This window comes from Dreissena polymorpha, chromosome 12 (genome assembly GCF_020536995.1).
Source record: "Dreissena polymorpha isolate Duluth1 chromosome 12, UMN_Dpol_1.0, whole genome shotgun sequence".
NCBI lineage: Eukaryota > Metazoa > Mollusca > Bivalvia > Myida > Dreissenidae > Dreissena > Dreissena polymorpha.
In genome coordinates, this window is record NC_068366.1 from 36,021,208 (window position 1) to 36,142,485 (window position 121,278).

The following is a 121,278-nucleotide window of genomic DNA, read 5'->3' on the forward strand; positions in this document are numbered from 1 at the left end:
TTTCGACACATTGAAATCATACTTTTCTAGCCGCGTCATGCGAAAATAGGTCTTATGGCGTGTTGGCTAGCGTAGCAAAAGCCCTGTCTGCGCAGTTGCGCAAGGTTTCGTAGTCGCATTATGTATCTTCTGACATACTGCGAGATGCGCAGGCTGGACGATTGCAACGCTAGCCGCATATGGCATAAGATCCATTTTCGCATGACGCGGATCCACAAAAATATCTTTGTTTCTTATAAATGCAACATCTTAGCAAAATACTTTTCGATAGGAAATTGAAGTCAAACTGTGTCATTTATAGCGAACTGGCACATTTCGGTAGCATTTCCGTCTTTCAAGAACGACTTTCATACCGTCTGAAGAGTACGGCAAACATTTGTGGTTAGATAATGAAACGATTTCCGTCTTATCATGACACTATATTTTTCGGTAATTTTTATGTCCCCCACTATAGTAGTGGGGGACATATTGTTTTTGCCCTGTCCGTTGGTCTGTTGGTCTGTCTGTTGGTCTGTCTGTCTGTTTGCGCCAACTTTAACATTTTGCAATAACTTTTGCTATATTGAAGACAGCAACTTCATATTTGGCATGCATGTGTATCTCATGAAGCTGCACATTTTGAGTGGTGAAATGTCAAGGTCAAGGTCATCCTTCAAGGTCAGAGGTCAAATATATATGGCCAAAATCGCTCATTTTATGAATACTTTAGCAATATTGAAGATAGCAACTTGATATTTGGCATGCATGTGTATCTCATGGAGCTGCACATTTTGAGTGGTGAAAGGTCAATGTCAAGGTCATCCTTCAAGGTCAGAGGTCAAATATATGTGGCCCAAATCGCTTATTTTATGAATACTTTTGCAATATTGAATATAGCAACTTGACATTTGGCATGCATGTGTATCTCATGGAGCTGCACATTTTGAGTGGTGAAAGGTCAAGGTCATCCTTTACAAGGTCAAGGTCATATTTCAAAGTCAAACGTCATATAGGGGGACATTGTGTTTCACAAACGCATCTTGTTGTTTCTCATCTTGAAAGCAATACTGTGTTATCAACGTTCATCGATAGTTCTCGGACGATTTAGTACCGGGTCAAGATGCAAAGTATAATTTAAACATATATATCACGCACACACAATAATATCGAAAATGATCAACCCAAATAGTTGTGTTGTTTTCTGTTAAGTTTTTGCGACAATTGATAAATTATTTCCGATTGTCACGAATTTTCTCAATGAACTGCGCTTTGCTTATCATTATCAAACAATAATGAAATGGAATTCATATTAATATTAAAATAAAACGTTTTTCTTTTAATATTGTTTTGCTTCATTTTTTTTTTGTTTTTCTTCCGTTCATCTGATAAAGAATCGGCCGTTATTAAGGTTGGTTACTAAAAGCTTCATCTGCGCACGTGTATGTGTGAATTTCAAAGATAATTCATAAGTCCTGCTGCAGATTTCCCAGCTATATCAGACCCCCCCCCTCCCCCGCTGTACTACCAGAAATCAGCCAAACGCTATCAACGAGGTTACGCAAAAGAAGCATGATAGTGTATTGCAATCTCGACAGCAGTCGTTTTATTTTGCCTAATCTATTAATAGCCTCAGATTTGAAATGCACTGTGCTGCGCAAAAATACCACTTGACTGACGTAGCACGTAGTGGACTATGTTACTTTTGCATAAACTTACTCTTCCGCGACACGTATAGCTAAAAATAGTTTTTTGACTTAACATATATAGTTATACGATCCTTTCAAAATGATTTCATTTAACACGATAGTCATATTATGTGTCAATTTGTAAATGAGTGTAGTTCAAGAACTGAGACAGCGCTGCGCATTATTTCTTGGCGCAAAATGCGGCAGTTATCAGGTTTTGGGTCATAAGCAAACCTTGCTGTTAACCTTAGTTGTTCGCAAGCGAACAACTTAAAATCGGCCCGGCTAAGCGGGCCAATATAATTTATATTGACCCGCTATTTAGACAATAACACACGGCAGAGCTGGGCCGGACGTCTATAATCGGCCCGCTGCCGACATAACGGCCCGAGGGCCATTATGCGGCTAGGGCCGATTTTAGACGTCCGGCCCAGCTCTGCCGTGTGTTATTGTCTAAATAACGGCCCGCTCTCGACGTCATTTTCTTCTATTTATAGTAAAGATATGTTATTATAATAATTATTATAATAATAATAATAATAATAAAAGCTTTATTTACAGAAGATTACACATAAAGACAATGACACACTATACATATTATGCAGATAAATCAATACTTTTTTACAATTCAGCCTTCTTAAAATAACATACACATATAGGTCTATAACAAGTAGAACATTCAAACAACATTTCTTACACACATACATAACACACATTTTGCTTTTTAGACAGACACACATGAAATACCATTGATTAGAAAATAACATGACATATCATTGATTAAACTATTAGAATAATGTTAACCCTTTCAGTGCGGGAACCGAATTTTGAAGGCCTTTGCAAACAGTTTGGATCCAGATGAGACGCCACAAAACGTGGCGTCTCATCAGGATCCAAACTGTTTGCTATTCTGATAGTATTCTTTGAAAAAAATCGAAGAAAATGCTAATTTTAGAAATTCAGCAGACGACATTTTAGCAGAAGACAAATTTCCCAGCATTCAAATGGTTAATATTATACGAGACAGAGCCAATATACAGTAACATCTGCCTACATCAATATACAAATCAATACGATTATACATCTGTCGACATTTATATAGAAGATGGAACCTTTCATCACAGTATAAGTATTTACGTAGTTGCTTTATTTGCAAATGTAAGATGATCTTTTACTCTTCTGTATTGAATCATGGAATACATCTTTTTAAAATAAAAAAAAACAGACTAATACTCAACTTGTTAAGAGTATTGGAGCATCACAGGTTAATAGAACATACAAAAGAGTTTGTGAAAATTTCAAGTATTTTGAAAACTATGATACGTTAGATACACGATTGATTATATAACCGTCATTGAGCATAGGATTTAAAGTTGCTCTAAGTTATATGAGAACGATTTGAAAACCCCGAAAATATTTAGGAGTAATTCCGGAACATGTTCTCCGCAACTATTGATGATATATTGATGTATTTTCGCTCATTTTTTGACCAATTATTTCCGTATGTATGCGACCAATGGTGGACAGTATACGTGAATCGGAAATGGTTTTCTATACTCCGCGATTTTCGTCGACGTAGTTCGTTGCAGCCTCGTTTCAGAATGGCCGACGAATCATTTGATAATTTGAGGCACAGTTCTATACCTCCCTTTTCATTAAAACCGATAGTAGCAAGTGTATTCATGAAAAAGTGCGTGTTCGGTATATAGACAGCGTTAACGTCTGTGTCATCCATCATGCCTTTGTAAAAATACGGCGATTGTCCTGTAGAAGAGACTCTGAATTTGTAAGCGTCACCTGCCGTGAAGTTGTTATATGACATGAAATTCGTTGTTACAAAACAGGGACCGGCGACGTCAAGTTGCTCCCACAAGGCCTGGAACGCAGACAGATTGTCAATCATGTGCTTCAAGAAGGGATGCCTCGGTCTAGACATCATGATTGCGTTGTTCAGCAGGAAGGGGATCTCATACCGAAGAGCGCTGTGTTCAAAAGGTTCCAACGGGAAAATGGCGGCGTACTTCCGAGTCACCGGGTCAAGAGGCCGTAGGCACTCAAAATCTAGATCAGCATAGATTCCACCGAATTCATACAGAACGAAGTACCTGAGAGCGTCCGCCTTGTTTACGTTGTTTCTGTAATTGTCCCAAACCACTAGGAAGTCTGGATACATTGCCTGTATGAATTGTCTGGCAGTCTCGTCGGTCCAAAACATGTACTTCCAGTTTGGATTGAAACGAATAAAAGACTGCACATTCTTCTGAAAATCCATCGGTATTGCCTCGGTCTTGTAGGTCTGGTGGATGATGTGTGGAATTCTTGGAGAGGACGATGAAGTTGGGAATTCGTACATTACTTCCGGTTCAAAATAAGGTTGATCGAGTTCGAAATAAGGTAAACCGGAAGTAGGTGCTGAAATGCAGAAGCAAATACAAATTGATTAAGATATCAGCATCAATTAAAAGTTGTTCTATGGAATGCAGTAAAACATTCGCAGAATGATGCTTTGGAAACGACTGTTATCTCGGTAAAAAACATTAAGGTGCATGCTGCATGTCCTCTCATTGAAACAAATGTCATGCAATGTTTATACGCGTTATGATTTTGAAAATTCAAATGACTCATTTCGGATATCATAAACAGTTGTCTATACGTATGCACAGTCACATAACCAGTTGTCTATACGTATGCACAGTCACATAAACAGTTGTCTATACGTATGCACAGTCACATAACCAGTTGTCTATACGTATGCACAGTCACATAACCAGTTGCCAATACGTATGCACAGTCAGTAAGTGGACGATGTATAATCATGGTATGTACTATCTATATTCATCTATATTAAGACTGGGTTGTAATCGGTTTTTACCTGAACATTCATGAACATAAGGATACACATATCGCACAATAAGCCCAATACTATTTTAATAAAAATTAATTGTAAAATAAAGTAAACACGATTGCATCGAAATTCTTCTAGAACAATAATAACATTTTGTGCTTTATTTTGTACAAATACATAAGTCTTAAACTACAATATTCTTTTTAAATAAATGCATTTAAACAAAAATGTTCATTGCCATGTTTTTAGGAGGATAAGCACATCCTTGTGACTGTTCCTATAAAAAATTTATTATAAATTCAAGTGAATATGAGTCCCATTTATATCAGAACAGAGAACATTCAGCACGAGAACAAAACTAAAACAAGTTGCAAGTAAAATAACTGCACTAAATATAAAATCTACGTCCAAAAATCTGACAAAATGTAAATAAAGTGAAGAACCCCTTCATCCGTATCAGAAAGTATATATAATAGAGAATTTGGATACATAAAGATAGGAGAATTGTGTAGTATAAATACAGAACAAATGTGTAGTGTAAATATAGAACAATTGTGTGGTATACAGATTGATGAAGTTCTAGTATAAAGCTTAGTGAAATGTCTAGTATAAACATAGGATAATTGTGTAATACAACGATAAGGGAATTATAATGTATTAAGAAAAGATAATTGTGTGGTATAAAGAATAGATAATAGTAGCAGATACGCTCAAAGATGACTCACTGAATATTTCTATTTCACTTATAGGTGTCAAAGTTAAGGAGACTGACATTCTTTAAAAAAAGTACAAAATAATGCCGTTTTAAATTACGGCAACAATTACATCGAAAGAGTTGTAATTATCAACAGTGCAATCTTTGTGTCTTAATTGTAAATTGAAATTCTTCAAAAAATTAAAGGCGTTATTTGGGAACATAAGAGTTCAAATAACAATATCATACCTTACCTTGTTTAATGACTTTATTTGTTTCTCTAATTTGGTTGACAGGTATTACGTATTTGAGTTTGTCAGACAATTTTTTACTGCCCTTTGTACCTGATCCAGACGGATTTTGTTTAACTTTGACTGAAATTTGACTGATGTTAGGGTCTTTCTTGTCCAGTTGCGCGTCATCTGAAGTAATTGGTTGTGTATTTAAATTACCTCCAATGCCACTGTCTGTGAATACAAATAAGAAAGAAATTTTACATCGTCCGACCCACCAACTTTGAAGGTAACGATCACATGTTTGGGTCAAAACAATACATCAGAAACATTTGACACTAAGAGTACCAGAACTAAATCAATCGAATATGTTATTGCGTATCTCATAAGATTGATTTATTTAAAGGATGTTGTTTTGTATTAAAAGATTCACTGAAAAGAATTTTCGACTTTGGTACGACGATAATAAGTATGCGCTTGATAAATAAAACAGTACGTCAAAGATTTAGCTTTCCAACGTCTTACATGGCGTCACCTATAAAGGATGTGTCATTGAACGGCTGATTTGCTGCCGTCAGGGTACATAATTGTTGCCAGACAATCGATGGAAAGTTTAAACATTGATTAAAAACATTCAAACAGTGAAACATGTTAAGTTTTAGATATATTTATATATGGCAGAAAAGAAAACCTACATACTATTTAATTAACTCACCGCCAAGGCTTCTGAAAACATGCAAGACCCGTAACAGTGCGATGAACGCTACGCTAGCAAAGAGGACCTTACGCGTGCAAGATCTGCGTGAAATCAACCGGCCGACTCGTTTCATCTTCGCTGTAAGATCTCACAAACAATCCAGTACTTAAGCAATAGCAAAATCGATTTAAATACACTGCTACTTTTACGCGTATATTTTATCCTTTCTTGTATTGTTTGGCAAATCTTTGCTTTTTTCTGCCATATGTATAAGCCGACAAAACACCCGTCTCCAACACGTTCACTGTTTTATTGCCAGCTATGCATCATTAAATTTGTACCAATTAGCTTAAACTGTTACTTAATAGTTATTGACGTTTTATTTATCAGATGGTAACACATGTTTATCATAAGGGAACACGTTCGAACGCTTCTCAATAGAAATGTTCAACATCATAACTGTGTATTCAAAGTTTAACATGTTCGTATAGTTTTATTTTTCCATTGAAACTAAATGTAATGTTACCGAAGTTAGAAGACTAAATACCTTTTGAAATCGGAGATATATCCAAATCAACAAACATACCCTGGTTGTGCATCTCATTGCATGTAAATGCAAGTTTTTTACACACACGAAACATAATTAATATATTTTGCTTTTATGAAAATCACTTATGCAAACCATAATGAAATATTTGGAACTCAACTGTAAGTAAATAAATATCATTTCATCAAATATATTTTTCTGGCTAGTTTAAACATTTTGTATTTCCAACGTATACATTTTACAGAATCCACAGTACGCAGTAAACAGAAAAAATACTGCAGTGGAAAAAAATGGTTTTACCAAAAGATCTTCCAACATTATTTGCGGTTCGCCTTTGAACGTTTATTGAGATACCCACACGCACATATTATTTTGGTAAACACATTAACGTTACTTTTTCTAGATAATGCGCTGACAGCTTTATCATTGGATAAAGCAAGTCCGTGCAAAACGGATGCTATAAATTAACCGCTTGTACTAAGAGACCAGTTAACGACCGCATTGGAACATGGTGAGAAGGGTCTCAAAGCTAACGTTGTGAGTTGTAATGACCATTCTGGTAAAAATTCAGATACGGGTATACCATACTAGTTTTAAAAGACAAGACATCGTCAGTCAAACAATAAAAGCCGCGCTCTGGCTAACTTCAGAAGTTTGAGATTTCTGAATGGCTTAACACGCTGCTATCTGAATCTGAATCAACACCAACTGTGCATCCTACTTGCAAAGTAAATATAAATATGTTACTTTCAACAATACGTAGCAAAACATGTTTAACAGGTAGAAAGCATATACCCTATAGACCATTGGCCGAAAATACTTGTCCTTCTCTGTACGCCCTAAAAAGGGGGAATAATAAGATAATACTCGGTTTAACATGGCTTTTTCAATGATCTACAAGCGTCTATGGTTATACACTAGATGTGCACGTTGATGAAATTCCATGAACAGATGTTTATATCACAGAACAGACTAGGCGTTGAACCTTTATGGATATCGGACAGCTATTCACTCTCATAACCGACCACATAACTGACACCTACTGTGAGGACGACCAGAAAATACTATATAAGCATTAAACTTTCAAAAAACCTAGGTCCACCAATGATGAATTGGAGGGTAAGCCAAGACCTTAGTAGCAATTTGTTTTACAGTCAATTACTCACGCTCAATTGATTTACTATGGTATATTATTAACGAATTACCAAATTCTTAAGTTATATCCTTTATGTGAAAGATTGGTAAAGATTAAATTAAAAAATAAACACGTTATATAACATCCACAAACCTTTTTGTTGATGGCTTGCGGACGATGGACTCTATGGCCTGATAAGCCGTCCATCCGGACAGTAAATGAATCCACGTTTTATCACATTAAAAATAAAAAAGGACGCACTCCAAACTGTGCAGTCGTTTTCGCATGTATAACGCTTTCACATTCTTTTAATTTCAAAAGATGAATACTCATAATTGAAAAAAAGTGCTCAGTGTGTCTCTACACCAATAGTTTCGCTTACCGTCGTTCAGTGTTCTTGTTTATTTACATTGAAAACCACATTTGAAAGTAATACATATATTAAATGTTGCATTATGAAATTTAAAATAATATTAATTTTGAACAAAACAGATTTTATTTACGACTTAAGCATATACAGCTCATCGTCAAATTAACAATATAGCAATAATAAATACATACACATTTGTCAAAATAACAACAATTTCGTTTATTCATTTTACTAATATATGCTTTTGTTAAGAATGTAATATGTATGAGAAGGCTATTTATTAATTAAAAGTGTACAAATTTACAAATTATTTTAATTCTTGGAATGTTTTAGTGCCTACCAGTTTCTATAAATAGAACAAAACATGGTTCGTTTTGTCATTTCTTAATGTTATAATGTTTGCTATTCATAAATGTGTTTTGCAAGCATGTATTACATTGAGAATGGTCCTGGATGATGAGCTTTAGGACGGATGGTCATTGTAAATGGTTTTCGGACGGACAAATAGCAAGTTAACAATCAATCATAAAGCAACAACCATTAACATATTATAAAGATCATTTCTTTGTTAAATATCGAATCATGTTTTTATAACGTACCAGAATTGACATCATATTATTATATCCAAGATTAATGCCACAGTACGAGTACGCAATCACTATAAGCTCTTTTCGAAGCATATAATTATATGTTCAACTATGGCCACGTTGGTAATCATTTTGCAGAAAGTGTAAAGGATTTGGTACATACATAGCTTATGCAAAGATCACGCTCGAAATTAAAGATTAAATATAAGAATTTGTGCAAGTTTTCCAGGGCAATATGTGTTTCGGCAGTATGGTGGAATTTTCATATAATTATGAGCAAAATCCTAACTACCCACTTTTATGAGATTTTCTTTACATTGTATACTTAAGAAAACATAGTGAATACTTCCCTAACTGGTTTATCTCTGTTACAATTTCGTAATATCTCCCCGCAAACAATGTTTATATTTAATTGTATCCGTTTTGTTGTATTATTATGCAATAGTAAAATGTTCAAACAAATATAAAGTATATAAAAGCCACATAACGAACATTTTAAAGATAATACTAGGTATTTGTTTGAACGCCATCGTATTGAAGTGTTATGTTTTTATCAATAAGTAAATTATTTTAATATATTTAATGTTTTGTTTATCTATGCAAACCTGATTTTCTTGGTACTCGTGTTGAAAAAGTTGTTCGGAGTTTCTTCCATGTTAAAAAAACAGACGCTGAGAAAATCAAGTTAGTTATAAACAGTTTTCGAACCTGTTTTTGTGTCAAAGAAAGGAACATGTGAACACCGATATTTTAACGAATTACTCTATTGTTATTTTACCTAACTACAATAGGTTTGATTAGACATTTGCATTGTTCAAACTGATTTGCTTGTATCTTTATTTGGATATTTCGCCCTACTCAAAAGTATTTCAGTCTTTGAGTACCCGCTGAAGGACAGCTATCCATGTATCGACTTCAATTTTAACATATGTGTACAAATACAGGACTGGTGTGCGCAGTATGTGTATTCTTCTACCCGTGCTGGGCCTCACCTGGGTGTTCGGTATTTTCGCAGTCAACAAAGACACGCTCGTCTTCCAGTACTTGTTCGCCATCTTCAACAGTTTGCAGGTATATGCAACACAATATATATCGCGTTCTGTTGAAAGTGTACCTCAAAGATATTGTAAACTATGAATAACCAGTCAAAGCAACAGCAGCATTCACAACTGGGTGTGTTATGCTAACATCTCTTCTACTGCGAAACCTAGTGGGGTTGGAATCGCATGTAGTCATACTGAGCTAAGTTTTATCAATTAAAACATTGTACCTTAGGCAATGAAATGAATCCACATATTACATTTTTAACTATTTCACATATACTTTTAATGTTAAACCAGCCTTTTTATTGTTCAATATATTTTTATTCGTTCACAGAGAATTGTTTATTATGCTACAGGGGTTCCTCATCTTTTTGTTTGAAAAGAAAGTAAGTATCAATAAAATAACACCATCCAGTCTGTATCCACACCTATGAAAGTTGCTATAACAGAAAAAGGAGAGTCACGAATTATATGGGCATACCATGAACATCAAATCTAAATGTGTGTTTGATGTTGTATAACCCCACTGTCCCTTTACAGTTACGCAACGCTCTCCGACAGAGCAAGGTCCCATGGTTCACGACTTCAGACTTCGTATCGGGGACACAAACGTGAAGTCCACATAGGTTCTAGAATAAGATTCATTAAGTTTTATCTAACTTATTTAGACGACGTTTTAATAGTCAATCACATCCACATCAGATAACACTGATCTTAGACGGCATGGGTAAAAAGGCATTGAAAAGCAAGATACATATATGATTAAAATCCGTGCTTGAAATGCCTTCGCTTAATAGGTTCTATCATTCCATTTTACTTGGATTGATATTTATCCAATATTTTACATAATTATTAATATACGTTTATTTAAAGGTGTATCCGTTTTTAGTTGTTGTTGTTTTTTGCTTTAATAGAAATCGGCATCTCGGAGTACATGACGTTTGCATTAAGATGACTATATGCTTTTTAAAAATCATTTTATTATTGCGAACCTTTATTTATATTCAAGCATTATTGTATGGATGATGTGTGTATTATTTAGGGTTATATTTAACGCGTTTGAAATCTACATTGCATGATGACAACGATGAAATAGTGTCTACGTAGAAACAAAGCAGATATCACGAAGTGTATGACAGCAGAATATCTTCAAGTCATTATACAGATATTTTAGTAAGTTTTAATATAATCATTGTGCAACGCTCTCCGACAGAGCAAGGTCCCATGGTTCACGACTTCAGACGTTCGTACCGGGGACACAAACGTGAAGTCCACATAGGTTCTAGAATAAGATTCATTAGGTTTTATCTAACTTATTTAGACGACGTTTAAATAGTCAATCACATCCACATCAGAGAACACTGATATTACACGGCATGGGTAAAAAGCGTTGGCAAGCAAGATACATATATGATTAAGAACCGTGCGTGAAATGCCTTCGCTTAATAGGTTTTGTCATTTCATTTTACTTGGATCGATATTTATCCAATATTTTACATACTTATTTATATACGTTTATTTAAAGGTGTACCCGTTTTTAGTTGTTGTTGTTTTTAGCCTAATAGAAATCGGCATCTCGGAGTACAGGACGTTTGCATTTAGATGACTATGTGCTTTTTAAAAATCATTATATTATTGCGAACCTTTTTTATATTCAAGCATTATTGTATGGATGATGTGTGTATTATTTAGGATTATATATAACTCGTTTGAAATCTACATTGCACGATGACAACATTGAAATAGTGCCTACGTAGAAACAAAGCAAATATCATGAAGTTTATGACAGCAGAAAATCTTCAAGTCATAATAGAGATGTTTTAATAAGCTTTAATATAATCATTGTGCATTCTTTGCAATCGCATTGACATTTTGCATTTTAAGGCTTATCAGTATATTATCTGGCTTAAATTGATACATTATTTCGTAGGAAGCTCGACTTGACAATAAACGCTGTATGAAAATGTGTATGATAACAAATTATAACAAAGTTGTCCTGTTAATGTTGCGATGAATTTGCAAAGCGGCCTTTCAGTAGATTATAACCACAAGCGTGTATATAGAATAAACATGTTGATAAACATTGGATACGTGTTAACGTCAGTCGTTAGAATGGTTATGGCTACATAATGTATTTGATTTTTTTATTATTCATATTAATCACACACAAAATATATTGTATTTCTAATTTGAAGTATTTAATTTTTATATTGTCTGATAAAGTTGATGCATGAATAGTATTTTTCTTTGAAACAGGCCTGGTTATCTGATATTTATCTCTTATATATTTAATAAAGGTTTCTTAACAAAATATTGAGGTAATAGACCCCTATTTGATTAAAATAAAGTAAACATTGATGGAACCATTCAGTGTTGCAATAAAAGTCAACTTTTTGATTTGGGACAAAAATGGAATCGGTACATTTTAAGACGTTCGCCTATCTTAACCCATATGTACACTTTATTTTAACATATACTTGATATATATATTGTACGTGAAGCTATTGTTTTTTTAAATGAAAAACAAATGGTCATGCATTCAAATTTTTCTAATTCAAAATATAATTTTATACTGTTAAACAAAATAAATGTTTGTTTTTTAAAACACACAAGGATCCGTCATTGTTTACGAAGTGAGCACAAAGTCTTTACCCGTTTACTTTCTAGTCAGAACAAACTAGACACTTTTCCAGTATTACAAACGCAGTCTGACATATTTGGTTTCTTAAAGATGTCTTACAAATGCGTTACAATGTCCAAATTTACTGTGGTACATTGTTTCTGCCCGTTAAATTAAAAATTATCGACTTCATATTCGCTGTATTAATGTGTAATTCTATAATAATTAAAAAATGTGAACCTGCATCGGTATGACAAAAGGTAAACGCCGTTTTCAAACAAGACGAGAAATTTCGTTAAAATATTTGTAACTAGGATCTTAACGATCTCACGACTCGTGTTCAAATTCAATATAACGATGACGGATCGCAACCTAGAATACACAATCAGAAGGAATGAAGAAAATCATAACATAGCTGTATGTTATTGAACAATCAAAATCGCATTCACGTGAAAGACGTTTACACTGGTAGAAAATCACCACTATCCTCAGCAAATATATGCATATGACACACAGAAATCTTCGTTTCTGAAACAAGTACTGATGAACGTGTCGCTAGTGGATCGATGTGTTTTATTTCAACAACATGAATATTTTGCATGCCGTTTACACGTTTGTAGGTGAGATAATAGATGCTATAAGGTATATTGACGTGCGTGTTAATTAGTGGTTCTATTCCACAACCTTACACGTGAATGAGTGTGTACTGTTTATTTCATGTATGCATATGTAAATTTAAGGACTAAATTGCCACATTATATGAAGTGTGTTTTGTGTATTGTAAATTAAATGTTAGTTACCAAAGACACACTCAAGCCCAGTATGATGGTAATACAAAATAAAAAACTCATCCTGGGGGATTTCGGAAGACATTCATTACAGACATATGCCTATTTTCTTTTGTTTCATTAAAGAATAAATAGCAAACGTGCAACTGTTATTTTTACAGTACAGCTCAAGTAGATAAGCGTGAAATCGCAAACTTATTAATCACTTAATTAGTGTTGAGCTAAAGAGCTTAACATCCAAGCGCGTGTTTGTTTATTAATAGCATGAAGACATCAGTATGCAAATATCTTGTGTATTTGGTTGATACAATAACTGCATTGTGTAATTTAAAAGACGTCAGTATGCAAATATATTGTGTATTTGGTTGATACAATAACTACATTGTGTAATCAAAAATAGATATTGAAATGGTCTTCGAATTGCTATCAAATCAAATTTCGTTCATATCACATTCTTAATTTGCATAGTACCATTATTATTGATTTCTACGGTATACAGTACAGCTCACGCAAAACAAAACATATTCCGCGTGGGTGTATTTATTTATACACAAATACTGCGTAGCGCAGACAACATTGTAAAAGCTTCGTAGTGAATTTCCATTTGAGTATCGGGGTATCTCGCAAATGATTTTGACACTTTCCTGAATAAAATAAGCGCCAAAAACGCTGTATCATTTTCATATTTTAGTTCGTTCAATATTGGAACAATTATTGTACTTTATCCCATTTTCAACGCGACATTGACGGTATAACACCTTATGAAATATACAAGCCTGTATTCAACCTTGTGGGATATACCTGTCGCGTGCACGGACTACTTTTTACTTTACCACTGAACGAATTTTCATAAGAAATAAAGTCGAGAAAACTTTAGCTTCAAAATTATACGACCTTCAACCTTTAAATCTAGTCATATGACATAATTTTTCGCCATCCGTATAATGAATCAGCTGATTGATGGCGTCATAAAATGTCATACTTATTGCGTCATTTTCCCCAAAAATGTTTTGACGATTTATTATAAACGCGACTTATTTCCCACGTAGATCTACATGTACTGTATATCGACATATTTGAATTGTCAATTTATCACATGTTCCTTATTTCGTGTAATGTGCATTGTTTATAATCCATGCATATATTTTTGACATTTAAGAATGTACAACTAGCCATATAAATATCGCACAATTCATGAATAATCTGCAATATTTGCTTTCCGATTTAATTCACGTTAGGCATAGAGCTGTGTAGTGTATAAGATGGTAAAAATAGCACCACACTAGAATACGGAACGTCCCATTTTGTACACGGGTATTATCCACTCATTTATCTTTTGTGTAATGGAATGTTTTCCAGTCTTTGTGTATTTATATATTAAATTATCTTCTTGTACAATAAGGGCATTTACCATAGACAAATAAAACATTTTGCAAGTTTAAACATAATTATGTTTGTATGCAGAAATCTGCAAATGCAACCGAGTTTACCAACGGCTATTATTTGATAAACTGCTCCGGTTCATTTTAACAGCAGTAATGTACATAGAGAACATGACGTAGCGTGTGACGATGAAGAAAGTTTATTGAGTTCGTAAACTCATTTGAATATAGTGATAGGATGGCATAAGGGTCTTTATTTAACTATGCTAAAATAATTATTAAATACCATAGATGCAAAATCGTCAATTATTGAGTTAAATTGATTATTAGATGGATTTTAAAGGATCATTAAAGGTAAGATACTAGTTCGAACGTGTTTTTGTTTTTGTTTGTACTTTTGTCGTTCCCTGTTCTCGGGGAAATGATTTTAACATGGGCGCCATTGATGCATCGGATCACACACGGCATACCCATAACATTATAAAAAAAAACACGTTCTGCGCGTCCTTAAATTCGTCGTCCGAAGTCGGAAAACGTATTACCCTGTATATTAAGTCAAATAAAGTGTCAGTTGCTGCAATTGTCCGTTTACTCGTCGAAATTGTCAAGGTCGTCGATGGTGTACATGTATGTTGACATCGATATCATTTTGTCAGGAGCAATCGCCGCCATATTGGATTTTGATCATTTTCTTTCGAAAATAAAATGAATTATAGTAAAGTAAAATCTTTTTTTCGCGGTCGTAATGTGTTACAATTCGCATACTGCGTAAAATTGAATCGAGGCATATGGTGATATTTTTACTCGTTTTACAGTTTGTGTGTGAATTTTTTAAGACTATTTTGCGTACCAGAACAAATACATTTATATCACTACGCATGGTTACATTCGTTAGATTTTAAGCGCTTTTAAGACTGAATTAAAATTATTGTTAAGGTTATCAGATCTATTTATGTTAAATGTCACGTTGAAAAACATCAAATGGGATAAATAGAATACTAGGATTAGCGTTGAATACAGAGAAGTTTATGTTGCTCGGCTCGAACACCGAAAGCGCTCGCCAAGGCTCGCGCTCCCGGCGTTGTAAGCCTCGCAACATAAACTTCTCTGTATTCAACGCTAACCTAGTATTCTCTATGTATATTGCACACAAAGTGCCGTGTAAAGTTCATATTCTTTTACATTTATAGTTAGATTTTAGGCAACATGTATATGTCATTTTCTGGAAATTGGGAGAAAGTAAAAGCGATTTTTCGAAAATAAACCAACGTTTTTTTTCCATTTAATTTGTCATAATTATTTATATTTTGTTTTGTCTCTGTATGTTTGTTTGGTTCTCATTTGTTGTTAGCAAATCTTATGAAAATAAATATTGTAATGGTTAATGTTTAAAGCAAGTCCCGTTTCCGAGATCATATACGAGAATTACTTCGATATGTTTACTGACATATACAATCATTGACAGACGACACGTGCTTATCTAAAGTTTGGGTTTTTGTAATACACAGGATATTGGATTATCGGTGCTTGACCGAGCAATAAAAAACAAAGATGCAGTCGGCGGTTTTCAAAAGGCCTTTTGTACTGACCAACATAATAATAAATAGTGCACGTGCTTATCTAACATTTAGGGATAAAACACACGGGAGACCAGACACTTTTTGCTTGTTTGGGCCATAAAACGCAATCCCGGTGGCTATTTTCAGTAGCACACGTGTCCAGAAACTAACGAGTTCGGGTAATAAAGCACTCAGATTATGATCTGAAAACTGCATGGAGTTTGAAATGAAACAAAATGCCGACAAATCAAAAGATTAACCGTCTAATGTTTCAGTATAAAATTCGATATTTTAAGGCGGGGTTCGCACTGCATCTCCTAGTGCATTCGCATACGCTTGTATTACTTGTTATATCATCGTATTATTTGCACAGATTTGTTCTGTTACCATCGCTGATTACTTAGATGAGTTCTTTGACAGTGACTCTAATGAGTCTGAGTTTTCTGGTTTCTCAGAGTTTGACTCTGATATTGAAGTCGGTGATTTTTCCGATGATGACATTATTCCCGATGCTGAGGCTGCAGATGATAATTGGACAGATGACTTCAGTCCATTGAGGGTGCGTCTACACAAAATATATGACCTTAAAAAAAATCATAACGCAAATCTATTACAGATTTCAAAATGTCCAAACCATTTTTTTACATTAGTGACTGCTACCGCAACATTATATCTATGCCATAAATAAATTTCCATTATTAAAATTACAATGAAAATGCTCACGCTTTCCAGGCGGATAACGTGATATTACACAAGTCATCTTTATTTTCGCGCAATTTCTAAGAGAACAGCAGATTTACAAGTGTATTTAATTGTCACAATAATGATACTGTTTTGCGTCAAAATATTATTTTCGTAGTCACATTTATGCCGCGTTTAATGTTTCTATATATTGCCCGATAATTCCGTTTATTACGACTGCCATTTTAAAAGCAAATTACTTCAATATTGCTGAACAGTTTGTTAAGACAAACGTTTGCCATTTTCCATCAAACAAATTGTACATGCTACTGTTTTATTTAATGGCAGACTAATCGAGACGGCGGTATTCTCGGCGAACATGCGTGTTTCACCCGATGCAATGTCTATTTATATATAGATGCAACATGTACATGGCCTTTTCTGATAATCGGGACGAAGTGAAAGAAATCATTTTAAAATATAAACGAAAATAAGTTTTTATTAAAATTGTCAACATTATTGATATTTGTTTTCTATGTGTATAGTTGTTTGGTTCTTAAATGTATTTTCGCAAATGTTATGATAATCAATATTTTGTGTTCGATGTTTGAAGCAAGTTTCGTTTCCGAGATCATGTTCGGGATTAAACTGTTTAAGGTTCATTGATATGGTTATAATGACCTACACAATCATTATGTATGAAGTTCCGTATGCAGAGAAGCTGACGAAAGGTTTACACAATCACGCAGAAGTAAACATATTAACGTATTATTTGTATCTGTTTCTAATAATCGTTTAAAAAAGAATGTGTCCGCGGCAAAGCCGCGTATTTTGTTGGTTTTGCGTGAGCTGTACTGTAGATTTTATATTGCATTTGATGTTTCATTATTCTGAAAATGTCGGTTAAAATTAGAATTGTTGGTTTTCCACTTTGTGTTTCAGAATCCTGAAAATAGAAATAAACACTCGTTGATGAACGCAACTGTTTAAGATTCATGCACACTTTTGGTATAATTTATTCTGATATATTTACACTAATATGTTTATTGGCATAAAGAAAGAAAGAGTACCACTAAACAGTGCGCGTATACAAAACACTTTCTACGGACAAAAGATAAATATAAGATATCATATTACATGTTCATGCGTTTTATCTATTGATACAGCAGTAACATTGGTGGATATAACGCTTAATGGAGAAAAGCCATACAGAACAAAACAGAAAGGTACGTTTAATAATATAGATAAGATGTTGCATCTTTAAAATGTACCGCTATCGCGTTCAATTAGTTGCCGCTTTAGGATTTCACAGTGGTCTATACGTGTTGCTGTGATATTACAATTGTTATAAAATATCTATAAAACAAAGAGAATGGTACATAATTCAATAATTATTTAGCGATGTTGTGTTTTTCATATTTTGGTAGAGCATGAAGATAATAACACAATATACGACGATGACATGTTTTGTTTGTTCATACGCGTTTATCATAATTGTGCAACATGTTTACCGTTTCTTCGGGACATATATAATGGCAACAAACACTTGTGGTATTTTTCAACCTGCGATTTTTCCTGGGGCTTTCCTTAGTCGTTTGATTAGATACTATTTTTTTCTAAATTTAAACTGGAACCGATGAGTATTTACACTATTGATGATTCAATATGTTTGTGTTATTCGAATTATGTAAGATTAATCACTAGCCGGTATCGTATGCCATGTGCGATATGGATGGCTTCGATCAATTTGGTGACTCGGGTCACCTCGGATGTCTTGAGTGACTAAGGTGTCTTGAGTGACATGTGTCATCTATGGTGTCTTGAGCGACTTGGGTCACCTAGGGTGTATTGAGTGACTTGGGTCACCTAGGGTGTCTTGAGTGACTTGGGTAACGAAGGGTGTCTTGCGTGACTTGCGTCACCTAGGGTGTCTTTAGTTACTTGGGTCACTAGGAAATCTTGAGTGACTTGGGTCACTTAGGATGTCTAGCAACTAACATTTGAATAAGTCCACACTAGCAAAGAAGCTAGATAACTTTACAAGATTACCATGATGGCATAAAGTGTTCATGGGAGCGGCAACGTTTAAAAGCTTACAGTTGTGACGGGTTTGATATTCGGGGCTTCTGAAAAATACTTCAGCGTTTTCTTAGGGGTGTTAAAAGCTCTCTTCAATTTTAAACACGGGTAAATTTACTGGGAGTATGACTTGGGGACTGAGGAAGCTGTCATAGATTTTGATAAATTCAATGTAAATAGCAGAACAAAATGATTGTAATAAATTGCGTGCAAATTAGACAAGTAATTGTTTAGTTGTAGTTATCTTTTTGCATGTTTGCTAGTGTGGACTTCAAATGTTTGCTACAATTAAGTGGGGCGAAGAGCTCATAAATTATGTATTTTATCAAATGTAAAAGTAACACATGTGTATCTCGAGATTAACGCTAATACTGTCGCCAAGCAATGTTAAAGAGAACTTTTAAATTTATATAAGATAACTAATGTTGATATTGGACTACAGATTTTCAATTCGATCATTTTACAAAAGTCATTTGTTTGAACATGACTGTTTGATGTGTACAGTGTGGAATGATCCCCTAATTTACCTTCAATCTTGTCATGTATAGTATATAAATATTACATGGCTGTCGGGGTGACAGTAAATTCGTCAACTTGAGGAAATACTTCCACCGAGGCGAAGCCGAGGTTGATAGTATTTTTCCGAAAGTTGACAAATTTACTGAGGAAATACTGTCAACCGAGGCGAATTTATTTTATTATACCGAACAAACTATTCAAACATGAACAATTTATATGAACCATGAACAATTTTAATTTTCAATAATTGTATTTAATTTCAGCAATGAACAACCATTAATATGTTGAGTGGTTCAGATTTTCGGGCCGAGAAAAATGTACTTCGCTTTATTCGGAACCGACCTAGTAATCTATTTATTCCATCAATTAGCTTAGTCGTCAATTATTTCTTTAAAAATATATTACCGAACCAGCTTGCCGTATTTTATTTTCATCACTTGATTACGCAATTTATGACGTACTCATGTGACGTCATTTCGGTGACGAAACATTTTGGGACAACAATATGGACGTGGTGGTTTTTTAACAGTAAACTATTTTTTTAAGCATCGAACGAATCCAAAACGTATTTCGAATTGTGTGTTTGTCATGCATAACATCTTTAGACCAGACACAGGAAGTAACTTTATTGTTATTAGCATTGGATTAAAGTTGCCATTGAGGTAAGCGTGTCGTTTATACTTAATTGATTTTTTTATGACTCCTGTCAAAGCTTAAATAATGGCATTAATCTATTCTACAGCACAGTTTCAGCTGCAATCGATATTTTAATTCTCCATATTCAACGGAAATGCAAAACTGCGTACTGCGCATGCGCGAACGGGACAGTATAAATTTTTTTACCATGCCACACGTGATTGCTAAGGTAGCGGGCGACAGCATTTTTGGACAGTAAATTTTTTCCTTCTGGTGGCACGTGATTGCTAAGGTAGCGGGCGACAGTATTTTTTGGACAGTAATTTTTTCCCCGCTGGGTCTGACAGTATTTCTATGTCACGATGGCCTTTGGTATTTATGCATTGTGAATAAAAGTGAGGTATAATAATGTGGAATGATCCCCTAATTTACCTTCAATCTTGTCATGTACAGTGTGGAATTATCTTCTTATTTACCATCAATCTTGTCATATGTAGGTCTTCTGAGGATGTTAGCAGTAGAGTTGTTTTGTGTTTTCTGAGTTAAATATGTTTAATAACTTTTTTTCTTAGAGTGTTATTATTTTAATGTAAGCACTACGCAAAATTGGTTCTTATATAAATTAGAAACATTTTTTTTCCAAATCATTTTGTATAATAACATTTGAAATATATCATCCGAACAGTTTTAGTTAATTTCACCGAAAGTTACTACGCATGTCTACTATAATATAATTTTTCGTTTTTAATTCAATGTATACGTTTGAGAAAGTGTTTTCGTTAGAACCTCAATATAAGTCATCCATGAACGTTCTCTGACGATCTTTCCTTCAAATCGAGCTAATTGACTCGCACCAATAATCATCGTTTTCTTTACTGTCTTCCAAAACCAGTTTCTCTGGCAGCCGTCTCAAATGTTTTTCTTACAGTAGGTAGCAGTTGTTTTTTAAATGTGTTATGAGTTCTACGGACTTCACAACGTGCTCTGTATTAAACGAGTGCAGTTGGGTTTCATCTCTCTCTCTCTCTCTCTCTCTCTCTCTCTCTCTCTCTCTCTCTCTCTCTCTCTCTCTCTCTCTCTCTCTCTCTCTCTCTCTCTCTCTCTCTCTCTCTCTCTCCTCCTCTCGCTCTCTCTCTCCTCGCTCTGCGCTACATCCAGCCAGCCATCCATCCAACCATCCATCCATCCATCCATCCATCCATCCATCCATTCCATCCATCCATCCATCCATCCATCCATCCATCCATCCATCCATCCATCCATCCATCCATCCATCCATCCACCCACCCATCCATCCATCCATCCATCCATCCATCCATCCATCCATCCATCTATCCATCCATTTATCTAAGCTATCATCTATCTATCATCTGTCTGTCTGTCTGTCTGTCTGTCTGTCGGTCGGTCCGTCTGTCTTTCTGTCTATCCATCTATCTAATGCGATTTTGATTGTTCAATAGCATACAACTATCTTGTGATGCTATTACACCATTCCTTCTTAATGTGTATTCCATGTTTCGATTCTTCGACGCTATATTTGTTTTTAAATTAAGTAGTGAGATTGTTTAGATCTAAGTTAAATACATTTTAAGGAAATTTCTCGTCTTGTTTGAAAACGGTGTCTACGTTGGCAAAGCCGATGATCGTTCACCTTTTCATTATTATTTTATTATTGTATAACACATTTATACAGCGAATAAAAATTGGATCATTTTTAATCTCACGGGGAGAAACTGTATAATACATAACACAGTTAATTTGGACATTGTAACGTATTGATAACATTTTGTTTGGAAACAAAATATGTCAGATAAAGACTGCGTTTGTAATACTGGAAAAATGTCTAGCACATTTTCTTTCTGAATAGAATGTAAACGGATTAAGGCCTTGTTTTCCCTTCGCAAACAATGACGGATCCTTGTGTGTTACAATAGGTTCACGTATAATTCATATATCAAGTATATGTGCAGATAAAGTGTACACATTGGTTTAGATAAACGAACGTCTAAAAATGTACCGGTTTCCATTTTTTTCAAAAATCAAAAAGTTGACTTTTATTGCAACACTGAAAGGTTCCACCAATTTTAAATTTGAAAATTAAATTTATTTTAATCAAATAGGGATCTTTTTACTCAAAAATTTGTTTAGAAACCTTTATTAAATATAAGAGAAATAATTATAAGATAACAAGGGCTGTTGCAAAGAACAATACTATTCATGCAAAAACTATATCAGACAATATAAAAGGCAAATACGTCAAATTAAAATACATTATATTATATGTGATTTATAGGGAATAATAAAAGATCAAATACATAATATAGACATTAACGTTCCAATGACTAATACGTATCCAATGTATGAAAAATCAACTTTATTTTCAAGATACACACGTATGTTAATAATCTACTGGAAGACAGGTTTGCAAATTAACAGGACAACTTTGTTATGATTGTTATCATACACATTTTAATACAGCGTTTCTTGTCATATCGAGCGCCCACGAAATAATGTATCAATCAATTTGAAAGCCAAATTACATATTGATAAGCCTTACAATGCAAATGTCCATGCAGATGCAAATAATGCACAATGATTATATAAAAGCGTATTAAAACATCTCTGTTACGACTTGAAGTTTTTCTGCTGTCAAACATTTAATGATTTTTGGTTTGTTTCAATGTAGACATTCAGTGCCCGTTAAAGCACTAGGCTAACAAGGCTGCAGCCTTGGGCCCCCAACGGCAGGCCAGTTTCCCAATTGATGATCTTTATTTATTACGCCATTTGACGACTCAAACGGGATTGCAGTAAAAATGTTCTGTGTAATTTTACCAGTTTCCCGATGTATATCCAATGGTTACTGTCTATTTCGCTTTGATTTACTGTGCTAAAAATTTTCTTTCTGTGTTGTATATCCATTAGTTTCTATGTTTCTTATACGACTTTCCCGTATGGTCATGACAACATCTGGACCGTTAAGTTCGCTTTGATTTACTATGCTATCTGGATGCAACAGCGGCGGGCCTCTTAAGATATGTAGCACAACGTTGCTTCTTTCAGTTAACTTGCCTCTGATGTATATCCAATAGTAGCGGAGCCAATCACTGGCTTCCGTATGTTGTTAAAACCATGTCACGGTTTTCAAGCTCAATTTACCCTAAGTTTATAACATGCACAACTTTGTTCACGTACCATTCCTCGAAGTCTAGTGGAGTCTTATAAAGATGACATTTAGGCGTCTTTTGTTGACGAGTTCGTTCAGTTCAAAGCCATTTCAGTAGCGGACAAAGACAAAACCATCACCCACATGAGTGAACTGCTGAAGTTAGATGGGGGTAAAATTTAGACAACTTTTCAAAACGTTGCCATCGCTTTACGAATATACTTAACGATTCCAGTTAATAACTGTCTAGGTGAGAAGTTTATTTCAACATTATCACGCGTAAAAAAACATCTGATGAACACAACGAGTCAGGAAAGGTTGACAGCATTGGGTATACTGTCTACTGAATGTCAAGTCCTTTCGAGAACTAGACTTCACACAGCTGATCGATGGCTTTGGCCTGCTAAAGTGTCGTAAAAGAGACTTATAGGCTGGAATATGTTACATGTTGCATGTGCGTTAAGTTCAGTAATTAAAATATTTATACATTGTTAAACTTGTTTTGCTATATATATAGTGTAATGGTAAACTGTGTACAAATGCAAGTTTTCTGAACTTTGCAGTTGTAGAATCAAGTATGATTTTCAATATACAGAAGGGGACCAGAAGGAAGGGGCCCCCGTAACATATGCTGCATTGGGCCCCAAAACAGCTTAATCCAGCCCTGTAGACACAATGCATCGTTGTCATCGTGCAATGTAGATTTCGAACGCGTTTTATATAACCCTAAATAATACACACATCAACCATTAAATAATGCTTGAATATAAATAAGGTTCGCAATATTAAAATGATTTTTAAAAAGCACATCGTCATCTAAATGTAGTCGTCCTGTACTCCAACAATGTGATGACTGTTTCGTTTCTTTGTCGACGCAATGATAAAGCGAGATGGCGATTTCTATTAAAGCAAATAAACAACAACATGAGTTACACCTTCAAATAAACGTACATTAATAATTATTTAAAATATTGCATAGATATCAATCAAAATCAAATAGAATTATTGAACATATTAAGCGAAGAACTAAAAGCATGAAACGCACGGTTTTTATGCATATATGTTTCTTGCTTTTCATCGTTTTTTACCCATGCAGCCTAATATCAGTGTATATTTAAAACGTTGTCTAAATAAGTTAGATGAAATAGAATGAATCATATTCTAGAACCTATGTGGAATTCACGTGTGTGTCCCCGGTACGAACGTCTGAAGTCGAGAACCATGGTATCTTGATCCGTCGGAGAGCGTCGCTTACCTGTAAATGCGACAGTGATGTCATTAAACATCAAACACACTTCTAGATTTGATGTTCATGGTATGCCCATATATTTCGTGAGTATCCTTTATATGTTAAAGCACCTTTAATAATTATGGACATTCACAGACTGGATGGTATTATTTTATTGATACTTACTTTCTTATCAAACACACACTGCACCAAAAAGATGAGGAACCCCTGTAACATAACAAAATAATCTGTCAACGAATAAAAAACAATTCGAATAATAAAGAGGTTGGTTAAGCATAAAATCATATATAGAAAAGTTAAAAAATTAATATGTGATATCATTTCATAGCCTAAGGTACAATTTAAGTGATAAAACTGAGCCTCAATATGACTACATGCGACTCCAACCCCACTAGGTTTCACAGTAAAAGAGATGTTTGCATAACACATCCCAGCGGTGAATCCTGATGTTGCTTTGAATGGTAAATCATAGTTTGCAATGTATGTGTGCTACACTATCAACCGAAAGCGATAGTTAATGTGTCGAATATACCTGCACACTGTTGCATATGGCGAACAAGTACTGGAAGATGAGCGTGTCCTTGTTGACTGCAAATATACCGAACACCCAGGTGAGGCCCAGCACGGGAAGTAGAATACACACACTTCGCACACCGGTCCTGTATTTGTACACATATGCGAAATAAAGTCAAAACGTGCATACATGTTCTTATTCAGTGGGAAAATTTCGACTGAAATACTTTTCAATAGGGCGCAATATCAAAACAAAGAAACAAACAAATCACTTTGATCCATGAAAATGTCTTGGCAAACCTATTTGTGTTAGCTATGTTAAACAGATTTATAGTGACGTGTTATTTCTAACATATGTCGTCTTTAACAGACGTTAGAGTTGTCTGTTCTGCATGCAAATTAGAAAAAATAGAGTAATTTGTTTAAATATCGATGTTCACATTTTTCTTTATTTGACACAAAAAAGTTTTTACAACTATTTTCTAACTTACTTGATTTTCTCAGCGTCTGTTTTCTTTGACATGGCAGAAACTCCGAACAATTTTTTCAACACGAGTACCAAGACAATCAGGTTTGCCTGATAAACGAAACATTAAATATATTTAAATAATTTACTTATTGAAAAAACATAACACTTAACTCAAAATTAATATGCCGTGAATACGATGGCGTTCAAACAAACACCTAGTATGATCGGTTCAATGTTCGCTATGTGGCTTCTATATACTTTATATTTTTTGAACATTTTGCTAATGCAGAATAATACAACAAAACGGATACAATTACATATAAAGATTTTTCGCTCAGAGATAGTACGAAATTGTAACAGAGATGAGCTCGTCAAGGAAATATGCCATATTTTTTTCTCAAATATAAAATGAAAAGGAAATCATGTGGGAAATTTACACTTTGCTCATAATTATATGCAAATTCAACCATACTTGCACAATATTTTGCACAATATCTAACATGTAATGTTAAATTTCGAGCATTATCTTTGAATAAGCTCTGTATGTACCGCATCCTTAACACTTTCTTCAAAATGATGACCAACGCGATCATGGTTTCGACATATAATTATATGCTTCGAAGAGCTTATAGTGATTCCGTACTCGCACTGTGGCATTGATCTTGGAAATAAGAATAAGGTTCAATTCTGGTACGTTATTAAAACAAGGATTATAATATGTTAATGGTTGTTGCTTTATCATTGATTGTTGACTTTGACTTGCGACGGACAAACAATTCGTCCGTCCGAAGTCCTTCTACAACGACCATCCGTCCAGCAGCTCACCCTCAAGGTCCATTCTCTATAAAAGACATATAAAGGGCATACTTTCAAAACGCATTTATCAATAGCACCCATTTATAAACATTAAGAAATGACTACACGAACCATGACTATGGCAAGAACTGGTCCTGCAAATGCCCAAAACAGACCTGACTCCACCGTCAACCAACAGCTGCAATATTAGACATACAGTGTATTTCAATACGACTCAATCCTTGATAATATTATATTTTAACAGAAGCTGTATAATTATAGCATTTAAATGAAATTTTGCTTAGAGCTTTTAGTTTTACATCCTGTGTCATAAGGCAATGCCGAGAGTGCGTGGAAAAGCCTTCGAATGATAAAATCAATGATTATCTGATCTCAGAACATTTCAAACGTCGCTCACAATCTTTCATTGCCATAACCATCCAACTGTGTCGCGCCCATGGAAATACCAACAATTATGGCTGGAATACCTAAAATAATGCAGATATGACGCCATTACCTTCGCATTAACAAATATATAATAGTACTGTAAAACCTCGCTATTATGACCACTTGTGGGACTTTTGAAAAGTGGTTTAAATAGCTAGGCGGCCTTAATTCTGAGTTTTTATGAATTTGATATACAGATAATACAAAAACGTAAATATTCAATTCCCTTTAATCTATTGTGCATGCAATATAACATCGATCAATTTATACATTGTACAAAGATAGAATGTCAGGCTGTATTTAGAGATTAACGACATAATTAATTAACGACGTACTTAAAAAAAACTTTCTGATACTCCTGTTCACCTACCATATGCTCCAGCCAAGAAGTAAGGGATAATATTCCACTTTGCAAGCGGTCTCATAACCATCAACGCCAAATCGCCTCCCTCAGCCAGCATCAAGAAAAAGGCCACGAGATATACGTAGTGAAGCAATACCGCAGTGAATGTACAAGCGCCCTAAACGTAGTCCATTTGAGTATTATTATGGGTAAAGTGCAAGTTTACACGGTTTATTCAAGTGTTGTGATGTCCTTTGATATAATAAATTTCCAGACTTATTGATCATTCTGGGTAAAATTTGTGAGAATCCGTATTCTATAATTATCTCATCATACTGTTTATTTTAATAAGAATGGACCTAATTTGAGCATTTAATATTTAAAAATGGTTACACATTGTAATATACAATACGTGTAGATTTGATTTCTATAAAGTATACGTTGATATTGTAACAAAACTACAAAAAAGAGAATCTTTGACTCTATTATACAATACCATCGGTTGAGTGCGTTTAATGCCAATGAGGAACGCTAGATACGCAACGAATAGTGCTCCACACAGGTTTAACAGCAAGATTGCTCTGTTTGACTTAACCATCCTTGATTGCAAAAAAACGACAAAAATATGATATAGATTTTATAAAAGGATAAAGAAAATGCAATAAGGGATAATACATTATAAATTGTTCTCAATCAGATGAGTGTAATTTACCTTTCTTTGTCAACGATTGTTTACATAAAAAGGCTTCATGAGATAAGTGAATGCATCTACATATATGGCAATAATATATTTCTTGTTTCAACGAACATAAACTTCATTACATTCCTCTTGTCCACTTAAAGACATGTTGCATATGTGTTTACCTCCAGAAACAAACGTAAATGACAGCAGTTGTAAATAGACCACCGAGAGACATACTGCAACCCACCACTGTTATTGCACTGAGAGCCTGGTGGTGGATCTGTATTCAAATCATGACAAATAATATAAATACCATGTAAGTACGAAGTTTATTGGCTACGGAAACAAATACAACTATTTAAGTCATTTTATCAAAAATTATAACAACGTAATGGAAAAAGAGAATATACAATCATGTGGAGTAGGTATTAAGATAATTCAAAGGTATATATTTATAAATTATATACTATTAGGGACGGACATGAACCGATTAAATGACCAGATACATGTGATTGAAAATGATATTATTTTTGTTTGTCATAGCTTTTATAAGATGTATGCATATACAAACTATTTTGACAATAGTAATTAAAAAAAATTATCTTTTTTCCGTGGAATATTTCCAATTTGCCTTTTATGTGATGTTTAGCGTAAGAGGTGGTACTAATATTTTTAGCATAGTACGTTGTTGTCGTTTAGGCCTTGAATGGTTGTAAGCCATTATTGTAAAAAATATTTTTTCATTATCAAATATATTACGAATTTTCGTAAAACCTATGGGATGAATTATGCTATTGATTCGCATAGGTTATATTGTACTTATTCCATAGTAACAGAAATAATCGTAGATATTATACAAAGGGAAATTTCTTTATTTCATAATTGTAAACAAACGACCATAGTAACAGAAAATATGGTGAAACTTTCCTAAGATTTGAACGGCACTCTAAGATCGCATTGGCTATGTACATGCACTGCTTTCATTGCTCCTAGTAAACCGGATTCACTTAATATTGATCATTGGCTATGATTACTTTTAAACGTACAAAATGACTCGAATTTTCTAATTTGCAAGACACAAGCATAAATGTACCATGTCAATGGTAGTCGCTGGACTCATCAGAACAGCAAAGTTTGTGAGATGATTGCATGAGCATGTTACACGTCCCGCCTGGTGGTTATATTCTACCAGTTTGCATCCTTCGCTAGACCAGAATCCTTGATCACTGTAGTAAAACACTTTATTTACTTATACAAATATGGACTAATATATTGCAAAAAAACAGGCAAGCAGTAGTGCACAAATATCAGTACGTTAATGCTGTCCAGCAACTAATCATAATCAAATCGCGTATATTTTTTAAACAAATAGACCAAACAATCTACAAAGTTGAATAGAGGTATGTTTCTACTAAATATATTGCGATATGAACACTCCGGTTCACAACTTTTCTGTGTTAAGCCAGTGAATCGGAATTCAAAATGAAATTGTTACCTAGAATTATCCTTCTTCCAGAGAGAGCAAGATGGTTTCTCTAAGCCAGTCTGTTGAAATAAAAATACATAAACAGGAGCACACAATCACACTGTTTAATAATCTGTTAATAGGAACAAAGAAACCAAAATTTTCCCTCTAAGACCAGTATTGATATAACCAGTTTAAATATTTCAGACCGTTGTTACAATTACACAGTAGTTACACGTAAACTTACCTTAAATAGCTGGAAGACTAAGGTCATATCTAGCCGTTCAGAACTTTCTTTTCTGGACTTGTGGATAGTAAAAGCAAGTACCGGGGCATTGATCTCCACGTGCCTTTTATTGCAGTTGTTGGAGATTTTAAAATATAAAAAGGGAAGTTGAAAATGTATTCATCTGATAGAAAGATATGTTGGTGGTTCCTAATGGGTGCATTTTAGTTTAAGAGTTATCACTGACCCCATTAAACATTTTGTGAGTGGAGGTTTTGTATGCTATGACTTTGGCGGAAATCATAGCATCATGGCGTCAACATATTGTCGTTAGTTTATCTAGTGTGAGATAGTCATTGTTGTTTGTCGGTTTCGTGCACTGTATTATATCAGGACCAGTTCAAAATAATAGATAATTTTAACATTCAGTGACACAATTATTTACTCAATTTTTCCTGTAAACAACCAAAATTACATACAATAAATATTAATTGCGGCAACTTACGTGGCGTTTTCATTTCTTGTTGACATTATGGAAGACAAATTTCTAAAGAGTGAACCACTAAATGTTACGCCGCCAGCTGAAAATAATACAAACGTATTATCACTTAATTGAAATATTATCAACTGATTGAAGTTTTTGGTCTTCAAAAGGATCCATCAAGCATTATAATAATTAATATTATGATAAAATAACTCGCAAACGCTTTGTAATGATAAGTTTTAATAAGCGGATTACTTTCGCTACAATTAACTTCAATGCTGGTGTGTCGATTGCTTGTCCAAGATGGAAGGTTTCCATTCTTCTCAGTATCCGGAAACTTGATCATTGAACATTCATCCACAGTGCCAATTTCAATAACTGAAATTACATTCATATTTTACAAATCCTAGTATGGTATTAATGCATGACATGTTGGTGAAAAATAATATAAGAAACAATCAAATGAAACGTTGATTATGGAAGCTTCGCACTTACGAATGTTTTCTTTTGCAACGGTCAGGTTTTGTTGCGTCACAGATATGTTGTTGGTAACTTTGGATATAAGATCATCTAATACGTTGATCACTGCTGCTGCACCGCCCTGCACAATACAGACATGTATCTATATAATAATATATAAAACGGGATAAATAGCATAAGCATAATATATGTGTAAAATAGTATACAAAATCTAGCACATGAACGCCAATGTACAAATCATACAAATAGAGAATAATGGGTTAGTGTTTGATTACAAATAAGTTAATATAGCGGTGATAAGGAGACCTAAATAAAGGCTTATAGAGTGGTCCAGGTTTCTGTACCGAGCACATAAACTTATCTGTATTTGGAACGATATGGTCTTGTATTTACCCCACCACTATCGCATGTTTCTTTATTTCACTAGTCAGCAAAGATAAAGAATGAAATATTATTGAGAAACATCCAATGGAAACACATAAAATGTCGTCACCATATTGCGCGTGTTTGCTGTTTTCAACAACCTTGAACTACACCTCATGTATGAGATGGGGTTTTATTTCCTTTATATGGGTATGATGAAGGGATAAATTAATAATTGCAACACTTTTCTTGTATACATGAGGCAAATATAATCACCTTGTCGATAAGGGCGCCCCACGATTGAGTGGCTCTCTCGCTTATGAGGTTATCCACCACATCAACAAATGACTATAAAAGATAAATCATTATTTATCAAAATAATTTATAAGAACAACCCCGCACTTCAGCGAAATGAAAATAATCACTTTAAAGATCAACGGACGTGGATTTAAAAACCTTAAATATACCAATTTTATGTGTTCATGAATATCCATGCCGTTATTCGATTAAACCCAACGAATTAAGCGAGTACATGTATACAGCCGATCACTATGCCGAAGTTTCGCACTGCGTGATCGAGTCGGCATTTTTGTTCAGACCGGAAGTGACGTAGTCGAAAACCACTTGCTTGAGTTCATATAAAATAATCGATATCAGCTGTTGTCATTGTCAAGTACGACATATATATTGAAGTGTTTTCTTAGTACGCACACATGACGGCGTATATCAATTGTTTTAAGTATTAAATTATGATTTAATCAGACAATTATGAATGACACATAATGAACAGATAATATATGAACCAGAAACTGATCGATGTACGAATGCTAAACCAACCGTTCAAATTTAACACTTCAACAATGTAGTCAAAACAAATAATGTTGTTTTGAATTGAATAAATCTTACGTAAATGTCGCGTCATTTAAGCCAGAATGGTCTAGACTATTTGTTTTGTTAAAAATTATTTCTGTTATTTCATGTATAAATGATTTGTCTAACAATAAGCCGTAATTTCGTATAAATATGACGAAATTGAATTGTTCTAAACTCTCCATGATTGAGGTGAATGTATATCATAAAGGACAAATACCAGGTCAAAATTTATTTATTTTGCATTTTATTTCATATCTAGTAAGTTGTAAATACTCTCCTATGCAGTATGTTAAATATTATGTTACGAAGATTACTGCAGACGACATATTATCTGCTTGTTATATCTGCCAACTTGGTGCTACTTCCATGCCTTGTTGGCATGGTGATTTGCACGAGTACAGACGCTTTAGAGACGAACTTATTTTGTCAAGAAACCATCACATTGAATGAACATTATAAATAAAATGTAAACATAATAAACTGTTTTTTTTGCCTTAATAGATATTGGCAGCTAAAATCAGTATAATTGATAACTAATATTGAACAATATTGACTTCATTTATGAAAACATAATGTAATACTATAAAATCAAGATAGATTTACACTACATGAGGAATAATTGGTAAATGACACATGTTGGCTACTAGTTCATATTTATTGAATAAAGCTCATGGACTTTTGGCGAACTATTTGGGGAACATGGCATTTATTTGTGAAATTTTAATTTTAGCTGAATTATAATGTTAACAGTGAAAGAGTATGTTTGTTTGGTTCATACATTTTGAATGGCAAAGTACACATCTATCATATAAAAGAAAATCCACCACTTAAGAAATCAGTAAATTGACACACTAGTTCTAGCATATCATCTCTATTTCTAAACAAGCTATTGGAAATCGTCTGAATGGATTTAGTAAAAAAAATACTTGTTTGCTGTTCTTAATATGAACTTGTTTTCAGTAAGGCAATATCACTAATAGCAGCATAAAAAACCGCAGAAAGCCGTTTTTTTACATTTAACAAAATAAAAAAGGTAAGCAACACATTATTTGGAAGATTTAATTTAGAAAATTTGTTATAAAACAAGACTTGCTATTTAAAATGATGTATGCAAAGATTGAATATTTACTGGACGTAAAGTCCACCACCTTTTCGTCGATTATCCTTTTGTGCCTGATACTTTCGTCCTTTGGGAAGCTGAAGAATCATTTCTTCCCTTTTTGAGGACGAGCCTTGCATCCAAATGATGCACACTGCACAATCGTATACTGTGTAGATCCGCAATGTCACGTAAAAATTCGAATCGTAATCAACTCATCGTAGATTGACACTTTATAAAATGCAAGTAAATGATCAACACAGTCCTGTATACAGTTACGTTTTTTTGCGAAAATTTGGTAACTGTTTATAACAATAGTGGTCGTTCTTGGTCATGCGCAGTGGTGTTCGTGTCTATTTTGATGTTTTTGAGATCCCTCCGCGCCTGAGGCTGCATTATGCGAGGACCCGGAGTGTGTCCCAGCACTCCATCCTAATCAGATTTTAGACTCACGAAAGTTGGGACGAATTTTGAATGATAGCTGCAACTTCCAGCTATTTATTGTTTTACTAAAATATTTTTAATTTTGAGGTGGTGTTGTGCTGTGGGGGGAAACCGGAGTACTAGGAGGAAACCCCACCTGTCCGGTATGGTGACCACCAACCAAACTCACATGCAGTGGTGTTCGACTACGTCATCGGGGGAAAATGGCGGCGTAAATTGCCGAACGCATTTCGGAAATCACCGAAAATCAAAATCACCGTTTTTTATCTCTAAATATTTTTTTCATTTTTTGTTGTAATTTCAAGGTTGTTTTATGGTATTCCTTTAAACTGGTCTTTTTAAGTCAGAGTTCTTCTGTTGATCTTTAACTTATACAAGAATAAAAAATAAACAATACCAAATGTTTAAATATTGTTTGTAACTTACATCCGTCACATTTTCAATCGTGGAGGTATTAATTTCGATATTATTTACAATGAACTGAATAATCTGTGTTGCCGCTTCGATATCACCAACATGTATATTCTGATGTTCAGCCGTCGTGTTGTCATTATCTGGGCTGGCCCGCATTGCCGTTCGCAAACCTTCAATTGTTTCGGCAACGGCAGTGATTTTTATCTGGAACCAATTAATGGCCTTATGCATTATTGATTAGTTGCAAACACATCTCATAACCGCATTAAAATGTAAAAGAATACATATGAGAATTATCACATTTAACAGCAGTTATAGCATTCGAGAAAACAAAATGCTACATAATTCCTACCATTTTCAATAAATCGTGTATTGCTTCTTGTGTGCAGTTGTATACTGGCTGTTCATAAATCCCCTTTGCATTACACTTCCTTGTCACTATACCTGATTATCGAGAAAAAAACATAAATATTGAAATGACAAAAAAGACTGTGCATTCATTTTGAATTTACCTAACTGTTCGTAGATATACAACATACACCCTTGAAATTCGTACTTTAAATTAAGTACGTATAAAATAAGTTACCCTTGTATCCGTTTGAGCAGTTGTGGGTTTCAACAAACCCAGCAGCAACTATCCGCCACGTTTCGTTATTGAAATCAATATCAGATTCGCATTGGAGAAGTGTGGTGTCTGTATATGTATAAAAATCAATGATTGACACAATTTAAGTTTGGATGTAGTAACTTTGTTAACTAGGGCATACCTGTATAATTGTAAGGCATATTTGAATGTAATGCCCATACGAAATGAACACAGTCAAAACCTGGTGAACCATGTTTAAAACATAATCGACCGTAGTAGCAGTAGTAGTAGTAGTAGGTAATAGTAGTAGTAGTAGTAGTTATTTCCTACGCAAAAAGGATGACTCAAAATTGTTTCAATTATCTGCTAATCAGTGGCCAGGGCACTGTATCCCCCCCAAAAAAAAATTGATTGACCTTACCATGAACAAATTCAATCTATCACAACTCAGGTGACGAATCATAATGAATGCAAATCACTTCCAAGACATTTTGTATTCCCAAATTGAGATTCCAGACAAAAAAAAATGCCTTTCAATGCCTTGTGCGGCAATTATTAGACATTTAAAAAGCCCCACTTTCCTTGCATGGAGACAAAGGACACTTGAAACAATGAAATTAGAAATGTGACCTTTATTACAATAATTGGGAACTACGCAAAAAGATTCACAGGATTTAAGGGCCCAGTGTAAATTTAAACTTGGCTGTCCTTTTTAATTATTTAAAAAATTGCACGTACATTATGATATTAGTTTTCTCCAGACTTTCCATTATAGCTTAAGGTAGCGCACTTCTAATGATTTCCCGCGATTTATTTTACGATCATTGCCGATCTTCAATGATCGCTTATTTCCGAGAGATGCATTTTATTTTTTTCAAACTTCGAATTTTGATATATGTTTAACTTATTCATTTAGAATACATTATTTTCACTATAAATATTGACTTTGATCCACTTATAATCTGAAAAATACGATTTCGCGATTTCTTCAAAAATCGACGATCCTTTTTACCTGTTTACTTATGGATATCTTATTTAAGGTTGGACGGATGTGAAGTTGTCGTGGCCGAGTGGTTCAGGCTATGGACTAGGAATCTTTTGGGATCTTCCCGCGCAGGTTCGATTCCTGCCGACATCGCATACTTTTTGCGACGCGTTTTATTTCTTTTCTAACGTAATTTGATTTAATATAGCACATAAGCTATGTTTTTTGTTAAATATGTTGAAAATTGTATGCACATCCTTCAATTTTAAAATTAAAACAACGTTATGGCTAAATTGATTAATTTACTGCTGAAAATACGAATGATGCATGTTGCATTTTTATTTTTATTTCAAAAAGTAAACGGTAAATCTGTCTATTTTTTTGGTATTTTTGCTGTATATAGTGTTTCTATAAAAACTAAGTTTAAAATATAACTTTAATGATACTATTTTGAATTTTATGACACTTTGTTTTTAACCGACCCAATTTTTACTTGGCTGAAATCACTTACATTTCATGGCGCTATTCCATAGATTAAAATTTGTAAAAAAATATATATCTGTAAAATAATACCTATTTCATCTTGTTAAAACTTTAAACACCTTTACTGCATCTGTACACACCAACTGCATGCCCATATTTGGAAATTTGAATGAAGTATGGAACTTTTATATACCCCAGGGGTAAAAATAAACTGGACAAAAGCCGAGCGTGAGGGTGGTTTTGAAAAAATCGGTATATTTTTTTAAAAAGCATGGAAAGCCCACCTACACATTTGCATGTAGTTCAGTGAAATGATGCTGATTAGGAAAATAATTAATTAAATTATATTTGGATATGTGCCCATTAGAGGTGCGCTACCTTAATTGACAGGAAATAGGTAAAATATTCATGCTGATTACTGAATTAATAAGTCATAAGTCAAACACACATTCATCAAATATTAATATTTTAAATTCTCATCTTTACAAACGATGCAGTTTAATTGAAAGTAAATATTGAACAATAAGGTTGGAGATTTATTATTCAAATTATTAAAAAATATATACGGGTAATCATTCATTCATCATAATTAAGTGTAAAAATTCAAGATAAAAATAACATTACATCATCAATTACATTTAAGAAAAACTTATTTTGCAAATTCTAAATTATAACAATTTAAAATTATTTTACAATTACACCGACAATATTGTTAAAAGTTAATTCATCAACAAACAAACTACATCACAATTAAACAACATAATTATGACTCATGGTTCAAAAGTTCAAACATGATCAATGCCATAACATTTAACAATGGAATGTATGCTATGCCAGATGGGTCATAGACAGCTTATTATATTTACATGCACTGTTGAACTAAGATTCCCCTGCAATCATTCAACAAGAACAGGTTTTGTAATATTGAAAGTCCCTATGCAATTCATAAATTGCAGACGTTTGCTAACACTTTGGATTATCGTACAGGCGAGATTATCACACCCAAATCACACCCATTACAGCGCCGATGATCAATGGATTAAGTTTAATCCTATTTATTTTTCTGATACCACATTACACTGATATGATACATTCTATTGGGCTGGGCAGTTTCATCATTGGCTTTGCTTAAGTTCTGATGTGCCAACAAACATATATTAGCCTCCAAATTAACAATTAATCCAACTGTTCAAGAAAAACAGGAGCAAACAAGAGTTGTGTTGATCACATTTTAAAAACCATACCCCAACCTTAAAAAGATATATGCACTAAAAACCATTCTTTTGGGTATTAATTAATGTAAAGAGAACTTTTCTAGTCATCATTCTCCAAGTATTATTGGTCTATTGGGATTTGTAAGAATATAGTTATTAATTAATTGTCAATAGTTTGACATAGAAATAAACTATAAAAAGTATTTAGTATAAAGTGTAAAGAACGCAATACATTCAGCTATACATAAATTTAACTAGTGTGCCAATATAGTGTTTTATTAATAAATAAACAAAACAAAAATAAAAAATAGTTTTATAGTTGAACAAAAGGAATAAATTTGAAAGAAAAAACACCACAATGTTAATACCATACATGATGCAACAAAATATGTGCGTGTAATGATCTTAACTCTTCACTGTACAATGGTCCATGCTGGCTGCAAGGTGGTGGGAAAATCATGCTTCCAAAGCAATGGGACCTTACCATGATAACAAGAATATTCAATCTCCAGATATTTGTTGGTTAATCGGCAAGGGTCACCAAATATGGCATTTGAGGCCTGTACATCACATGATCGTTTATGATCGCACCTAGAAACTTGCAAACATTGTTGTGAAAGTAGTTATATTAATATTGGCTTTAAAAGACTTGAAAGAGTGCAATTACAGTTGACACAAACTTTAATTAATCCGTAAAATACCACATTCATAAATACAAAGCAATATACCATATTGTAACGCGAGCCGCCGACTTCCTGAGGCCGCCACCGAGCGCTGTGTGAGCGACCTCAAAAACACGATGTGCCTTCCGAAGTCCTCGAAAGGCAAACTATTTCTTTGAGTACACTTTAATTAATATTTTTTCCGCAGGTTGCCAGCCTTTTGATTAGGAACTTAAAATAGTCGAGTCGCTACGAACATTTACAATCGACCAAAAAGGGAATCGATGCCTCTAACGAACCCTCCGGCTTTCGTGAAGCTACTGGCTACCGCCTCCGTGAGGCTACTGGATCCCGCGAAGCCACTGGCTCTTCGTCACCCCGAGGCCTTAAGTGAAGCTTCCGTCACTGCCTTGCACGACGTCCGTATACTCCAACACTCTGAAAACCCTCTCCAAGAAACAGGAACTCGGCAGCCCAGGCAGCACCGTTTAAAGCTTGCAGCCAACGTAAATACCCAACTGCTCCAGAATACTGTTCATGCGAGTACTGTACCTTTCTCTTTATATTTGATCCCGCTAGCATCCGCAAGAGAACTGACTGTCTCCATGAAGCTACTGGCTACCGCTTCCGTGAAGCTACTGGCTTCCGCGAGGCCACTGGCTCTTCGTCACCCAAAGGCCTTAGGTTAAGCTTTCGTCACTGCCTTGTACGACGTCCGTAGACTCCAACACTCTGAAGACCCTCTAACCATACAACAGGAAGTCAGAAGCCCAGTCAGCACCGTACGAAGTCAACGTAAACACCCAAATGCTTCAGAGCACTGTTCTTTTAGAGTAACGTCCCTTTTCGTCAGATGTTGATCCGCTCGCATACACAGGAGAACTTCACAACTTGCCAATCTGCGCGTCTTTATATACTGCCGAACAGAGCGCCACCTAGCTAACGAAAAGGCACGATCAGGAAACTACCGAAGTTTCCGTATTCCTTCCGCACTCTGCCGAGATAACCGATCAGCATTTCTCCTTCACTTACACAGCAACTAGCCGAATATATACGCAGGATTTTACTAGAATCATTCCTTAAATATCAAATACGCTTTAAATGCTTAATACTTTATTTTTAGCAATACAATTAACTTACTTTATGAAGAACAAGTTACAATTTCATATTGTTTACCTGGCAAATTTAAAACTAAGGAAGGTTATTGTACTGTAGCAGTGAAGAGCCGCAAAGCATCTATTTCGACCACGAATCCATTCGTCATAATATTAATTAAATTGGGTATTGTTTGAAAGGTCAATATTTCAAACAAATCGGGATTTAGCCAATGTGATGGACAAGGAGTTGATAATCATAAATGCTATAAGGAATTCAAGCCGTTTGGTTCCTTATTCACTTTCAGTATTCCACGGTTCTTGTTCAAAAGCAAGAGTACAGTTCGTTCAAAAGCTGTTTTAAACTCATGATTTGTCATAAAAATAATATAATAAACATTTCTGCAAAAAGACTTGCCCTTTAGAATTACTTGTGGACATTCTAATGTTAAGACTCAGTATAATCAAACTAAATGTTTTACCAATGAAAAGTATTGAACCATTTTAACTTAATATTAATGATTATGACATAGATTGAAAACCCTTATATTTGTCGGACCTGATCTAGGCAACTGCTATTTATTAAGAAGTTATCAAAGTTTATTGCCTGAAATAAACGTTGTTTGTGCTGTTCTCAATATTTACTTAACTGATTAAATTATTTATTACATTTTCGTAATAACATCTTACTTCACGATTGAAATGTTCAACATGAACAATAATGAGCTTTAAAAAACTTAAATAGTTCCACTTGTGTTCTCTAGATTTCTCTTAACGTATGTCTTTATTAACTATTCATGCCAGGGACCTACACAAATAGGTCCATGTCCATGCTGTGTTAATATGTGTGGAAATATGTTTAAAAGTACGCCGGAGTATGGCCGGGTGCCTTTAAGCGTATTCTCCGTACCCGGGGTACATGGTAGTATACTTCAGAGTACCCGGGGTACTTTTAAGTAGTACGTGGGCCTACAATTACCACTTAAGCAAAAAATGTTGGGAGGTGAAAGTTAGATTATCTAGGGGTTATAGAGCACATAAGTACAAAGTTTTCGTATAGTTAGTCCAAAAAAAAGTTTCACTAACATAGCCAAACATGATGGTAGGTAGGTCGACTAAACGTTAGTTTTGTTTGCTAATTTTTTCTTTTACGATTGATTACCTTAATAAGAATATGCCATGACATGCAGAAATCTTCCCACTCTGTATTTAACATTATATTTATATGGTTTTGGTCAATAGGAAGTCAGTTAGGTAAAGTTGATCGATTGTTTTCTTTTATATTATAGTTTTTTTAGTGAATATGATCGAAAACTAATATTGCAATACCGAGTGTGGTTCGCACAAACACGTAGGGACGTTAGTGCAATTGGGTTGGTGAAAACAAACAACTTTTTTACGCCTTTTTTGTAAATTAGGCAAGTCCGAGGATCTGACTGTCAGCAATATCTGACATTAGACAATTCTTGGTGGTTTTTAGATTATGTTATATGGGTATTCGTTATATTCACGGACATGCGAACATCGGCTTTAACTACGGGCGGCCAAGATCTACGCTGTCCGCTATAATGTCACCTAAGGTTTCGTGATCTCATTAGCGGATTGGGTATCGCCTATCCAGACTGCGCAAATGCGCAGGCAGGTCTGAAGCTACGCTGGTCGCATATGGCATAAGACCAATTTTCGCATGACGCGAGTCAATTAAGTTAATTTGATTCATTAATTATTGTAAACTCTAACTTGAATGCATTTCGAGTGAATAATTTATAAAAAGGTAATAATGTGTACGTCAAGTAATTTCTTATATATTTTTTTAATGAATGTGTGAATTTACAAATTAACCATGTATATAACTGAGTATAATGATAAATGTTCTGACCATCATTTCGTTGTCGTTCGCGGTGGGTTAAGTACGTTTTATTAAAAAATGTGTATACCAACTTCTAGTAATTTGCAATATGGACACTTCTTGTTGGCAGGAAAACGTTTTTGAATAACGATATAAACACTCAGCATTGTGCAGTTTATCCGTCTGCAAACTATTCCAAAACCAAACTAAAAATACACCATTCATGGAAAAAGAACAGTGAGTCAGTGAGTCATGAATTAAGGACAATAATGTTGTTATTGTTTCAGCAAGCGACGGTTTCCGTTTTTTAGTGGCCGCCGCATAAAACGGATATGATAAATCTGTATATATTAAAGGGGCTTGTTTACTGATTTTTGACCTGGTTTGAAGTTTGTAATTAAATGCTTTAAATTGATAAATGTAAACATCGGAACTAAAGAGCTCCAGTATAAAACAAAAATCCTTACCTGGACCCGAACCACTGACACTTGGAGTAAACGTCTAGCGCTTTAACCACTCCTTCATCCATGCTGATATAGTTCATGGCATATTTTATACTTTGTATAAGCATTCCACGTAATGTCACAAAATATAACGATATCAATTCAACTTTCCAAATTATTCAATCGTATCGCGTTTGTAACTCTGTATAAATTTCAGGTTTTTAAATCGCCAAAAGATGCAAATAATGGATATTTAAGGGCATCATAAATGTTCAGTACGAGAGGTGCTCAATTTCATGACGAACAAAACAAACATATGAATAATTTATAATCTAAATACATTTTTTGCAACAAATGCTCAATATGAGATTCATGGCAATTGTAACTTATCCTGCAACGCTTTGGCCAAGATTTTAACGTCTAGTTGATGGTTGTTTGTTCCAATTTGCGGTATTCGTCCTTCAGAGCTCTTTTTAGACCAGAAAGTGAGTTTACGTGTCGATTCTGTTAGCGTCGTTTTAGTATCCCCATATACCAAAATCCATTTGGGCCGCATCTAGAGACTTAAGTCCATTCTTCGGGTGTTATGAACTTAATGTTTTGATATTTTTTTTAGAAAACAGTGTTTAAAATTTGGCTATATGCACTTTCCTGATGGAAAGTCATGACGTGTTTATCCACCGGAAAGAGTCTCGGTACATCCTTTCGTATAAATTGTTTCAGAACTTTATTGATATAGTATTCTGAGTTTACCTTTGTCCCTTTGGGAATTATTCTGATCACTGATTTACATCTGGACAATAAAGCAGCACACGCCACGGGCAAACGCATCAAGTTTTACAAACTTCAGTTTATCGCCAACGTTTTCTCCCATTCTGACATAACATACTCTTCTTCTTTCATAACTTCCACCAAGATAAAACATCGCTCGTCAGATGTAACAAAATCTCTCCACTTGCCACATTTAAGCTTTAGATATATAGCTTCCAAGACCTGGCCCTGCGCTTCTGAATCTTGTTGAGCTGATGAGCCTTGAACTTCTTCCGTAGTTTTGCTTTCACAACATGCCTAATGATGTAGTATACTGTTCCCTTGAAATTCCTGTGCCCAATGCCTTTTTTGTCTGGGTCGGCGGATTGATTTTAGAGATCCACCAACGAATTTTGCATTCGACGTCAGGCGTGACCTTATATGGACGTCTACTTGAAGTTGAATTTGTAGCACCACCAGGCGTTGTTCTGCGCTATACAGTAGCGTCATGTCGAATATTCCGAATACTTCCCAAAGAAATAGCATTGTCCATCATTTTAGTTCATTTGAATGCTTCTGTAACTGCATTTGCATCTCAAAAGGCCTTAAACAATGCCCTTCACAGCTTCACTTATGTTCTTATGAGGCATGTTGAATAATATTGACAAATTGCATGTTCATTGAAGTATAGTATTTAACACATCTGCTAACTCAACAATGGTTCGAGAAAACCGTGGATGTACTTGAAAAAACACGGATTCCTTTTGTTCATTTTGAAGGCAACTCTCGTATTACTGTTTTCTTTAAAAAAAACTACAGCGAACATTTCCAAATCTGAAACATTTTATGTTTCATTTTTTTTCAATTTATCAAAACGTGAACAGGTCCCTTTAAAATGGTCCGGAGTCCAAACAGATATGTACAAACTATTTATTTTTACTTACATATATTTTTGCTGAGGCCCTTACACCGCTAACAAAGTATCCGCACTTATTTCTATTTACACGAAAATGTATATGTTTGACTATAACTTTAGTCGTACTGAACAGTTCAATATGAATGTATTTACCCAAATTAAAACTCGCAAATGACATAAGAACACTCAGCAAATACGTAATTGCAGGATCTATAGCTTGCAGCATTTAATTTTTGGGGATGATTTGGATATATTTCTTGGACCCGACGAGCAGTATGGGAACACATATGTTTTAAATTGCTTTCATTTTAACGAAGTATATGTTTCTTAAATTGTCCATCGTTTACTTAGTTCCGCAAGTCACTTGGCTAAGTTAGAAATGTTTTTTTTTAATTCTTCACCATTTCGAGAACATGGCCGCGGCCTTTCAGATTGGGAAAAGTCGCGTCGTTTTTTTTACTTTAATAGTGAAATTGGTGTTGTATTTGTAAGGCTTACAAATTTTAATAAAAGTCACCAAGTGAATGAAAAGTTTGAAGCAGTCACAGTAAAATGTTTCAGTGTAATGTGATATCTTAGAACCCGTATAAAATATCTAGCATATACTTTCATTTGAATCGGCTTTTTAAGTTCTTTACATTCTATAAATTATCCTTATACCCAGTATTCATTCCATGAAAATTACTGCACTCTCGAACACAAACTCACACAAACCCATAGGTAGATATCAATTTCATTTTGTGCAAAAAGCTAATGTACACTAAACAGCACCCGCTTTTAAACACATTTTAAAATAAAGACAAAAATAATGAAAATTATGATGAATGTGCAAATTTTTGTTTAACATTATAACTTGAAAACCTGTTATCACAAATTAATTCTATTAAAATCTATTCAAAAATATACTAAATTACAGGCATTTAAACACACACGAAGGGTACCGCACAAGCTAATCTGGGACGGCACTTCACGCACATCCAATTAAACCGTTTCATAGAGCGCGGTTTCTACACATGTACGGGCCGCTTTATAGCAATCGCAATTTTTTCAAGTATCACTTGTTATTTCAACTAAGTCTAAGGGCGTAAATGGTACAACGGTTGGAACGCACAAGGCTGTCTTGTTTATTTCGCTTACAGCCCACTTGTTACTAGGATCTTTGACTAGGAAGTCTTAAACATTCCACCAATCCCAACCGTCAAAGTGGTGTACGTGCGAAGCAAACGTTCGACAAGTTTAGCCATGTTGCAGCAAGTTAAGTGCAGAGGAGTGAAATTGGTTGGCGAACGGTGACAAGCTTCTATCATCGACGAGAAAAAAGTATGTTCTTTAAATATATTGTGCTTAATTAGGAGGAATATGTTCAATAACGAATATGTGCATACACCGCTCTTAATTATATATGGACTCATTAAATGACTATTTTTACATGAATATCCGACCTCGTGGAGTAATCTTCTGTTTAAAAAAGGTGTCTGCACAACAATTATTGTTGTAAAGGTTGATTTATGTGCGACCTTTTTTCAAAACTGGTTGTTGTAATTAAGCGTTCAATATTGCGAGATATGATTTTAAACCAAATGTATATGGGAAGTGTTAGGAGTCATTATCAACATCTGTGAATGACATATACTGTAGTCAATATTTTGGAATAATAGGAGGTGCGCAGTTATGCAAGCGTCCATAAACTGTCAACTTAGTCCGCCATTTTGTTCAAAACAATAAGTACATGTGGTTCCGATTTCAAAATTATTTTTTTAAAGACATGTCATGCATGGTTTCATATCACATATGGTTTAAACATAAATTTAATACCAGTGTTATAAATATTCATAGACTATTAGTGTATTTAAAATATAATTTCTAAAATAAAATAAAATAATTTTCCTACCTACCTAACCACCTGTAAAATCTAGGGTCGGTAAAGGGCAAACCAACAATATTTTAATTGTGGCCTAAGTGTTTGTCTGAATAGCATTTTGTAAAGTACATTAAAGATTATCCACACAAAATCCCTGTTATGTTTTATTGTTCATATTACCTATACATGAAGAGATTAAAGACAACTTAAATAAGAAGCCTTATTTAATATTCAACGTTTCTGCATATAAAATTGTGCACAAGGTGCAAATATCATGTACATATATTCGATAAGGTCAACGTTTTTACATATTAATTTTTTTAACATCCGATAATGTAAATAACAGTTTACAAAACCATTGCTTCATTCAAGGGTTTATGCAATTGTGCATGTTTGTCTGTGTGCGTGCGTGCATGGGCGCGTGCGTGTGTTTGCGTGCATGCGTGCGTGTGTGTGTGTGTGTATGCGTGCGAGTGCGTGCGGGTGTGTGTATGTGTGTCGTGAGATACATAACATTTCGAATTAACCATGACATAACTAATAACATGATAACAATTATCTTGATACGAACAGCATACATTATAATTAGTCTTAAATATTCATGACAGTGAAAAATTAACATATTTAATCTAAATATTTTGAACTTATCATTTGTATACATCTGTATTATTTGTGTGTTTTGTATAATAACACGTTTAATCAAGTTCTCTGTCAGTGAAAAAAGGTTCTTGCGTTCGTCGTATTGGTGATAAAAAAATTACGAAAACGAGATACGCTTAGATAAACTGACGGATATTCACGATTAAAATTATAACAATATAACAAAAAATAAGTATCTTAGATCAAAACATGGACGCTTTCACATATTGTCAAGCTAAATATACGTGGGAAAAATAAAAACACGAAATATGCTTAGACCTACTAAACGGATACTCTCAAAGGAATAAAGGATGAATAACGGTACATTAATGCGTGTTGGTAACTATATTTCCGCCACATTGTCGATCTTAATATCCGAAAACGAAATATATCTAGATCAATAGCCGGAATAAAAGGATAACTAACTATATTTGTTGGTAACTATTGCTTCAAGAAAATGTGTAAAACAAATGTCCGCCACATTGACTATCTAAATATCTGAAAACGAAATTTGTAGTGATAAAAAAACGTAAGCTCATGCTTCCAAAGGAAGCGTATGAAACAAATGTGTGCTTAAGAAAACGTGTTAGGATTAATCTTACTAATCGATTATACATATAACATATACACGTCCATTTAGATGCACGAAACAAAATATATATGTATCTAGATTAACATAGAAACTAACGAGAGAAAAAATAGCCATTTAACGGTATCTTAATAAGCAAACAGTACATGAATGTTCATAAAAAACTGATGATATAGATATACATGTTAGAAAAACTATCTTTAAGAAGCAAAGTTTACATGAACAAGTTCGTATGTCTGTCGCCTAATTTATGCTTGTGTCGAATAAAAACACATTCATAATTTGGTATGAGTTCCGATTGAGAAGTTTCGATCGCTTATTTCATAACAAGTAGGTATGAATAAAAGTGGAAAAATATACATTTTTCATATTCAGAAAAAAAATACAAGAAAAAGGAACTGACATTGTATAGAAAAATTGACAATAGGACTACCAATAATAACATGCAATATGTACAAGTAGTGGTCTCTTTGGTTCATTTTAATATTTTGTTTAGTATGAACATGCTAGTTCCTTATTCCTTATTTGCACTGAATTTTATGCGCATGGAAAGGTGTTGTCCACATGCATATTTCTAACTATCTATGTACCGGTAATTGGCGTTTGCCTAATTGCTGTATTTAATGAAATTTTACGTCGAAAGAAGGTATTGTTAAAAGAAAACATCTCTGTTAAATGTGCGGTGACCCCATTTTTGTATTTGTGTTTTATGGTGACAATACGTAGATAAATATATTTGAGCAGTTTCGCAGAATTCTATAAAACAGATTTTTTTTTAAATTCCATTAATGTGGTTACAATTGTCAAAAAGGACAATGTTTAGGTGACATTAACATTATACAAAATGAATTTCTTAAGACTGAACTTGTGTACTCCAATTGATAGGTAGTGTGTGGTTTAATTAAATGGTATATGATGTATCTTAGCTTATATAATATCTACATGTTGCCAATGTCATAGATTATTAATTATGTTTACGCAATTAGAGATTTTTCAGTTTGATTGCAAAAGTACATATTAAATAATGGTGAATAAAATCAATACAAGGCCGGTGACCCTATGTTTTTATTTCATTGTTCATACAGTATTTGTATATATATCTTAAATATAAACTTTGGATATAATCTATTAGATGCAAAAAAAATCAACAAAACTGCAGCAACACCTCTTAATTTATTTGTTAAGTTAAAAAATGCCAGTTCCTTATTCGATTTGAATAAGGAATATGGAACCAGTTCCTTATTCCTTATCTTATTCAAATCGAATAAGGAACTATGTACTAATTAAATACAACAAAGTAGAAATGCACTGAAATTAATATTTGTATACCCTTCCTACATGTACAATCATTTTCGTTCATGCATTCGTCTCATTGTTTGTTTTTTATTTATAATTTATAGAAAGAACATGACAGTTCCTTATTCCTTATTCAAACTGAAAATGGAACTGGATTGTCATTACTTAAAACTAAGTAAAATTTGTAGCTTTTAGCATTTTAAATATACAACCTATATATAATGATGCTTATATTTGTTTAACTTTGGATCAATTTCGTTGATGTTTAAGTAAGAAAATGCAAGTCCCTTATTCGGCTTGAACTGGTTCCTTTTCCTTATTCAGCCGCGAAAAAGGAACTGGATTATAAATGAAAAAAGACATGCTGAAATGTACAAATTGCACTTTTTATCACATACATACAAAAATAGAAATGGCGCGGCAGAGGCCGACGCGTATCCCCATGCCGCATGTTTGACCCAGGGGCGCACCATGGTTGATAATGGGGCCATGCATATTTGTGATTGACTGTATTGGCATAAGATATTTTCAGTATCAATTTAAAGTAAATCAGTGTAGAAATGAAGAAGTTAATGTCAAATAACCTAAAACAAGAGCAATGTTCGTGAAACACAATGCCCCCTACTGCGCCGCTTTGAATCCATATATTTGACCTTTGACCTTGAAGGATGACCTTGACCTTGACATTTCACCTTTCAAAATGTGCAGCTCCATGAGAAACGCATGTATGCCAAATATCGAGTTGCTATATTCCATATTGCAAAATTTGACCTTTGACCTTAACCTTTGACCTTAAAGGATGACCTTTACCTTCACTTTTCACCACTCAAAATGTGCAGCGCCATGAGATGCACATGCATGCCAAATATCAAGTTGTTTTCTTCAATATTGAAAAAGTTATGGCCAATGTTTAAGTTTTCGGACGGACGGACAGACGCCATATATTTGACGTTTTACCTTGAAGGATGACCTTGACCGTAATTTTACACCATTCAAAATGTTCAGCTCCATGAGATACACATGCATGCCAAATATCAAGTTGCTATCTTCAATATTGAAAAAGTTATGGCCAATGTTAAAGTTTTCGGACGGACGGACAGACGCCATATATTTGACATTTGACCTTGAAGGATGAACTTGACCTTTTCCTCTCACACTTCAAAATGTGCAGCTGCATGAGATGCACATGCATGCCAAATATCAAGTTGCTATGTTCAATATTAAACAAGAGCGGGTGCAGACCGCTCATCGATTTTCTTTTTAAAGGTGAAGGGACTCTCAATTTCAATCACAAAGAAGGGAGGGGTGGAGTGAAGAGGGGTGTATAGTGTGGGGTGTGGACATTTATTACATTATCTTCCAAAAATGCGAAAAAAAAATGCAAAAAAAAAAAATTCGGGGGTGGGTGGGGGGGGGGAGGGGATTCTTGGGTGCGATGGTTGGACGATATTTCAAAAATAAAATAATAAAAATAAATATTTGTGTTTTTAACCGTTTAGAAAAAAAATTGGGAGGGGGGGTGGGGTTTGGGGGTGGGGGGGTATAGTGTGAGGGTGTGGTGGTCATTTGTGGGATGATCTTTATAAAAAAAAATTACGGGGGGGGGGTTCGGGGGGGGGGGGGAGGGCACGGGGGATGGTTTGGGTGGAGTCTATTGTGGTATGTCAGGTAAGAGTAGTTTTGTCAAAGTATCAATCAAATCTAATCATAAATAAAGTTATGGCAATTTTAGCAAAATTTAATAATTTGACCATGAGAGTCAAGGTCATTCAAAGGTCAAGGTAAAATTCAACTTGCCAGGTACAGTAACCTCATGATAGCATGAAAGTATTTGAAGTTTGAAAGCAATAGACTTGATTCTTTAGAAGTAAAGTGGATCGAAACACTAAATTTAACCATATATTCAAAGTTATTAAGTAAAAAATTGGCCATAATTCCGTAAAAATGACAACCAGAGTTATGCAACTTGTCCTTTTACTGTACCCTTATGATAGTTTGCGAGTGTTCCAAGTATGAAAGCAATATCTATGATACTTTAGGGGTAAAGTGGGCAAAAACACAAAACTTAACCAAATGTTCAATATTCTAAGTATAAAAAGCCCATAATTCCGTCCAAATGCCAGTCAGAGTTACATAACTTTGCCTACACAGTCCCCTTATGATAGTTAATAAGTGTTGCAAGTATGAAAGCAATAGATTTGATACTGTAGGAATTAAGTTGACCTAAACACAAAACTTAACCAAATTTTCAATTTTCTAAGTCTAAAAAGGGCACATAATTCTGTCAAAATGCCAGTCAGAGTTACAAAACTTTGCCTGCACAGTCCCCTTATGATAGTTATTAAGTGTTGCAAGTATGAAAGCAATAGCTTTGTTACTTAAGGAATAAAATGGACCGAAACACAAAACTTAACCAAAGTTTTCAATTTTCTAAGTATAAAAAGGGCACATAATTCTGTCAAAATGCACGCCAGAGTTATCTAACTTTGCCTGCCCAGTCCCCTCATGATAGCAAGTAAGTGTACCAAGTTTGAATGCAATAGCATTGATACTTTCTGAGAAAAGTGGACCTAAATGCAAAACTTAATCGGACGCCGACGCCAACGCCGACGCCGACGCCAAGGTGATGACAGTAGCTCATAATTTTTTTTCAAAAAATAGATGAGCTAAAAAGTTATGACCATTAAAAGTTTCGGACGGACGGACAGAAATACTGACAAACTGACATGTCACCCTACCGGGGGCATAAAAATGAGTGAAAATCTTTGACCCGGCCTCACTCCAATCCCCATAACTGTTGACCAAGGAGTCAGATCACAATTCCAAATAGTGCACTGTCGCACATATGCTCATAGCTACCATGTGTGTAAGTTTCAAGGTTCTAGTGCTAATAATGTAGGAGGAGATAGTGGCAAGGACGGATGGACCGACGGACAGGGCGGAGATAACCTGATAATAGATTTTGAAATCTTAACGCGGACTCTAAGTTAAAGGTCAAGGTCACATGGATCAGAACTTTTATGCGCATGGAAAGTTCTTGTCAAGATACACATGCGTACCAAATATGAAAGCAATATCTGAAAGGACACAGACGTTATGAGCTTTTTTGTATCGCGGAAGCAGATTTCGAAGCCTGAACGCAGACCTAAAGTTCAAACATTTCATGCGCATGGAAATGTGTTGTTCAGATACACATGCGTACCAAATATGAAAAAAATATATGAAGATACAAAGTAGGTATGAGCCTTTTTGAGTCGCGGTCGCAGATTTTGAAACCTGAATGCCGACCTCAAATCCAAGGTCACAGGGGTTAAAAAATAAGTGCGCATGGAAAGTTGTTGTCCAGATACACATACATACCAAATATGAAAGCAATATTTGAAGGGACTCAGTAGTTATTAGCCTTTTTCTAATCGCGGTCGCAGATACGACACCTGAACGCTGACCTCAAGTTCAAGGTTAAGGTCACAGGGGTTAAAAATTGTATGCGCATGGAAAGGTTTTGTCTAGATACAAATGCATTCCAAATATGAAAGCCATATCTGAAGGGACACAGTAGTTATGAGCCTTTTTCGAATCGCGGCTCCACCCCAACCCCCATCACTTTTAACCTATGGGTCAGATCAAAATTCCAAATAGTGCACTGTCGCACATATGCTTATAGCTACCATGTGTGTAAGTTTCAAGGTTCTAGTGCTAATAGTGTAGAAGGAGATAGTGGCCAGGACGGACGATCGGCGAAGAAAAAGCGTGGGGATAATAATGTTATATGCTTTAGGTTTTGCGGATATGAAGTTGAAATTCGAATTAGAAAATATCTGTTCGATTTAAACAAGAAATGATATGCAATCGCGAGTAAGAAACATGAACATGTAACTTCATATATAAAGTAAATGTATTCGAGTTACTTTGTTTAGATTTACTTAAGAATTGAATATATTATTTTTCTGTGAAACCCTATATCAAATATGTTAAGCCTGAATAAGGAATAAGGAACAGTTCCTTATTCTAATTAGTATAGTGTAAGTATAAGTATAGTGCCCCCAACAGAATGCACTAATGCGTAGCCAACTTTTAACATTTAAGCATTTCAATTACTTTTACATAATATAGCTATATGTAGACTATACAATAGTCATCTGACAGAATATCTCATTCTGATCTCCAAACTCAATGTTTAAAAGTTATATGTACAGTTCTAGAAGTAATGTTGATAATATATTTTGATTTTGTAAGCACTAATGTAAATTATTTTATTTTTGTTAATCTTAATTAAAAAATAAATGTATCTTGAAATCATCAACTTTTCTATTCGAATTCATACTTACTGAAACCTTATGTTCTGCGCAAATCGAAACCATTGGTTTCAAAAACAAGAGGGCCAAGATGGCCCTAGTTCGCTCACCTGACAGGAGTCGGTTAATTTAATCTTTACCGAACGTCAATCTTGACCTAGATATTGTCCAGACAAACATCCTGGTCAAGTCTCATCATTATTGAACCAACACTCTGGCGTATGGAGTGTTTTTGTTTTTGTAAGATTTTACCTGGTGACCTATATTTTGAGTTGACCCCCCTTACCAAACATCAAACTTTGGTTACAAAAATAAATATTTTGACCAAGATTCATAAAATCTGAAACAAAATTGTGACCTCTAGAGTGTTTACAATGATTTTGTATAATATAATGAAAATTTGGACAATCTAAGGGCAATAATTATGGCATTAATTATGTGATTTTGCTCATTATCAAACTTGACTGAGCTCTTTCAGTAACTTTCATAAAGAATGCTTGAGAAGTGTGAATGCTAGAGTGTTTACAAACCAAATGTGGACGAACGGACTGCGGACAAAGACCAATTCTAAAACCTCACCTGAGCAATCAGGTGAGCTAAAAAGCGTGTTTAACCGATCCGAGCCATTTTCCAACTTGTCCGAGAAATCAATAAAACCAATGTATTGACTAAGTTTCACGATGATTAGGCAAAAAATGAGACATCTATAGTGTTCGATCACAAGGTTTTTTCTAGTCACATAAGGAAAACTGCCCTCCACCCTGGCGGCCATGTTTTTCGACCTATCGGGACCATTTGCGAACTCATCTGAGATATATATAAAACCAATCATTTCAGTTTCATGATGATTGTGCAAAAATTGTGACTTCTAGAGTGTTCACAAGCTTTTTTTACTATATAAATATAAGAAAAAAACTGCCCCCCTCGGCAGCCATGTTATTCAACTGACCGGAACCATTTTTTAAACTCAACTCTCGTATCAAGGAAACAAATGTTCTGACCAAATTTCATGAAAATTGGGCCAAAAATGTGACTTTAAGAGTGTTCACATGTTTTCACTATATACATATATATAGATTATTATTATAGAGAAAAATGCCCCGCCCACTGGCGGCCATGTTTTTCACCGATCTGGACCATTTTCAAACTCGTCCGAGATATCAATAAAACCAATGTTTTGTCCAACGTTCATGATGATTGGGCAAAAATTCTGACTTCTAGTGTGTTTACAAGGTTTCTCTAAAGCCAAATAAGGAAAACTGCCCCGCCCACTGGCGGCCATGTTTTTCAACGGACCAGAACCACTTTTGAACTCAACCAACATATCATTAAGACAAACATTTTGACAAAGTTACATGAGGATTGGGCATGACATGTGACTTCTACAGTGTTTACAAGGTTTTTCTTTTTTTTGACCTTGTGAACTTGTTTTTGACCCAGCATGATCCACTTTCCAACTCCATCGAGATATCATTGGGACAAATCTTCTGACCGAGTTTCATGAAGATCGGACAAAAATGTGGCCTCTAGAGTGTTCACAAGGTATCTCTATAGCCAAATAAGGAAAACTGCACCGCCCACTGGCGACCATGTTTTTCAACAGACCAGAATCACTTTTAAAAACAACCAACATATCATTAAGACAAACATTTTGACAAAGTTTCATGAAGATTGGGCATGAAATGTGACTTCTACAGTGTTTACAAGGTTTTTCTTTTTTTGACCTAGTGACCTAGTTTTTTACCCGGCATGACCCAGTTTCGAACTCGACCGAGATATCGTTGGGACAAAGCTTCTGACCAAGTTTCATGAAGATCGGAAAAGAAATGTGCCCTCTAGAGTGGTTAAGAACAAATGTTAACGGACGGACTGACGGACGACGAACAAAGACCGGTCACAAAAGCTCACCTGAGCAATCAGGTGTGCTAAAAAAACCAACATTGAACATCGAATAACAATTAACACAAATGATACACACATCTATACAGTATTATTTTGAAAACATTAATAGTCAAAGGGGAGTAACTATTGTAAACTTAAATGAAATATTTAGAAGAGTGTCTCGCATGTTACATGACCTTAATTCATGATTGTTTACAAACCTTTTTACTATATAAATATAAGAAAAACTGCCCCGTCCCCCTGGCAACTATGTTTTTCAACGGATCGGAACCATTTTCGAACTTAACTCTCATATCAAGGAAACAAATGTTCTGACCAAATTGCATGAAAATTGGGCCCAAAATGTGACTTCTAGAGTGTTCACATGTTTTCACTATATACATATAGAGAAAAATGCCCCGCCCACTGGCGGCCTTGTTTTTCCACCGATCTGGACTGTTTTCGAACTCCTCCGAGAAATCAATAAAACCAATGTTGTGACCAACTTCCATGATGATTGGGCAAAAATTGTGACTTCTAGAGTGTTTACAAGGTTTCTCTATCGCCAAAATGAGGAAAACTGCCCCGCCGACTGGCGGCCATGTTTTTCAATGAACCGGAACCACTTTTGAACTCAACCAACATATTATTGAGACAAACATTTTGACAAAGTTACATGACGATTGGACATGAAATGTGACTTCTACAGTGTTTACAGGTTTTTTCTTTTTTTTTGACCTAGTGACCTAGTTTTTGACCCGGCATGACCCAGTTTCAAACTCGACCGAGATTTTAATGGGACCAAGTTTCATGAAGATCGGACAATAAATGTGGCCTCTAGAGTGGTTACGAACAAATGTGGACGGACGGACAGACGACGGACAAAGACTGGTCACAAAAGCTCACCAGAGTAATCAGGTGAGCTAAAAAGTGTAAAATGATGTTGACAAATTATTACCATTTATAATGTCGAACATTTCTCACCCAACAATAATTAAAAATGTCAAGTCAATTCTTGTTGTTGTAAATAGATATAGAGCAAAACTGATCTTCCACTCAAACGAATCTAACTGGAGTATGACGCGTTCGAAAACAAAAGAATCATACGTATAACGTGGAGAATCACATAAACAGTCAAGCATAAAATAACTAAATTATAATTACATATTAATTAGGATACAGACCTGGCACACAGCTAATTTCCTTCGACCATTGTCCACTTGTGCAGGCAAGTGTTAAGTCACCGAAACTCGGATGGTATCCAGCTTCACAGTTTCTATTGGTTATACTGATAGTCTCACCGTCATCATAGAACTGCTTTTCGATATTGACTAAATCGCCTTGAGGTTTAGCACATCTAGCTGATAAATCTACAGAAAAGATATCAAATATAATATAAACATAATATAAATAGAAATAACAAGCATATTTATTTAATTGATATCCCCCGCAAATTAATGGTGTAGAAAGCGGACGGACGGACTGATGGACAACGCCGATTCCATATCCCGCTGCCTTTAGAGCATGATAATAATGTCTTTAGACGATTCTTGACCAACAAGTTTTTCATCCCAATATTTTCTACCTAACATGATTCTATACATGTTAAACTGCACAATGCACTTCATTTTTTAATGACAAATAAATGTTCTGTTCATGTGGCATACAACAAGTCTTGCATGTTGATAGTATTGCACTGGTTTGGCAGGAAACCTTTCATCGCTATGTATAACAAAGCTTACTTTCTTAGTACAACAGGTACAAACAAATATAAATGCCCGATTAAGTGACTTAGATTTATAATCGTATAATAGTGCATGTTACATAATTATTTTCCGTTTTCAAAGACATGTAAGTGGTTCTAGAAAATTACCCTGAAAGTTATTTAACCTGTAGCATGAACACACAAAACATGAACATGAAGACACAAAACCACAAGCGTAATCACATAAAACATAAAACATCACAGACACAACAATATAAAATATCAGACTTTGTTTTGAGAAAAGCAACAACAAAAAGGATGAAGTTTGAACTTGTTGTTTGTTAAGCAAAACGTGGGCTACTGTGGTCTTTTATGGTACAATGACAATGTTATATCATGGAAGCCAAAAGTGGTTCATGGTCAAACGACTTTCACTTTCTACTGGGTCATCAGGATGGGATAGATAGATAAATTTATTTCAGTTTAATGCTACAACATGATAAATCATATCTACATACATGATAAAACAGTTAAACAATAAACATGTATGAGAAATGAAACCATGTCAATAACATCATACAAAGAATTACACAAAAAAGAGAACTTCATATTTCCATTGTGGTCCTTGGAAATTGATGGTATTGACATAGAGAGGCATGAGATGAATATCACAGATTTAAGGTATGAAAGACAATTATTTGCATAAAAAAGTAGACATGTTAAACATGTGGATCAATTAAAAACTAACTGTATAGATCTAACAGGATGATTGCATATTAAGAAGATGAGTTTTAACTGACAACTTAAAATTAGATAAACTTTTAATATTCCTTAAAGAGGAAGGTAGTTTGTTCCACAGAACACAAGCGTTATATGAAAAAGATTAAGCTCCAAAACCGTTGACTTTGGGTAAAATATAGAACCCATTTTCACTTGACCTAGTCTTGTATGAATGAAGAGTGTCAAAGGGAACAAAGTTTTCACTCATATATTCTGGAGCCAAACCATTTTTGATTTTGAAAACATGACAAAGGGTAGTTTGTTCCACCCTCTTTTGAACTGGTAACCAATTAAAAACCTTAAAATGTTCATTACTTATATGTGACCTATGACCTAGATTGAGGACAAACCTTATTACTTTATTTTGTGTGACCTGAAGTTTATCTTTCCAAAATTTAGTAAAACCATGATGCCAAAATACATGCGTTATCGAAATGACATTAGATTAGCCATGACAAGAAGTTGCTTAGTGTGGAATGAGAGTAAATCACGTTTTCTATACAGGAACTCTAACCTTGAATTGGCCTTTTTAAAAACAGAACTAGCCATGGAACCACCAGACAGAGACTGATCAAGTGTAGCACCAAGATATTTGACTGAAGAAGTTGACTGAATATGAGTAATTACAACTAACATTGACAGAAGTACCTGACTTTAACCAAGGTTTAGAACCAAATTGAATTGTCTCTGTTTTACCCAAATTAAGAGATAGTTTATTGTCAATTAACCAATGACTGACAGACTGTAATTCATTTGTCACTTCTTTTTCAATGAGGGACTGTTTTTACCGGCAACACGAATGGCAGAATCATTAGCAGACAGAATAAGTTTAGTTTTAACCACTACCTGCTGATCATTCATATATATTAAGAACAGTAGTGGCCCCAAGATGGGTCCCTGGGGGACACCGAAAATAATCTTACCAATAGAAGAGAAAGAACCAGATACATCAACAAGTTGTTGCCTGTCAAAAAGGCACGACTAAAACCATTGTAAAACATCAGGACTGAGATCCATGGTGTCTAATTTCATAAGAAGGACTGAATGGTCTACTGTGTCAAAAGCTTTATGAAGATCCATTAAAATCATACCTACAAGGTGACCAGTATCCATATGAAACCCAATGAAGTCTGACAAATAAATAAGGCAGGCTTCTGTGGAAAAAACACCTCTAACAGCAGATTGAAATTTATATAATAAATCATTTTCTGTAAGATAAGTACAAATTTAGCCATATACAACTCTTTCAAAAACTTTTGAAATAATACTTAAAATAGACACAGGCCGTTAATTACCTACTTCAGTTGTATCATTCTTTTTAAAAAGAGGAAAAACTCTAGCAGCCTTTAAATCATCTGGCACAATACCTTGTATAAGTGACAAATTTACAATACGTGTTAAAGGAAAAGTTTTTATAGTTGCAATTTCCCTAACAAAACGAGATGGGATACCATCTAAGCCGGTAGCTTTATTTTCCGCTAGTTTATTCAAATACTTTAAAATACTATTTTCTGACATCAATAAAAAAGAATAACAACAAGGTGTAATGCCTTTTGATGAAAACAGATTAGAAACAAACTGCTTGCCAAATCTTGTTAATGTTGCCGGCCGTTTGGCAGTAAGATTAGATGCAACAGTACAATAAAACATATTACATTTTTCAGCAACCTTGAATTTAGTTAGATTTCATCATTTATTTTCAGACCAATGTTGCATGAAGTTGATGAATTGCCCTTTAAACAAGGTAGACCAAGTTCCTTTAAGGATTTCCATAGGATTTAAAATAATTCTTATGATTTACAAAAGATTCATTAAAATGATTCCTTTTAGCCTTAAAAATACAATCCTTGGCTTTATTTCTCAGTGATTTAAATTATTGACGAAGGGAAACTAGTTATATAATTGGTAAAGTTTGATACACTATTGTAAATTGGCACTTCTTAACATCCTTTTTTGGTATAGCCCTATCATTAAAGTATTAATTGCAAAGGCCACTAGATATTTTAATCTTAATTGAAATGAAATCAATAATTGTTTTATATTTAGAGGGGACTCTATGAGCAAGATTTAAATAATGATCAATATATTCCAAATCTGATGCGATCAGTGCTGAGCACATTTGCGAAGCTGTTAAAAAGTGAACAATAATATACATTTGTTATCAATTGAAGAAAATTTTGACAGTATTATCGGGGGATATAAAGATCAAACTATCCTTTACACGAGCTATTAAAACCAAATCGCAAAGGAGATTGAAACAGAATTGAAGCCAAATACAGTTTGGTTTCCTTGAATTTACACAAAATGTCGTCAGTATTGTTTCAAGAACATTTGCTCACTGTCACTGTAAAATGAGGTAACACAATACCATGTTTTCAGGGAACTAAAAAACATATATACAATTTTAATTGGAAAACATCAAAGGCTTCCTTTATGGTTCCAAATCGTTTAGACAACAATGAATGGCTGCATTGATGACAGACAAATGACAGAGAGAACATGGAAATGTGACCAAAGGAAAAAATCATTTGACATTTTCTCTTGTGAATCTGATATTAAGAGATGACAGATAATAAAAAAAACACGCCCAGCTTTCAGTAAATGATTTGTTAGATGTATGGTATACTCTCACTTTATTTAAGTGACATGCCATTTCGTGGCTTGGTAAAATCAGGCATATTCGTTAGATCATACATTTTTTTTTATTATAATGTCTGTGAGACTATGGACAGGTTTTTTGAACATTTGATTTTGTGGTTTATCATGTGTATAATGTGTCCCAAACCTGTTAATCTGGGGCCAAACTTCATGTTCATATTGCACTTTTTGTTTCAAGGAAGGAGATTTTCAACAAAGATCCAGTCCTTCCAGAAAGTGTCATTCCTGATTAGCCTCTGCAGATGCACGTGCATTACGGTCGGTTTTCCCAGAATGGGGCTCATATGTTGATTTGAATTGTATATGTTGAAGCCAAAATGATGCACACAATTTTGAAAAAAAAAGCACTTCAATTATAAACTAACATATCTTCACAGTCCCGCTTATGTCTTCATAACATAAACAACTGTGTTAAAGCCTGAATAAACCCTTTCTATTAACTCCAACAGTAAGGTGCCTTTTGTGATGTACACATTCAATTTAACTTCCAATAATTTGCATCTTTATGCTCAGGAAGTGTACCAAAGGATCAGTGTCAAATTAACAGCTAAAAAGTAAATCTAACATGGAAATAAATCACTAAACTAATATCTAGACCACGTGTTCGGTGATTTGTTCAATACTGTACGAGAACGATGTCCCCTTACTCAAATAGTTAAGTCAGATAACGTTGGTTGAAAAATATATTGGCCTGGTAAGAAAATCTGGAAGGTCCCTTGAAGCACTTCAGAATATCAATAGACTCTTGATTAAAAAGTGGTCATATTAACCCTGTCTGTTGTAAGATTAACTCAAATGTTTAAATCTGACAAGTATTAAACTTAATGATAATGTTTAACGTGAAATAAACAGCCTGAAGGACTTCATGTACTTTAAGTTTCCAAAATTTGCCACAAACCTAAATGCCTCTGGTTTTTACATAATAAATTCCACTTTTCAAATGCGCATATAAATACTTTATTATTAAATTTTCTATTAAATAAGATATTGTACTTTAAAAATGGTGCAAATTAACACATACATTTTAAGCTTCAAATTCATTAATCATAATTAAGACTAACATAAGATCATCAATTACATTTAAAACAAAGTTATTTTGCCAATTTGAAATTATAACAATTTAAAATTATTTTACAATTACACCGACTGTATTGTTAAAAGTTAATTCATCAACAAACAAACTACATCACAACTAAAAAACATATGAATCCTGGTTCAAAAGTTCAAACATGATAAATGCCATAACATTTAACACTGGAATGTATGCTATATCTGGATGGTTCATAGACAGCTTATTATGTTTACATGCACTGTTAAACTAAGAATGCCCTGCAATAATTTAACAAGAACAGGTTTTATAATATTGCAAGTCCCTATGCAATTTATCAATGGCAGGCGTTTGCTAACACTTTGGATTATCATAGAGGCGAGATTATCATATCCATAACCATATCACACCCATTACAGCGCCGATTATCAATGGCTTAAGTTTAATCCTGTTTATGTTTCTGATACCACATTACACTGATATGATACATTCTGTTGGGCTGGGCAGGTTCATAATTGGCTTTGCTTAAGTTATAATGTGCCAACAAACATATATTAGCCTCCATATTAACAATTAATCCAAATGTTCAAGAAATAACAGACGCAAAAAAAGACATGTTTTGGAAAACATACCCCAACCTTCAAAAGACGATTGCATCAAAAACCATTATTTTGGACATTTATTAATGTAAAAATAACTTGTGTAGTCATCATTCTCCAAGTATTATTGGTCCATTGGGATTTGTGAGAATACAGTAATTAATTATTTGTCAATATGTTGGCATAGAAATAAACTATAAAAAGTATTTAGTATAAAGTGTAAATAACGCAATACATTCAGCTATACAAAATTTAACTAGTGTACCAATATAGTGTACTATTAATAAATAGACAATACAACAATACAAAATAGTTTTATAGTTGAATAAAAGAAATAAAAAGGAAAGAAAAAAATACCATACATGATGCAACATAATCTGTGATTGTAATGCTTTAAACACTTCACTGTAAAATGGTTCATGCGGGCTGCAAGGTGGTGGGGAAATCATGCTTCCCTAGCAACAGGACCTTACCATGATAACAGAAATATGCAATATCCAGATATTTGTTGGTGGATGGACAAGGGTCACCAAATATGGAATTTGAGGCGATTACATCACATGATCGTTTATGATCGCACCTAGAAAATTGTAAACATTGTTGTGAAAGTAGTTTTATTAATATTGGCTTTAAAAGACTTGAAAGAATGCAATTACTTTTGACACAAACATTCATTAATCTGTAAAACACCACATTCATACTTACAAAGTAAATCATTACTTAACGTATACCATATTAATAATATTGGGTATTGTTTGAAAGGTCAAACAAACCGGGGTTTAGCCAAAGTGATGGACAGGGAGTTGATAATCATAAATGCTATAAGACACTCAAGCCGTTTGGTTCCTTATTCAGTTTCAGTATTCCAAGGTTCTTGTTCAAAAGCAAAAGTACAGTTAGTTCAAAAGCTGTTTTTAACTAATGTATTGTCATACAAATTATGTAATTAACATTTCTGCAAAAAGACTGGCCCTTTAGAATTACTTTTGAACATTATATTGTTAATACTCAGTATAATCAAACTAAATGTTTTACCAATGAAAAGTATTGAAACATTTTAACTTAATTATTAATGTGTTAAATATTGCAGATTATGACCGAGATTGAAAACCCTTATACTTGTCGGACCCGAACTAGGCAACTGCTATTTAATATGAAGCTTCAAACTCTTATAAGTGACGTTAAAGTAAAAAATCATCATAAATAAATATCTGACGTGTATAAGGTTTACCTTTCCGAAACTATGCGTATGGAGTCATTGGCGCTACAATTGACGCTCCAGCCCATGGCAATGTCATTCAACCCGCAGACGTACAGGTTGGCTCTTCCATAGTTTGCGAACAGCACACGGATAAGACCCTCCTTGCACTGCAGATTCACGGATCTGTTCTCGCACGCAAGCGAATTCTTTTTTAGCTCATTTGGCGAGTATTTAGCTTGATCTGAAATTTAGGAAAATATGGTTAATGTAATTTATTAAGAATAGCAACATATAAAGTGTTGATACTGATTATATGCACACAAAATTCAACTTCATTGCATTCCAAATAGGAAAAATATATAAGGTTAGGTTATAAACTTTTATTTTGAGTATTGTATGATATATGTTCTTGTTCATTAATCATCAACGCTTTATTTATTTTTTATTTTCTTCGTACTTTCCTGTACGGGAATTTACACATGGCTGTTTCAGCATATGGGCCGATATGATTACAAATCCATGCCTTTATTTCTTATTTAGCATCTTTTTAATCTGAAATATAATGAGTAATGATACTTTTTGTCTGGGGTGAACTGATCAAAATAACCTTCCAGATTATAACCAGATTGTCTCCAATATGGCCGCCTATGCCTATGATTGCAGTAAAAATTCCATCGCAATGCATTTGATCTGAATTTTATGCTATACATACATACAATAATTCTTTGTCTGAATGTCATCTTGTAAAGTACATTAAAGATTATCCACACAAAATCCCTGTAATGTTTTATTGTTCCTATTACCTATACATGAAGAGATTAAAGACAACTTAAAAAAAGGCCTTATTTAATATTCAACGTTTCTTCATATAAAATTGTGCACAAGGTGCGAATATCATGTACATATATTTGATAAGCTTAACGTATCTACATTTTAATTTTATTTGCATCGGATAATGTAAATATAGAGAATAATAGGTTAGTGTTGATTATAGATCAGGTTTATCATGCGAGGCTTAGAAAACAAAAAGCACGAGCTTTGCGAGTGCTTTATCGTTTTCGTGCCGAGCATGATAAACCTGATCTATAATCAACACTAATCTATTATTATATTTATCCCACTTTTACTCAGTAAACCTTCTTATTTATACAAAATTAGATTTCATAAGTGTATGTCGTACTTTGATAATGACTGTAGTGTAACCAAGGTCAGTGTATTACTTCGCCCAAAAATAACAGCTGATCAAATAATCATTTATTTTAATCAGAATATCGTTCTGTGAGAAAGAGTCGTGCGTTATTAATTACAATTTAGTTTATATTGAAGTGAAAATCGAAAAGTTTTATAACATCAATATAACATTTAGTTGTTATTTACAAGGAACTACATTTGTTTACAACGTAGCCTAACAACGTATCACGTGCCGTAGATTATAGCAGAAATTTAATAAACGGAGTTTTAAGCAACCGAAGTCGCTGTGAAAGTGGGATAAAACAGTTTACAGAACCATTGCTTTATTCAAGGGTTTAGGCAATTGTGCATGTTATTGTACCCCGTGTTACTCGTGCTGTGGTGTCGATTGATAAAAGATTCTCAATGGATGGTGTCATGTTTGTATACTTCACATAATTCAAAAGGTTACTTCTCGTGGTCAAATATTTTTACTCGATCGACCATGGCAAGTCTACGCAGAATGTGTACTGGTCATGTGTCACTTTGTGCAAAATTTCATTTACGTCACGGTAATAGATGACGCCGTCGCGAGACCAAGTTGATGTTACTATGTCTCTTTGTTTTTGTCGTACTTAAGCAAGGACGTAGTTATTCAGTTTGATGAGGTGGTCGTTTATGAATAAATGTGTTGTTTGTTTTCGCAGGATTTTCACGCTCTGCATTATTTTGCTTCTTTTTATTCTGGAGATCAACTTCAGAACGATGGGTCTTGGTTTTCTACTGTCGAATTCACCTATAATGTGTGTTATGTCAATATCGCGTTGTGACAAGTGAAGGTCTGGAATATCTCGGTTTAGCGTTTCTAATTGTTTTCGTGTTGTTTCGTTTACACTTTCTTTCTCGTGATCGGGTATGTCATCTCTCTTGATTTTGCTTCGCCGGCTTGCCAACTCATTTATTTTCATTTCACAATTTGATACCTGATGTTTTAGTTGTTTGCGTAAACGTTCATTATCGTCTTTCTGTTCATTCAGTTTGCAGTTCATGTCGCTTATTGTTTGTGACAGTCTATTGTTTTACATTTCTTTGTAAAATAATTCGCTCTCGACCTTTTCAATTCTTAAGATGACTGATCTGAGAATTTCCTCTTTAAGCTGCAATACTATGTTTTTAATTAGAGTGCTTTGTTCACTGCTGTCCTTTGTATGGACATTGTTAAGCTAAGAGTTTATCTCTTTCAACTCTGCCGCGATATCGTGATCGTTATCCATTTTTTCTTTATTGTTTGTATTTCGTTCAGGTTCGTCATTTTCATATTCATTTGCGCTATTTGCATTACTGTCGGATAATGGAGAAAATGTGTTGCCTTTTGATTTCTTCTTTTTTTTTTTTGCGGATTCATTTAAGCTTTTGTCAGCTTCACTAATAATGCTGCTGGGGCTCTTTTATCTCGTTTTTTTTTTATCTGGACCGTCTGAATCCATCGTATTCATTGTAGTCTAGTTGCAATTAATGTGCTTATTCTATTCGTTTTAATACTGATCAGTGTTTAGAGACGTGGGGCACCTTTTCTGTTTTGCTTAGTTTACTTGCAAAATTCAGGTGTGTTCACTCCAATAAATACACTGTTTATCATAGTGTGTTCACATCCGTTTTAAAATTACTAACAAGTTGCCGTATAGTGATGCAAAATGGCGGTACCCATATCATGTGCTGGTTATATTACCGTGATACTACTAAAGGTATTTGTTACAAATATGCAATACTATGTATCAAATCGCCACCGGGAAACAAAGACTTATTTGAATTTTGACATGTTTAATCTGTTTTAAAGTTGTTGTAAAGCGTTAAAATACATAGAACAGCGACTGATGAGAAAACGAGTAATTTTTTAAATGTTTAATTAAGTACCTTGTTTTTCGTATATTGTGTTTTTCGTATCATTCTAAACACTACAGATACCTTGGAGGGACTTCAAACATGCTAACAATAATTTCGTTAATATCAAAATGGTTGCTTGTAAAACTCCGCTGACAGCGTTTTTGCAAAACCAAATTAAGCGAAAAAAATGTCGGTATGTAGGTAGGGCTAATGTTTGTACGTTTAACTTCTTTCTTTCAATGTAATATAAACAAGTTATTTACGGCTTCAACAAGGGAATTATATGACAAAAATCTTCCTTAAAAGAATTTAATTCCCTTTCTGCATATTGAAGTTGTCAAGCCCACTTAGTGTACTGGTTATAAGTCCCTTCACGGTATCTGTAATGCATGAAAAAAATAACTCTTCAATAATTAAAAATTCTATAAAATTGTAAGACAAATGTTAACAAATATGCAACTTTTTATTTTAATGCTAACAACATATCATTGATTCTGAGGCACATCACGAATTCAGCTCTTTTTCGGATACCTGTACATCATAATCAATTGTTATGCTATAGTGTAAATTATAAAATCGTCTAAATTATGTTACAATTTGTCTTTTGCATTGTTGTTCCAATAGCATATTACAATCGTCTGATTGTGTTATCGACAGTCAATAACAAATTGGCAACATACGCGTATTCTTTTAGGTGAGTGGAGAAATAAAATATTTGCATAAATATTGTCGCGGTATTGTATTTAATTGTGAGTAACATAGTAAAAAGTCAATTTGTGGATAGACATTCTTTGATCGACTGACAAAAGAACGACTTATTCATCAAAGAAAATACCCTTTTAAGTCAACATCGATTTCCTTCGAAAAGGTAAACACACTTTTCTTAATGCGTCAAATGTTCATCAAAACATGGCGTTATTCGAGTACATTCGATGATTTAAAGAAATCGAAAATGCTTTCTCACCGGTTCATTCGCGTACTATATTCCAACACTGTTTTTCACATTGTATTTTAATAATCCATCGTACACACACACACACAATCGTTAAAATTAAAACGACTGCAGACATTAGCGTCGTTGACTTGAATGACGTAATCAAGTAATTTCGTCAGCTTTGTAGTAAAATAAGGTCTAGCTGTGTAGTAAAATAAGGTCTAGCTGTGTAGGAAAATAAGGTCTAGCTGTGAAGGAAAATAATGTATAGCTGTGTAGGAAAATAAGGTCTAGCTGTGTAGGAAAATAAGCTCTTTTCGAATATATGAGCAGTTGTGTCAGCTTCTTAGCGTTGCGGTGAGAGTGTCTGTTTACCAAGCGGGCGACCCAAGTTTAATCCCCCATTTGGTTCAGGATTATTTTCTTATTAGCAAAACGAATTTAAAAGAACGCAGCATTTGGATTGATAAATTACGGCTTTTATTTATATACGGTGTAATAATTTGAAAATGAAACATTCAATTCATATTTAAATTCAAATTTAAGAACAAATGAAATATCTTGATACATTTAATTAAAGTTTTAACCGTGTTTGACCTTTTAACAGAGGTTAAAGGCAAAACAAGTAGTCCCTATGTACATGTACTAGCCGTTGAATAAAGCTAAGGTGTGGGATAAACCTTATCTTTATCCAACGGTCGTAATTTGTTATAGAAGATCATTTAGCTGTAGGATAAAACAAGAGTTGTTTATATTCTAAAATTAAAAATATTGGCGGGGATAAATGCTGAATCATGCATTCCGAGTGAATTCAAAAAGGCAGAATTGTTTGTATTTTGCAGTGGTGAAACTAAAATTTTAGATGCTCTGCTTGAGTGTGTAACATTTGGCATACTGCTTAAATTTGAATCGAGGCATATAGCAATATTTTGTCTTGTTACTCTGTTATTGCGTGGAAATGTTTGGGACTATTTCGATTGGCGTTAATGGGAACGGTCACATTACCAAAAAAAATATTACTACACAAGGTTAGATTCAGTTAATTTAATCTGTTTTTACTATTGTTTTTAGCAATTAAAGACTGTTTAATTGCATCCGGAACAAATTAATTATATATTGTAGGATTAATAGAATACTATGTTAGTGTGAGTGTGAACTTGAATCGTCTCAGAAAGGCTTACACGGCTCGGCAAGAAAAGCCATGTAATCCTTTCTTCAACTCGTCCTATACATTCAAGTACACAATCACGCTAACATAATATTCTCTATCTATCTAGTTAGTCCATTCAGTAAAGCTATTTTGTTAAGATGATGTTCTTCTCATTCACTTCAATCCATGTTGTCGATAGTTAAACTCTGAATATGTTACGTTTTCAGTATCTCAAAATTAAATAAATGCCAAAAACTAAAAGAAAAGAATTACATTCCCACCATAATGTTAAGTAATTGAAAGTACACCCAAAAACACATAATAAACGCTATTTAAGGGTATTCAAATGATGAGTTTGTTCATATGATTTCAATTTATTGCTGGATTTGGCCAGCAAACAACGATTTTGTAGGTATATATTTAATCACGAGGGTATAAGACCAAGTGGTAATGCACCAGTTTGTTAAAATAACCTGCCGAGTATTGATGCCTAGCTCATTAATCGATATACTAGTGTGTTGAATCAAGACTCGAGCTGTTACATATACACTCGCATAATATTTGATAACATGAGTTTTGTACGGTTTCGTTGTTTCGAAATGTTCCCCACCACTCCAACCTAATTACCTATTCGACTAATTAAAGATGGAAATAATTTCATCGTTATAGGTGCAATTTCCAGCTAATTGTTTTTTGTATCTGAAAGATAGTTTAATTTTGATGTGATATTGTTTGTTGGGGGGGGCGCAGAAAACCCCACCTGTCCGGTATAGTGATTACCCACCAAACTCACATGCTTCCGGGCTTCCGGGAACAAATTAGAGGCAAAAGTACCAACCAATGCACTAACCGGACAGCCAGGATCGGTATGCGTGTGTCGGTATTTGAGGCTAAGTCATTAAATGATCGAGCAATATTTATACATTCTTCAAGTGTCACGGAGTTTGCAGTTCGAGAAAAAAGGAAATAAAATACATTAGCAAAAGTAAACATGCGTAAACAGCCGGAGGTAATGGTAACTAATGTAAAGCATTCAATACAAATGATATCAGTAAATGCTGTTTCTCGTGAAATCGAAGCGCCGCAATGTACTACAGACTAGATGTAAAATTGACTAGATTGCAAAAACACATCACTATGCACTTCTAACGTGTAAAAATGAACATATAACTCAACTTTTCATGACTGAAAAATAAATCTGACTGTAACATTTTTTAATATGCGCTTTATATTAAGAACATTCGATCTACATCGAAAATAACCTCTGAAACAATATATTTTTATTTCAAACTATGGCTTACTTTCTTGATTTTTTTTAAAATTGATTTAGGGTCGATTCGGATTTTGAATCCCTTGTTATCTTATTTATTTAAATTATTTGTTTTATAATAACTGAGTAAATAACCATTATGTCTACGTTTCTGGTATTTAATTAGGTGAAGTCAACCAAACTAAACGGAATTATACAGGCCTATAATTATACTATATTTTAATTAAAGATTTCGGTTGTAATCATAAATCGAATGCTGTTGAAATGAATACATACCAACTTTAAGAATTACTTTTTACCAAAACTCAACGGAGTTTTCTTTCGACAAAAATAGCTTAAGTCTCTAATGCTTTCCTTCGCGGACATGTACCTGGCGTGATCGGTTACTTGTTAATTGTTGTGCTATTGTTTTGGTAAACACACCGGGAACCACTATAAGGTAGATTTGTAAACATGACGTGTGTAACCATTTTTCAATTGTTATCTTTAAAAAAGCAATTTACCGCCTCCAAATCGGGTCACGGCAAATTCAGTTGGTCGGTGGAGAAGAGAAACCAAACATATTTTTATTTATGGTATATGTTCAATGTGTAAGCATTCATACAGTTTATAAAATCTGTATGTTCACCAAGTATATCAATCCTATATTGTTTGGGAAATAAAGGCTTAAATCATTACTTAAAACCTAAAATATACATAAAACTTTTGTCAGTGACAAATAGCATGAAGGGTTAAAGCAACCTTGAAGGATTACGAAATTATATATAATATAATATATATATATATATATATATATATATATATATATATATATATATATATATATATATATATATATATATATATATATATATATATAATATAATCATGTACCGTAAAAACATATACCTGTTGCAGGGATATGTAAACATTTAGTATACAGATTTGATAATTCAGACTATCAAACGTTTTATATCACAATGCAACGTTTACGAACATTTTATATACACCGCAGTTGTGTATACTGAAAATGTATTATCTCAATCAGTAAAATAAGAACTGCTGATCTTCGCATGGGCCATGGTTGAGATATACGTGTGTTTCCCATGGTTCCAGAGTAGGTCTTCTTAGGCGGCGGCATGTTGAACCTTTGTTTAAATTCCTGACGCTCGACGCGATTTGCAAATCCAGTGTTCCGAAAGTTTCCATCAAAAGCTCGGCATTCAGCTTGCTCAGATCGTCGTTTTTAAATTTGTTGGAACCGTTAAATTTGTTTTCCTAATAAATTGATTCGACTTTGACGACGCACAAATGTAATGATGCTATTTCTGTTTTCGTTATTTTTAAAATATCCGAAGGTTTGAGACTCATGTGTAGGTTTTTCGATTTTGTTAGTAAGAAACATTAATGTCAATTAGTTCGCAATGGATATATATGTTTATTTGTTCTACGCTAAACGCATGATGTGTATTGGCATAATATATCATACCATCAAGTCCAAGTGTGCACTTCGGGCATTACATATTTTAAATTACATATTTTAAATTATACATACAACATACAACAATAAAAGATGTTTTCTAGACAGGAAATTTGTATAAATTTGATGATTGTTACCAGATGTTTGTATCTGTTTAATCCTTTAAACACCTAAATTTTGTATCGAATACTATAACATGTACGGTTCAAGTGAAAGCTAGTCTGCTGACGAAATGACCACAAATCCCACAAATTCAGATGTTTCACGCTATAACGAGTGAAAATTCAAAATAATTCTTACTTATACTACTTTTTGTCTTATATTTCTCATGTATAATTCAAATATAATTCTTTGATTTTGGAATAAGATTCAGTCGCTATTTACTCAACGGTTACATCTTACATAAAAATTACATCATTGTGATTGTGGAATACTTGATATATTTTAGTAAAGTGAACTTATGTACATTGGAGTATTAACCCAGTTTTTGTCCTTTCCTTTAATTGTTGTTTATTAACACACGTATAAAAATAATTTGTCTTTAAATAATAATAAAGAGTAAGAAGCAAAGTTAAATAAATTATATACTTATAACATATGAAAATCATGTAATAAATAAAACAAGGAAATGAAAACGAAAAGTGAGAAATGATTTAGACATACAGAAAGATGGAAAACTGAACGAATTAAAGCATCTCTTCAATTTACTCTTTAAAAATTAAACAATAAAACCACAGCCTACCTGGATCTGTGCTGTCAGCACGTGTTACACATAAGCCAAAAAGTATATATCCCAAATAAAACATCTAAAACAAGCAAATTTATATTTCAAATAAACATCTATCGGAATGTAGAGAAATATTTTATAAGCATATGCACGCGGTATTATTTGTTTTGAAGCGCTAAAATGTGTGCACTCGACATATGTCAGAGTATAAATGTCAATGAATTAATTTGTGGCAGTTAACATTCTGTTGATATTTAGACACGCTCTGTTATATTCATTTTCACAAGATAATAGTCACAGCGCTTCAAGCACTGACCTTACTCGATATTATGCAACACGGACGAAATGCCATCAATTATTAGTTATAGGTTAGGAATGACTATTTGCGTATTATATGTTTACCAGGAATATGAAATGAAACTGTTGGAACACAATACACTCACAGTCCTTCATGGACTGTTCTCTTTATGTAAGCGTTTTTAAACTCAAATGGTAACACAATAGTTACATTATTTATTTAATTACTGATGCCACGTCTTGTTCGAAGTTTTCACATATATAAACCAAAGTTGCAACCTCTATTGATCATCATTCACCGGAACAAAGGCAAAAAAAACATTATATTTACAATGAACATCATCATCATTGCCTCTATCTAAAACTATAAACAGTTGGTACATGTAATAATAAACCGTGTACAGCTCGATAGATGTTCAAAATGCAAAGCCCATTAAAAAGCGATATCTTCCAAAATCACAGCTTGAAAAGTAATAATTATGGTAAAAAAAAATCGTTCAATCGAGCACTACAACCTAGGATATCATTCAGAAAGTTATGTAAAGCAGAAATTTTAATGTTGGACGTTTAAAAAATTTAGCCACATAATCTGCAGTACTAGTTTCTATTGTTTTAATTCATAATACGTTCTGCTACGCGCCCAAGACGCTTTACAATCCATGCGAGCGCATCGAACAAAAGAAAGCAACGTGTTTCGAATGACGACATAGGATTTGGTGATATAAATAGGGGTAGAATGATGTTGAATATTCGTACCGATCTCCATCTATTCATTTTCAATATCATATAATTTAACAAGCATATTATGTGTGTACGACTATTCACTAGTAAAACACTGTAATTTATTTTATTAATAATCACATATAACAACTTTAATAAGGTCATGTATTGTGTGCATGTTTTATTGGCATTGTCTTCACGACTTAAGGATGCTCAGAAAAATTGGAATGAGGTAACTTTCATAATGCATTTTACCGAAACTACTTGTTCAAATGATTTCTTAGTCAATCCGATTACCTATTAAGTCTTTCTCTCAAATTAGTTGCGCCCTTGCCAACAGGTATTTATAAGTACTCACGACTAACTGAGTATTTCCCACTTGAAGGTGAACTCGTGGGAAATATATATTCAACGAGGTAACGGTATAAATAAATCAATCCATATGTTATCTCTGTTCCACTGCAGTATTAAAAATTATATAATGACGACTCTGCATTTACATGTCTATTTATATGATTGTGTTTTATAGCTTGACAGTTTCCAAAATACACTTATCTGAAAAAAGTATCTGTTTGAAAACAATCCATATAGAACATCAAAACGTACATTGTAAAATACGATACACACCCAATTTGTTTAAAAAAATATGATACTCACATAACAGGAACAGGTGCACATTTGCCAGTCCAACACATTATTATTTGCAAACAGAAGTGCTATTAAAATGAGTGCCATAAACTAAAATGTGTAAAGAACCCAAAACGCCTTTGCCAAAATGTTATTTTTGTGCTTCCTCGATTAACAATTATGCTGGGAGGTGCTGAGAAATGACACTTGTTTAACCTAATTTTGCGCTCAGGTTATAATTATACGTATATGACAGATACATACGAACAAACTTATTTTTGTAAACTTAAGCCAATGATGTTTAACTTACCAATGTATACATGTGATGATACGAAATTAAAATATAAATATATCTTAAAAGCCCATAAACACTAAAAATCATCGAATTTTTCGTACAATTGTTCGACAAAAAAAGTTAAAACACAAAAGATCAGTGTTCCTTATAGCCACAATTTTAACGCTTGATGTAGTACGGTATCATAGATTTAACATCAAAGCGCTGCAGGCACTGAAGTTGTTCGCTATTCCATAATCTTAGACGCAACTTAATTTTCAAAATTATGTTATAGCTTTTTATATCGCAAGTTTGAAATGAACACAACCCATTCACAATTATAAAAGAGTGTGTCTTAGAGCACAGGTCGAGATGTGTGTGAATTGTTTATCCTCATAATTATGTTATGGAGATAACTTGGACAAAATAACAACAATATATCTCTTTTTTCGCAATTGTTTGATGCACTGGCAACCATCTTTAAAATTTCGGTTGCCTTGCTAAATAATAACAATCCTAGAATCAGTTGTTATGTGTATCAAATCCTTTATCAATTTTCTTTAAATTATTGAGCAACATTTGGCCTACATGACAGACTTTTAATGCATCATGTCGTGTTAGCCAGAATTGAGTAATTTCATAATGGCATAATTGAATCACAGTCGCAAAGACATTAAAGGGACCTTTTCACGTTTTGAGAAAATTAAACGATTTAATAATTTGGATAGTTCTGTTGTTGTCGTTATATTTTTTTATACTGCAATGATTGCTTATACATATATAAAGTATAAAATACATCTCTCATTGTATGAGCAAGGATGGCCAAGTGGTCTAAACGATTTACTTTTATTCCAGGGGTCAGTGGTTCGAGCCCAGTTGAGGGTAACTTTTATTTTTAATTTCATTCTTAGTTATTTTTAATTGAGCTTTTAATATCCAATGTTTTCATTTATCAATATTAAGCATTTAATGACAATGTGTGAAAAGGTTTAAGATGTTTACTAAAAAATGACACAAGGTAAAAATTAAGAACCCATTGGTTGTTTATTTGATTTAAAAGTGATTTTGTTTATTTGCCTTGTCAGCGAGGTTTCTTTGAAGTTATTATCACTTTCATCTTTTTTTTCAAATCATTAATACAAAAGATAATTTAAGCTTCATTTTAGGAAAACAGGGCTTAATGCATATGCATTAATTGTCATCCCAGTACCAGAGACTCTCTTTAAACGAAAAACACCATTAAATCAGAAAGTGACGTCCTTGATTAGCTTGTACGCATTGCACAGGCTAATCAGTGTGCAAATGCTAATCTTATTTGACATGCATTAGGCCCCGTTTTCCATGAAAGCAGCAAATATGTACAGATTATAATGATAAACTGACCAATGTCGTCGCACAAGCTGTTAAACACTAGACTGGCCAATGTCGTCGAATAAGCTGTTAAACACTATTGATTACATACACACACATTTAGCCCCACTGCTTATCCTTTGAACGTTTCATCTAAGGTGACCTATAATCACCAATAATAACATTCCAAATAAAACCAGTAGGTGCCTTTAACTTGAAGCAATCTTGAGGTTAGTTTTCTCGTAATAGTACGATAGTTTCAACCTCGTTGATTTTTTATAACCTCAAAACGCAGGTATATTACGAGATCTCGTAATTAGGTGCCTTCAGTCACGTGCGTAAAATCGACCTCATAGCTATATCGTAAACACTCATTGGAAGCAGATCGATGTACATGAATGTCTATGATATTGTGTCTATTATATTGATATTATTCGGTTATTTAATAATATATTTTAGAGCATGACCTACGCTCCAGAAGTGAAATAACGTAATGCTTAATTTTGTTTATTACACGGGTGTTATTACACTAGTTATATTACTGTGCAATTACTTCATTTTTGACGAAATGACGTCATAATTCCAGCGAATTTCTTCAGATTTAAAACTCTTTCACAATGTGAATAAACGGTGAAAAGAGCGTAAAATAAAAAGAACATTTGTTGGTCATGTTATAAATAGAATCTTAGATTCGTGGTCATTTTGTAGTGAATCTATTAAACTCGTCATCTAAATAAAGATAAAAACTCGGCAAGCCTCGTTTTTATCTTTATTTAGATGACCTGTTAAATGAATTCAATACAAAACGACCACTCATGCAAGATCCTATATGTCTTGCCTTCTGAAGAGTTTTCAATAGCATTTGATACATCTATATTGTAATATGATGATATGGATTTGACCCACGATTTATGACTGAAACAATGCTGTTCTGTTACTCCACAATTATTTTGAAGGTGCTACTTTACATGAACATCAGCTTGATTTCATAACTTCATAGCGAAACGAATGTGTGAAACGTGCGTGTATGAAAGGTATTCATCAAATTGACAGACATGATCTAACATGAATCCATACTCCTATCACGTATGTGTAAGTCTTTACGGAAGCGTTTTAATATAATACAGTTTTGAGAGTATCTAATAAAATCTTTTGGATTAAAAGGGTGCACAAGGCTCTGTCTGTTTGTTTTTTTTTCTTTTTTTTATAACATCATTATCTAGTGTATATACTGTATGTAGCATTGAAAGATGTCTGCTGGTATATAATGTGAAGGTTGTGTCTTGATCGCGAAGCAAATGTCTCCGCATGGAATTCAGTCGTTCACATTAATGCTATTGAACCGATAAGGCATGGACAAGCGTGAAACTTGCAAGGATATTCGACTGATATTTGACATTTTGTATAACCATAGAGCGCTCGCGGTCTCCGTAATGCACTTACTCTCCAACATGAGGCATTACAACACATCCATCGCTCTTTAATCGCATACACTACAATCAAAAAGTCTAAGCAGCCAACAAGTATTACACTCGGAAAAAAAGCGTACAGCGACATGAGAAATGTTAGCTAGTAATAAAACATTGTTAGAAACATGTGCTACGCCCACGTTTTGTTTCAATCCAATATAGCGTCGCGAATAAATAAGCACAAAACGTTCTACGTCCAAAATGTGCATGCAACAACACGCTGTATTGAAGGATTATTTGCATAAACACACAGAATATGGAATAATGCAACGTCCACTTCATATTTAAAGAAATTGACCATCTACAAAAATAAAACTAAATTTAAGTGTTGAACATATGAATCACGTAAACGCCTACAACATGTCCGGATATGAATCGGGCATGTCCAGTGACAGTTGGCAGCGGTATATAGTAATTTAAAGTCGCGTCTTCCATAACAATATATCAATATCTGATAATGATAACCAAAAACAATCGTTTATTACATTGTAATTAGTTGGTTTCCTTGGCACACCGAGATTCGTAAGGGTGAAAAAAGTTTGGGTAAACTTTTTTATTGATGAGCTCTCTACTCTTATAAGTGAAAAATGTGGAACGTGCATTTTAGTACAAGTGCAAACTCCGTTGGAAGATAATCTTAATGAATCTGCGATAATAGTTTTTTAAATGAAAAAGAATCGTTTTCGAAATTTAAACTTCGCACATGTAAGTACCTTTTAGCAATTCCTCTTTGAGATTGATTATGCAATTTAATGCTAATTACTTATCCTTAATTATTGGTTTTAAGTATTATTTTCATTCCGTTCATTTATTATTTGTTGCTCAAAATCGGCTGTACGATGGGATTTTTTTAATTGCCCATGGGATGTTTTTTCCATGGGCATTGTCACTATTTTCACATATGAGAAAAGTATCCCGTTGGAATTTTGAAATTATTAAGTACTAAAACATCATTTTAGGACTTAATTGTCGTTTATATATGGTTAATGTATTGAGAAAATCCCATACTGAAAGTAATAAAAAAAGTATTTTGTTTCTTATTTTTAGAGACTCTCATTTTTCCGCAATACTAAATTATAACAAATGATGAACAATCGACGGAATTTTAATGCCTTTAATTCCTGAAAAAGTCAGATGGGATTTTTTCCCATGGGGTATTTTTATCATATAATTAAATGGGAAAACATGTTACTTTGTAAATGGGGAAAAAATTAATAATAATAATCATAAAAAATTGGCATAGCATTAATACTAGTCTTTCACAGATCAGGTATTCAGATGAGTTATCATATTTATAAGAAATTTTTAGAAAATAAATAAATTAAAAGAGAAATTAAAAATGCCTTTATACAAATACTATATAAAGGAAAATAAAACACAAACATTCTTTTTGAAAATACGTTGCAATCCTCATATCTATCTGACTAGGATACACATTGCATAAGTCTTCTTTTTTTAGAAAAAAAACCCCATCGTGGTAATCTACTAGACAACTGATTTGCAAGTTCAGTCAAATGTTTTGACTGTTTCACGATCAAACTTTCATTGCAAAATCTACTCTCAAACTCAGTCAACAAAGAACTAGTACAAAACCATATTTCAGATAGTAATAATGCAAGTTCATGGCATTTGTCGTTTTGTTTATCAAAATAATATAATTTAAAACAAAATGCTGTATTGAAAAGCTCTTCAATGCAAAAGTATAAGCGGCAAAATATTGAGCATAAATTACCCCCCCAAAAAAAGAAAAAAACAAAACTTTGAAAAAGTCTTTGCACTTAATATTGACTACTTTTCAAACTGTTCCAACTCCATAAATACATCTCACCATAATACAAACAATCATATGAAAAGCGTTTATGCATAATTGAATAAGGTTCGCCATTATGATACAGCCCAATAATCACGAATACAACACTTATGAAATCAATCATATGAGTAGAGCCTCCTTGTACTTTGTATTGACTCTCGCTTCTATGTGGACACACTGACACTGTGTTATGTAGATTTCTTAAATTAAACAAAACCAATCGTACATATGTTTTATAATATAATCTAAACTAAATATTATATATATGTGTGTGCGTTACTTTGCAACTCGACAGAGTGATAAACGTTTGTTTCAAGTATATCAAGGACTGTTTTTTTTTACAAAAACAAAATAAGTGTAAGAAATCGTTACCATGGGAAATTTAAACTTATGTCAACCTAGAACCGGAATATCATTTAACACGTTAAATAAATGGACTAGGGTTAGTTGAATGTAGTGGTTAACGTAATACACATTATGCTCGCACCTGTGTAGACCTCATCTCTGTCTCTACGGTACGAACGTCGGTAGATGTGAACCATGGTAACTTTCTCTGGCGGAGAGCGTCGCGTACTTTTCAATGAGACACTGGGTTATTTAATATGAAACACTCATCCGGGTTCGTGTACAACTGAATCTCCGTAAATGAGGTTAAAGTGACGTGTTTACAGTTTAACAAAAAGACAATTAAAACACAATGTTATGGATAAAAAAAAAAAAAATATTTCATACTTCAACAGGCGAAGAATCAATTTGCTGAAAAAATGTTTAAAAAAACTTGGGTTTTATTTTAATAAACAATTATCTAAAACGGTTAAATGAAAATGCGTTTAGAATGATTTTCATTATTTATTTGGAACAAACACATATATTTCTAGCCAAGCTTTTAAAATATCGTCGTTATATCCAAATCCTGCGATGTGAAATTGTAGTGCGTTAAATTTCTGAAGGATAGGGTCTGAAGGTCACTGGTTTAAATCACGGGGCAGGTGACATTTGTCTTCAACTTTTATTGTGATGCTTTAATAATCATTTTAAGCTATGCAAAATACAATATATTAGTTAACCCACTAAATGACCCTTAAAACATCGACTACGTTGAAGTTATATTTAAGGCGTTTATTCAACATTACAGTATTTATTTATACTTACTTTTCTGTCAAACATGCATTGTACCAGAAATATCAGTAACCCATGTGATATAAAAGAGAATTCATTTGTAAGTAAAACTTAGTTAGACAATAAGTCTTTTATTTAGGTATGTTTTATATTGATTTAAAATTTATATCAAGAGTAAACAAACTTATGTATGGCATTTATCTTAAGATATATATTTTATGCATACGTTTCCTTTTTCTATAAGCACTACACATGCGACACTATTAGAATTTGGTGAAACTCTGACATGTGTTGAACATCATACGCGATTGTTTGTACTAAATATGCAGATAGATTAACATCTTAACTATCATAGTAGTTGCTTTTATCTCTTAATCGTATTGTTGTACAAAGCTATCAACTACAAGCGATATTCAACGTTTAATGGACACCTGTAGACTGTTGAAGATGGCGAACAAGTACTGGAAGACGAGCGTGTCATTGTTTACTGCAAAAAATGCCGAACACCCAGGTGAGGCCCAGAACGGGAAGTAGAATACACACGCTACGAACATCGGTCCTGTGATAATACAGGTAGACACATGAGCTTAAATAAGTGAAGCTCATTAATGTAAAAGGGTATTACGAGACTGTGAATCAAAGTTTTTGCGATAGTTCGTGCCATTAAATACATATTACGCACTAATTCGCTCTGCAACAAAGCTGTTAACTAAAATCATCTTGTTTTGCTGCAAATTATCAAATAGATTGTAAAGAACGTTATTTTTTTATAATGTTATTTCTCATATATAGTATTCTGTATTATTTGATTTCGAGAACAAGCTCAACTTACTTGACTTTCTCAGCGTCTGTTTTCTTTGACATGGCGGCAACTCCGAACAATTGTTTCAACACGATCACCAGGATAATCTGGTTAGTCTGATATCAACATTAAAACACCAAACAGCGGTGAAATTGTTCTTATACATGAGCAAAGCAGATTTCACTAATACATTCACTTCAATTTGATAAGTTTTATTCCCAGCGAATACTTTCATGTTCATATAATATAATCCTTACAATAGTCAGCGATACGTTATCATGATACTTTATGTCTAAAAGGATATGCATCAAATACCAAATAAAAAAATATCTTTTTTAATAAAAAGGTATGGTATAACATGTTTCACAAGTTTCTGTTTTATCTGCAAAACAGTTGAATAAATCGAACATGTACGAAGGATGCGCTCGTAATTTAAGTTTTCAATACATGTTCGGTCACATTCAAATACTGTTTATGTGTGTCCCGCTGTGATAACTGCTTTAATCGCACTTTACACTCCGTATGCCTAACAATGGTCAGCTTCAAGCAGAGTGATTATATGTACTTGACTTTAGTCTTCAGACGTAAGACATATCACGTCAACATTCAAATCAATTTTGCCAAGTAACTTGAAAATCAATTTCTGCGGGACAAACAATTGCTTTTGAAGAACCAAAAGTCAATGTTTCATTGTTCAGTTTTCTTTGCGACGTGTCAAGAGATTCGCACTCCTGTCAAACAAAACACATTATCAGATCAAATTACTCGGAACCGAACTATTTTATATATGACCTACACACTTGCTATTGACATAGATGCCACATGTCGCCTTTCACATGCTTCTATTAAAAAAAACTGTTGAACAACCCATTTATGGCAGACACAGATGTGGTTCGAAAAGAACGTCACAGGGCTCAGTACTCTAAGTGTGACCTTTCAATTGAAAATAAAAATATATAACTTGCGCACGACACTACGCCATTAAACGCTTGTCAATTCTAACGAAATCTGCTTCGGGATATTTGTATATAAGCATATTAAATTGAATGGCTTCGGCTAATCTGTTAGGCCAACCGGGCGCCAGTCTGAAAGCATTTAATTCCAATTCACCCAACAGAGAGCTCGCCCACCTGTACCGTTCCTATTTTATGAACCCTTTAAACACTTGAAGAAGATATATATAATATTACCACGACTATTGCAAGGACTGGTCCTGAAATGCACAAAGGAGCTGCAGTACGAGATATACAATATTGGTTCAATACAGCTTTAATGGAATGGTTAACAGGTTAGAAAAATGACATTAAAATGTCACAGAATCCGTAAAATTGTATGCGTTATATTAAATAAGATCAATAGCATATTAAGTTGAAATTAGAAACCCATGTTCCATTTAAAATAATCATATATCAAAATCGATAAATTTAGCAACAATTCGTAAAGTGTATCATCGATAATTTGGAAATTACATATATTTTAATGTAAATGAGATTTTAATATAAAAGAATGTGTTTTAATACAAAGGGTCCATGTTCGAATTCCGGTAAAAGCAAACTTTATAGGCATCTTATATTGCTTGCGTTTACAATTGTTTTAGAATTGTGTAAGTATTAGAACATTCATAGTAAAAACATATAATAACAATATGCAAAAACACGAAAATCAAGTCCCTTATTACTCTAAATTCTGTAACGAACATAAAAAACTTTACAATAATACCAGTTAACGTATACTATTTTTGTTTTATGTCAAGTGTCCACTTACATTCAAATGCATGGTACAATAAATTATATCATTGGTTTTATATTTAAAAGAAAGCTCACAATCTGCCATTGCCGTAACCATCCAACAGTGTCGCGACCATGGACACACCAACAATGATTGCAGGAATACCTAAACAAATCATGGAATGATTTTATGGCGTAATGTTTTGCTTAAATTTAATAAAAAAGAATCATTGATCTAGATTCATAATGGTTTTATTTAGTCATTATATGTATTATATATAATCATCAGTGGATCTTTCGATTCACACATAAAAAACTAACGGGATGAATTCAAAACTTAGTGTGAATGTGAAACATACTTAAATTTTAGTTGTGTTCTGTTCTTTATGCTGTTTATATATCACTAGAATAGGAACTGTTTGTAGTATATATACTTTTTAATAAAATCTTCATACAATACTTGAAAAGGTAGTCAAGTCGAACAATTGATCATGTTCTGTCTAAATAACAATTGATTGTGTCGATGATATTTTTATAAATAACCTTCATTCAAATGTTATACATATATGAAAGGTATAACATACAACACAAAAACAAACATCAACAACATACAACAAAGTCAAGAAGTAAGGGATAATATCCCTCTTGATAAGCGGACTCAGCACCATCAACGCAATAAAGCCTCCTTCTGCCAACATCAGAAAGAATGCCACAAAATACACGTAGTGAAGCAACACGGCGGTAAATGTACAAGCGCCCTAAAAAAAGCAGATACACACAGTATCATGTTTTGCAAGCTGTCAGGGTATACGAATGTTTCAGACGCTAAGTATCTTCAAAAACATCTCCAGTAGACGTTTTGGTCCGTTTTGCTTCCGCAGACAGTTGATACAATTTTAAGATTTATTCAACTTGAAGTTATAAAAATTGCGACAATCACTGTTACAGGAAAGGTTACTTTGTTGTTGTATGTATAAGTATAATATATTTATAAATATGCGAAAGGCATAATATTATCATGACACTACCGTTCCCATGCAACAGTACAGAATCATACAATACCATTGATTGTGTTCGTTTCAATCCTATGAGAAACGCTAGATACGCAACGAATAGAGCTGCGCACAGGTTTAACAGCAATGTTGCTCGCTTTGACTTCACCATCCTTGCATACAATAATTAAGAACGATGCTTTAATACAAATAGTATACACATGCATTAATACAAATCTTCGATATTATTTATAAATGAAACTATTTGAGAACACACACATGGAATGGTGGGTTTAACGGGTAGATTTATGTTGATTTACCGTTGTCTCTGCAGCAAAGCAATGTTTATAGTTATGTACAGTTAAAATATAACACGTCAAAGTGACAAAACGAAGAATATGAACATTTTGTTTGCGTACCTTGAGTCTTGAGTTTTTGAAAACAGTATTGATGTCATATTTCTGAAGAGAGAACCACTAAATGTCAGTCCACCAGCTGAAAATAACAGTTTAGCTGTATTGGTATTGTAACCTTCCATCATAATCTGAATAGAACAAGCACCGTTAATATACGCAATAACAAGTGTCAATATGAATTGATTAATAAACTACTTTAGTTGGTATAAATAGTTATCACACATAAATTTTACATTGTATTTATAATAAATATGCGTAACAAAGCGTAGTTACTTCCACGGCATGTAACTTCAATCGTGTCATTTCGCGTCATTGCTCAATCAGGAACGTTACTGTTTTTCCCACTGATTGGAAACGTTATCTTTAAGAATTGCTCAACAGAGCGTATTGCAAGAACTGAAACAAACAACAACATTAATTAATATATCACGCGTGGTTTAAAAATAATCTGGGTACAAGTTGTGTTGTACAGAACGTATACAACAGTTGGGTTTTTACTCTTTAAAGAGCATTTATGTTCATATTAAAGTGATTTTTTATCTTGAAACTTACAAATGTTTTCTTTCCGAACGGTCATATTTTGTTTTTATACAGCATTGTTGTTAACAACTTTGGATATAAAGTCATCCAGTATATTGATCACTCCGGCAGCTCCGCCCTATGAAATGAATACATTTGGGAAATTACTGAGTGAGAAATCTATGGAATAATGTCAGGGGGCACACGTATACGGGAGCTTACCGCGTTTAAGTGAGAAAGTTGTTGCAAAACTTCAAAGATGGCGTCGTTTAAGTGTTTTTCGTGAAGGAGTAGCGGATATTTTTACCCGGTAAGCCTGTTTATATTTATATTTCTTTTAAATGAATAAGCCCTTTCGGCTCTACGGTGTTTTTGCTCCCCTCGGTTTTTTTGTTTCAAAACCGAAGACGTCGGAATAGAAAAGTTATTGAAGCAAAACCGTCGACAAATTTGTTGTTTAATTTCTTGACCTTCGAGATGTTGGATGTTCGAATATCATTTTCTCTCATAATAAACAGTATTTGTGCATGTGTACAGTAAAATATAACATAAATCACGAATATTTTATTATCTCGACGCATTGTTATGTCTATTTATTCATTTAATGCCGAATTATAACGGGTTAACCCCCATTTTTGGAACTAAACTTCCTTTTAAGCACATTTTGGGACCTGCCTTCCAATTGATTAACAGCTCTTTCCTATGTTAAAAGGTTTTAGGCGAAATAACTTTCGTGAATGAATTCCGCATTGATGCGAATGTCTTGGAAAACATTTTCACTTGAAGAAATCAAGAGTTTTCTTTTTTCTATTAATTGTTTTATTATTAATTTGTATTATTATATGTTTTATCGCGTACTTAACGCTAACATTTAGTGTGTGTAATATAAGACATTCGACGGTATAATAAACACAGTGTAATTCTTACCTGTTTATTTTAACACATATGGACATACTCATGTTTGAATATGCATCCAACGGAATACTATGCTTACTATTTCCAGATACCTAGACGCAAGTTATATATGTTGAGGATGCCAAGATTAAAAAAGACGGCGTAACGAAGTGTGTACCGCTCTAGAATGCGATAGGTACATGAAAACCCACCAATCAAACAAAAAAGATTACGTCGAAGTACCTTGCCAAACAATCACATATACGTGCAATAAAAGTGTAATGAAAAACAGAACAGGGTAAAGCCGGTTTGATACTAGTATAAGGTTGATGTAACCAAATACTGCCATTGTTGCGATTCGGAATACATTAAGTAATTTGGAATACCTGACATCTGCTTAGAAGATGCATATCGGTGGATGTTTTTTTATGATACTTAAATATGAATTGTTTATCTAATACAATGACATTTGACGCGTTTTACCATAACAAAACTGATACATGTATGTGACTTTGATGTGACACATTTTGGACGACCTTCTTTTAAACCAGTTCTGAGTTGGTCACTATACTATAACCGCAAAAAGTGAATTTGTAGTGGATAGAAAGATTAGTGCAATTGCAATACACGATATGATTTCAGTAGAAGTGATCAATATAATTTTTATACATGTATGTTTTTTCTCTTTTATACCTATGTGAATACATATTATTTATGACTGTTGTATTGAGGGAATAAAGTATTGGTTAACTTAGAAAGATTATTTCGTTTGTTCCCAACATTGCCTTCTAATCGTTAGTAATGTTAATATGTCAAATGCAAAACGAATTAAATCCGACCCAAATCTTTGTTTTATTATGTATGTAAGTGCTGAATTCAATTGAAAATTTATGCAGAGACATCGTAGGAAGAAATGACGTAACACAGATAATGGTTTATTTTCATAACAAAGTGAGAAACTAGCATCATGACATATACGGAATAAAACGTGTAAGTAAGTAGCACTTATAGCAATTATATGTCAGACGTGTCTATGTAGACTTTATAAATAAAACAAAAACACTACAAACATCAGCTGTACATGTTTTGTTATGTTCGTGTTTTTTATTTGCTGTTTTAGTCCGGCTCTGTTGAAGGATTCTTTCTTGCATATTCTACATTTAAAGTCATGTGGTCCATGAATGGGGCATGATATCTCAATCCTCCCCTGATGTAAAATTCCTGATTACACATACTGCAACGAAAGATGCATCATCTGAAAAGACAGTAAAAGAATGGTTAAAAAAAGTTCATAGCAGAATAAGGTCGACACGTCATAAATTACATGGAATTAATTATAATATTACTGAAAGATAAACGTTCTATTATCTCGTACATTAGCCACCACACAACCCATCTTCTTGAAAATAGGTGAATTGATTCAATTGGTCGGCAGGTTTTTCGAACAGCATTATTATTATTCTACAGTAAGTAACGTGATTAAGAAAACACTTATATTGCACCACGTAACATGCTATAAAACTATAATATTGAAGTACACATATACACTTTATTTAAGATGGGTAGGTATATCATGTCAAGCTCTTTTACATATGAAAGAGCTGTTTGTCATTTGGAAGTCAGGTCCCAAAAGGAAGTCAGTTCCAAATAAAAGGGTTAAACCAATAATGTTTGCCAATAAATTAATTATCAGTGATAAAACGGCGTCGGTAAAATGAAATAATCATGATTTTATTTATATTTTACTGTTCACGTGTGTCAATACTGTGTATTATAAGAGAAAATGATATTTGTACATCCAATTTCTCGAACGTCCCGTAAGTAGACAACAGATTTGTGGACGGTTTTCCTTCCATAATTTTTTTATCCCGACGTCTACGATCTTGAAACAAAAAACCGAGGGAAGCACACACACCGGAGAGCCGAAACGGCGTATTCATTTAAAATAATTATAAATACAAAAGGGCTTACCGGGTGAAAATATCCTCCCTTCCTTTAAGAAAATCCAACAAACGACGCCATCTTTGAAGTTTTGCAACAACTTTCTCACTTAAACGCGGTAAGCTCCCGTATACGCGTGCCCCCCTGAATATTAACTATGCAATTACTTTTTCGCTACAAAATAAAATAATAGACTCAACATCTTGCTACATTAATAACGATATAAAACGAATGTATCAACCTTGTCCAATAAGGCACGCCATAATTGCGCTGCCCTATTGTTATCCACGACATCGACGAAAGACTGCAAACATATAATTATACTTTACAAGAAACTAGAAATAATCAGAATAATTAACATGGTCAGTCTTCATTGCCATATTCATATATACATCATCACACTCATTTTTCTTTGTGTGTGCTACGAAAGGTTAATGTGTGTAGTTGTAATTGATAACCTGAATTTATATAGTTTTACCTTTATAATGAATACCTATGTTTACCATTTCTCTGATAGCAACTACTTACTACTTACTCGGTCGCGATGTTAATACTTAAAGTGACAATCATATGTTGACATAGATATAACGTATTTCTATTACAAAAATGTACCTCTCGGGTCGCAAAAAACACCAACGTCATTTTCGTGATGGCAATTTTGATAAATTTCCCAACCTTCATGGGTACAAATTTCAATAGAAAGTTCAGCCCCGGAACACTTTAGATTGTCCTTCCAAATCTTTCCAATGTCTTTCTTAAAATCGAAGCCGCTAAAAAAATGCTGGGGTTGAAACTGAAAAGGAAAGAAACAGCATGAATACACGTATCGTGTACAAGGGTGCATGCGTGCACAAGTGTGTGTGTATTTGTGTGGTGGCGTGTGTGCGTGTGTGTGTGTTTGCGCGCGCGTATTGGTGTGTGTGTGTATATGTGTGTCGTTAGATACATTACATTTCGAATTTACCATGACATTACTTATAACATGAGAACTGTTATCATGATACGAACAGCATACATTATTATAAGTCTTTTATATTCATGAAAGTGAAAAATTAACATATGCAATCCCAATATTTGGAACTTATCATTTGTATACATCTGTAATATTTGTGTGCTTTGTATAATAACACGTTTAATCAAGTACTCTGTCAGTGAAAAAAGGTTCTTGCGTTCGTCGTATGGGTGATCAAAAATTAACGAAAACGAGATACGCTAAGATAAACTGACGGATATTCATGATTAAAATTATAACAAACTAACAAAAAAACAAGAACAAAATTTAAGAATATCTGTCTAGAAATATGCTTTAATTACTTGTCAGGTATCAAAACAATAAGCACAAGGTTTAAGTTTATCGATCTAAAAATGTGCTTTTATTAATTATCAGGTAATCACGGCAAAAAACAATCGTAATCAATACACGTACCGAAAAGTTGAGTATGCTTGTACATCCGTCATATTGTCATTCTAAATCATATTCACTGTACATTGAGTAGAAAAGAACGTATGTTTCAATTTTTCGATCTAGATTGTACGATAAACGAAATGTATCTTAGTTCAACACATAGACGCTTTTACATATTGTCAAGCTAAATATACGGGGAAAAAACAAAAACACGGAATATGATTAGACCTAGTAAACGGATACTCTCAAAGGAATAAAGGATAAATAACGGTACATGCATGCGCGTAGGTAACTGTATTTCTGCCACATTGTCGATCTAAAAATCCGAAAACAAAATATATGTAGATCAATAGCCGGAATAAAAGGATAACTAACGGTTCATATATATGTGTTGGTAACTATTGCTTCGGGAAAATGTGTAAAACAAATGGTATGTCCGCCACATTGTCTATCTAAATATCTGGAAACGAAATATGTATTGATCAACAGACGTTAGCTCACGCTTCCAAAGGAAGCGTATGAAACAAATATGTGCTTAAGAAAACGTGTAAGGATTAATATTACTAATAGATACGAAAAGGAATATATCTAGATTTAGAGACGGTTCTCATAACAAAATAAAAATAAAATCAACGAAACAATTATATGCGTACGTCAACATATACACGTCCATTTAGATGCGAGAAATATATATATATATATATATATATATATATATATATATATATATATATATCTAGATTAACATAGAAACTAACGAGAAAAAATGAGCTTAAGAAGCAAGTACATGTATGTTCATGAAAAACTGATGACATAGATATACATGCTAGAAAAACTATCTTTAAGAAGAAAAGTGTACATGAATAAGTTCGTATGTCTGTCGCCTAATTTATTCTTGTGTCAAATTAAACCACATTCATAATTTGGTATGAGTTCTGATTGAGAAGTTACGTTCGTTTTTGTATCATTTATATCATGTATGAATAAAAGGGGAAAATATACATTTTTCGTATTTAAAAAAAAAATTACAAGAAAAAGGAACTGTCATTGTATAGAAAAATTGACAAAAGGACTACCAATATTTACATGCAATACTAGTAGTTTTTTTTTTTAAAGCAAAACAAGTTTTGTTAGTCTGTCGTTTACTTTACGTTTATGTCAAACACATATATTTATAAAGGTATTAGTAGCATGTATGTGTTAATAGACTGCTTTTGTTAACAAGCAGAATGTACATAATATATTAGTGTGTTTGTCGTTTACTTTATGCTCATGTTAGTTATACATTCATAAAAAGGTATTAGTCAAAATTGAAACGTGTCCTTCGTTTTTCATAAACAATTATGCACGAAAAAAGGAAAAACCAAACAAAAAAACAAAAGTCTTTTTGTTTGGTAAAGAAAGAGAAGAACAATGACAAGAAAAAAACAAGACGTGTTTGGTTAAATGGCATTGTTTAGAAATTGACATAAGAACTTGTTTACATGAACAGAAACATAATTTCGGTGATCTATACAGTGATTAAACGCTGCACTGCAAATGCAGTGTGTGTGTGGGTGTGCGTGTGTGTGCGTGTGTGATTGCGTGTGTGTCGAAGAAAATGGCAGTTCCTTATTTGATTTGAATGAGGAGTAAGGAACCAGTTACTCATTCCTTTTTCAATCCGAATAATGAACTAGGTTATCATTAAATGAAACTTAGTAGGGATGTACTGCAATTAATGCTTTGTTTATACCCAACCTACATTAACAATGATTTTCTTTGATTTATTGGTCTCTTTGGTTCATTTTAATATTTTGTTTAGTATGAAAATGCCAGTTCCTTATTTCTTATTCGCACTGAATAAGGAACTGTGTTATTATTAAATAATACTAGGTAAAATATATTGCAATAAATATTTTTAACTTCGAGCCTACATAAACCATGATTTTCAGCGACATTAACTATTATTTGGTTAATTTCAATTTATGTTTGAGTAAGGCAATACCATTTTCTTATTATCGTCTTTATAATACTTGTTTTCAGCGTGAAACGTCACATAAATTATAACAAAACATGTGAAAAAATACGTCCATATAACATAATCATGCTTAATTAACCCACACATCATCTAAAATATAACATATCCGAAAGTGATTGTCCGAAATACAGGCTTCCGAATAAGGAACTAACTTAACGCCAAATTCCTTATTCAAAGGCCATAATATCGGATACTTAAATTTGGATCATTCGAGAATAGCCCAGCTTTGTATATGTTACTTTTTGGCGATGTTAAGTGTAAGATTTGTTATTTATATCTCTGGTACAGTTCTTGAAGTCTTATCTGACCCTGAACTTTGGTCAAGATGATATGATAGCTGAAAACTAAACATCTTTTTAGATATCATGTTCCGTTTTCATACGAAAACTGTAACGAAGGGATATGATTAAGAATGCAAAATGATTTTAACACGTCTCCACAAAAGAAAGACTGCACCGAAAGCAGCGGTCCAAGTGCCTCTAGACGACTGAAAAGTTTCATCGAAATGCCTCAATATTTTATTTTGAAATTAAAACGGAAAAGCGCGCATCCTAGCTGTAAAAGTGTGTTTTCGTCTTATATATGTTTAGTGCGAATACGCGTTTTTTTGCTCATGCAGACCAACGGTACATTCGGCGACTTTCAACCTCGGCAAATGACGAATGCAAATGTTCCGGACGGCATTTACATCAGTGCGACGTCACTGATTTCACATAAAAGTGAGACTGAACCGGAAGCAGCGGCCAAGGTGCCTCTATAAGACTGGGAATTTTCATCGAAGTGAATCTGTATTTCGTTGTTGCTGTTGTTGTTGTTGTTTTTTTAATAAAAAAAACAAAACTTACATAGCTGTAATTGGGTGGTTTTATTTCAATAGATTTTCTATCTTCGAAAGCGCGTTTTCTCGCTCTAGTATGCGTACGTTACAACCGGCGACCTTCAACATTGGCGCACGATTGAAAGTCGTAGGAACCGACAAAATTGCACTGTTCTCGGTAGTTATAAGTGATATTTTAATATATTGCAGCTTGTTTCGCTTTTATTATTCAGCATCGAAAACGGCACTTTGTTATCATTATAAAATAATACTAATACATATTTGTTATTCCAAATCTACATTAACAGTGATTTTCGTTGATTTATGCATCTCTTTATTCATATTAAGGGGTGTTGCGGCAGTTTATTTAATCGAGGATATATTTATAGCAACACCGATGATGATATTATCATAACTCAATATTTTTGTTATCAGTATCATCAGAAATCACCGTGTTGGTTCATAATACAATTGTCAGTAGTTAGATCCCAGGTGGAGTTAACTTTTTTTTTCTTTCTTTAATTTTGTTCTTGTTTTATACTAGAGCTATTTAGTCCTGTTGTTTACATTTATCAATTTAAAGCATTTAATCACAAACTTCAAAACATGCCGAAAACTTTGAACAAGTACATGTAAATTATTAATGATTAAGGTCGAGTTTGATACTGTATGGTCTTATGTTTGTGATTAAATATTGTTTTTTATTAATGTCTTTCGGTAAGCTGGTGTGATCCCAGTTAAGATTGTTAACAATTTCTAAAGTTTATGCATATTTCTAACTATCTTTGTACCGGTACTTGGGGTTTGCCTAATTGCTGTATTTTATTAAATTTTACGTAGAAAGTAGGGATTGTTAAAACAAAAAATCTCTGTTAAAATTGCGGTGACCCCATTTTTGTATTTGTGTTTTATGATGACAATACGGAGATGAAATTTTTTGAGCAGTTTCGCAGAATTCTATTAGACAGAACAATTTCAAATTCCATTTATGTGGTTACAATTGTAAAAAATGACGTTTTCGGTGACATAAACATTATAAAAAATAAATTTCTTAAAGTTGAACTTGTGTACTCCATTTTATTGGTAGTGTGTGGTTTAATTAAATGGTATATGATGTATCTTAGCTTATATAATATCTATATGTTGCCAGTGTCATAGATTATTAATTATTTTTACGCAATTAGAGATTTTTTCGTTTTATTGCAAAAGTACATGTTAAATAATGGTGAATAAAATCAATACAAGGCCGGTGACCCAATGTTTTTATTTCATTGTTCATATAGTATTTGTATATATATATCTTAAATATAAATTTTGGACATTATATATTGGATGCAAAAAAATAACAGCAAAACTGCAGCAACACCCCTTAATATTTTTTTAAGTAAGAAAATGCCAGTTTCTTATTCGATTTGAATAAAGAATAAGGAACCAGTTCCTTATTCCCTATTCAAATCGAATAAGGAACTATGTTATAATTAAATACAACAAAGTAGAAATGCAATGAAATTAATGTTTGTATACCCTTCCTACATTAAAAATCATTTTCGTTGATGTATTCGTCTCATTGGTTCATTTTGATTTATAATTTATAGAAAGTACATGACAGTTCCTTATTCGATTTGAATAAGAAATAAGGAACCAGTTGATGTTTAAGTAAGAAAATGACAGTTCCTTATTCGGCTTGAACTGGTTCCTTTTCCTTATTCAGCCGCAAAAAAGGAACTGGATTATAAATAAAAACAGACATGTTGAAATGTACAAGATTGCACTTTTATATTACATACATACACAACTAGAAATGGCACGGCAGAGGCCGACGCGTATCCCCACACCGCATGTTTGACCCAGGGGCGCCCCAGGGCTGGTAATTGGACCATGCATGGTTGAGATTGACCGTCTTGTCATAAAAAGATGTTCAGTATCAATTTGAAGTAAATCGGTGTTGAAATGAAAAAGTTAATGTAAAATAACCTAAAAACATGAGTGAAAATCTCTGACCCGGCCCCACCCCAACCCATATTACTTTTGACCCAGGGGTCAGATCAAAATTCCAAATAGTGTACTGTCGCAAATATGCTCATAGCTACCATGTGTGTAAGTTTCAAGGTTCTAGTGTTTATAGTGTTGGAGGAGATAGTGGAAAGGACGGATGGACGGTCGGACAGAGGGCGGAGATAACCACATCATAGATTTCGAAATCTAAACGCGGACCCTAAGTTCAAGATTAAGGACACAGTGGTCAAACCTTTTATGCGCATGGAAAGTTTTTGTCCAGATACACATGTGTACCAAATATGAAAGCAATATCTGAAGGGACAAAGACGTTATGAGCTTTTTTTGAATCGCGGTTGTAGATTTCGAAGCCCGAACGCGGACCCAAAGTTCAAAAATTTCATTCGCACAGAAATGTTTTGTTCAGATACGCATGCGTACCAAATATGAAAACAATATATGAAGGGACACAGAAGGTATGAGCCTTTTTGAATCGCGGTCGCAGATTTTGAAACCTGAATGCTGACTTCAAGGTCAAGGTCACAGGGGTCAACAATTTTATGCGCATGGAAAGGTGTTTTCCAGATATACATACATACCAAATATGAAAGCAATATTTGAAGGGACACAGTAGTTATGAGCCTTTTTCGAATCGCGATTGCAGATTTCGAAACCTGAACGCTGACCTCAGGTTCAAGGTCAAGGTCCCAGGGATAAAAATTGTATGCGCATGGAAAGGTGTTGTCCAGATACACATGCATTCCAAATATGAAAGCAATATCTGAAAGGACACAGTAGTTATGAGCATTTTTCGAATCGCGGTCGCAGGAAAATCTCTGACCCGGCCCCACCCCAACCCCCATCACTTTTAACCTAGGGGTCAGATCGAAATTCCAAATAGTGCACTGTCACACATATGTTTATAGCTACCATGTGTGTAAGTGTCAAGGTTCTAGTGCTAATAGTGTAGGAGGAGAAAGTGGCCAGGACGGACGGCGGAGATAACCACATAATCTCCACTTTTTCTCCGGAAAGCGTGGGGATAATAATCGTATATGCTTTAGGTTTTGTGGATATGAAGTTAGTATTCGAATAAAAAAATATCGGTTCGATTTAAACAAGAAATGCTATACAAGCGCAAGGGAGAAACATGAACATGTAACGTAATACATAAAGTAAATGTATTCGAGTTATTTTGATAAGATTAACTTAAGAATTGAATGCATTATTTTTATTTAAAACCCTATGTCAAATATGTTAAGCCTGTATAAGGAATAAGGAACAGTTCCTTATTCCTTATTCTAATAAGTATAGTGTAAGTATAAGTATAGTGCCCCAAACAGCATGCAATAATGCGTAGCCAACTTTTAACATTGAAGCATTTCAATTACTATTACAGAATATAGCTATATGCAGACTATACAATAGTCATCTGACATTATATCTCATTCTAATCTCCAAACTTAATGATTAACAGTGATATGTACAGTTCTAGACGTTATGTTGATAATATATTTTGATTCTGTAACCACTAATGTAAATCATTTTATTTTTGTTAATATTAATTAAAAAATCAATGTATCTTGAAATCATCGACTTTTGTATTCGAATTCATACTTACTGAAACCTTATGCTCTTCGCAAATTGAAACCATAGGTTCAAAAAGAAAACATGCAAAATAATGTTCACGAATTATGACCATTTACAATGTCAACCATTTCTCACCAAAAAAAAGTAAAAAATAACAAGTCAATACTTGTTGTTGTAAATAGATATAGAGCAAAACTGATCTTCCACTCAAACGAATCTAGCTGGGGTATAACGCGTTCGCAAACAAAAGAATGACGTGGAGAATCACATACACCGTTAAGCATAAAATAACTAAATTATAATTACATATTAATTAGGCTACAGACCTGGCACACAGCTAATTTCCTTCGACCAATGTCCACTTTTGCAGGCAAGTGCTGTCACCGGAACTCGGATGGTATCCAGCTTTACAGTTTCTATTGGTTATACTGATAGTCTCACCCTCATCATTGAACTGCTTTTCGATATAGACTAAATGGCCTTCAGGTTTAGCACATCAAGCTGATAAATCTACAGAAACGATATCGAATATAATATAAAAGTATAGAAATAGAAATACGAAGCAAATTTATTTAATTGATATCCCCGCAAATTAATTGTGTGGAAGGTGGACGGACGGACTGACGGACAACGCCAATTCTATATCCCGCTGCCTTTAGCGCAGGATAATAATGTCTTTAGAAGATTCTTCACCAATAAGTTTTTCATCCCAATATTTTCTACCTAACACGATTCTATACATGTTAAACTGCACAATGCACTTTATTTTTAATGACAAATAAATGTTCTGTTCATCGGGCATACAAACAGCCTTGCATGTTGATAGTATTGCACTGGTTTAGCAGGAAACCTTTCATCGCTATGCATAAAAAACGCTTACTTTCTTAGTACAACAGGTACAAAAAATATAAATGCCCGATTAAGTGACTTAGATTTATAATTGTATAATAGTGCACGTTACATAATTATTTTCCGTTTTCAAAGACATGTTAGTGGTTCTAGAATATTACACTGAAAGTTATTTAACCTGTAGCATGCACACACAAAACATGAACATAAAATACATAAAACCACAAGCGTTATTACATAAAACATAAAACAACGCAGACACAACAGCATCAAATATCAGACTTTGTTTTGAGAAAAGCAACAACAAATAGGATGAAGTTTGAACTTGTTGTTTGTTACGCAAAACGTGGTCTACTGTGGTCTTTTATGGTAAAATGGCAATGTTATATCATGTAAGTCAAAAGTGGTTCATGGTAAAACGACTTTCACTTTCTACTGGGTCATCAGGATGTGATAGATAGATACATTCATTTCAGTATAATTATACAACATGATAAATCATAGCTACATCCATGATAAAACAGTAAAACAATAAACATGCATGAGAAATGAAACCATGTCAATAACATCATACCAAGGATTACACAAAAAAAGGGAACTTAATCACTTATTTCCATTATGTTGCTTGGATATTGATGGTATTGACATAGAGAGGCATGAGATGAGTATCACAGATTTAAGGTATGAAAGACAATTATTTGCATAAAAGGTAGACATGTTAAAAATGTGGATCAATTAAAAACTAACTGTATAGATCTAAAAGGATGATTGCATATTAAGAAGATGAGTTTTAACTGACAACTTAAAATTAGATAAACTTGTAATATTCCTTAAAGAGGAAGGTAGTTTGTTCCACAGAGCACAAGCGTTATATATACAAGATTAAGCACCAAAACCGTTCACTTTGGGCAAAATATAGCACCTACTTTCACTTGACCTAGTCTTGTATGAATGAAGAGTGTCAAGGGAACAACGTTTTCACTCACATATTCTTGAGCTAAACCATTTTTTATTTTGTAAACATGACAAAGGGTAGTTTGTTCCACTCTCTTTTGAACTGGTAACCAATTAAAAACCTTAAAATGTTCATTACTTATATGTGACCTATGACCTAGATTGAGGACAAACCATATTAATTTATTTTGTGTGACCTGAAGTTTATCTTTCCAAAATTTAGTAATACTATGATGCCAAAAATAACATGCGTTATCGAAATGACATTATATTAGAGCCGTGACAAGAAGTTTCTTAGTGTGGAATGAGAGTAAATCACGTTTTCTATACAGGAATTTTTACCTTGAATTGGCCTTTTTAAAAACAGAACTAGCCATGGAATCAACAGACAGAGACTGATCAAGTGTAGCACCAAGATATTTGACTGAAGAAGTAAACTGAATATGAGTATCATTACAACTAACATTGACAGAAGTACATGACTTTAACCTAGGTTTAGAACCAAATAGAATTGTATCGGTTTTACCCAAATGAAGAGATAGTTTATAGTCAATTAACCAATGTCTGACTGACTGTAATGCATCTATCACTTCTTTTTCAATGAGAGACTGTTTTTACCAGCAACAAGAAAATGGAAAAATCATCAGCAAACAGAAGAACTTTAGTTTTAACCACTACCTGCATATAATTCAGAATATTAAGAACAGTAGTGGCCCCAAGATGGGTCCCTGTGGAACACCGAAAGTAACTTTACCAATAGAAGAGAAACAACCAGATACGTCAACAAAGTGTTGCCTGTCAGAAAGGCATGACTTAAACCATTGTAAAACATCAGGACTTAGATCCATGGTTTCTAATTTCATAAGAAGGACTGAATGGTCTTCTGTGTCAAAAGATTTTTGAAGATCCATTAAAATCATACTTACAAGGTGACCATTATCCATGAAACCTTATGAAGTCTGACAAATGAATAAGGCAGGTTTCTGTGGAAAAAACACCTCTAAAACCAGATTGAAATTTATATAATAAATCATTTTCTCTAAGATAATTACAAATGTTGCCATATATAACTCTTTCAAACACTTTTGAAATAATACTTAAAATAGACACAGGCCGGTAATTACCTACTTTAGTTTAATCATTCTTTTTAAAAAGAGGAACAACTCTAGCAGCCTTCAAATCAGCTGGCACAGTGCCTTGTATAAGTGACAAATTTACAAAACGTGTTAAAGAAAAAGTTTTTATAGTTGCACTTTCCCTTACAAAACGAGATGGAATACCATCTAAGCCATTAGCTTTATTTTCCCCTAGCTTATACAAATACTTTCAAATAATTTGTTCTGACATCAATGAAAAAGAATAACTACTAGGTGTAATGCCTTTTGATAAATAAAAATTAAATACAAACTGCTTGCCAAATCTGTTCAATGTTACAGGTAGTTTTGCAGTAAGATTAGATGCAACAGTACAATAAAACATACTATATATTTTTCAGCAACCTTGAATTTATCAAAATAGATTTCATCATTAATGTTCACACCTATGTTGCATGAAGTTGATGAATTGTCCTTTTTAGAATGTAGACCAAGTTCATTTAAGGATTTCCATAGGATTTAGAATCATTCTTATTATTTTCAATGATTCACTATAATAATAAATTATAGCCTTAAAAATACAATCCTAGGCTTTGTTTCTCAGTGATTTAAAGTTAAATTAGTAACGAAGGGAAACTAGTTAAATAATTGGTAAAGTTTGATTCACTATTGTAAAGTGGCACTTCTTAACATCCTTTTTTTGGTATAACCCAATCATTAAAGTATTAATTGCAAAGGACACTAGATATTTTAATATTAATAGAAATGAAATCAATAATTGTTTTATAATTAGAGGGGACTCAACAAGCAAGATTTAAATAATGACCAATATATTCCAAATCTGATGCGATCAGTGCTGAGCACATTTGCGAAACTGTAATAAGTAAACAATAATATACATTTGCAATCAATTGAAGTAAAAAATTTGACAGTATTATCTAGCGTTATAAAGATCAATGTATCCTTTACACGAGCTATTAAAACCAAATCGCAAAGGAGATTGAAACATTATTGAAGCCAAATACAGTTCCCTTTTTATATATTTACACAAAATGTCATCAGAATTGTTTCCAGAACATTTGCTCATTGTCACTGTAAAATGAGGCAACACAATACCATGTTTTCAGGGAACTGAAAAAAACTATTTGACATTTTCTCTTGTGAATCAGCTATCAGAAGATGACAGATAATAAAACACACCCAGCTTTCAGTAAACGATTTTTCCGATGTATGGTACACTCACTTGATTTAAGTGACATGACATTTGGTGGCTTGGTAAAATCAGGCATATTCGTTAGATCATCAATTTGTTTTATTTCTTATTATAATGTCTGATGTGAGACTATGGACAAGTTTTTTGAACATTTGATTGTGTGGTTTATCATGTGTATAATGTGTTCCGCACATGTTAATCTGGGGCCAAACTCCATGTTCATATTGCACTTTTTGTTTCAAGGAAGGAGATTTTCAACAAAGATCCAGTCCTTCCAGAAAGTGTCATTCCTGATTAGCCTCTGCAGATGCACGTGCATTAAGGTCGGTTTTCCCAGAATAGGGCTCATATGTTGATTTGAATTGTATATGTTGAAGCCAAAATGATGCAAAAATAAATAAATAAATAAAACAGCATGTTTGTTTGAAGGACTTTAGGCCCTTTAAAATTTCCAAAATTTGCCACAAACCTGAATGCCTCAGGTTTTTACATAATAAATTCCAGTTTTCAAATGCGCATATAAATACTTTATTATTAAATTTTCTATTTAATAAGATATTGTACTTAAAAAATGGCGCAAATTGACACATACATTTTAAGCTTACAGGTTTTAAGTTTTCACTTCTATGAATAAGTCAACAACTTCTTGAAGATTTTTTAAAAACACTTTATAACATCGTGATCTATGTTAACTTAAAATAAGACGTCGAAACAGAGAACAGTCAATCTGCTTTGCATTTCTTCCAAAATATAACGGAAAATAATAAGCGATGTTTGATAAATTCATTTAAGTGACTGATGTCATAACATTTGTACTTGCCTTTTTTCATTACTCATTCTATACAAATGATATTGATTTTCAAAGCATTTAAAGTTTTTTTGACAAAATGGTTTTAGAAACGTGCTATGTAAATGAATTGTAAAAAAACAACTTAAATGTTTTTTTCATTTTCCTACGCCATTGTGTGAATTGTATGGTCCATTTGTTGCAAATGAAACCACAAAGTTTGAATTGAAGAAATCACTTTTCTTGAGGATCATTTCTTTGTTAAATCATAAAACAAAACTTGTTTTATACAAAGATGTTGTAATTCACATAACCACACTAAAATTATGCTGTAAAGTATCATAGTTTTGCATAAATTTAAATTGATAAAAAAATATGATAATATGATTTATACATACCAGTGAATTCAACATGGAAACAAACGAAAATTAACTTCAGAAACATTAAAGGTATTGTAACAAAAGAAGGCAAACCAAACAACCAAAACACAGTATTACTTGTGTATTAATTATTTGTGATAGAAAATTCCCTATATTTTATAACTAAAATTTTAGTTCTATAAATATAAGTTACAATACATGACTTAAAATGACAAACAGAGTGAAGGGTTGATATATAAATTCCATGAACATACATTTTTGTCAAATATTGTGTTAGAATATTGAGATAAACAATAAACTTTAAACTTCGTAACATTATTTGATATTTTAAAAGCAAATTCTTTTAATTGATATCCCCCATGTTATTCCAGGGAGTTTGCTAAGTTTTTTGTATTTATTTCCTGAGCAAAGACGGTGACTCAAAATTGATTCAATTATCTGCTAATCAGTGGCCAGGGCACTGTCTTCTCCCCAAAAAAATTGATTGACCTTACCATGAACAAAGGCATTCTATCACAACTCAAGTGACAAATCATAATTAAAGCAAATCACTTCCAAGACATTTGGTAATCCCAAATTGAGATTCCAGATAAAATAATGCATTTTAATGCCTTGTGCGGCAATTATTAGACATTTAAAAAAAGCCCCCATTATCCTTGCATAGAGACAAAGGACACTTGAAACAATGAAATTAGAAATGTGACCTTTATTACAATAATAGGGAACTATGCAAAAAAATGTTCAAAGGATTTAAGGGCCCAGTGTAAATTTTAACTTGGCTGTCCGTTTTAATAAGTTTAAAAATTACGCGAACATTATGATATTTGTCTATGCAAGGATAGTGGGGGCTTTTTTAAATGTCTAATAATTGCCGCACAAGTCAAACACACATATATCAAATATGATAATTTTAAAATCTCATCTTTACAAACTATGCAGTATAATTGAAAGTACAATATTGAACAATAAGGCTGGAGGTTTTTTATTGAAATTATGAAACAAATATACGGGTAAGCATTTATTAATCATATTTAAAAATAACATAAGATCATCAATTACATTTAAGACAAAGTTATTTTGCCAATTTTAAATTATAACAATTGAAAATTATTTTACAATTACACGGACTGAATTGTTAAAAGTTAATTCATCAACAAACAAACTACATCACAATTGAAAAAACAATCCTTGTTGAAAAGTTCAAACATGATCAATGCCATCACATTTAACACCGGAATATATAAAATGCCGCATGGTTCATAGACAGCTTATTATGTTTACATTCACTATTAAACTAAGTTTCCCCTGCAATAATTTAACAAGAAGAGGTTTTATAATATTGGAAGTCCCTATGCAATTCATCAATGGCAGACGTTTGCTAACACTTTGGATTATCATAGAGGCGAGATTATCATATCCATACCCATATCCCATTACAGCGCCGATGATCAATGGATTAAGTTTAATCTTGTTTATGTTTCTGATGCCACATTACACTGTTATGATAAATTATGTTGGGCTGGGCAGGTTCATCAATGGCTTTGCTTAAGTTCTAATGTGCCAACAAACACATATTAGCCTCAATATTAACAATTAATCCAAATGTTCAAGAAATAACAGAAGCAAAAAAGACATGTTTTAAAAAACATACCCCAACCTTCAAAAGATGATTGCATCAAAAATCATTCATTTGGACATTTATTAATGTAAAAAGAACTTTTGTAGTCATCATTCTCCAAGTATTCTTGTTCCGTAGGGATTTGTGAGAATATAGTAACTTATTATTTGTCAATATTTTGACATGCAAAACTATAAAAACGTATTTAGTATAAAATGTAAAGAACGCAATACATTCAGCTATAAAAAAAATTAACTAGTGTACCAATATATTGTATCATTAATTAATAAACAAAACAACAATGAAAAATAGTTTATAGTTGAATAAAAGGAAAAAGGAATAAAAAGGAAAGAAAAAACACAATATTAATACCATAAATGATGCAACAAAATATGTCTTGTAATGCTCTTAACTCTTCACTGTACAATGGTTCATGCTGGTTGCAAGGTGGTGGGGAAATCATGCTTCCCTAGCAACGGGAACTTACCATGATAACAGAAATATGCAATCTCCAGATATTTGTTGGTGGATGGCATTTGAGGCGTTTACATCACATGATCGTTTATGATCGCACCTAGAAAATTCCAAACATTGTTGTGAAAGTAGTTATATTAATATTGGCTTTAAAAGACTTGAAAGAATGCAATTACTTTTGACACAAACATTAATTAATCTGTAAGACACCACATTTATACTTACAAAGCAAATAATTACTTAACATATACCATATTAATTCGAATGGGTATTGTTTGAAAGGTCACTATTTCAAACAAATCGGGATTAAGCCAATGTGATGGACAAGGAGTTGATAATTATAAATGCTATATGGAATTCAAGCCGTTTTGTTCCTTATTCAGTTTCAGTAGTCAAGGGTTCTTGTTCAAAAGCAAGAGTACACTTAGTTTAAAGGCGGTTTTTAACTTATGTTGTGTCTTAAAATTATATAATTAACATTACTGCAAAAAGACTGGCCCTTTAAAATTACTTTTGAACATTATATTGTTAAGACTCAGTATTGAAACATTTTAACTTTTGTAACACTTTTTCTGTTTAGTCATCATTGTCCTAGTAACTAGAGATGCATGGTCACTGGCGAAATAAATTGTGGACAACTATGACGTACATTCGACCATACCTGGCGGTCAGAATAGTGTTAATTATACATGAACTGCTTATATAAACAGCTTATATAAACAGGTTAAATAAGCCTAAATAGTAAGAAATAATTTAACGACCAGAAAGTGATGGACATTGTTATAACCCGTTTATAGTTATATTTTTATGGTTATGAGTTTATGTCAAAGTGATGGATAAGGCTGTTTACTCCTTAAAACAAGTGGGTCGACGCCAAGGTTACCATTTTTGTATAAAACGGACCGTGTTAGAACCTGTAGTCGAGCCGAGCCACTGTCGATAGAGAATCGCACAATATACTTCCCAATTTCTGGCTTCACGGGAAAGTGCTTGAGACGGACATTTGTTTTTTTCTGGACGGATTATATTTGTGTTGGAGTATCTCGTTTATTTCTTTACTGATTATTTCTTGTCTCAATTTTTTAAAGAAGAATTATATACTAATAAGAATAAGATAAGTTTACAATACAATATATATATACACACATTTAATCAAGAATAAAAGTTGTTATATGCTAGAAAAAGACTTGTTGCCTTATTTTGCAAACTGATGGGTAATTTACGAACCTGGGACATTTAAGTCAAAACAAAAAATTACACAACACGACTTAAAACGAACTTTGAGAATCAATAGATAACATAAGGACAGAAGTGCCACACTTTAATATTAATGTGTTAAATATTGAAGATTATGGCCGAGATTGAAAACCCTTATATTTGTCGCACCCGATCTAGGCAACTGCTATCTAATATGAAGCTTAAAACTCTTACAAGTAACATTAAAGTAAAAATTCATCATAAATAAATATATGACGTGTACAAGGTTTACCTTTCCGAAACTATGCGTATGGAGTCATTGGCGCTACAATTGACGCTCCAGCCCCTTTGCAATGTCATTCATCCCGCAGACGTACAGGTTGGCTCTTCCATAGTTTGCGAACAGCACACGGATAAGACCCTCCTTGCACTGCAGGTTCACGAATCTGTTCTCGCACGCAAACGTTTTGGTTTTCAGCTCATTTGGCGGGTATTTTGCTGGATCTGAAATTTGGGAAAATATGGTTTATGTAATTTATTAAGAATAGAAACATATTAAGAGTTGATACTGATTATATGCACACATAATTCAACTTTATTGCATTCCAAATAGGAAAAATATATAAGGTTAGGTTATAAACTTTTATTTTGAGTATTGTATGATATATGTTCTTGTTAATTAATCATCAACGCTTTATTTATTTGTATTTTCTTCGTACTTTCCTGTACTGGAATTTACACATGGCTGTTTCAGCATATTGATCGATATGATTATAAAACCATGCCTTTATTTCTTATTTAGCATCTTTTTAATCTGAAATATAATGAGTAAGGATACTTTTTGTCTTTGGTGAAAACTGATCAAAATAACATTCCAGATTATAACAAGATTGTCTCCAATATGGCCGCTTATGCCTATGATTGCAGTAAAAATTCCATCGCAATGCATTTGATCTAAATTGTATGCTATACATACAGGATTAATTGTTTGTCTGAATGGCATTTTGTAAAGTACATTAAAGATTATCCACACAAAATCCTTTTACTGTTTTATTGCACCTATTACCTATGCATGAAGATATTAAAGACAACTTAAATAAGAAGCCTTATTTAATATTTAACGTTTCTGCATATAAAATTGTGAACTAGGTGCGAATATCATGTACATATATTCAAATAGCTTAACGTATCTACATGTTAATTTTATTTGCATCGGATAATGTAAATATAGACAATAATAGGTTAGTGTTGATTAAAGATCAGGTTTATTATGCGAGGCTTAGAAAACAAAAAGCACGAGCCTTGGGGAGTGCTTTTTCGTTTTCGTGCCGAGCATGATAAACCTGATCTATATTCAACACTAACCTATTATTCTATTTATCCCACTTTTTATTCAGTAAACCTTCTTATTTAAACAAAATTAGTTTTCATCAGTGTTTGTCGTACTTTGTTGTGTAACCAAGGTCAGTGTATTACTCCGCCCAAAAATAACCGCTGATCAAATAATATTTTTTTTAATCAGAATATCGTTCTGTGAGAATGAGTCGTGCGTTATTAATTACAATGTACTTCATATTGAATTGCAAATCTAAACGTTTTATAACATCAATATAACATTTAGTTGTTATGTACAAGGATCTTCATTTGTTTACAACGTAGTCTAACAACGTAGCACGTGCCGTTGATTATAGCAGAAATTTAATTAACGGGACTTTAATCAACCGAATTCGCTGTAAAAAGTGGGATATAACAGTTTACAAAACAATTGCTTCATTAAGGGGTTTAGGAAATTGTGCATGTTTGTCTGTGTGCGTGCGTCCATGGGCGCTTGCGTGTGTTTGTGTGCGTGCGTGCGTGTGTGTGTGTGTGTGTGTGTGTGTGTGTGTGCGTGCGTGTGTATGTGCGTGCTTGCGTGTGTGTGTACGTGCGTATGTGTGTGTGTGCGCACGCTTGCGTGCGTGCGTGCGCGAGTGTGTTTGCCTCTGTGCGTGTGTGAGATCGTGTACGTATGTGCGTGTTTTATTATTGAATTCTTGTTTAAGTATGTAATCATATCGTGCTCTTAAGTACTAGTGTGTATGCGAATAAGTGGATGTTTTAGGAGTGAAGTTAGATTTGTAAATATATATTACTTAGTGAGGTATTTTATTTTCCTAACAAAGTCATTGAAGTAACGTTTGTTAATATATATTACTTAGTGAGGTTTTTATTTTCAAAACAAAATCATTGCGGTTTCACAGATCAGCCTTCGCTATAAGAGAAGGAACGTTCTTGTACCCCGTGTTTCTCGTGCTGTGGTGGTATTTTCAAAACAAGGTAATTGGGTCATTGCGGTTTCACAGATCAGACTTCGCTGTAAGAGAAGGAACGTTACTGTACCCCGTGTTTCTCGTGCTGTGGTGTCGATTGATAAAACCTTCTAAATGGATGGTGTTATGTTTGTATACTTCACATAATTCAAAAGGTTACTTCTCTTGGTCGAAAATATTTTTACTCGATCGACCATGGCAATTATATCAAGAATGTGTACTGGTGATGTGTCACTTTGTGCACAATTTCATTTACGTCACGGTAATAGATGACGCCGTCGCGAGATCAAGTTGATGTTACTATGTCTCTTTGTTTTTTTTCGTACGCAAGCAAGGACGTAGTTATTCAGTTTGGTGAGGCGGTCGTTAATGAATAAAGTTGTTTTTTGTTTTCGCAGGATTTTCACGCTCTGCATTATTTTGCTTCTTTTTATTCGGGATATCAACTTCAGAACGATGGGTCTTGGTTTTCTACTGTCGAATTTACCTATTATGTGTGTTATGTCAATATCGTGTTCTGACAAGTGAAGGTCTGGAATATTTCGGTTTAGCGCTTCTCATTTTTTTGTTTTGTTTCGTTTACACTTTCTTTCTCGTGATCGGGTATGCCATCTATCTTGATGTTGCTTCGCCGGCTCTCCAACTCATTTATTTTCATTTCACAAGTTGATACCTGCTGTTTTAGTTGTTTGCGTAAACGTTCATTTTCGTCTTTCTGTACATTTAGTTTGCAGTTCATGTCGCTTATTGTTTGTGACAGTCTTTTGTTTTCCATTTATTTGTTAAATAATTCGCTCTCGACCTTTTCAATTCTTAAGATGACTGACCTGAGAATTTCCTCTTTAAGCTGCAATACTATGTTTTAATTAAAGTGCTTTGTTCACTGCTGTTCTTTGTAAGGACATTGTTAATTTTAGAGATTATCTCGTTCAACTCTGCCGCGATATCTATATCGTTTTCCTTTTTTTTTATTGTTTGTATTTCGTGCAGGTTCGTCATTTTCACATTCATTTGCGCTATTTGCATTACTGTCGGATAATGGAGCGAATGTGTTGCCTTTTGATTTTTTCTTCTTGTTTTTTTTGCGGAATCATTTAAACTTTGGTCAGCTTCACTAATTAGATTTACTAAGCGTGTTTTACGATAGTTTTTTTTAAAATTAAGAATGGTTTAAAGTGTTACATTTTTACTTCAAATATCCTTTATTTGCACTTTCAATTGATTATTCCATTGAAAAAAAATCACGTTATATCATCGCCGATAAAACACGTCCGTTCAATCTAGAAGGTCCTATATACTGAATATATTAAATTTAACCGTAATACTACCAAAGGTATTTGTTACAAATATGCAAAACTATGTACCGAATCGCAATCAGGAAACAAATACTTATTTGAATTTTGACATGTTTAATCTTTTTGAAACTTGTTGTAAAGCGTTATAATAGAACAGCGACTGATGAGAACACGTGTATTTTTTAATGTTGAATAAAGTACCTTGTTTTTCGTATATTGTGTATTTCGTATCATTCTAAACACTACATATACCTTGGAGGGACATCATCAAAATGGTTGATTGTAAAATTCCGCTGACAGCCGTTTTGCAAAACCAAAGTAAGCGAAAAAAATGTCGGTCTGTAGGTGGGCTAATGTTTGTACATTTAACTTCTTTCACTGTAATATATACAAGTTATTTACGGCTTCAACAAGGGAATTTTATGACAACAAACCTTCTTTAGAAGAACCTTATTCCCTTTCTGCATATTGGAGTTGTCAAGCTCACATAGTGTACCGAGATAAGCAGACACATAGAGGAATCGACAATAACAGATTTGTATGTTCTGAATGACAAACATGTTCATGCGCAAAAGTTAGTTCGTGGAAACAAACAATCGCTAACGTCCTATAAGTTATACTGTGCTTGCAATGATCACATTATTGTGACATAATAAATATACCACTTCATAATGCAAAATACTAAATTACATCACATGTACATATACTTCGTTAACATCCGTTTTTACCTTGTATATGTAAATAATTGCTGATGTATAACATTATGACGTCAAAAAATACATGTACATGTGATGTCATTAAGCCTGGCACCAATTACGTTTATTCGTTAACCCAATCATTATTAAGGTTTTATACATGGTAAGGTGAAATTTAAACGTTTTCCCAATAATTGCTCCATATCAGTTTTATTGTAAAGTTTAAGAATGTAAAAGTGTTAATGCGCAAAATATGTTCACAAAGTTTAACCAATTATTTTCAGACGGATATGGAAACAACAATCGCTTCTCGGCTTTGTTATGAATTTGGAAGGGCATTTAAGTCCAGAAGCGGCTACAGTCGTCATGTTCGAATGCATCGAGGACAGGCACCATATCGCTGTTGCGGAAAGATGTTTTTGATAAGGACAAGCTAACGATGCACAGGTATAACTATCAATTTGTTGGAACTACGTCATATCCTTTGATATGCACACTTTGAGTGATTCATTGATTTAATTCTGTAACCACACCGTCTAATGATGCTACTGAATATTATGTTTACGACGATTGTTCTCATTTATTCGTACAGTACGGATATAACTACAAAAAAATGTGTTTAAAATAGTCCGTGTTCCATAAATCAACAAAATTATATAAATCGCATGGATGTAGAAGCAAAATCATTATTAATGTCAGCTCAATTGCATGACAACCTTATGCTAGTAGAAACACTCGCAAAACATTTCCTGTGAATAACCAGTACATTGTTTCCTTTAAAAAGTTGAGTGATAGTTTCTTAATGAGAATAACATGCGGAACTTCCTGTTGGCACCACATCGACGACACCACTCCGATCGTTTGCTGTATTTAACTGACCGACAGTGTATGATACACCTTAATACTTGTATGGAATAATTATTGTAACAGAAATCATTCACATGGAGTGGATTCTATTGAAGCATGTGACGAGTGCGGAAAGCGATTTGCCACACGTCAACAGGTCGCAAAACACGCATCAGTTGTGCACTGTGAAGCAAGACCAAGTTTCAAATGCGATACGTTTTATTTACACTACACATCCAAACAGGGTCTCCAAGACCACATCGCGTCCCAACACGAGGGACGAGCCGTACGCGCCTGTCACTGTGGCAAGACTTACAGGCACGCTTCAAATCTTTACAGATATAAAAAAAAATCAGCCAAACATTTACTGTGGACGTGCGAATGACTTTTAATCCTCGTATTCTGAAAATTGTATTAACCCCTATTTTAACCATTGTTTTGACTTTCATTTTTAGTATCAATTTGTTGCTATTTTGGAAAGCATACCTGTGACTAGTTTTTCCTTTAGCGAATATTTTAATTATTTTGAAAATTCATGTTACATAACTACGGTTTTGTCGCTCAGTTTTTGTTTTATTTTCGTTTTCCAATCGTTGTGTGAATATTTGCTTCTAGTCGGATCTCGAGATTTTTAAAGTTATATGTTTCAGTTTGTTTGTTTTTATCTTTATTATTTGCTTATTCGATTGATTTATGTGATTTAAACTGTGATTTAACTGTGATCTCATATATATATATATATATATATATATATATATATATATATATATTTTTTTTTTTTTTTCAGATTTGAAACTGTGATTTAACGTTTAATTATGCAATTGTTCAATGATAAAATGCAATTATAGTTTCGGGTTCGTAATAAAGTATTACGTTCTGTGATACTTAAAGCATTCAAAAGAGATTATATTTTGTGTGAAAGGTACTCATGTGTGACCTTATCTCATGTCGGCTTTTTCGCTTGCAGTTGATTGCTGCTATTCAAAAAGACTCGCAAACTGGATATAAAACAATTAAACATTTGCTCCTATTTTAATTTCAGTATTATGCTCAGATAATGTAAAAATATTTTTGGAATACTTCACCTGCGCTATATTGTTTTACATGTTTTAAGATAAAATATATAACTTACACAAAGTCTTTGTTTATTTTAACTTACAAGTATTTTACATTATGAAGTGATGTATTTATTAAAGAGTATGTCATAATAATGTGATCATTGTAAACAGAGTATAACTTATAAGACGTAAAACGCTTGTTTGTTTCCACGAACTAAATTTTGCGCATGAACTTGTTTGTCATTCGGAACATACAAATCTGTTATTGTCGATTCCTCTATGTGTCTGCTTATCTCGGTACACTAAGTGAGCTTGACAACTTTAATATGCAGAAAGGGAATTAGGTTCTTCTTAGGAAGGTTTTTTGTCATGGAATTCCCTTGTTGAAGCCGTAAATAACTTGTATATATTACAGTGAAAGAAGTTAAATGAACAAACATTAGCCCACCTACCTACCGACATTTTTGACGCTTAATTTGGTTTAGTAAAAATTAGTCAGCGGAATTGTACAATCAACCATTTTGATGTTAACGAAATTATTGTTAGCATGTTTGAAGTCCTTCCACGGTATCTGTAGTGCATGAAAAAGTAACTCTTCAATAATTACAAATTCTATAAAATTGTAAGACAAATGTAAACAATTATGCAACTTTTTATTTTAATGCTTACAACATATCATTGATTCTAAGTCACATCACGAATTCAGCTCTTTTCCGGATACTTGTACATCATAATAAATTGTTTCGCTATAGTGTAAATTATAAAATCGTCTTGATAATGTTACAATTTGTCTTTTGTATTGTTGTTCCCATAGCATATTACATTCCTCCGATTGTGTTATCGACAGTCAATAACAAATTGGCAACATACGCGTATTCTTTCAGGGGAGTGAAGAAATAAAATATTTGCATAAATATTGTCGCGGTTTTGTATTTAATTGTGAATAACATAGCAAAAAGGCAATTCTTTGTGGATAGACATTCTTTGATCGAATGACAAAAAACTACTTATTCATCAAAGAAAATACCCTTTTAAATCATTATCGATTTCCTTCAAAAAGGTAAAGACACTTTTGTTAATCCGTCAAATGTTCAACAAAACATCGCGTTATTCGAGTACATTCGATATTTTTGAAGAAATCGAAAATGCTTTCTCACCGGTTTCATTCGGGTACTATATTCCTACACTGTTTTTCACATTGTATTTAAATAATCCATCGAACACACACACAATCGTTAAAATTAAAACGACTGCAGACATAAGCGTCGTTGACCTGAATGACGTAATCAAGTAATTTCGTCAGCTGTGTAGTAAAATTAGGTCTAGATGTGTAGTAAAATAAGCTCTTTTCGATTATATAAGCAATTGTGTCAGCTTCTTAGCGTAGCGGTGAGAGTGTCTGTTTACCACGCGGGCGACCCAAGTTCAAACCCTGGGATAAACCTTATCTTTATACAACGGTCGTAATTTGTTATATAAAAGCATTTAGCTGTAGGATAAAATAAAAGTTGTTTATATACTAAAATTAACAAGAGCTTTGTCACGGACGTGACGTATAACCCCGACACAGACTATTTTGCATGCTGTCTACACAAAACAAGAGAATCTAAATTGTTATTTTTAAGAATTATTTTGCCATTATTATTTATGCCCATTTCGACCTTTGAACTCTTGAATTCTTTCACATGACACGCCGTCCAATGACTGTGAACAAAATTAATATACAGAGTCATTTTAAAATCTCACAATTAATGACATAGTTATGGCCCGGACAAGTTCATTTATGGCCATTTTTCACTTTTGAACTCCAAGTGTGACCTTGAGCTTGAAGATATCGACGTAATTCTTTCGCATGACACATTGTCCAATGATTGTGAACAAATGTACCAAGTAATTTTAAAATCTCAAAATGAATGACATAGTTATGGCCCGGACAAGATCATTTACGGCCATTTTTGACCTTTGAACTCACAGTGTGACCTTGACCTTGGAGATATCGAAGTAATTCTTTCGCGCGACACACCGTCCAATAATGGTGAACAAACGTGCCAATTGATTTTAAAATCTCACAATGAATGACATAGTTATGGCCCGGACAAGCTCATTTACGGCCATTATTGACCTTTGAACTCAAATTGTGACCTTGACCTTCGAGATATCAACGTAATTCTTTCGCGCTACACACCTTCCAATGATGGTGAACAAATGTGCCAAATTATTTTAAAATCTCACAATGAACAACATAGTTATGGCCCGGACAAGCTCATTTATGGCCATTTTTGATCTTTAAACTCAAAGTGTGACTTTGACCTTGGAGATATCGACGTAATTCTTTCGCGCGACACACCGTCCAATGATGGTGAACAGATTTACCTAATGATTTTAAAATCTCACGATAAATGATAAAGTTATGGCCCGGACATGCATGTGACATTTGAACTCCAAGTGTGACATAAACCTTGGAAATATTGACGTACTTTTTTCACACGACATACCGTCCCATGATGGTGAACAAATGTACCAAGTTATTCTAAAATCTAACGATAAATGGCATAGTTATGGTCCGGACAAACTTTCGGTTTAAAAGACACTAAGTGACCCCGTCACCTAGTTTTTGACCCGGCATGACCCATATTCAAACTTGACCTATACATCATCAAGATACAACTTGTGACCAAGTTTGGTGAAGATCGGATGAAATTTCGGGACAGACCGACAGATCGACAGACCGACTGACCGACCGACAAAGTGACTCCTATATAGCCCACATTACCAATGGTAATGGGGGTATAACAATATTTGCGGGGATAAATGCTCAATCATGCGTTACGAGTGAATTAAAAAGGGCAGCATTTGTTCGTATTTTGCAGTGGTGAAACTAGAATTTTAGTTTGAACAAAAATCGTATGTGCTTGAGTGTGTAACATTTGGTATACTGCTTAAATTTGAATCGAAGCATATAGCAATATTTTGTCTTGTTACTCTGCTATTGCGTGGAATTTGTTGGGACTATTTCGATTGGCATGAACGGGAACGATCACTTTTTTTTAAATAATACTACGCAAGGTTAGATTCAGTTAATTTGTACTGTTTTTGCTATTGTTTTTAGCAATTAAAGACTGTTAAATTGTATCGGGAACAAATTAATTAAATATTGTAATATAAATAGAATACTATGTAAGTGTGATTGTGAACTTGAATTTATCTGACTCGTCTCAGACAGGCTTACACGGCTCGGCAAGAAAAGCCATGTAAAACTTTTTTCAACTCGTCCTACAAATTCAAGTACACACTAACATAGTATTCTCTATTAATCTAGTTTGTCCATTCAGTATACCTATTTTTGTTAAGAAGATGTTCTTCTCGTTCACTTCAATCCATGATGACGATAGTAATTATCTGAATATGTTACGTTTTCAGTATCTTTAAATTAAATTAATGCCAAACACTAAAAGAAAAGAATTACATTCCCACCATAATGTTTAGTAATTAAAAGTAAACCAAAAAACACATAATAAACGCTATTTACGGGTATTAAAACGATGTGTTTGTTCATGTGACTTCAATTTATTGCCGGTTTTTGGCCAGCAAACAATGATTTTGAAGGCATATATTTAATCACGAGGGTATAAGACCAAGTGGAAATGCACCAGTTTGTTAAAATAACCTGCCGAGTATGGATGCCTAGCTCATTAATCGATATACTAGTATGTTGAATCAAGTATCGAGCTGGTACGTAGACACGTTGTTTCGAAATGTGCCCCAGCACTCCAACATAATTAACTATTCGACCAATAAAAGTTGGAAGGAATTTCATCATTATAGGTGCAATTTCCAGCTAATTGTTTTTGTTGCTGAAATATATTTTAATTTCGATGTGATATTGTTCGTTGTGGGTGGGGGGGGGGGGGCGGAGAAAACCCCACCTGTCCGGTATGGTGATTACCAACCGAACTCACATGCTTCCGGGCTTCCGGGAACAAGAATTTAACCCGTTTTGCCAAGATGAGAGGCGCATGTAAGAACCACTGCACTAACCGGACAGCCTGTTCGATCGGTATGCGTGTGTCGATATTTGAGCCTAAGTCATTAAATGAGTCGCGTTCTGAGAAAACTGGGCATAATGCATGTGCGTAAAGTGTCTTCCCAGATTGCACAGGCTAATCTGGGACGACACTTTACGCACATGCATTAAACCTAGTTTTCTCAGAACGCGACTCAAATAATCAAGCAATCTTTATAAATTCTAAAAGCGTCACGGAGTTTGCAGTTCGGGAAAAAAGGAAAGAAAATAAATTAGAAAGAGTGAACATGCCTAAACAGCCGGAGGTAATTTTTAACGAATTTATAGCAATCAATACTAATGATATCAGTAAATGCTGTTTCTCGTGAAATCGCAGCGCCGTAATGTACTACAGGCTAGATGTAAAATGGACTAGATTGAAAAAAGAAATCTCCATGCACTTCTAACGTGTCAAAATGAACATATCACTCCACTTTTCATGACTGAACAAGAAATCTTACTGTTACATCTACATCGCCAATAACCCCTCACACAATATAATTTAATTTCAAACTCTGGCTCACTTGCTTAATTTCTTTTTAATAGACTAAGTGTCGATTCGGATTATAAATCCCTTTTTATTGAATCGCACAGACCGGGGAGATATAAGAATCTTCATGAACTTTACACTCGCGAAGAATTTTAGTGAAACTATAAGATCATTAATAATCAATAAAACCATGCAGCTTGGAAAATGTTAGTGCCATTTTACTTTTACGTTATATTCAAATTGATTAATTAAATAAATTGGCAAACCATATATAAAGAACATTCTAACTCCCCAAAACAAGTTCTCATTATTTAAATTATGATTTGCTTTATAATAACTGAGTAAGAAACCATTATTTCTACGTTTCTGGCATTTAATTAGGTAAAGTCGACCAAACTATACGGAATTATACAGGCCTATAATTATACTATATTTTCATTTAAGATTTAAGTTGTAATTATAAATCGCATGCTGTTGAAATGAATAAATACCAACTTTAAAAATTACTTTTTACCAAATCTAAACGGAAACAAGTGTTTTCTTTCAACAAAATAGCTCAAGTCTCTAATGCTCTCCTTCGCGGACATGTACCTGGCGTGATCGGTTACTTGTGAGTTGTTGTGTTATTGCTTTGGTAAACGCGCCGGGAACCACTATATGGTAGATTTGTAAACATAACGTGTGTAACCATTTGTCAATCTATATCTTACAAAAGTATTTTACCGCCTCCAAATCCGATAAAAAAGATCACGGCAAATTCAGTAGGTCGGTTGAGAAGAAAAACCAAACATATTTTTATTTATGGTGTATGTTCAATGAGTAGTCATTCATACAGTTAATAAAATCTGTATGTTCACCAAGTTTATCAATCTTATATTGTTTGGGTAATAAAGGCTTTAATCATTACTCAATACCTAAAGTATACATAAAACTTATGTCAATGACAAATAGCATGAAGGCTTAAAGCAAACTTGAAGGATTACGAAATTTTATATATAATTTAATCATGTACCGTAATAAAATATCTTTGTTGCAGGGATATGTAAAAATTTAGAATAAAGATTTGATAATTCAGACTATTGAACGTTTTATATCACAATGCAACGTTTACGAACTTTTTATATACACCGCAGTTATGTAAACAGGAAATGTAATAAAAGCTCAATCGGTATAATAAGAACTGCCGATCTTCGCATAGGCGATGCTTTAGATATACCTGTGTTTCCCATTGTTCCATAGTAGGTCGCGGCGGCATGTTTAACCCTTTGTTTAAATTCCTGACGCTCGACGCGATCTGCAAATCCAGTGTTCCGAAAGTTTCCCTCAAAAAACAACGCCTTCTCAAAAGCTCGGCATTCAGCTTGCTCAGATCCTCGTTTTCAAATTTGTTGGAAACGTTGAATTTGTTTTCCTAATAAATGGATTCGACTTTCGTTTGACGACGCACAAATTTAACGATGCTTTTTCTGTTTTTATTATTTTTAAAATTCCCAAACAATGAGCGTAGTCCATATCAGAAGGTTTGAGACTCATGTGCAGGTTAATCGATTTTGTTAGTAAGAAACATTAATGTCAATTAGTTCGTAATGGATATATTTATTTGTTCTACGCTCAACGCATGATGTGTAATAGCATAATATATCATACCATCAAGTCCAAGTGTGCACTTCGGGCATGACATATTTCAAATTATACATCGTAAACAATAAAAAATGTTTTCAAGACAGGAAATATTTATTAATTTGATGACTGTTACCATATGTTTGTATCTGTTTAATCCTTTAAACACCTAAATTTTGTATAGAATACTATACATGTACGGTTCACGTGAAAGCTAGCCTGCTTACAAAATGACTACAAATCCAACAAATTCAGATGTTTCACGCTATAACGAGTGAACTTTCGGATCCGTTTATTTTCAATATTTTCCAGCAATATTCCAAATGAGCACCTTTTACTTTTGTCCAATATTTCTCATGTATAATTAAAATATAATACGTTTATATCGGAATAAGATTCGATAGGTCGGTATTTAATCAACGGTTACATCTTCATAGAAGTTACGTTGTTGTGGTTGTGGAATACTTGATATGTTTAAGTAAAGTAAACTTATGTACATTGGCGTATTAATCACATGTTTGTCCTTTTTTTAAATTGTTGTTTATTGACACACGTGTAATAATAGTTTGGAAAGTCTTTAAATAATAAAAAAGAGCAAGAAGCAAAGTTTAATAAATTAAATACTCAGAACATATGAGAATCATGTAATACATGAAACAAGTAAATGAAAAGAAAAAGTTAGAAATAATAAAGACATATAGAAAGATGGGAAAAATGTACGAATTAAGGAAACATTTTGTTCAATTTACTAATTGAAATTAAACAATAAAACCACAGCCTTCCTGGATCTGTGCTGTCAGCACGTGTAACACATAATTGTAAAAGGCAATTACGCTTGAAATTGAAAGCAATAAACTATGTTTCATTTGATGTTACAAACCTGTTATTTGAAAAAACAAATAGAAGTGTCGTTTTTTTTAAATAGGTACTAGATCTATCTTGAAAAAAACTATTACAAGTAAGTATGTATTGAATGATACTATTAACGTCTTTATAATAATTTTGAAATCTTTCTCGTGGCACTTTTCGCGGAGCTAAAAATACATCGCTTTATATAGAAAACCCGCAACCCCCCCGGGGTCACATATCCTTAGATTTTATCATAGACAATTATTTAATAGTTTAATCCAGATATGGCAGGATTTCAATTTTTTATCTTTTATACTTTTATCAAAATCCTTGTTATGTTCTACATATTAGTATTTCTCTACCGATGATATTCGAGGGAAATCAGGCTTTTCTCCGGTCTGCCCGTGTTTACGTCTGTATCTGTATCTTGCGATAACTTTACATGTACCAAAATAAAACATCCTTAACTAGCAAATCTGCATTTCACATAAACATGTTTCGGAATGTAGAGGAATATTTTATAAGCATCTGTACTGTGCAATATTTGTTTTAAGCACTAAATCGGAGGACTTGGCACTCGACATCTATCAGAGTATAAATGTCAGTGAATTAATTCGTGGCAGTTGACATTCTGATGATATTTAGACACGCTCTGTTATATGCATTCCCATAAGTATCCAGGACAATAATACAAATGCGGATAGAAAGTTGCATTGTCCCCAAATGTAAGTGGACTTTCTGTTTAATGTTTCCAAATAACAGAACAAGATAACAGTCATAGCGCTTCAAGCACTGACTTAACTCGATATTATGTAACAAGGGCAGAATGCCATCACTTATTAGTTATAGGTAAGGAAAGACAATTGGTTCCTTATATGTTTACCAGGAATATGAAATGAAACTGCTTGAACACAATACACTCACAGTCCTTCAGATAGTGTCTCTTAATGTAAGCATTTTTAAACTCAGATATTTATTTTATTAATTATGCCACGACGTGTTCAAAGTGTCTCCATATATAAAACAAAGTTGCAACCTGTGTATATCCTTATCACCGTGGCGTATAAAACATGATATTCACAATCTTCATCATCCTTGCCTCTATCTAAAACTATAAAACGTTGCTTATAATAAACCGTGTATTCACGTGTACAGCTCGATAAATTTTCTCCTCTTAGAATTGTTGTCCCTCTTGTTTTCTAAACAATATCCAGTAACATGCGTTATTGCCATTTTAATAATATCATTAAGAAAATATATTTGGACATTGACACAACTGATATGCCACATGGTACTGGTATAGTCCAATTTGTGAGCATACAACGAAAATAGGAATGAGATAACTTTCATAATGCAACAATGTCTCATTTCCATCACTCATTTTTCCGAAACTACTTGTTAAAATGATTTCTTAGTCTTTCCGATAACTTTTTTTTCCACAAAATAGTTGCGCCCTTGCCAACAGGTATTTATTAGTCCTCACGACTTACTGAGTATTTCCCACATGAAAGTAAACTCGTGGGAACTATAAACTCAACAAGGTAACGGCATAAATATAAACAATCCATATGTTATCTCTGCTCCACTGCAGTATTGAAAATTATATTCTGACGTTTCTGCATTAACATGTATATTTATATGATTTTGTTTTATACCTAGACAGTTTCCAAAATTCAACTATCTGAAAAAATATATGTTTGAAAACAATTCATACAAAACACCAAAACGTACCTTGTAAGATACGATACATGCCCAAATTGTTTTAATAAATACTCACATAACAGGAACAGGTGCACATTTCCCATTCCAACACATAATTATTTGCAAACAGAAGTGCTATAAAATGATTGCCGTAAACTAAAATGTGTAAAGAACTCAAAACGCCTTCGCCAAAATGTTATTAATGTGCTTCCTCGTTTAGCAGTAATGCTGAAAGGTGCGGGGAAATGGCATTTGTTAAACCTAATTTTGCACTCAGGTTTTAGTTATACGTATATGACAGATACATATGAACGATCTATTTTTGTGTGAAATGAAGCCAATGATGTTTAACGTTAACTTAACGAAATAAAAATAAAATATGTCTTAAAAGCCAATAAACACTTAAAATCATCGAAAAAATCAGTGTTCCTTATACCTATAGCCACAATTTTCACGTTAGATGTAGTTCGATAACATAGATTTAACATCAAAGCGCCGAAGGCTCTGAAGTTGTTCGGTATTGAATATTCTTAGACGCAACTCAGTTTTCAACATTATGTTATAGCTTTTTATATCGCAAGTTTGAAACTAACACAACCCATTCACATTTATAAAGAGTGTTTCTTAGAGCACAGGTCGAGATGTGTTTGCACTGTTTATCCTCATATTTATGTTATAGAGATAACCTGGACAAAATAACAACAATATATCACTTTTTTTCGCAATTGGTTGCTGCACTGGCAACCATCTTTAGAATTTTGGATGCCTTGCTAAAGAATAACAAGCCTAGAATCATGTACATGTTGTGTTATGTGTATCGAATGCTTTATCTATTTTCTTTAAATTATTGAGCAGCAATTTGGCCGACATGACAGATTTTTAATGCATCATGTCTTGTTGTGAGCCGAAATTGAGTCATTTGATAGGCCTAATTGATCCACAATCGCAAATTTGTATTCTATGTTTAATTGGATTGAGTTGTTCCAGCTTTGAAAAAACTAGTTGTCCTGCTGTTTAGCCCAACTGTAACCAACTTTTGAAATTGAGTTTCCTGGGCTTAATCTACTGGCCCCAGGGTAACAGGCAACCACTAAACCTGTAAGTCAGTCATGATGTAAGATATGACACTGTATTGAACTCATTCAATTTGAAAGTCTGAAGACATTATAGGGACCTTTTCATGTTTTGACAAAATTAAGCGATTTAATAATTTGGAGAGTTCTGTTGTTGTCGTTATATTTTTTATACTACGATGATTGCTTATATATATAAAGTATAAAATACATCTCTCATTGTATGAGCAAGGATTGCTAAGTGATCTAAACGAAAGACTTTTATTCCAGGGGTCAGTGGTTGAGGGTAACTTTTTTTCTTTAATGTTATTCTTGTTTCTTTTTTAATGGAGCTTTTTATATCCAATGTTTACATTTATCAATATTAAGCATGTAATGACAAGCTGTGAAAAGGTCCCTTTTAGATGTTAACTAAAAATGCCACAAGGTAAACATTTAGAACTCAATGGTTGATTATTTGATTTAAGTGATTTTGTCTATTTGCCTTGTCAGCGAGGTTTCTTTGAAGTTATTATCACTTTTATCTTTTTTTTTCAAATCATTAATAAAAAAGATAAATTAAGCTTCATTTTGTGAAAACAGGGCTTAATGCATATGCATTAATTGTCGTCCCAGTTACCAGGCCCGTAGCCAGGGTTTTGAAAAGGGGGATGCGAATTTTTGCAAAAGACGATTGTTATTGAGCAACGAAGTGGCGAAGGGAGCATGTGCGGGAGGGGGTGTTAAAAACGTTAACTCCTGCATTCTGGTCACTTTTTAACTGTATTAAGAGACTGAAGTTGTAGAGCATTTTAATATGAAATTTCACTTTCATTGACCATACTCAATGACTGATCGACATGAATATGATATAGCAAACATGTATTCCCCACCACGTTTTTCAATAACCACCCTTTTCGATCAGTCACGAATATTCATCATTTTTAACCCGACACTAATATGCGCGCACACACTTTGTTTACATATGCAACAAAAATGTATAGAATGTGAAATCAACAATAAGAACGGTATCAAATATCATTATTTATTGGAATCTTGGAAACTTGATAAAATTGGTGTGCTTTACCATTCCAACATTCTACCATTCATAAATCGAGCAAATTAAATGGAAATATTTGACTTTTTTCAAAAATATTATTTGTTTGCTACAATGGATAGTACCAGAGGCATAGCATCGCTCCAAACGTGCTAATAGTGTATTGTACAACAAACACTGATTAACAAAAATGGGTCTTTTCTAATGTGCATCAATACTAAAAAGAAATCAAAATGGTATAACCGGTTACTTTTTTAAAAAACTATTTTTAACAAATAAGTTATCTTTTTTCTAATCGAATTTCAGAAAAATACGAACACTTTAGGCTTCATTAAGACCCTATTACCACAAACTACTGGCCCGATGGTCTCAGAGTCCTTAACAATGTACACCAGGACGTTGGAGAAAAAAGATGTACTTATTTGCTCATTATATGCTCAAAATCCGACACATGATGAAAATTAAACGTTAACGTCCAACTGATCATACGGTATAACGTTTTATATTCAGTATAACAACTGTTTAAAAGTAGGACATTCCTAGTGTCAAGTTTGACATAATTAAAACATTGAGGAAAGTTCTGTATGTGGAGCAGAACAGATGCCATTAAGTGTTGGTAAACTACAAAAAAAGCTACATTGCTTTGTAACAATGATTTGTTTTCTTGTCATTCAACACAAAAATCATGACTTGAGCATAGCTGATATGTTTTGCTGGAAAACACTTTACGGGGATATAACAAAAAGACAACGAAGTCCGTCGAAAATGCTGTGCACAATGTGTTATTGTTATAAATCGTGGTATAATGCAAACATATTAACCAGTGACTCATTAGTCTTCGACAATAGTCGAAGGATGTCCTTTGATTTCAGTAATTTTCGGAAACTGACATAACATTCCGTTAATAATCATCTAAAATGTATTTTCTTTTTAAAATGTCTTTTCAAGCCATTTAGATAATTGTCGAAAAAGGTTCTTGATCTGGGATTTTTACCCACAATAAGTAAGCTTCAACATTGTGTTATGATATCTATTACAGTTTTAGCTTTAACAGACATTAATATCGATTACAAAAGTTACAAAACAATCATTTAGTATCAAATATCTATAAATAAGTATCGAATTTATACGGATTAGAGTGCCAGGTTAATAATTTTGCATTATACAGACAACAAATATATATTTGTAACACAGATTCCAATTCCATTTTGCGGGGACCGGCTTCTTAGATCTTCTCAAATTTTGCTGTCACAACTTCTAATGATTTCAACAATTCTACAGTAAAATCTTGTGAATAAAAATCACGCGCTATCTTGGAAATGACTTAATCGAAAAATTAATTATATGGAGACCTGTCGGTTGCATATTGAATTCAACATTATTTTAACGCTGAAATACGGAGACTCACTGGGTTCCTGGAAAAAATAAATTACCGTTTTTGCGTCCAATAAAGTTGAGTGCAACTTTAGTGAACATTTTTTTACTCGTCCCAAAAGATTGGGTGCGAACGCACCCAACGCACCCCCCCCCCCCCCCATGGCTACGGGTATGGTTACAGAGACTCTCTTTAAACGAAAAACACCATTAAATCAGAAAGTGTCGTCCTTGATTAGCTTTTGCGCATTGCACAGGCTAATCAGTGGGCACATGCTTATCTTATTTGACATGCATTAGGCCCCGTTTACCCTGAAAGCAGCCAATATGTACAGATTATAATGATAAACTGGCCAATGTCGTCGCACAAGCTGTTAAACCCTATTGATTACATACACACACTCGCTGTCTACGGTGAACCAGTGTTATAAACAGGCAGATGCGGTGGTTATCGTTCTAAGCGTAGTTAAGAGTAGACTGACTTGCAAAACTCCCTGTACATTAGTTGTCCGCTAACGCGAACAACTAATGATACAAAATGCTCTTTTTCTGTTTTTTTGTATGATAAAATATTCCATTTTAATTTCCCGCAACGATATCTATTCATACGAAACACGAACACTTACATGGTACTTGAACATGTGTTGAATATATTGCCCCACAAAAAACACAAAATAGCATTTTGTATTCGTGTTCATATAATCTTTCAAAATGACACCTTAAATGGAACATGACCTCGAGTATATGATTAAAATAAGCGCACTCAAATAATTGTAAAAGCTAAAAATTAAACTTGTCAATGACAGCAACTCAAGAGAAGAAATATCCGTTTCAAACAAATATGAACATTTGCTTATATCCTTTCGCGAAAACATATTATATGTTAACTTGTTTTGACAGAATAAAAATTATGAACTAAATAATGCCGGGGGCCTAATTATATTTCAGAACAACTCCGATAGCTGCTACCGTTGATGGTAGAACGCATACATTGCAAATTTATTTCAGATAAGATAACTTAGCGTTATTCTAAACTAATAGTCGCATAAACGCAATAAATAGAATAAAACAGACATAAAACACTTTAAATTAGTAACAAAAGTGAATATGGCGAAACAAAGTGGAGCAATGTAACGTGCAATAATATAGAAACCTAATTCTCACGACATCCTCGTTCAATAGAAAGAATAAATTGAACTTATATAATATAAACTCGATTACAGACCTAGCATTGATAAAGATTTAAAATAAGCTCTCCGTGACATCTTATGATAAACACCAAAGTCCCAAATCCTTGACCCTTTTCATTAAGAACTATTAAAAGATTTAGTTACTGAAAACCGAAAATAGACCTGAATATATTTCGGCATGGACATTCTATCTTCGACAGCTAATTACCGCGATATCAACGTGCTCTACTCAGATTATTTAAATCAGTAATAAACAATACAAACTACGGACTTTGCTCCGTATTCATTCCACGATATTCGCTCGTTAAATAACCCATTCCACGGTATGCGCTCAATTTCATTCAGAAGAATAAAATGCGAAATATACAACGCTTAAATCATTTCTACGTTAAAATACCCTTAAATGAACAGAATGCCCGCGACACCCGCTTTCCATATTAATAAAAAAATATTATTAATATATTTGTTGATATAATAATAATAATAATAATAATAATAATAATAATAATGATAAAAATAATGACAATAACAATAATAAAGTATTATGCTGCTGTTCTTGCTGCTGCTGCTGCTGATGATGATGATGATTGATGAGGATGATTGATGATGC

General features: G+C 33.6%; 2 protein-coding genes and 1 non-coding gene across 9 annotated transcripts in view; 1 reads left to right on the top strand and 2 right to left on the bottom strand.

Annotated features, from left to right (window-relative positions):
- Positions 1-9,827, bottom strand: part of LOC127852528 (uncharacterized) — a 10,361-nt gene extending 534 nt beyond the window's left edge. Inside the window, exons 1-3 of the mRNA XM_052386484.1 lie at positions 9,749-9,827; positions 5,548-5,625; positions 3,462-4,076 (exon numbers count right to left, since the gene is read on the bottom strand). Coding sequence (XP_052242444.1) covers positions 3,462-4,076; positions 5,548-5,625; positions 9,749-9,827 — 772 coding nt within the window. The remainder of the gene's footprint in view (positions 1-3,461; positions 4,077-5,547; positions 5,626-9,748) is intronic.
- Positions 9,828-22,218: 12,391 nt separating this feature from the next.
- Positions 22,219-116,217, bottom strand: LOC127853079 (adhesion G protein-coupled receptor L2-like). Of its 7 annotated transcripts, none has more exons than XR_008036433.1 (24): positions 69,735-69,909; positions 61,156-61,366; positions 60,398-60,504; positions 54,319-54,504; positions 34,178-34,285; positions 33,944-34,035; positions 33,604-33,795; positions 31,038-31,109; positions 30,414-30,519; positions 30,174-30,296; positions 29,940-30,015; positions 29,456-29,558; positions 29,239-29,288; positions 28,837-28,969; positions 27,926-28,023; positions 27,558-27,660; positions 27,089-27,239; positions 26,690-26,759; positions 26,404-26,470; positions 25,499-25,584; positions 25,027-25,082; positions 24,660-24,701; positions 24,414-24,500; positions 22,219-23,401 (listed from the first exon to the last, which is right to left on the bottom strand). XR_008036433.1 is itself a non-coding variant. In XM_052387272.1 (24 exons), exons 2-23 carry the CDS (start codon positions 101,427-101,429, stop codon positions 24,414-24,416), a joined length of 2,247 nt encoding a protein of 748 aa, XP_052243232.1. In that variant the 5' UTR covers positions 101,430-101,573; positions 116,072-116,217; the 3' UTR covers positions 22,219-24,145. The 7 variants fall into 7 exon arrangements, 4 of the variants coding, with proteins under 4 accessions (XP_052243232.1, XP_052243231.1, XP_052243229.1 ...); XR_008036432.1 differs by having other exon boundaries at positions 22,219-23,648; XR_008036431.1 differs by having other exon boundaries at positions 22,219-24,145.
- Trnap-agg (transfer RNA proline (anticodon AGG)) lies at positions 35,234-35,315 on the top strand. Its single transcript has one exon. It is a non-coding gene; the product is annotated as a tRNA-Pro (tRNA).
- Positions 116,218-121,278: the final 5,061 nt, after the last annotated feature.

What these genes read in the sequence shown, in the direction of transcription:
- LOC127853079 (XM_052387269.1), bottom strand. Translation starts at nt 69,798, where the DNA reads ATGTTTTATTTGGGATATATACTTTTTGGCTTATGTGTAACACGTGCT. An exon ending in TGAAGTTAATTGTAGCGAAA is followed by an intron (nt 30,016 to 30,173) that starts GTAATCCGCTTA and finishes TATTATTTTCAG; the next exon opens with CTGGCGGCGTAACATTTAGT. An exon ending in AGTGTGTGTTTGATAAGAAA is followed by an intron (nt 24,501 to 24,659) that starts GTAAGTATCAAT and finishes TCGCATTTACAG; the next exon opens with GTAAGCGACGCTCTCCGACG.